Consider the following 144,179-nt stretch of genomic DNA (forward strand, 5'->3'; position numbering starts at 1 on the left):
GTTGTATCTTATGACACGACGTTGGGTGCATTTCTAACACCTCATTTTTTGTAAAGTTGTACGTACGGACATGACACCCGATGTCAAAAGTGTGTGTGGGCTTTCTTTTTGTGGGGTTTTTAGCTTGCTTTAGCAAGCACATGTACATGCACTGCAAGTTGCTAGTTTAGTGACTGTAATTGCCCATGAGTGAGTTTTTTGAAGGAGACTTGCATATAACTAAAACTCATGTACAAACTAAAAAAAGTTCAGCCAAAGTTCAGAATTTGGCAGGTTTGAGCTCTTTCTGGCTTTTTGATGCCTTTGGATACACTTTTTTTGCCCTCGAGTAGCTCTCTCTACACCTAGTCATCCTGCTATACAGCGTCCTGTTATCTCGAGTAGCACTTTTTTTGCCCTCGAGTAGCTCTCTCTACACCTAGTCATCCTGCTATACAACGTCCTGTTCACGTTGATTTTGCACATATTTGTGTGTGGGTTCGATTTGAAGGATTTCAGCACTTTTGCTGTAGAGTTTGCAGAGATTTTTGAAGTTTTAAATCATGTCATTTAGAGTTGGGGTTTTGGAGTGATGGTATGTTCTCTGCAGCCTACAGTGTATGGCAGCTTTGAGGCAAAACTATGTAGGTTGAGTTGTGGAAACCCATAGGTCTTGTGGGTGATGTATGCTTTGAAGAGGGGCTTTTAAAGTGGTTTTTTATTAAGGGGAAAGCTTTGTTTTCAAGAGCATTGGTAGGTGACGTCCGTAATTCCGTGCCTAAACAGGTTTCTTCCTTCTTTGTGACATAGTCTCTTGGGTGGGCGACGGCCAGTAAAGTCCCAAGGGGACTACTCTTTTTGGATTCGTGGTGTTTCAAACGGGTTTCCAAAATCTTTTGGTGTTCTTGTAGTGCTCTTTCAACGCTCTTAGATGACATCACTATAGAGGTGTTCCAATTTGCTTGTTTTCCAACAGTGTTTTGGTGCCCGCCACCGAGGAATCGCTTCAACTTACCTTCAGTTTACAGATTTTGGAAGACATGGAGTTTAATTTTTTGGAGTTTAGTGGGAAATCAAATAAAAGTTCTAAAGGTTTCATTGAGAGAATGGAGTTTGCTTGCCTTCTTGCTGACAAGCAAGACCCAGCATTGGTGCTACGAATCTTCTACTTCTATTTGAAGGGAGATGGTAGGGAATGGTTGGAAGGCTACGAATAGGAGCTACAATCATCCCAACCTCCTCAAGTTATGACTTATGAAATGGTAAGGCGTGCTTTTCTTACACACTTTCAACAGGTGGAAGACCCACAAAAGGTATGGCAATCTATTCAAGGCTTGGTAAAGAGAAAAGGCCAGACCATAGAAGACTTTGTGAAGGCATTCAATGTGTTATGGACAAAGTGGTGTACATATTTGGGGACTGAAATTCCTCCATCAGAAGAAGGATAGGTTTCTTTCAAGTATGAGGAGTAACCTACGCTTGAAGGTAGAGCTTAAGCAGCCAAGCACCTTTGAGGAGGCAGTTGAAATTGCAAAGAATAAAGAGTGGAAAGCACGACGTCTTCATCAACTTAAAATCAATGTCGAACCAAAGGTTGAAGTGAAAGCGGTAGAGCAACCAAGGGTCCTCATCAGGGAGCCAGGTTATGATCAACAAGCTTCTCTTGATGTGAATTCTTTTCGCAAGGAGATGCAAGAGGTTGTAGGTCTTATGAATAATCTTAGTGTGCATATGATGGGAGGTGGAAGAGGTCAACGCTATGGATATGGACGTGGGTATGGAAGCAATGAGGGGTTTACAGGTGGTAGGTCTTATGAATAATCTTAGTGTGCATATGATGGGAGGTGGAAGAGGTCAACGCTATGGATATGGACGTGGGTATGGAAGCAATGAGGGGTTTACAGGTGGTAGAGGAAGAGTCATGGTTGGAAGAGGGGATATGTTTCAATGTTACAATTGTGGTGAATGGGGTCATAAAAGCCCTCAATTTGACAAGCCAAAGAGAATGTATGGTGACATGTTTCCTCTTCCTCCACAAATTCCTTCTCGAGGAAGCAGGGCTAAGCAGTTTGACAACTGAAGAGAAGGGCAAAACAAAAGTAGTAAGCATAATCCAGTTGGAGAAGAAAGATGATGGTTTGGGAGCTATGGTCCTGCCTGTAGGTAAGAGGGTTACAAGAGATCATGACATGAGTGATGCAAGTCCCAACCATAAACGAGGGAAACAAGTTGAAATAGGTACAGGTAAAGAGAAGAAGAAGAGAAAACCCAAGCAACATTACAATGCATCCGACTTTCCTTTGGGAGAAGGGCAACCAAATTATAGTTTACGGGCTAATTTGGTGAGTAGAAAGGCTGATGTTACCTTTGGGAAACTCATGGAGATGTGTCCTAAGTTGAAGAGGCAGTGGAAGCATGTAGTCAACCCCAAGAAGAAGGAGCCTGCAAGGGGTTCAGTGAGAGTCTTGTCTTTGAATGAGATACCTGATATATGCCCTACTATGGATGCATGGCAAAAGAGGAAGTGCATTGGAGAGGCTTATATTGATGGAGGTGCATAGGTATGTGTTATTACTCAAGCTTGTGTATCAAAGTTGCGACTCAACATAGTGAAGAATTCAGGTTTTCGCATAAAGCTTTCCAACCAATCAAGGGTGAGGTGCTTGGAAGTTATAATAAAGGACTTGGAGGTGGATGTATTTGATGTTAAAGTGTTGGTCAATTGCCATGTTATGCCCGTGGGTATTAGTGCTTTCTCTCTCATCCTTGGAAGACCATGGTTACAAGCAACCAAAGCTATACAGGATTGGGGACATGGTACCATCACTCTCTACAATAGAAGGGGTGACAAGAAGAGGTTTGGCATGGCTAGCAAGCAATCTTTAGATGATGATTTTGATGAGAAAAGTGATGAAGAAGACAATGGGGATGATGGCAATGAAGTGGAAGATAGCAGTGATAACGATCTGGATGTTTCCTCCTTGTTTCTTGAAGAAGAGCATGATGAGAAACAAAGATTTCTTGACCTTATGGAGAATGAGGATATCTCTGGTCCTTATGAGCAAATTGAAGATCTGATGCAACCCAAAGTTCAACCTAATGTCAAACAGGAGCTGATACAAGGTATGTTGTCTCCCGACTTGACTAGTCATGAGAAGGGTGAGTACCTACATATGATACAACAATTTCTCCATTTATTCATCACTTCTTATGAGGAAATTAGAGGCTTTAAGTAGAGTAAATTCACATTCCAATCAAGGAAGGAGCTCAGCCCATACGCCAAAAGCTAAGGAGAATGGGACATGTACAACTTAATACTTTAAAGGAAGAGGTAGACAAGCTTCTTGAAGCAGGTTTCATATGTCCTGTGAGTACTGCAAAATGGGTGAGTCTTGTTGTTGTCACACCCAAGAAGGATGGAAAGTGGAGGATATGTGTTGATTTTAAGCCTCTAAACGCAGCCATGAAGAGGGATCCATACCCTCTTCCTTTCATAGATGACATACTTGATTCTATTGCAGGACATGAGAGGTATAGTGTATGTGATGGATTCTCTAGATATTTTCAACTCACCTTGGCTTTAGAAGATAAAAAAAAGACCACATTTATCACACCATGGGGATGCTTTTGTTATTGTGTGCTTCCTTTTGGTCTTATGAATGGCTGTGCGTGGTATCAAAAGTGCATCAATAAGGTGTTCTCTCCCTTTCTTGGCAAGTTTGTGAAGGATCTTATTGATGACATTTGTGTTTATAGCTCTAGAAAGGATCATTTTGTAAAACTTGGGATGGCATTGAAGCAATATGATGAAAGTGGAGGTCAACTCAACCCAAAGAAGTGTCATCTTGCTCAACCAAGAGTGAAGTTTTTTGGGGCATATGATCTCAGAGAATGGTATTGAAGCGGATCCTGACAAAGTGATGGCTTTGGTGCTCCTCCAATCACCGAAAGATACAAAGCAACTTGCTACTTTCATTCAAAAGGTGAAGTATATGGCAAGGTTCATTCCTTTGTCCTCTCAACTTCTTTATCCTCTACAACAAGTAGCAAGGTTGGATCCTCTACAATGGACAAATGAATGTGAAGAAGTTTTTCAAGGCATCAAAGAGATTCTTGGTTCTCTTCCTGCTATGCAAGCTTCTAATTGGGATAAGGAGTTTTATGTGAATCCATCAGTAGGTGAGGATGCTATTGGAGCTATGCTTCTTCAAAGAGGTAACAACTCCCACTACATGAAGCCTATCTATTGTGCAAGCAGGGTAAAGCTAGAGGTGGAAAGAGACCATACTGAGGTGGAGCTCATCATGGTGAGTGTGATTTATGCATGTAGAAGGTTTAAGCACTACCTTCTCCCTAAACCGTTCACATTCCTTACTAGCTACACTCTTCTACCTCGAATGGTGAATAGCCCTACTTTGTCAAAGAGGCTCATGAAGTGGATTGTGGAGTTACAAGAATTCCAATTCTCTTTTCTTTTTGAGGAGAGTACAAGGGCTACATTGTCTCATTTGCTTACTTATAAGGAAAGCCCTCTTCTTCTTAAGGAGGACGCGGTCAAGAAGCAACACATGGAAGCTCCTGACATAAACAATGCCTATCTATTGTTTTTTGATGGCTCTTACAGGAAAGCGCATGGTGAAGCCTCAAGAGGTGTTGTAATCTATGATCCTCAAGGTGCCTTCATAATTAAAAGGAGTTTGAAGCTTACAACACAAAGCAACAATGAAGCTGAGTATGCTACTTTGGAGAAAGGGCTCAACCTTTACCTTGAGCTTGGCATCCATCGTGTGAGGGTAAGAGGTGATGCTCTTTTGGTGGTTAAGAAAGTACTTGGGGTATGGCAAAGTAAGAATCCAAGGTTTAAAAAAATGTGTTTTCAAGTGAAGAATCTGCTTAAGCATTTTGAAGCTTGGAGTTTAAGGCATGTGGACAAGTCTCAAAATGACGAAGCACATGGTGCAACGCAAGCTTCAATTGGACAATTGTATGTGATAAGGGCTGATTATCCTCTTTATTTGGGAAGGGAAGCTTTAGAGAAGAAGGAAGAGTTTCTACAAATAGGTATACTTGCATCAGAGTTGGAGAAGTCAAAAAAGTATGCCTCCTACGCCGTGCCAAAAGGTATGTACTACTTGGTGATGCCTTATATATGAAGGGGGTTGATCTTGTGATGAGAAAAGTTCCTTGGAAAGAGAAAATTTATAAAATTTTAGGAGAATCATGAGGGTTCTTGTGGTGGTCACTTTGCTTCAAAGATCACTTTGCATAAAGTCTTGCAGGAGGGGTATGTGTGGCCAAGCGTTCAACGTGATGTTCATCATTGGTGCAAGTCTTGTAAAGAGTGTCAAAGCATGGCAAATAGGGTTCTCAAATCATAAATTAGAGGCACCATTGTGGCTTATGATGTGTTTGAGAAGTGGGGTATTGATGCAATAGGTCCTCTACCTATGATAGCTACAGGCAAATGTTACATCCTTACTGCTGTTGACTATCTATCCAAGTGGGCCGAAGCCAAAGCTGTTAAGCACATCACGAGTAAAGATGTTTCCTTATTTATATATGAAGAAATTTGTTGTAAATTTGGCATTCAATTGGAGTTACTTTCTAACAAGTGTCCATGTTTCAGGGGAGAGCTGGTGGATTATCTATGTCAGAAGCTTCATGTTCATTGCAGGTTTACTACTCCATATTATCCCCAATGCAATGGCATGAATGAAAGGTTTAATGGAGATCTCATAAGGATGCTTAAAAAGTTGAGAAGAAACAATATGAAGGATTTAGAGCTACCTTGTGCTCTATGGGCTTATACAACTGCCATCAAATCAGGTATTGGTTTCTCTCCCTTCCATCTAGTTTTTGGCAAAGAGGCTTTACTTCCTATTGAGGTGAAGATACCAGCTTTGAAGATGATGCTAAAGCTTGAAGAAGATCCCAATGATGCATTCAAGGAAAGACTTCTATATTTGCAATGTGTACAGTTGGATAGATTGTTGGCTTTTGAGCATTATGAGCAGGTCTTGAAGAACAATCAAGCAAAGACAAATGAGAAGGTGAAGGACAAGGACATCAAGAAGGGTGACATGGTGCTTCGTTACAATAGTAAGTTTGATAGCACTTTTCAAAAGAAATTTCAAATCAAGTGGCAAAGTCCTTTCTTGGTCTTAAACAGGTTTTCAAATGGCACATATCAGCTTGCTGACTTGGATGGTACCCCACATAAAGCACGTGTGAATGGCTACAGGTTGAAGAAGTATATTGCAAGGTTGATGACTATAATTGAGGATGAGCCTTCTTTTGAAGAATTTGTTGATCATGTGGCTAAGGATGAAGATGAAGTGAAGACTCCCTCATGTGGTTTACAGAATCTCTTTTGTGCTGCTGATCATGAATGATCTAGCATGCTGGGGTGTGGCAAACTATGTTGGGCGCATTTCTGACACCCCGTTTTTTGTAAATTTGTACATATGGACATGACGCCCGATGTCAAAAGTGTGTAGAATTTCTTTTTGTGGGATTTTTGGCTTGCTTTAGCAAGCACATGTACATGCACTGCAAGTCATTAGTTTAGTGACAATTCTTGGGCTACTGTAAGTGCCCGTGAGTAAGTTTTTTGAAGGGAAACTTGCATATAACTAAAACTCATGTACAAACTAAAAAAAATTCAGCCAAAGTTCAAAATTTGGCAGGTTTGAGCTCGTTCTGGCTTCTTGATGCTTTTGGATTCAATTTTTTGTCCGCGACTAGCTCTCTCTACACCTAGTCTTCCTTCTACAACATCCTGTTCGCATTCATTTTGCACATAGTTGTGCGTGAGTTCGATTTGAAGGATTTCAGTACTTTTGTTGCAGAGTTTGCAAAGATTTTTTGAAGTTTGAAATCATGTCTTTTGGAGTTGGGGTTTTGGAGTTATAGTATGCAGCCTACAGTGTATGGCAGCTTTGGGGCAAAACTATGTAGGTTGAGTTTAGAAACCCATAGGTCTTGTGGAGGCTATATGCTTTGAAGGGAGACTTTTAAAGTGGTTTTTGATGAAGAGGAAAGCTTTGTTTTCAATAGCATTGGTAGGTGATGTCCGTAGTTCCGTGCCTAAACAGGTTTCTTCCTTCTTTGTGACATAGTCTTTTGGATGGGCGACGACCAATTAAATTCCCAAGGGGACTACTCTTCTTGGATTTGTGGTGTTTCAAAGGGGTTTTTGAAAGCTTTTGGTGTTCTTGTAATGCTCTTTCAACTCTCTTGGGTGACATCACTGTAGAAGTGTTCCAGTTTGCTTGTTTCCCAACGACATGACACAAAAATCTTGTAAATGTTTCATCTCATAGGGTAATCCTCTTTGTCCGCTACACGACGTTCATAAAATCTCTCTCTCTCTCACTCACTCACTCACACACACACACACACACACACACACATTTAAAGGTCTCTTTGGATTGCTCCTATGACATTAAAACCCCTTTGAGTTTGTGTATGTGTTGTTGTGTCATACTCTCTAAGATAGTTTACCTAGCAAATGTCACATAGTATAGATACTCTTACTTAAGGCAATGAATGCTTGACTTCCATGGTCCGTAAGGCTTGCGAGATACTGTTGGGGTATAGGCGCTTGTGCCTTGCCCGGCCGCCCAGAGTCTGGGCGCCCACTAACTTGTATACCTTATACAAAGCATAAGTGTATAAGGGGCTGCTCGCTCTTTGAGTCTCCCCACCCACATCGTGTGTGTCTCTCCTTCTCTCTCTCTCACTCTCCGTCTGTGGTGCTCCCCGATCCCCTTCAATTGGTATCAGAGCGTAGGTGCGGAGGGAGCGCGTGTGTGCATAGTCACGACGACAGCGGAGAGCCAGTTTCATTCCCGAAATCGCGTCCACGCGCGCGCACTTTCAAGAGTGCAAACAGGGTTTCGACTTCGGCATCGGCAAATTCAGCTTTCCGAGAGCGTTTCCACCAGGCGTCCTAGTGTTTTACCCCCCTTTCGAAGCTATTCGAGCCATCAAAAAATTCATTCGAGCTACGGTGGAGGAGCTGCATTTTTTCAGCCCTCTTTTGGCAGTTTATGCTGCGTTTTTGGGCCGAAACGGAGGTTTTTGGCATAGCTTTCACACCCGGACTCGGATACATGTGATCCAGGAGTCTACCTTGGGGTTTTGGCACGCTCCGGATGCGCTCATCATATCAGAATTTTAAAATTCTAAACGCTAAATTTTCTGCAGCAGCAGTTGTTTATTGTGTGTCGAGGATTCCACACATGGTTTGCTCTCAGATGTGAGAGTGATATTTGCTGCAAGTTTCCTCACAGGTGGGAGGATACGATGTATGCCTTATGTGGTTTGATTCTCAGGGAGACTAATGTGATTGCATTTTGAGCTCGGCAATGTATGCCTCGAACATGTTTTTTGGCAGTCACAGGTAGAGCAGATATTTGTGTACTAGATGTGCAGGTGTTTGCAATGATGTATGCAAAGTGTGGAGATTGGTGCATGCATTTGGAGTGCGGTTTGATGCGCTTTGGTTGCTCATGGTTTTGAGCGTGCAGTCAGTTTGGTTACTGGTTTTGTGGCCGTTTTACTGACGAAACTCTGGCGAAATATTCCCAAGAGTTTTATGCGCATCATTTATGCGATCTAGGTAGAGATTGCGGGTTGCACTCAACATTTGCGTGCGGTGTTCTCTGCAGGTGGGAGATTTGTGCGTGTGTATGCATCGATACCGCATATTTTAGGCTTGGTGATTAGCTCACGGGTTTGACAGGCGTACAGTTATCTTGGCACACTCACAAGAGTGAGTATTGTAATGTATGCTTGTGTGGCTACGAGCTAGGTAGCCGGATTCGAGCACTAATGGCTTGAGGTTTTTCAGCAGGTTTCAGCTACAGGTTTACAAGTTTACAGGCAGGTTTGAGGGCTTATTTGGGTGCTGAATTTTCAGCCATTGTTTCCTCTTTGCAGGTGTCCATGTATGGCTCAGTTGTAGGCTGATCTAGGACACGTTTGTGACTTGTTTATGCAGCTGTTTAAGAGCTGAATTTTGGGGCTGTTTTGCAGCCATATTTGCAGACTTTAATTGATGCGATTCGAGCCAATTTAGAGCTGATTTGGTTGGCATTTGCTACTCATTGTTGGTTGCTCTTTTACGAGCATTATGACTGATTTTTCATTTGACTTCCAGCGTTATGGTCTGACACAGTTTAATGGTGTAGATTTTGTTGCTTGGAAGGAACATATGCTTGTTGCATTGGCGGATTTGGGGCAGGATAAACCCTTGCGTGGTTTATCGGCGAAGCCCAATTCTATGCGTGATGATGATTGGCAGGATCTTGATGAGTTAGCCATGTCTATGATTTGTTTGCATCTGGTTGAGTCTGTTTACTGGCAGGTCTCGAGGGAGACTACAACTCATGCTTTATGGCAGAGTTTACATGCTATGTACGCGACATCCATGTCTACAGGGGAGTCTAGTCCCACTTCTATGTCCATGGGAGAGATTGGTTTCACACGCAAGTCTCGACGGCATAGAGACTTGACATGTTGGCATTGTGGACATAGAGGGCACATTAGGCGTCGATGTTTCAAGATTTTGAGACAACGGAGGCGACATATGTGTGATGCAAATTTGGGCACGACAGATGCTAGTGAGATCAGTACGATGGTTACTGAGTATGCTTGTGACGGCGATGTCACATTTACATCTAACTTGTCTTCAGACGATCTTATGTCTACGGATTGCATATCGGATTGCACATTGTCTTCACATTGGTTACTAGATTCAGATGCTACTTTCCATGTCACGTCGCATCGTGAGTGGTTTAGCACGTTTTCTAGTGGGAGACTTGGTTGTGTGCACATGGCTGATGGTGTTGTGTATGACATTGAGGGTGCAGGAGACGTATGTTTACCCTTGCCCAGTGGTATGAGATTTACCCTGCGTCATGGGCGTTATGTGCCAGATCTGAGACGGGATTTGATCTCAGTCAAACAGTTACGGGATAGTGGATGTCAGATTTCGCTACGAGAGCGAGATTTTGTGATGCATTTGGATTCGCTAGTGATTGCGAGAGGTGCCAGGAGTGGTACAGGTTACCCATTGCATGTGGATCACGGGAGAGACGGTGTTGTCTCTGTGATCACGCAGCCAGGTAGAGAGCGAGAGAGCAGGCGAGTCTCTTTTGCTCATGGGTTACAGGGTACTTTGCATGGAGTGCAGAGTAGTGAGCTCGTTGTGCACACAGTTGGGACACGACTTGAGCAGTCACACAGAGAGGTGACAAAATCAGACATGCATGCTTTGCTAGTGACTGAGCAAAGCAGAGAGTCAGTTGTGCGAAATACTTCTATGCAGGATAGACAGGTAGAGCGGTCTTGCTCTAGTGAGTCACGACAGGAGGACGTTGTGCAAGAGTCTATGCATACGGAGTTAGAGCATGAGAGCTCTAGTGAATCACAGCAGATTGAGTGGTCATGTTTACAGTGGATGATTGCAGAGGAGACTGAGATGTCAACGATTATGCAGTCATTCCTTTCTATGCTCGACAGTGAGCATGGGGATATAGTTGTGCAGGATATGTCTTCCAACAGACACCTAGAACAGCTGGTTTGCTCTGAGGTTGCACGACAGGTTGATGCGTCTTTTGCGGACAGTCAGGAGATGCATGTGGCTGACACGCCTTGTCAGTCAGAGATGCCTATTGCCAGGGATATATATGTTGATGCATGCTCTGTAGAGCTAACAGGGCCCGCTAGCATTGCATCGACATTCGGTGGTCTCATGTATGAGATGTTGATCTTGAGACCGGATATCGCAACTGCAGTGGTTGCAGTTGGAGTTGTCAGTCGTTTGTTGACTGATGATGACATAGTGCACGAGGGAGATATGCAGGTATTGCGTACATACTTGTAGTACGTATGCGATACGTCTGGTGGTGTATGGACTTACACGGGAGCAAGACAACCGGATGCACACGATCACAGCCAGCCAGTGGACATCGGTTGAGAGCGGTTTTCTCTCGCCTTTTGTAATCTTTAGATTAGGTTCTCTTGCTTAAAGGCACAATCGCCTTAAGTGGGAGGTTGTTGGAGTATAGGCGCCTGTGCCTTGCCCGACCGCCCAGAGTTTGGACGCCCACTAACTTGTATACCTTATACATAGCATAAATGTATAGAAGGCTGCTCACTCTTTGAGTCTCCCCACCCACATCGTGTCTCTCCTTCTCTCTCTCTCACTCTCCGTCTGTGGTGCTCCCCGATCCCCTTCAGATACATGTGTACAAACGTGAAAATGCTCTCGCTTGGAACGTGTTACGGAATATGACTACAATGACCAAATTTCTAGTTCAAGACATTTAAAATTTAATTATATATTGCTTGCAACATCATCTCTGCTTGTCTACGCCATACATCATGAATAGTCATCAATCATCGACATGTCCTCATAGAGTAGATAAAATGCTAATCATTAAAATGATAGGATGTCCAAGTTTATTATGTTTTCGCATTTCGTTACTTATTTCTTGTTCATGCACTTAAGTTTATTTCTTTTATACATGTGTAACTCACCTAACAACACTTTTAGGTTCTCTGAATGCTACAAAAACAACTCTCAAGGATATTGTAGCCTTTATATAACCTTGAAAAGAGGACATTGCTGAAAAGGAGCCACATTCATAATGGTCCTTAAAGCAAGAGCCACAGCAGATTGATGTGCGCAATTTTTACTCTTACTACTACATTTAAAAAGGTTAAAGGAGAAAAATGAAATTCAAGCTAGCAATTCAAGAGATAACATGCTGGAGGCCCATTTTGAAAACCTCTTATCTGCAAGTTTCTCAAGAAATAGAACACACCCTTTTCTTATTTCAAGCTATGAGTCTTTATGTACGACCCTTCTATATGTAAAACAGTGTAAAGTAGGGATTTTGAAAACAGCTTCTCTTGATATTTACAAGTGAAACCACACCCCCAAAGAGATTAGAAGGCAAAAACCTTTAGTAATCTTTCTCTTTAGTAATCTTTGAAACCTTTGATCACTTCATACATAGTCAAGAAGGCAAGGATGTGTCCCCATGAAGCTGATGAAAGCAAAATTCATGTTCTTTCCACAATGTGCTTTCCAAGTATCTTTCAAAAAACTTTACGCAACCGTCACTGTCAACAGTAAACACAATCATACTCCTTGTGCCATAAGCACCCTGCAATAAAACAAATTACTCTCTCTCTCTCTCTCTCTCTCTCTCTCTCTCACACACACACACACACACACACACACTCTCTCCTCGTCGGATAGATCTTTAAGGTCTCTTGGGATAGTTTCCTACGACGTTAATATACTCTTCTTCTTCTTCTTTTTCTTCTCTCTCTCTCTCACTCACACACACACACACACACACACACACACACACACATTCATCATGCACATCATGCTTGTAAACCCAATCATACAGTTTGCATTTTGCGCTCAACGACGAAGTGCTCCATCCTCCACTACATCACATAGCCCTCTCTCAGTTGTTGTATGCTCTAGTCAGTCACACCCCCCCACCCTCCCCCCATTTTAGTTTTGACACTTACAACTTTCCTTCTTTTCGCGACGACAGAGAAGATCTTACAGTTTTACATTGTTATGTCTCATACACCGAGTTTGCTCTTTAATACACGTTAACTCTCTCTCTCTCTCTCTCTCTCTCTCTCTCTCTCTCTCTAGCACGAGCGCATGCGAACTAAATGAGCTGCAGCAATTGCGGGTTATGTGCAGCCAAGCAGGCAGGCCAATTTTCTCAATGCTAAGGTTGCTCGATTCATAAGGTCCAGTCTCTCCCTGTGCAAGCTTATGATTGGTTTTGCAGCAAGCCACCGAGCCCCGAGGGGCTAAGACTTGAACTTTAAAACAAACAAGAGTCGAGACACAAAGTGGCAGAGTTCCACTCCCAAATACACTAGCCCCATGGGCACCCCTTTTGGTACATCTTTTTATATTGATGAATCACAGAGTACAATTGCCAGGGAGTCACTCTGCAATTCTGCTACCAAGCATCTGCCAAAGTGCTCCCTAGGAATACTTAAAAAGGCCCCAGGCCCAAAAGCAATTGATACAAAAAGTTGGCATTCACTGCTAAAATCACTAGCACCCAACTTGCTTTCACATTGGCATCCAAACCGCTGCGTCATAAGCCTGGAAAAGCACCTACTTGGAGGCCTGGTAATAACCTTCTCGCTGTTGCTGCTCGCCATCGCCCACACATCGCGCTGTTGCTCCCCACCCCACAACCCCCCCCCCCCCCCCCCCCCCCCCCCCGTGTTGCTCTCTCTTCCTCTCCTTTGGAGGAGTTGGCAGGCCGTTCTTGGCTTCTCCAACCCACCTCCTTCGCACTCATTCTGTCCTCGTACTCGGCCACAGCAGCAAACGCAAATGGCACATTGTACTCCGCCACATAGGAACTCGATTGAAGCCCCCTTGCCCAACACCGCAAAACCCACCATCCGACTTGCTCTTTCGCCGGCAGAGAAGGTGAGCTTAGAGGCAGAGGTGGAACACCTTTAGGCCGCCTCTGTTACCTGCAAGATAATCCGCACTCGACCTAGCAGAGGAGAGGTGCGCGACCTCCTTGAGGCCACCTTTTAGCAGAGGTAGGAAAGATCATCAACATTCAGCTTCTTGGGCGCGTCTACTACCAGATAGTGTTTGAGACTTCCGAGATGGCGTCCAAGGTCATTGCAATGAGCACCCTGGCCATCCGAGCAATCAAAGCTCATTTTCGACAGTGGCACCGCTTTGATCCAGCTACCGATGTGCTTCTCGAGAAGGAAAACCTGCCCATTTCAATCTACTTTCCCAACCAGGATAGGTTCCGAAATTGGGACCGTGTTGGAGACACCACGTACAGCAACTTCACTTGCTGCCACGGCAACAGGCACCCACACAATCTTGAATGTCGTTCTACTACCTCAGGTGAGTGGTGGTTGGCTCCGTCAGAGCCTGGAGTATTCGGGGCTCCCAAATCGGTGCTTCATTTGCAGATAGATTGGCCATCTTGCAAAGGCCTATCCACGGAGGAGGCCCCGAGCCGCAACATAGTGTATAACAACACACGCGAGAAAACTGAAAGAACTGAACAAACCTGAAAGAGAGACGACACGACACAGCGAAGTTCCACGGCCAAAGAGATTGGCCCCAAAGACTAGCACCCCTTTCGACATTTCTTTTTTATTAATGCTTCACAAAGTACAATGTTCGAGGGTCCTCGTCTTAACAGTGCTCCCCAGCTTATCTTTCTAAGACTGAAGCCCTGGCACTTTATTTATAGGCTATGGACCTTCCAAAAGCAATGTACATGAAAAGCTTCAGGTCTAAAAGCCATTGGGTCCCAAAAAGCTAGCGCTAGGCTATCAGCACGAATTGCAGAGAATCCGTATAATTGCCACATCAGCTACGTAAATCACGAGGTCTGTACAACAACCAAGGCAGCAACGCAATTTGCGGAAATTCATACGACAACCGCGTCATCACCCTTTTTTTCGTATTTTTTTAGCCTTTGTCTCTTTGGGCCCCATCAGATAGGACCCCATAAGTTGGTACAACATATAAAAATTCGTGTACTTCTATTTTTGGCCTCTCAGCTTGGTTCTACAAGTTGTCACAACTTCTTCTGCATCTTTCAACGAGATTTTGACCTCTTTCTGTACAGAGTCTGTCCTTTAGGTCATGCTACATCATCACTTTGTGACATACCCCCCTCTTGAAAGAAATGTAATCGCCCTCTACGCCTGCAAAATCAACATAAGCCAACAACCAGTTCAGTAGACATTGACTCTAAGTACCGACGCACGAGACAACACATATCCAGTACTTGCACATAGACGATAGTCATTGAACATTCACATCACTATCTCCATCGAGATCTTTGATGAGAATTATGATCATCATAATGTATTTAGCAATCACATCCAGATCTCACCGATCTTTAGCAAACGTCGGGATTGACTAAATCTTATTATTATCATATCCACATCACTCCTCGAGTGAATCAAGACCGAGATATTGCAATCATTTCGTCTTTCAATCATGCACTCAAACATCCCACGCATTAGAGAGCACATATATCACATTCATTTGAGGAATTCCCTTTTTTTTTTGTTTTATTTTCGGAGTCGGGTAGGGCTTTCCCCTCATACACCAAAAAAGGTTATACAAGAAGAACGACCAGGACTATGCACCCAAAAACCGAAGGCAGATGCTTTTGTCACTAGTTTCCTCTGGACTACGAGAGTCCAAACTTATCTACACTCTTAGGGCCATGACTAATCCCTTGAGAGACCCATTTCGCCAACTTGATTTGGGCGTGACAACGACCAAGTACCTCTGTTCAAAGGCCCAAGTACTGTGGGACTTGCTTCGGTCTTCCCTTTGGAGTTGCTTCCTCCAGGTAACTTATCGCTCACCTCACTAAACTGCCTTTGAAACTCGATGGTTTTCCCCTAGGAAAGGCCATACCCGCTTGGAAGGGCGTCCGCTCACAGGTGGCGTCCGCTGAGGTTGGTGGTGTCTCCCTTTTGCACCTCCCAACCCCTTATAGGTGAAGTTGACCCCCCCGGGGGGGAATGGCACTTGGGCGCTCTTGTAGCTCATCTGGCTTCGCTTGGGGAGAATTACGTCATTTCCCCCGGAAGGGATCGGATTCAAAATAACAGCATAGGAAGGGGAGCATTATCTCCCCATCCGCCTATGCAGAGCACCTAAATACTGGGGTACAACTTCACCATAGGCACGTGCCCTACGGTTCCGTCCCTCGAGTGCGGATCACGGCGTACCTAGAAGGGCATCCGCTTCCCGCGAGCCTCCCCACCAAGGAGGATAACGGTCCTTTCTTCAAGGTCCAACGAAGGGTCGATTACGTTGAAGGTGGAGTTGAATCGGTCTAGCCACCTCCCCCTGGCTTTATCAACCGCCGAACAGTTCATCAGCAAATGCGAAAGCGAACGACCCTCTAACTGGGAGCACAACGTGCAAATGTTGTGTCCGCACATGTAGCTATCCGCCAGTTTGAGCCCACCTACTCTCGCGAGAGCCAGCATTCTCTCCTCCTTCCTATTCACTATAGTGCTCCTATTGAGTTGCAGCAGGTATCCACGTGTTTGTTCAAAACCAGCCTCCTTATAGAGCTCCAACACCAAGCACGAATGCCTCTCATCCCACTTGTCCCATGCGTGGTAGCGAACTGAGCTAAAGTCAACCGCTGGGATATACTTATTCATCCAGTTCTGGGTTCTTGTCGTCCAAGTCCACTTCTTGAACGGTTGGTTTTTAGGCTTCTTGTTTACCAAGGAGCCTATCAGGTAGATGAAACCGAGCGGTACTTGTCAAAAGCCCTTGCTCGTTGTCCCCCACAAAAGGCAGGTGCAGATGGTATGTTAAACTCGTGATGGAGAGTTGCCGTCCCTACAGAGGTTGACCTTGCTCCCTTTCCAAGTAACATTCGCATCTCGATGGCGACGAGGCGCTACAGAGAGTGAAGGACACGCTGATCGTGGGCCCCCATAATTTCCTTGCCATAACAAGTCACTGGATATACGCACGCCTTAAAAACAGTCAGTTGAGACCATATAGGGATGGCTCGGTTCGCTAGTAGGTGCTGACATGCGAATAGACTTTTCCTCCCCTTGTCCGCTCGCAATGGCACCTTCCCTATCAACGTGTGTACTATGTTGTTGTAAGCAAACTCCAAAAACTTCTTTAGCTGAGTTTTTTGGTCAACGATGTAAGACTTCAACAGGTACAAAACTAGTGAAATTCGTAATCTCCCAGTCTGCCGATGGAAAGAGGATGAGAACTGTAACCGAGTACCAATATTCTCCCAGATTGCCCTCCAAAACAAGCTAGTAAAACGGGGATCTCTATCTGAAACTATAGACTGAGGGATGCCACGAAGTCAAAATAACTGCGAGACAAACAGTTTAGAAAAATGATCTAGCTTAACCGTCTTCTTACTCACATATCAAAAAACTGCAAACAAACTCATCCACATCCTTTTGAGCCTCAGCCAATACAAGAACCGCTCCACACCTTTCAAGGTGGTCTCTATGCTGCGGTGGCCCGAAAAAGGTGGACAATGGCACTCTGTCAAAACCTTATTTCTCAGTGCTTGTGTAACACACAATAAGTTCATCCGCATCAAATAGCCTTCCTTGAGTGAATAACCCGTAACTACTTCCCCACTCTGCAACCGATCAAAGATGTCTACAAAATCCAGCTCTGTGGCGTATTGATCTACCATCGAAGTTGTGATGATAAACTGCCGAAATAGCCAAAACCAAAGGCTTGCGAGGCAATGCATCCGCCACCACATTCTTCTGTCCTTGAACACACACAATCTAAAAGTGAAATTGTGACAAGATGTTTGCCCACAGCATTTGCTTGTTCGAAAGACAAGAGATGTCATAAACTCTGATGATCGGTGGACACTGTAAAATCGGATCCAAGTAGAAAGTGTCACCAATGAGTAAGCATGGATAACTGCCAATAGCTCCTTCTCATAGATCTGTGCAACCTGCTCTGGTCTAGAAAACATTCTGTTCTCATACGCAACACATCAAAGACCACTCCCAAAGTACGACCACAAGCATCACACGCCAGTCGACTTATCCTTGAGAGTCTTAAAGGCTGCAATCTCAGATGGTTCCCAAGTGAAAGAAACCCCTTTCTGTGTCAAAGCATGTAGAGGAGAAGCAATCTCTGCAAACTTTCGGATGAACCGTCGATAGTAAGAACACAAACCCAGAAAGCTGCGAACCTCATGAACATTCTTCAAATTTGGACGATCTATGATGGTCTCAACCTTGGCCGGGTCCATTTTGACACCCTCCGTAGAGACGATGTGTCCCAAAAGGTGAATCTCTGGTAAGAAAAACTCAATCTTCTTTCCATTCACCAACCGATGTTGCCTCAGTGCCTAAAAACCCTGTAGCAAGTGATGTCGATGTAATACCTCATTCTTAGAGAATACGATAATATCGTCAAAAAAAGTGCCCACAAATGACCTATACTCTCGAAAATCCATGCCCCTCATCCTGTTGAAGGTTGCACGAGCATTTGTAAGACCAAAAGGCATCAAATACTGATACACTCCAAAGGACGTCCTGAATGAGGTCTTGTATACATCTCCAAGATCAATTCTGATCTGATGATAACCACTTTTTAGATCGATTCTACTGAAACAAGTACAACCCTGTAGCCTGTCCAATATATCATTGATCTTGGGTATCGAGAATCTGTCCTTGATGGTGCTTTTATTGAGAGGCCTTTAGTCAATGCACACTCTCCAAGATCCATCTTTCTTTAGAACTAAAAGCATGAGCGAACAGAATGGTGAAGTACTGGGTTGAATCAATTCTTTTTCCAACAATTCTTTCACTTGGTTCATAATCTCTTCATTTTGGGCTATGCTTACTCTGTAAGGTGGCCGGTTCAGTGGCGTACTACCTAGAATCAAGTCAATCGTGTGATCTTCAAGTCGTTGAGGAGGTAACTCCCCTGGTAAGCCTTCTGAGAAACAATCAGCTTGAGCTTGCAAAAATTCATGTCATTCTTTCTCAAGGTCGAACAAATTTGACATTTTCTTGTCATCTATCTCATTTCAGAAGATCGAGTAAACAAACAAACTGGATTTCATTGATCTAGAAATGGCCGAAGGCGATACAAGTGGGATTGTGTCACAAAGTGATGACCTGGCATGACCAACCGACAGAGAAATGGCCAAGTGGACAAGAGAAACTGAACAGACTAACTTGAAGAACTTATGAAGCAGCTTTTGGCAATTATCCATGCCCTTACTCAATGGCGATACTTTCTACTTAGAGCGGATTTTGCAGTGATCACCAATCATCAGAGTTTGCGCTATTTCTTGTTTCTGAAAGAGGTTTCGGACAAGCAAATGCGGTGGGCAAACGTTTTGTCACAATTTTACTTTCTCGTTGTGCATGATCAAGGACAGAAGAATGTGGTGGCGGATGCAGTGTCTTGTCAACCTTTGGTTTTGGCTATTTCGACAATTCATCACAACAGCTTCAAGGATATGGTAGATCAATACGCCATAGATCCAGATTTTGAAAACATCTTTGATCGACTGCAGAGTGGGCAAGTGGTTGCGTGCTATCCGCTCATGGAATGCTATTTGATGAGGAAAAAAACTTCTTGTGTATGACGCAAGCATTGAGAAATAAGGTTTTGACAGAGTGCCATTGTCCACCTTTTTTGGGTCCTCGCAGCATAGAAACCAACTCGAAAGGTGTGCAACGGTTCTTCTACTGGCCGAGGATCAAAAAGGATGTAGACGAAGTTGTTTGATATACCAAAAGGTCAAGCATAAGGCACCAAGTCTTCTGTAACCTTTGTCCGTACCTAGCCGACCATGAGAAAGTGTAGCAATGGATTTCATCTTCCCAAGACTCAGAGTCGGCATGATGACATTCGTACATTCAAGAAGACAATTAAGCCCAATCATTTGGCTAGACTGTTTGTCTCAAATTTTTCGATTACATGGTATGCCTGAGTTCATTGTTTTAGACAGAGATCTTTGATTCACTAGTTTGTTTTGGAGGGAAATCTGGGAGAACATTGGCACCCGGTTGCAAATCTCGTCCTCGTTCCACCCACAGATAGACGGGCAATCTGAGAGTGATTTTGGACTTGTTGAAGTCCTACAATTCGATCAAAAGGCTCAATAGAAAAAGTATTTGCCCTTGGCGGAGTTTGCCTACAACAACACAGTGCATACAGGGAAGGCACCATTTTGAGATCATCGAGGGTACTGAGAAGGTTCCACCTATTCTAGGCACCAAGGATAAGATTTGTGAAGCAGATCAGTATGTTCAAGATCTAGAGACTGCTTTTGCTAAGGTACGCGAGGCTCTTGAGAAGTCTCAAGCACGTCACAAGAAGACAACAGACAAGCATCGACGTCATAGTTACGCGAAACGCGGAACGGGGGAACGAGGAGGAGTCCAGAACAGGAATGGCGCGGAATGGGAGGTACGGGAGGTATAAAAACGCCCAAATAAAGCAATTTTAAACTCTGTGTGATTGAATAGAAGTAGTATCAGAGTCCTTTGACTCTAACACTCACAAAACACTTGATTTGAAGACCATTCAGCCTTACTATGGCAAACGTGTGTCGTATACACTTGAGAGCTTGAGAGGGAGAGAGAGGGAAGGGGGCAGAGAGAGAGCTTTAAAGTTGAGAGAGAGGGAGAGGGAGAAAGCTTGAGAGATAGGGGGAGATCTTTTGGCCTTGTAGACTCTAGAGTCTAAACTTGTAAGCTTGAAAGAGACTAGAGCTTGAGAGGCGAGACTCGAGAGGGTAGAGCTTTAGCTTTGGCCCTTGAAAGCTCGTGTGCATTGTGAAGGTAAGGGGTGGGAAAAGGGACATTTAACAAGGGGAAGGCTCACAAGACAAATCACCAAAATCTGAAAATCTATCCATTCTAAGCCGTTGCGGACTGGCCGTTCCGGTATCAAAAGTCTCTGCCGAACGTTCCGAGCCATGTACCCCCCCCCCCCCCCCCCCCCTCCAAAACGCCGTTCTAGCAATTCTTGCCCATGGGGTGGCGTTCCCCGGTAACTATGACGATTTGACGTGACTTGCGGTTGAAGGAGAATGATTGTGTGACACTATGGCCCTTCCCAAATTCAAGAGAAGATCAATGATGTATCCTTCAGACTGAAGTTACCAAAGATTCACAATGCATTTCATGTGAGTCTATTGAAATCTTTCAAAGGCGAGGTGCCAATGGACGAGGAGCTTGAGGAGCAACCTGAAGTGGAAGAGACCGAGGAAATTCTTGTTCCAGAAGAAATATTGGCTCACAAGGAAAGGAGAGTAAAAGGTAAAGTGATACAACGATTCTTAGTTAAGAACTATCCGGCATTGGATGCGAAGTGGATGGAGGAGGAGGACCTAGCAAATACTCCTCGGATACTATAACTTTACCTTGAGGCTTTTGGTCTAGCTTCGATTATTCCAAGAGTTCCCAATGATCAGCGGGTTGAATCTGGTGCAGCCGAGAACTGTACAAGAGGAGAGTTACTCCGCTCCTTTGTCACAAATTACCTAGATGGAATAAAGTCACTGACTTCCTTTGGATTTCAAGGATACTGATGGGAGCTGACAAAATTCTATTGAATGACTTTGTGAAAGAAGTACTTTGAACTGGGAATTCCTGAAATGAATCTAATATATGTGCTCTCTCATGTGATTAGTGTTTGAGTGCATGTTTGAAAGACGAAATGACTGCAACATTTCGGTCTTGTTCTCTGGACAGATATGAGATAAACAAGATATTAACGAGATTTAATCAATCAAGACATCTACGAGAGATCAGTGGCAGATCTGGATGTGATTGCTAATACGTTACAATAAATCATGATTCTCATCCAAGATCTCGACGGGGGTAGTGATGTGAATGTGATTTGAATGCTCAGTGACTATCGTCTTTGTGCAAGTGTTGGATATGTGTTGTCTAGTGCGTCAGTACTTAGAGTCAAATATCTACTGAACTAGTTTCTGGCCTATGTTGGTTTTGCAAGCGTAGTCGAGAGCGACTTCAATTCTTTCAAGAGGGGGAAATGTCACAAAGTGATGACGTGGCATGACCAACTGGCAGAGAAATGGCCGAGTGGACAAGAGAAACTGAATGGACTAACTTGAAGAACTTATGAAGCACCGGCCGTGGGGCCCAAAACTATAAAGACAAAAATCTTGAGCTCTAGGAGAGAATTCTGTAAAATGCATTGACATACTGACGTGGCAGATCGTACGGATGTTGACGTGGCAAGGCCGTACAAAATTTCCGTGATTTACACCGCAAGTGCCATGTGCTAGGCTGTACGAATTTCCATTATTTGCGTTGAGCTGCTAACGTGGCAGTTTTTATGTAAGCTTTTGGGATCAATTGCTTTTAGGCTTAGTGCTTTTGAACCTACTTTCTTTTTTGGGGCTCTGCTTTTTGGGCATCCCTTGTAAGAATAAAAGAGCCCTTGGGGCCTCACTCTACAGAGCATCTGGACGCAGAGTCTGAGAGTAGAGTCCCTTGAGAGTTGTACTTAAGAAATACTGAAAGGGGTGCCAATCTTTGGGGCCAACGCTTTTGGGTGCGGAACACCGCTGTGCCATGTCGACACTCTCTCTCTCTCTCTCTCTCTCTCTCTCTCTCTCTCTCTCTCTCTCTCTCTCTCTCTCTCTCTCTCTCTCTCTCTCTCTCTCTTTGTATTAAAGTTCAGTGATTTTGAAGTTTTTGTTCGTGTGTTGCTACTGATTTCTCGCTTGGAGTGTCCAAGCCTATTATAAACTGACTCGCCCTTGAATTTTACATCAAGTACTATTTCTCTACTCTTTTCATTCTTCAAAGTTGCTTTTCTTGCCTGGAGTCGACCACCATAGTGTTCTTGTGGAACCACGGGATCCCCAAAAGGACATCACACCCCTCCAAAGGCATGATATAGAAGGCCTCGTGCCCCAAATACCCCTAACAATGCAACCAAAGTTTGCTTATGACAAGTGTATGGAAACATCCTGTTCGGGTGCCGCTAGACCTGCCTCAGCCGGTGGTTCCATTTCATGTGGTGTGATTCCAAGTCGAGCCGCCAATTCAATCGAAGTGAAGTTGACCTTGGCTCCTCCGTCGTAGCAGATGAGGGCTTCTTAATCTCGTACTTTGCCCCACGCTCTACAAAGCTCCGTACTTTCATCCATATTGGTTGTTCTTTTGGCACCTTGGTAAGGCACCTGGCTAAAACATGCCCATGTTCTCCACAACCGTAACATTTACCCTCCTTAAGGGCATGTTTTAGCCAGGTGCCTTACCAAGGTGCCGACAATCGAGAGCCTGAAGGTCTCTTCTTCTGTTGCTTTCCCTTCCTTTTGTTACTGTTGTTCGTATCTTGTCCGGTCTCAACTGTGACTAATCTATCTATGACGTACGTAAGAGTGCCCCCATGCATTGCAAACCCTTGCTTTGCGTGTCCCATCAATTGTTGCATGGACTCAAACTTCTGCAGCAAACAATAATCTTGTATCTCTTTAGGTAGACAACAACAGAATCGCTCTATCTGATGCTTGAAGGTCATTTTCTTGAAAGAAAAGGCCGGTAAGAAAGTGTCCCAAAATCTCTGATAGTAAGTATCTAGGATGTCTTTCTTGGTCATCTCAAATGATTCCAAGCGGTGATCACATCTCGTTCGTATTCTTGAGTGAGCCATGAGAAAGTGAACACTCTTCTGAACTGAAGCCACTTTGTTGGTGCCTCCCTCCGTAGAAGCACGATAGACCTCTAAGTCTGTGCGTTTCCCTTAAGGTGGGATGTCACCCTCCGGACTTTGGAGTACTCTGAATAGCGTCCTCCGGAGTATCCAATATCAAATTGTTGAATAAAAGCGAGGGCTCTGAGTGTATCCTTAAAGCCAAAAAAAGTGTCAAACTTTATTGCTTGCCAACACTCCTTAAAATCTTAGGGTTTCTTCTTCCTAAATCATATTGGCTGGCTCTATAAAATTGCTTCCTCTTTCCAAACATCGGCCTATCAGACTAGGCTTTGGGCCTTCCAAAAGCACTGTACATGAAAAGCTTCGGGTCTAAAAGCATCTCTGTCCCAAAAAGCTAGCGCTAGGCTGATAGCACGATTTGCAAAAAATCCGTACAATTGCCACGTGAGTAATGTAAATCGCGAGGGTCCGTACGACAGCCACGACAACAGCGCAATTTACCGGGATTTGTGCGGCAACCATGTCATCAGCCTTTTTTACGCATCTTTTTAGCATTTGTCGCTTTGAATCCCATCGCACAAGACCCCATAAGTTGGTACGTCCTTTCATTTTGGCCTCTCGGCTTGGTTCTACAAATTGTCATACCTTCTTCTGCATCTTTCAGGGGGTTCTGACCTCTTTCTGTCCAGAGTCCATCCTTTAGGTCATGCCACGTCATCACTTTGTGACACAGAGACCGAGCTTACTAAGGCTGGCCAAGCACAGCAGGCAGAGACAAGGGCCACACGCAGGTGTCCAAGCAAAGGAGGTGTAACCGACTTGGACATTCCAAGTCGGGAATCTACCATAACACACGTGAGAAAACTGAAAGAATTGAACAAAACCGAGAGAGAGACGACACGGCACAACGAAGTTCTGCGCCCAAAGATTGGCCCCAAAGACTCGCGCCCCTTTCCGGATTTCATTATTACATATGCCTCACAAAGTACAATGTCTGAAGGTCCTCGTCTCAGCAAGCTCCCAAGCTTATCTACTTAAGAATGAGGCCCTCGCACTTTATTTTTAGGCCCTGGGCCTTCCAATAGCAATGTACATGACAAGCTTCAAGTCCAAAAGCATCCGGGTCCAAAAAGTTAGAGCTAGGGTAGCCAACACGTTTTGCAGAAATCCGTACAAGTGCCACATCAACAATGCAAATCGCAGAGGTCCGTAAAGCAGACGTCAACATCGCAAATCGCACAAGTCCATACACCTACCATGTCATCAACCTTTTATGCTTGTCTTTCTAGCCATTGTCCCTTTTGGGACCCATCGGACAAGACCAGAGGTCCGTAAAGCAGACGTCAACATCGCAAATCGCACAGGTCCATACATCTACCACGTCATCAACCTTTTATGCTTGTCTTTCTAGCCATTGTCCCTTTCGGGACCCATCGGACAAGACCCAATAAGTTGCTACAACTTATCAAAATTCGTGTCCTTTTATTTTTGGCCTCTCAAAATGTTCTACAAGTTGTCACAACTTCTTCTACGTCTTTCAACAAGGCTCTGACCTTTTTCAATCCGGAGTCTGTCCTTTAGGTCATGCCACGTCATGACCTTGTGACATACCCCCCTCTTGAAAGAAATGTAATTGCCCTCGATTACGCCCGCAAAACCAACATAAGCCAACAACCAATTCAATAGACACTACTCTAGGTACCGACGCACCAGACAACACATATCTAGTACTTGCACAAAGACGACGGTCACTTAACATTCACATCGCTATCCCCGCCGAGATCTTTGATGAGAATCATAATCATCGTAACATATTTAGCAATCATATCCAAATCTTGTCGATCTCTAGCGGATGTCGGGATTGATTAAATCTTGTTACTATCATATCCACATCACCCCTCAGGTGAATCAAGACCAAAATGTTCTGCTCATTTCGTCTTTCAATCATGCATTCAAACATCCCCCACATGAGAGAGCACATATATCACATTCATTTAAGGAATTCCCATTTCAAAGTACTTCTTTTCCTAAAGTCATACAACCCAATACTATCAATCCATTCATATCCTTGAAATTTGAAGAGAAATCGGTGACTTTAATCTATCTGGGTAATCTGTGACAAAGGAGCGAAGTAACTTCTCTCTTCTGCAGTCCACACTACATCAGATTCAACCCGTTGATCATCGGTAACTCTTGGAATAGTTGAAGCTAGACCAAAAGCCCCATGCTGGATTTTCTCGAGTTCTTGCATTAGCAACCTAGAGAGGCTAATCAGGAACTTTCTGTGGACAGGGAGAGACGCAATCGGCTCGGACCAAAGTCTCCTGACAAGTCGCACTCTACCTTGCTCTCATTTGTACACCAGATCAAAGGCCGAATTCCACAGACAGGTGTCCCTTGGAGTGTCACATGCACATTTAACCCTATGTATACGTGGACAAGCTACTTCATGACATGGATTCAATTCAATTAGATTAGGAAGTGTTCTGGCAACTTTGTGAGTCTGTTCGCAGACCGTGCATGCCTAGACACTTACAATAGATGCATATCCTCTGGTTACACACAGCATGACCATCAGATTACAGTCAGAACCCATGAGGAGCATTTTTACAGTGCATAGACCTATTTTCCCTATTTTAGCCATTTTTCACTTATTATTTTTAAGTGACTTTTGTTGGGAACTAGGTAGGGCAAATTTGATAAGCATATATAAAAGAAAACCTAGCGCTAGTGGATTCTAGCAGAAGAGGCAAGAGGAACCAAGGTTCAGCAGACACCTCTCAAATAGATCCCCCGTGTTATGTCCCGCTCACAGGAGAGGGGATCTAGCCTAGATGTCGTCGAGATGGGCGTCTAGTGTCCAAGCGGACGTAGTGTGAACACGGCCAATGTGGCCGGCCATTATTAAAAAAGAGAGGCCAAGGCCTCATTTGCAATTATTGACCCCACTGGCAGAGTGCCAATGGTTAGCCCGCGAGGCAAGGAGTGCGCGAGGTCACCTCGAGGAGGTGAGGCCGGGTGGTATAGGACGCTCGGTCTTACAAGTGCACGCCTACGTCCTCGGACGCTGGCCCCAGCACGGGGGAGCTGCTGGATGGTGGCTATGGTCGGGTGGTTTGTCCGACGTGTCTGTAGGCGGTCCGTGTAGCCGGGGATCTCTTCACTTCCGTTTCAGAGCCGGCTTGGCTGCACAAAGGACTGTATGCACACCTACGGGCTGGATCGAGTCGGATAATTACTGTTTTATGTAATCTTCGATGATATAATTGTTTAATTGATTATTTTCTTCTCATGAGTATGTTTGCAGGTGTAAATCAATACTATCAAAAATCAGCAAATTGGCATGTGAAACTGTTGAAAATTAGAGGGTTACTTATTGATTTTACTGGTTTTCAATTATTACTCATTAATTTGCTGATTTTGGATTAAATTCAGCATACAGTATGTTTTTTTTTTAAAAAATAAAAATAAAAAACCCTCTCTGTAATCTCCTTCTCTGTGCGAAGCATGGAGAGAGAGAGAGAGAGAGAGAGAGAGAGAGAGAGAGAGAAACTCTCAACAGTGCAAAGAAAGCGAACCAGTCTGCAAGTCGAAGAGAGAGGGTGTGATCGAAGAGAGAAGTCCAGCGTGGAAGGAGAGAGGTAGCGCAAGAAGTCCAACGTGGATTTTTTTGCTCTCTGCTGAGGAGTTGTTGCGTCGTTCAAATTATCTCACGATGCCCTCTTCTGGATTTTTTTTACTCTTATGTTCAAGTGACCTTTATTTTAAAGTGGCCAGGACATTTTGGGTTTTTTTTTTAAGTATGGTCTGAAACCTGTGATTTATTAAAAACTCACTTACAGAAACTTGCAGAGCTTACAGAGAACTCAATTTTGGCTCTCCTGCTCCTCTCTCAAGCCTGCTCTCTCCCGCCTGCTCGCGCTCCCGCGCTTCCGCCATCACCTGCTCGCCTTCGGACGCTCACGCCGACGAGTAGAGCTCTTCGAAGTTCAACTTTTCGCGACCGAAAAGTGCAAAAAAGGCCCAGTTTCGCGTGAAACTTCCAGTTTTTCACACACTTTGCCATGGATTCCTCCAACTCGGATGTGCAGCGTGACGACGCGCCAGGTAATGTTCAAATTCCATTCACGCATGCTCTCTACACATGGATTACAAGTACTTTCCAGAGTTTCGACCAGCGTGTTACCGCTTTGGAAAACGCGAACATCAGACGAACCTTCGCTTGGCCTCTCTCGAAGGGGTTGTGCAAGGGCTTAGTTCCCGGCTTACTGCTCTAGAAAATACGGCTCAGTCGACGACTGCACGAATTTTCGAGAGCGAAACCCATCTCCAACAATTGCAAACGCAGATTGCTGCTTTTGGGCGTTCATAGGGTGGTCCGACTACCACGATTCCGTACAAAACTACAAATTTCTCAAGGGAAGAGAAGCAGTGTACGGAATTGGCGGTAAATAACTGGCTGCACCAGTGGACCACGTATTTTGATCTCCATGGGGAACATGATGAACGGAGGATTCAAACGATTCCTCTCTATTTGCGCAGTAAGGCGCTTACCCGGTGGCGCGACATGACAGAGAAGCCTACGACGTGGGCTGATTTTTGTGTGAAATTCAAGAGGGATTTCGCCAAAATGGATCCTTTGAAAGCCTATGCCAAATTGCAAAGTCTTTCGATGAAAACTCTGTCTTTTGATAAATATACGACAGCTTTCAAGGAGGCGCTCACCTTTTGCAAGGTGGATTCTACGCATGCTATGCACATGTACCTGTTGGGATTGCATGAGGATTACCGTTGGGCCTTAATCAAGAACAAAGCCCCGACCGATGTCGAGGATGCAGTGGCAAAGGCCAAGATGTTCCATTTGATAAATGGAGTGAATTATGAGAAGAAAAGAACGGTAGACCATCAATCCGGTGAGGGCGCTTCGAGGAAGCGACCCCGATTCCACATAAGTCCAAATCACCGCCGAGATCTTCTCAGGAGAGAAGAAAGCCAAAAATGCTTAAGTTTCTGATGCAATGCAGAAAAGAGCTTGCTTTGGATGTGGCCAGACAGGTCACCAAATCAAGGACTACCCCAAGAAGAAGAAGACACAGAAACCGCGAGGTCGTCCTTCGGTTCAAATTCACGAGCTCTGAGGTAACTCTGATGTCATTCAAGTTGAAATCCATCATTTAGCGCACAGTCCATGCACTAATTGTACTTTTAGCACCAAAGTGTTTGGTGAGCACGATCTTCTCCGATTTTCCGGGAAGATCAATGGTCACGACGTGACCGTACTCCTTGATAATGGAAGCTCACACAATTTTGTGGATGCAAATTGGTGCAAAAACTGAGCCTGCGGACGCGGGACAATGACCATGAGTATCGCGTGAAGATGGCTCGTGGCGAGGATACAGATATATGGAATCGGATGTTTCCAGATTTGTCGCTCGAGTTAGCTGATTACAAAGAGAACCTGGATTTCCACATCATGCGCCTGGACAGAGCAGATGTTATTCCATGGTTTTATGATAAACAACACTCATTGTATATAGACTATGTACATCACTCTCTTGTTTTTGTTAAGCAGGACATGTCTCATGTATCTGTGTCGCTTTGTAATCAGAAGTCTGTAAATAATGGTTTTGCAATACCAGTTGTTACTGCTTTGGAAATGTATAAAGAAACAAAGTCTTCTGATGTTGACTTTTATCAATGTGTACCATCTGCTTGGTTTGATTCATTAGTGCTTGGTACTTCTGTCACTGAATTTCGTAAAAATGTTTCATGTTCTTCTGTTGAACTTAGGGATTCCGACGAAATCCAACCTTATCCGAGAAATCATGACTGATTTGAAGGATGTTTTTCCTGATGATCTACCTCCTGGCTTGCCACCTTCAAGAGAAGTAGATCATGGCATTGAGTTAGTGGCTGGTAGTCAGCCCTTCTCAAAGCAACCCTATTGGTTTAGTAAAACCGAGGAGGACGAGATTCAGTGGCAACTGAAAGATTATCTCGGCACGGGTTTTGTTCGTTTAGTAAAACCGAGGAGGACGAGATTCAGCGACAGCTGAAAGATTTTATCGACAAGGGTTTTGTTCGGCCAAGTAAATCTCCGTGGGGAGCGCCAGTGTTACTTTCTCGAAAGAAGGATAACACTATGAGCTTGTGCGTGGATTACAAGGGGTTGAATAAGCTCACTGTCAAGAATAAGTATCCGCTCCCACGTATGGACGATATGATAGATCGGCTCCATGGAGCGTTGTATATTACGAAGATGGACCTACGATGGCTATCATCAGATACTGATCAAACTGGAAGATATTCCTAAGACAGGCTTCCATACGCATTATGGTCACTACGAGTTTTTGGTCTTGCCTTTTTGTTTGACCAATGCTCCAGCTATGTTTCAACAGAGATGAATCATCTGCTGAGACCATTTTTAGGCAACTTCGTTGTTGTATTTCTCGATGATATCTTGATCTACAGCCGAAGTTTGTCTGAGCACCTAGCGCATATACGCACTGTTCTCGAAGTACTAAGAACTGAGAAGCTTTACTCTAAGGCTTCTAAGTGTAAATTCTTTAGGAAAGAGCTCGCGCTGGAATTCGCGTTGACCCTGAAAAGTTAGATAAAGTGCGAAATTGGCCCATTCTGAAGAATGTACACCAAGTCCTTTTTAGGCTTTACTGAATTCTTTCGCAAGTTTATCAAGGATTACTCTAAATTTGTTGCTCCGCTTACGCAACTTTTAAAAGGAGGGGTGAAAGGACCAAAGATTTCGGGTCCTCATCGTAAAGGTGATCCCCCTATTGTCTGGAATGAGCGTCTCGATGAGAGCTTTCGGACACTAAAGCACTGTGTGACTACTGCACCAATATTGCACATTGTGGATCCTAGCAAACCGTTTGTGGTTGAAACATATGCTAGTGATTATGCTATTGGTGCGGCATTATACAAGGATGGACGTCCTGTTGTGTTTGAAAGTAAGAAGCTTTCTGACCCTAAGATGCGTTATCCAACGTATGAAAAGGAGCTTTACGCCGTAGTCCACGCCTTGAGGAAATGGCAGCACTACTTGTATGGCTCTACGTTTGTTGCATGGACAGATCATCACTCCTTGCACCATAGTTTTTTCCAGGCGCGTCCGATTGCCCAATCGGGCTTCCTCACGCGTGCGCGCATGGTTGCCGCATGGTTCAGTTTTTCGGACGCGAGCAGGGGATTTTTGACGCACTGACAAAAAAACCCCCGATTTGTTAAATGTGGCCCAAAACGCCTCTGCGCGAATTGTGAAAAACCTGCAGCCATCCCGTTTGTGCAGAGAGAGCCCCCATCAAAGCTTGAGAGCCGAGAGGACTCGAGACCGCGAGCCGGGAGCCCTACCCAATGCCCACACACTCTCCCGCGCACGGCTGATTCTTCACCTACGCCGTCCGTTACTCGTGAGGCCTCCACTTTGTCAAGGTTTGCAACTTTGCAGTGTGCACCTTGCAAGTTTGCAGAATCCATATGGGCCGAGTGAAGCGTCCCGAATGGCAGTATGTAGAACAATTGAAGCCTCAAAAGAAAGGGCAATTTACATGTAAATGCAAGTATTGTGGGCATACTTGGGACGGCGGTCCCTCCCGTATTCGTGCACATTTATTGTCCCTCTCTGGCTATGGTGTAGGCCCATGTGGACTGGTGCCAGAGGACGTCAAAGAGGTGGTCACAAGATTGCATGTAGATGTAAAGAATGATGGGAAGGACCCAAATGCATTTGTAGATGCCTTGGTGGATGATTTGGGAGCTAATGCCTCTGCCTCAAGCTCAATGAGTACACATGCATCAGGGAGTGCTCATGTAAGTGCCACTGGGACTTCGGCTCCAAATCAAATGTGGGGTCCTCGAGCAAGAAGAGGAAGGTTGCACAAGGGCCCTTGGCAAGTGCATTTAGCTTGCAAGCACGCAAGCAAGCAGATCAAGCCTTGCACAGGTTTTTTTATGCAGAGGACATTCCTGAATGGAAAGTGCGGAGTCCTTTCTTTTTGGAAATGGTCAAGGCAATTGGACAAGTTGGTCCATCGTATGTGCCTCCCACATACAATGCTTTGCGCACCACAGAGTTAAATGATGAGGTCAAATGCATTGGTCATGAGATCATGGGTGTGCGCGAGAAATGGAAAAAACATGGATGCACAATTGTATGTGATGGATGGTCTGACACTAGACGCAGGTCTATCATTAACTTTCTTGCATGCTCTATACCTAGTTCTGTGTTTTTGAAATCTGTGGACACATCTGGGGAGACAAAGACATCAGAATTTATTTTCAAGCAACTTAAGGATGTGATTATTGGGGTAGGACCCTCCAATGTTGTGCAGGTATGCATGGACAATGCAACTAATTGTGTTGGGGCCGGGCAAATGGTGGAAGAGAAATGGAAACACATTTTTTTCACGAGGTGTGCATGCCATTGCTTGGACCTCTTGTTTGAGGATATTGGGAAGCTCCCTTGGATTGCAAAAATTCTTGAAGATGCAACAAAGGTTGTCACATTTGTCACAAGGAAGTCCACTGTCTTGGCATTGTTTCGAATGCTTAGCAAGAAGGAATTGTTGAAGCCATCGGCCACTCGATTTGCCTACTACTTCATCATGTTGGCTAGTCTTGTGGATGAGAGATGTATGCAAGGTGTGCGTAGGCTTATGATTGATGCAAAATTTGTGAAAATGAAGGCATCCAGGACTGCAGAGGCCATAGTGGTCTCGGACATTGTGTTTAATGCATCCTTTTGGCAAGAGGCCAAGTTGATTTTGAAGATTTGTGCTCCCATCTTGAAGATACTTCGTTTGGCTGATAGGGAAGGAGCCACCATGGGGCTTGTGTATGAGCTTACGGATCGCATGGTTGAGCAAATTCAAAACATGCAAGGTATTGATGCGGCAAAAATGCAAGAGATCAAGGACCTATGCGTTGATAGATGGAATATGATGCACACACCATTGCATGCTGTGGGATACTTGTTGCATCCTATATGGCGAGGAAGAGGGCAATTCAATGATAGTGAGGTTCATGACGGGTGGATGACATTTTTGGACAGGTATACCAAGGGTGATTTGACCATGCAGGGAACCCTCATTGATGAGTTGGACACTTTCCTCACTGAAAGAAAGTCATTTGCTCATCCTATTGCAAAGGATCCAAAGAGAATGCAAGAGGGTGTAAAATGGTGGGAGATGGGAGACTTTTGGGGCTTGCACGCCCACATTGCAGACTCTTGCACTTAAGGTGCTTTCTCAAGGGACATGTGCCTCTCCATGTGAGAGAAATTGGAGCACCTTCTCTCTCATTCACACCAAGAGAAGAAATAGGTTACTTCCTGCTCATACCGAGAAGCTTGTCTACATACACACCAACTTGAGGCTCTTATGCAAGATCAAAAAGCGCGGCTATGAGAGAATGGAGGTGACATTGGAGATGCTTAACAAAGAGAAGGATGAGGATCGCTTGCTTGAGTTGCAGGAGATTCAGGAGGCTATTGCACAGAGCACTGCTGATGTTATGGAGTCTCTTCCGATTAGCATGCCCAGTGATATTGGGACTTCATGCTCTGTAGCTGAGGATGAGGCTTGGGATGAGGATGAGGATGAGGATGATGAGGGTGATGATGAGGATGATGATGAGGAGGTGGCCTTTGATGAGAGTTAGAGCTCATTGCATTTTGCTCTAGCCTCGGTCCTAACTCCTCTTAGCTCTACAGTCTACTTATGTTTTGGATTCACTATTTAGCATGGAGCGACTGGACTCCACCCTCTAGGCTCTATTTATGTTTTGTCATTTGAATTTTGGAGTACTCAGTACACAGTCTTGTTGGTTTTGGAGGCTCCATATTTTTCCATCTACTGATTCATTGATCATTTGATGTATCTATTGATCAGAGATCTTGATCTGTTTCTCGGCTCCCGACTCCTTGATTTAGCTAGATTCTACATTTTCAAGTTTTATGATGTTTTAATGCATTATGTGGCTTTGGGCTACTCTCTAGAGTTTAGTGTTTTAATTTTAATTGCTATTTGTTATGAGATATATATATATACACTAATTTTTTAGTGCCGTATGGTATTCCACGTATGGAATCTTCGGGGGGGTCTGAATCGGACTTATATCGGACTTCCATACCCGCCCGAGTGAGACGCATGGTTGCCGCATGAAAAAACTATGCCTTGCACTATATCTGTGATCAGGGTGATCTCACAGGCCGGAAGGCTAGATGGGTTGAGCTTAAGCAAGAGTTTGACTTTGAGATCCGTTATAGAAAAGGATCCAGCAATCAAGTTGCCGAGGCACTCAACCGGATTCCTGAGATTAACGCCTTGTCTATGGCTGAAATCTCGACGGATTTCTATCTCTCTCTCCGAGGGCTATGTCGTTCCGATGGCCACTTTGACAAGATATGGAACGAGGTCGAAGCAGGGCATGACTCGCATACAGGCTTGGGTGATCTGCAGACCCAAGTGAGTCGTGCTGGAGAGACAAGACAATGACAATATTCCATTAGAGGTGGACTACTGTTCAGAAATGGTAAAGTCTGCGTGCCGAAAATCGATGAGATTCGACAAAGGATTTTGTGCGAATGCCACAATGTTCCTAGCGCTGGGCACCCAAGCATCTAGAGAACTTTGGCTTTGGTCAAGCAATATTTCTATTGGCCAAGAATGCGCTCTTACATAGAAAGCTATGTAAAGAGATGCGCTCAGTGTCAGGTCAATAAGGCAGAGCGCCTTAGGAAAGCTGGCTTGCTACATCCATTGGAAATCCCAGATGCCAAGTGGCAGAGTATTTCCATGGACTCTATCGTTGGTTTGCCAAATACTAGTCGGGGCAATGACGCTATTTGGGTTGTGGTCGATAGACTCACAAAAATGGCGAAGTTTATACCAACGAAGTCGACTATAAAAAGCCATGAGTTGGCAGTTTTATTTGTCGATCAGCTTTATAAGCTGTATGGTCTACCAGAGGATATCGTCAGTGATCGAGGTACTAAGTTCACTGGCCGATTTTGGCGAGATGTGTTTGCTCATCTTCATACTAAGTTGAGTATGTCATCTTCTGACCATCCTGAGTCCGATGGACAAACTGAGAGGATGAATCATACATTAGAGGACATGTTAACAGCCTATGTCTCTCACAGGCAGTCTGATTGGGAAAGATATCTTCCACAGTTAGAGTTTGCCTACAATAGTAGCAAGCATTCTGCTACTAGATTTAGCCCATTCATGCTGATTTATGGATTTGAGCCTAAATCCCCAATTGCTATTGGCTTAGAGAAAGTCAAGGAACACCAAGCTCGTGATTTCCTGTATGACATGCAAGAAATGCTCGAATTGGCTAAGAATAGTATAAGAACGGCTCGTGATCGAGTCACTACTTATGCTAATCAAAAGAGATCTCCAAGGACTCTAGATGTGGGACAATGGGTCTATCTGAAGATACCCAAGGATTCCAAGACTATGCGAACAAGAAAGCATTATAAGCTTTCAGCTAGATATTGTGGTCCATTCTTGATCACAAAGAAAATTGGCCAAGTTGCCTACAAACTGGCTCTTCCTTCGGATGTTAGTGTACATCCAGTGTTTCATGTCAGCCGCCTTAAAGTAAAATTGGGCGAAGCCGACGTCGTTGTGTCCATCGAGGAAAATGTATGGCAAGATATGCAAACTGAGTATATTCCTCGCGAACCAAAGGCAGTTTTAGATCATCGTACCCGTCATTCGCGTCAAAAGGCTTATGACGAGTACTTAATTAAATGGAAGGGTCAATCTGAAAGGTTTGCTACTTGGGAACCCGTTAGACCCTTGAAGGCTCAATATCCCCACTTCATTGATGAGGACATCAATGGTTCTTAAGGGGGGAAGTATGTTATGTCCCACTCACAGGAGAGGGAATCTAGCCCAGATGCCGTCGAGATGGGCGTCCAGTATCCGAGCGGACGTAGTGAGAACACGGTCAGTGTGGCCGGCCATTATTATAAAAAGGAGGCCAAGGCCTCATTTGCAGTTATCGACCCCCATTGGCAGAGTGCTAGTGGTTAGCCCGCGAGGCAAGGAGTACGCGAGGTCACCTCGAGGAGGTGAGGCCGGGTGGTATGGGACGCTCGATCTTACAGGTGCACGCCTACGTCCTTGGACGCTGGCCCCAGTACGAAAGAGCTACCGAATGGTGGCTATGGTCGGGTGGTTTGTTCAACATGTGTCTGTAGACGGTCCGTGTAGCCGGGAGATCCACTCTCCGCTTTCGTTTCCCCCCCCCCCCCAAGCAATACCTAGCGTTTTGCAACACAGCCGACCTAGCATTTTTCCCATCAAGAACCAAGCCAACAATTTCGCATTGCAGTAGCCTGGCGACAGCAAATAGATCAAGAAGCCTAGCGTTTTGCATTTGCAGGACAACCGACAGTAGCAAGACAGTTTTCAACCCTAGCGTTTTTGCATCAGCATGACCCCTTAACATTTTGTAGATTCTCCGCGACAAGATCCACAGTAGCACCAACGTTTTCAGTTTTCAGCATAGACACATCATAGAAGAAGTCCCGAACCTCGCAGATCTCACCTTCTCGCAGAGATCCTCGCTGCATAGTCAGATCCAGCGTAGTTTGCAGTTTCAGCCCGGAAAACGCAGATGCTGAAATCTGCGTTTTCAGCGCGTCGTCGCCGTCGACATCGTCACCGACATAGAGTCAGAATTCAGCAAACACAAGACTTGCAGATTTCAGCCCTTAGCGTTTTCAGATTTCAGCCAGTCTCGTCGTGGTCCTCATCGTCGTCGACATCATCGGCAAGTCCAAAGCATTATAGAGATTTGTGCAATCAATAGTAGACCGCTCTAGCCATAGAGAGTGGGGCCTTTGGAGGAGGGTTTGACAACATTCTGGTTTCATATTCTTCTCTCTCTATCTCTCAGTCTCAGTACCTTCATTCACAGTGTTTACCCACTTTGTTTGTCATAACTTGCACTCTCTCACTAGAGGAACGGAAGGCTCTCCCTTCCGTAAGTGAAAGGAACCTTGAGCACAATTCGGAGCACTCATCTTAAGCAAAGTTCAATTGTTAGGTGCAGTGGAATGAATGTTGTATTTTCTCAAGATTAGTGATCTTTATTGCTCAAGGTTCTTTTTAGTTCTTAGGAAAAGAGAGAGCTTTCCGTCTTATAGAGAGTGCTGTGATCACGAACAAGTGAGTGGATCTTGTGCGTGCAAATGAATGAGACTGAGAGAAGGAGAGAGAAGAGATACGACACCGAGAGGTTTGTAAAACCCTCCTCCGAAGGCCCCACTCTCGTCGGCGAGAGTGGTCTACTTTGATTGCACAAAGGTGTACAATGCGAATGCAATGGACTGATGCAATGGGACTATGCCGATGACGACGACGACTTGATGGCTGAAATCTGAGTTCTTCTATCTGCTGTTTTTCATGGACTGTTTCGGGCTGAAATTGACTGTTTTGTCACTGTTTCAATGGCTGAATCTGATGGTTGTATCGGGGGTCATGCTAGAGACAAAAACGCTGATGTATTGTACCTGCTAAGCTGCGTTTTGATGCTGAGTTGTACCTGCTGGAAAACGCTGCCAAGGCTGGGGAATACCTGCTGAAAAACGCTAGTAAAGGCTGTGTTTTTTTCCCTTGCTGAAAATCTGTTATGGCTGCGTTTTTACCAAGGCTGGAAGCTGATGAAAACGCTGGAATCTACTGTTGGTCTGCAATCCCAATGATGACAAAAAAACGCTGAAATGGTTTGTCCTGCTAGCGTTAGTAAATGGCTGAGATTGCTGATGTTGGTGCTAGGGGAAAACCGCCAGAGACGAGGCTTATGGCGATGGTATGCTATGGGTGGAAACGCCAATGGAAGGGGATGTATGGCGAAGGAATCTGCTGGGAATCCCCGCGAAGAAGGAGGTCCAAAAACGCTGGGGGGTGCTGGGGGGGTTACTGCTGAGAAGTTGCCTGTTGAGCGGGAAGCTCCTGCTCCCTCTTTTGCCAAAAAGTGTGAACTTTGGTTTGCTTATATATTAACTTAGCAAAATTGCCCTACCTACTTTTGTTGGAAAGTCACTTAAAAATAGTAAGTGAAAATCCCAATAAATAGGAAATTAGGCTAAATGCATTGGAAAATTCCCCTAACTGATGCTAATGGATTCTGATGGGAATTCCGATGATCATGTTGTGTGCAACCGGAGGATATGCATCTATGCTAAGTGACTGGGCATGCACGGTCTACGAATAGACTCACAAAAGTGCCAAATCACTGCCAAATCTAAACTGACTTGACTGACTGAACCCTGCTGTGGTGTAGCTTGTCCACGGACACATAGGGTTGGGATGTGTCACGTGACATCCCCTCCTTTTCAAAGTGAGGTACTGGTACCGAACTGTATGGCGTCGAGGGAGATCACCAACAGCATCCGGAATCCTGGAAGGGACTCTTCGCCGGCCCACTCTGCTGTGTGGGTCGTGCGGTACTTGAACTTCATAAAGGTCTACAACGCTTGCTTCTTTGGGCTGCGCCGAAAGCGACACAAAGTCTTATGGATCTCCTTCCTTGCTTCATCTTTGTCTAGAGTCCTGCTTCTTTCGTCTTCAAGAATCTCCATGGCTGAAAATTCCTGAAACCATCTCCAACACAAAACCATGAACATACCCATTCCATGTAAAGTGAAGGAAAAAAATCTTGTCTTCTCTAAAGACTCTGTATGCAATGTAGATGAACATAGAGACGGAGTTACAACCCGTTCATCAAACACATGCAAACAAGTCTTCTGAATCTCCTTCCTTGCTTCATCTTTGTCTAGACTCCTGCTTCTTTCGTCTTCAAGAATCTCCATGGCTGAAAATTCCTGAAACCATCTCCAACACAAAACCATGAACATACCCATTCCATGTAAAGTGAAGGAAAAAAATCTTGTCTTCTCTAAAGACTATGTATGCAATGTACATGAACATAGAGACGGAGTTACAACCCGTTCATCAAACACATGCAAACAATGCGATCGAATCTTTTCTCTTTGATCGAAATCAATCAATTGTGGCAAATCACAATGGAAATGCCCATGCTTGGTACTCATACAATCATGTGCTCGTTCAAAAACTGTGTCATGCCAAGGAAGAGACATGGAATGTGACTTCCTGTCATACAAACTTTTCAACTTTTCATGCACAATCCGCATACATTCGTGCTCATCCATGAAAGAAACGTGCTCAACATGCAATATGTCATGCCTAGGAAAAGGGATCACATAACGATGCTGACTAAAATATAGGAAACCTTCACGAATGAAACACTCGAACAATGCGTGCGTATCAATCATGCGAACACATAATACTTCCTGTAAGGGTTCTTTGGACCAAGGCTCGAGAGCCAAGATCGGTTTGTCCTGAATGATCGAATTGTCTTGTGGGGGTTCTTTGGACCTCGACTCGAAAGCCAAGATCGGATCTTCGTGATTAATCGAATCTACAACGAGGTTAGCTTCACTAGAAAAAGCATCCACAAACACATCATCCTTGTGAACAATCACATCATCTTCACGCAACTCATCATGCTCGTGAGAAATCAAATCTTGATCATGCAAATCATCATGCTTATCATTGACATCCAAATCATCATGCTTATCAATATCATTCAAATCATCATGCTTCTCATAATCATGCAAATCCTGTGTCATGCTGTGGAGAAAAAGGGATTGAGAGAATCTCCTTATCCCGAATCCTTTTAACCTTGTCCTGCATATTAGCAATGAGAGATGGAGAAGGAGCAGTGTCCACTCCATGAAAGACAGTAGGAGAATCACTTTTGGCATTGAGAGTTAAAGTGCTAGCCTCCCAATCAACGAGAGGGTTTATTTCACGAAACCATTTCATGCCTAAAATCATATCACATCCTGAGAGAGGAGAAACAACAAATCTTCTAGTGAAGGCAATCTGTTGAATTACAAACAACACATCAAGCCACTCCTTCGTGATGAGAGTGTCCATACCAGGACGAAAGCCAGAGACCTCGATAGGAGATCTCGGACTAACTTCGAGGCGGGCTCTCTCAACAAGAGAGGGGCTGATCACATCATGCATACTACCTGGGTCAAACAATATGACAAAACGGTGCCCTGACGTACGACCATAACATTTAATGAGTGAATCATCAATGGGAGGGTCCTGAGAAACTTTGGGCACAATCATGTTATCATTCATTGCATTGACAGATGTAGTGGGTGTTGTGGGTTCTTTAGATTCATTTGATTCAAGCTTAGGACATGTTCTTTTTATGTGACCCTTACTGTGACAGTAAAAACAACGACCTTCTTTAGAATACGTGCTTTGTTCTTCCGAAGTGATGTAACCTCCTACAATTCCTTGTGCTACCTTTTCATATGGAGTAAGCTTAGGTTTAGCAATTGTGTTAGCCTTACCCTTAGATTCATTGGAAGAATTCTTTGATGAGAGACTATTGGAAGATTGGTTAGAAGAGTTATCATTCTTACCGTTCTGCGGGTTCTGAGAAGTCTACGAGGTACTTGTGAAAGTCTTGTTCTCCTTAGGCTTTCCTTTGTTGTGCTTCATCTCGTGGGCGAGAGCAATTGCTACTGCTTTGTTGAGATCAATTGGATCGAGTACCTCAACATCATACTTGATATACTCGTTCAATCCGTAAAGAAATGCTTCCTTGCGCTTCGTATCCGATTTGCGTAATTGAGTGCCGAGCTGCAAAACCCGATTAGAGAAAGAAATAACCGGCATACCGTTTTGCTTGAGAGCTCGCCAATCGTCCTTCAGTCGTGCAAGGTACTGAGGTGGCATAAACCGCGCCTTGAGCTTGTCTTGGAAATCAACCCAACTAAAAGAGAGGGCCGTAAAATCCTCGGCTGCCTCTAGGTGCACGGCTAGCTGTGCCTCTTGCCATGCATGGTACCAATTTATGGCATCACCGGCAAGGTACATAGCTACCGTCAAAACTTTGCTATTGCCTGTTTTCTTAGTTGTCGCAAAATAAGCATTAAATTGATGCAACGAAGAATGAATAACAGTAGCATCCATCTTACCGTCATACTTACTGAAAGTCAACTTCTCTGTGACTGGATTGTGTGAATCCGCATCGTGGCTTGCACCACTTGACGAACTCCCACGATCTTTGGGTAGTTCGGTCTTCGAGGCTAGGATTTGGGCTATAAATTCTTGATTGCGAAGCTCTCTTTGAGCTTCACGCTCGGCCTCCTTTTCTGCTTTGCGTTCTTTTCGTTCAACGCGCTCGCGTTCGAGAGCAAGACGCTGCTCTTCTTGTTTTGCGGCAAGCGCAATGCGCTCACGTTCCTGAGCAAGTCGATTTTCTTCTTGTTTTGCAACAAGTTTGTCGTTTCTTTCATCGCGCTCGCGGCCCTTGGCTTCTTGTGCACGGTCCTTTGCTGCTTGTTCTTCTGCTTTGCTTGCGAGTTGTGCCAAGGCAACTCGATTCGTTTCTTGTTGTTGTGCCATCATGTCCAACATCGACTTGACCATCATCTCCATAGGTGTGAGGACAACTCGTGGCATAGATGGCGAAGGGGGAGGGTTGGAAAAATCTACTGGTGGGAAGAATCCTTCGTCGCCTCTCTCATGCTCGTCACCTGAATGCGAAGTATCCATGCCGCTTCGGGTGACGACCATGCACTAGGATCTTGGGTTCTTAAGTTCACAAGGAACTTGGTTCTTGAGGTTCTTGAGGTTCTTGAGTTCTTGGGTTCTTGAGGATCTTGAGCGTTTCTTTCGCTTGCAAATCGCGTTGGAGAAGGATCTTCTCTTCACCCGAGTTCTACCCTTTTCTGCGGGTGCACCCCTTGGCGGCCTTGCGCTCACACCAAGGTTGCTTTTTCCCACCTCACGTCGATTGGCCGGCCGCTAAGTGCACGGTCCGCTCTCAATGAGTGAAAAGAGACACAAGGGGAGGCTGGACAAGCCCTTCTTTCTTGGGATTCATGTCACTCTTCAACAAAACACGATTAGGAATCGCCACGCCCAAGTAAACTTGGGTTCGTGCGATCGCAACAAGCAAAAAAAAAATTCTTGTGGTTCTTTCCTTGAGTAATGCAGAACACTTCCAAAGCTCTGATACCAAAGTTGTATTTTCTCAAGATTAGGGTAAAACCCCCAACTTAAGGCCACCTAAGGGGCTTCGCAAATTGCAGCCAGCATACTCCACCATTTTCAGGTTGAATGAGCACAATTGGAAGAGCTCATCAATACCTACCTACAGTAAAAATCTCTCCCACGCGCGGTGCTTCTTCAACGACGCGCAACGTCGTCGAAGATTTTCTGTGTAACAAAAATGGACATGAGTGGAAAGCCACACAAGGGGGTTATTATGGGGCATAGCAGCCAACAAGGCTTGAACCCAGATCCAACGGCAGTGATTTTAAGTTGAGTTGAGCTAACCACCTCACCACAAGGCCACTTGTGTCCCTACATTGGACCTTTACAATTTTAAACTTGGGGAGTCCAGGGTCCCATTAAAGGGGGCCGGTTTTTTATTGGCCCCTTTACCCTAGTGATCTTTATTGCTCAAGGTTCTTTTTAGTTCTTAGGGAAAGAGAGAGCTTTCCGTCTTATAGAGAGTGCTGTGATCACGAACAAGTGAGTGGATCTTGTGCGTACAAATGAATGAGACTGAGAGAAGGAGAGAGAAGAGATACGACACCGAGAGGTTTGTAAAACCCTCCTCCGAAGGCCCCACTCTCGTCGGAGAGAGTGGTCTACTTTGATTGCACAAAGGTGTACAATGCGAATGCAATGGACTGATGCAATGGGACTATGCCGATGACGACGACGACTTGACGGCTGAAATCTGAGTTCTTCTATCTGCTGTTTTTCATGGACTGTTTCGGGCTGAAATTGACTGTTTTGTCGCTGTTTCAATGGCTGAATCTGATGGTTGTATCGGAGGTCATGCTAGAGAAATAAACGCTGATGTATTGTACCTGCTAAGCTGCGTTTTGATGCTGAGTTGTACCTGCTGGAAAACGCTGCCAAGGCTGGGGAATACCTGCTGAAAAACGCTAGTAAAGGCTGTGTTTTCTTCCCTTGCTGAAAATCTGTTATGGCTACGTTTTTACCAAGGCTGGAAGCTGATGAAAACGCTGGAATCTACTGTTGGTCTGCAATCCCAATGATGACAAAAAAACGCTGAAATGGTATGTCCTGCTAGAGTTAGTAAATGGCTGAGATTGCTGATGTTGGTGCTAGGGGAAAACCGCCAGTGACGAGACTTATGGCGATGGTATGCTGTTGGTGGAAACGCCAATGGAAGGGGATGTATGGCGAAGGAATCTGCTGGGAATCCCCGCGAAGAAGAAGGTCCAAAAACGCTGGGGGGTGCTGGGGGGGTTACTGCTGAGAAGTTGCCTGTTGAGCGGGAAGCTCCTGCTCCCTCTTTTGCCAAAAAGTGTGAACTTTGGTTTGCTTATATATTAACTTAGCAAAATTGCCCTACCTACTTTTGTTGGAAAGTCACTTAAAAATAGTAAGTGAAAATCCCAATAAATAGGAAATTAGGCTAAATGCACTGGAAAATTCCCCTAACTGATGCTAATGGATTCTGATGGGAATTCCGATGATCATGTTGTGTGCAACCGGAGGATATGCATCTATGCTAAGTGACTGGGCATGCACGGTCTACGAATAGACTCACAAAAGTGCCACATCACTGCTAATCTAAACTGACTTGACTGACTGAACCCTGTTGTGGTGTAGCTTGTCCACGGACACATAGGGTTGGGATGTGTCACGTGACATCAACATTCACTTCCGCTGCACCTTACATTGGTATCAGAGCTTTGGAAGTGTTCTGTATCACTCAAGGAAAGAACCACAAGAATTTTTTTTTTGCTTGTTGCGGTCGCGCGTAACCCAAATCCTCTTGGACGTGTCGATTACCTAATCGTGTTTTTTGAAGAGTGACAGAAAACCCAAGAAAGAAGGGCTTGTCTAGCCTCCCCTTGTTTCTCTTTTCACTCATTGAGAGCGGACCGTGCACTTAGCGGCCGGCCAATCGACGTGAGGTGGGAAAAAGCAACCTTGGTGTGAGCGCAAGGCCGCCAAGGGGTACGCCCTCGGGAAAGAGAAGAGCTTGGGTAAGAGAAGATCCTTCTCTAACACAGATTGCAAGCTAAAGAAGAACCTCAAGAACCTCAAGACCCTCAAGAACCAAGAACCACAAGACCCCAAAGTTCCTCGTGAACTTAAGAACCCACGACTTCACTATATGGTCATTACCCGAAGCGAAACGGATACTTCGCATGGAGGTGATGAGCATGGAAGAGGCGAAGAAAAATTTTCCCCACCAGAAGGTTTTTCCGACCCTCCCCCTTCCCCATCCACGCCATGGTTTGCACCAAATCCTATGGAGGCTTTGGTCAAGTCGATGATGGACATGATGGCACGACAAGAAGCGACTCGTGTTGCCTTGGAACGCGAGCGCGATTAACGAAAAGAAAGAAAAGCAGAAGGAAAGGTAGCTATTGAGCGTGAGCGTGAGCAAGCACGCTTGGCGGCCGAAGCAAGACAGGCAGCTATTGAGCGTGAGCGTGAGCAAGCGCGCTTGGCGGCCGAAGACAGACGAGCGGCCTTGGAGGCAGAGCATTAGGTGCAGAGAGACCTACGCATGCAAGAGTTGGTCCGACAAGCCCTCACCTCGAAACCCGAGCCAGACAAAGATGTTGGTGGTTCATCAAGTGGTGCACGTCGAGATTTGAACTCCAACGACCCTGTCTTAGAGAAGATCACGTTCAGTAAGTATGATGGTAAGATGGATGCTACGATTATTCATTCTTGGTTGCATCAATTTAATGCTTATTTTGGGACAACTAAGAAGACAAGGAATAGCAAGTTTTTGACGGCAGCCATGTACCTTGCTCGTGATGCCATTAATTGGTACCACGCATGGCAAGAGGCGCAGTTGACCACGCACCTAGAGGAAGCCAAGGACGGCACGCCCCTTTCTTTCAATTGGGCCAACTTCCAAGACAAGCTCAAGGCGCGGTTTATGTCCCCCACAGTACCGAGCACGGTTGAAAGACGATTGGCACAATCTCAAGCAAAATAATGTGCCAGTTATGTTTTTCTCTAATCGTGTTTTGCAATTATGCAAATCGGATGATGAGCGCAAGGAGTCTTTTATTTTCGGGTTGGACGACTATATCAGGTTTGATGTCGAAGTCCTCGACCCGATCGATCTCAACAAGGCGGTAGCGATTGCTCTCGAGCAGGAGATGAAGCACAACAAGGGAAAGCCTAAGGAAAACAAGACTTCCACAAGTACCTCTCACACTTCTTAGAACGGTAAGAACAGTAAGAATGGATAGAACGGTAACTCTTCTAACCAATCTTCCAATAGTCTCTCAGAAAAGAACTCTCCAAATGAACCTAAGGGTAAAGCTAACACAATTGCTAAACCTAAGCTCACTCCAGATGGAAAAGCAGAACAAGGAATTTTAGGAGGATACATTACGTCGGAAGAACAAAGCATTTATTCTAAGGAAGATCGTTGTTTTCATTGTCACATCAAGGGTCACATAAAAAGAACATGTCCTAAGCTTGAATCTAATGACTCTAAAGAACCCACAGAACCCACTTCCTCTGTCAATGCAATAAATGAGAACACGAGTGTGACCCAAGCCTCTCATGATCCTCCCATTGATGAGTCTCTCATTAAGTGTTATGGTCATGTGAACGGTCAGTGTTTTGTCATATTGTTTGACCCAGGCAGTATGCATGATTTGATTAGTGACTCTCTTGTCGAAAGAGCCCGCTTGAAGGTTAGCGAGACATCTCCTTTCGAGGTGTCAGGCTTCTCTTCCGGTATGGACTCTCTCATCACACACGAGTGCCTTGATGTTTTGTTCACTGTTCAACAAGTGTCCTTCCGCAGAAAATTTGTAGTCTCTCCTCTTTCAGGATGTGATATGCTTTTGGGCATTCAATGGTTTCGTGACATAACCCTCTCATTGATTGGGCGGAAAATACGTTCACTTTCAATGCCAAAAGTGACTCTCCCATTGTCATTTGTAAAGAGCAAGTTGTTCATTCTTCATCTCTCATTTCTAATGTGCAAGTGAAAATTGAAAAGAATCTGAAGAAAGAGACTCTCTCAGTCTCTTCTTTTCCAAAGCACGACACACATGATTTGCATGATCAAGATGTGATTATTCACGAGCATGATGATTTGCAAGAAGAAGCAATGATTGTTCCCAAGGATAATGGTTTAGTTGATGCTTTTTCTAGTGAAGCTAACCTCATTGCACATTCGATAGATCACGAAGAACCGATCTTGGCTCTCGAGTCGAGGTCCAAAGAACCTCCACAGGAAGTATTATGTGTTCGAATGATTAGTCAGCACGCATTGTTCGATTGTTTCATTCGTGATGCTTTCCTGTATTTTAGTCACCGTCCTTATGTGATCCCTTTTCACAAGCATGACATATTGTACGCTGAGCACGATTCATTCATAAATGAGCACGAATGTATGCGGATTACTCATGAAAAGATGAAATGTTTGCATTCAAGGAATCCACATTCCATGTCTCTTCCTTGGCATGACACAATTTTTTATCCGAAAGAGCACAAGAAGGATTGAGCATCAAGCATAGGCATTTCCATTGTGTTTTGCCACAGTTGATTGATTTAGATCAAAACGACAAGTTTCAATTCCATTGTTTGTGTGTGTTTGATGAACCGTTTGGCACTCCGTCACTTTGTTCATCTGCATTCCATGCACAGTTTTTTAAGAAGAATAGTATTTTTCCAGTCACTTTACGTGGAATGGGTATGTTCATGTTTTTGTGTTGGAAGTGGTTTCAAGAATTTTCAACCTCGGAGATTCTTAAAGAAGGTAGACGCATGACTATAGACGAAGTTGAAGCATTGAAGGAGCCACGGATGACTTTGTGTCGCTTTCGGCGCGACCCAAGAAGCAAGTGTCGCAGACCTGTATAAAGTTCAAGTATCGCACGACCCACGCATAAGAGTGGACCCGCGAAGAGTCTTTCCCAGGATTCCCGACGCTGTTGGCGATCTCCCTCAACGCCATACAGTTTGGTACCCGTACCTCACTTTGAAAAGGGGGGGATGTCACATGCACATCTAACCCTATGTGTACGTGGACAAGCTACTTCATGACATGGGTTCAGTTCAGTTAGATTAGGAAGTGTTCTGGCACTTTTGTGAGTCTGTTCACAGACCGTGCATGCCTAGACACTTAGAGTAGATGCATATCCTCTGGTTGCACACAGCATGACCATCAGATTACAGTCAGAACCCATCAGGAGCATTTTTACAGTGCATAGACCTATTTTCCCTATTTTAGCCATTTTTCACTTATTGTTTTCAAGTGACTTTTGTTGGGAACTAGGTAGGGCAAATTTGACAAGCATATATAAAAGAAAACCTAGGGCTAGTGGATTTTGGCAGAAGAGGCAACAGGAACCAAGGTTCAACAGACACCTTCTCAGCAAGATCACCCCCCCCCCCCCCCCCCCCCCCAAAGCAATACCTAGCGTTTTGCAACATAGTAGACCTAGCGTTTTTCCCATCAAGAACCAAGCCAACGTTTTTGCATTGCAGTAGCCTGGCGACAGCAGACAGATCAAGAAGCCTAGCGTTTTGCATTTGCAGAACAACCGGCAATCACAGGACAGTTTTCAGCCCTAGCGTTTTTGCATCAGCATGACCCCTTAGCGTTTTGCACATTCTCCGCGACAATATCCACAACAGCACCAACGTTTTCAGTTTTCAGCATAGACACATCGCAAAAGAAGTCCCGAACCTCGCTGATCTCACATTCCCGCAGCAGATCCTCGCCGCACGATCATATCCAACGTAGTTTGCAGTTTCAGCATCTACGTTTTCAGCGCGTCGTTGTCACATCGTCGCCATCGACATCGTCACCGACATAGAGTCAGAATTCAGCAAATACAAGATTTGCAGATTTCAGCCCTTAGCGTTTTCGGATTTCAGCCCGTCTCATCGTCGTCGACATCATCGGCAAGTCCAAAGCATTATAGAGATTTGTGCAATCAATAGTAGACCGCTCTCGCCATAGAGAGTGGGGCCTTTGGAGGAGGGTTTGACAACATTCTGGTGTCGTATTCTTCTCTCTCTATCTCTCAGTCTCAGTACCTTCATTCACAATGTTACCCACTTTGTTTGTGATCACTTGCACTCTCTCACTAAAGGAACTGAAGGCTCTCCCTTCCGTAAGTAAAGGAACCTTGAGCACAGTTCGGAGCACTCATCTTGAGCAAAGTTCAACATTCACTTCCGTTGCACCTTACATGGAGCCCCTCCACTCGTTGGATTTTCATAGAGATGCGCAAAGTGGGCCTGAGCAAGAGATGGGAGGACCGTTTTGCATTAAGCTTACTCTGGTCTTGGGGGCAGCTAAGGGGGGGACTTGAGCAGCATCAGCCCACATGCATTCAGGAGCGCTTGAAGAAACCTCTTACATGGAACTCGTTGGTCAGTGCACAGTGAGGTCACATGGTTGGCAATAGACCCCATGTCTCATGGGGTCCCATGGTAGAGGATCCAACCCGCACCCTAGGAGACTGGTTGCAGTTTACAACACTTCTTGAGGAGAGTCAGAGCATTCGGATGCGTGACATGAGGGGGATATAGAGCATGTGACAAGATATCGTGGAGGCTATACTAGCACAGTGGTACACGTCTCTCGAGTCGGTGGCTCCCACCACTGGATGGGGGCCTTTACTTGTTTTGAGGTCCTCATCGCAGTTTGGGCCTACTCAGACTCAAGCCTTTGCATGTTCTACGAGGCTCAATGAGAGGGTTGCCTCCATAGAGTTGCTACTAAGGCACCAGAAGTAGTAAAGTGTTGTTTTCAACGGATTCTAGTTGTTGGCATTTAGAGGGAGGATCTGTGTGCTTGATCGTGACAGATCTTGAGACTCGACATTGGTGCCTTTGGGCTTGGGAGAGTCGCCCTTTGGTGTGAGTGCAATGGGACACAAGGAGTGGTTTTAGCAGGATCCTTCTGTTTCAGTTGATCACCCAAGGATCCTTTTCTTCCACTACACTGCACGACTGGGACGCCACATATTAGCTGCTCGGAGAGAGGCCCGCCCTATCACTGACAAGAAGAGGGTCTCACGGTTGAGTTCCCCACAAACCTTTGGGAGCGCTTATGGGACAACAGACAACCGTTACCATGTTCCAGTGGCTTGTCGCCCATCGAGCTACCACAGTGGAGAGTTGGTTGGTCTACGGTGCCTAGCAAGTTGTGCCGCTTGTGACCACCCACTTGAGTCACAAAGGCATTGTCTATGGGACTACCCCATGGCACAATAGGTTTGGCTACAGATTCTACGATTGATGCCAGCCTTGTCGTCAGCTAGTCGGTACACTTGGGGTGTTGTTGCTTGCTCCACCCTTCATGGGCCCAACAGTGAACACTTCGTTTAGAGCTTTCCTCAGCTAGCAAGATGATTGTGACACAGGAGGGCCGGTCTACAATCTAGCATGCCATAGACTTACGCCTCAAGAGTGGAGCAGTGATAAAGAGCTTTGTTGGAAGCTTATTTGCGGCCTAACTCTCTAGTTCATATGGAGAGTCCGGTGCTTCCGTATCTTTGAGGCCCACCTATCCCACCGGTGGAGACTGTACGGAGTTGATCCCTACACTTCAAGGTCAGTTCGAAAGGCTGCAAGGCAGCTCCGACTGCATATGAGAGCATTGCGAAACATTCCTATGGCCTTTTCTACACCATGGTCCATGGGACTCCTAGATAGTACTACAAGCCACCTATGTGGTTGTTCCTCCTCCCACATACTAATTTAGCCGTCATTATACATATCTCACTTTTTCTTAGGAAAGTCTCCCCTCATGCTGATGTAGCCCCTCTTGTCAGGGAAGTTTGTAGCCTGATGGGCAGTTTTATTAACTAATAGAAGGATCTTTTTCTTGGAAGATAAAAGAAACACACAACTGCTACATCTACTCTTGCACACGAGGCCACTAACTCGGCAACATGGGCTAAGACTCCAACATTGATCCTCCTCTTGGCATCAAGAAAGAACTGGGGGGAGAGAGAGAGAGAGAGAGAGAGAGAGAGAGAGAGAGAGAGAGAGAGAGAGAGAGAGAGAAAGATGCCTCGAGGCTACCGGTGTGGCTACCCTCTAGAGGGAATGGAGATCTCTCCTCTCCTAGGCCTGCACATGGAAGAGTGCTCCGCCTCTGACTACGATGCCCACAGAATGGACTGCCTTGAGGGGAAGACTCCAAGGAGAAGCTCTTTTGCCCATCGCCCCTATTGAGGGGTCTCTGCAAAGGATCAGACCTCCGTGATGCCCACGCCTACCACCAAAAACGCTAGGAGGGGTGCCACAAAAAACGTCAAGGGAGGGGCTGCAAAAACGCAGATCTGCCCCCCCCCCCCCCCCCCCCCCCCCGGCCTCCTCCTCAAAACACACACACACCGGCTGGCTGATTGTGGCAAAGGGCTGCCCATAAGGGCACCCTGCTAGGCTGCACACTCTGCAAGAGATGACCCCCCTAAGCCTATTTATAGGCCCAATCCCTGGCTGCCTGACCCAGATCTAGCCCCCCACGACCTAATAAGGAGAGTATGAAGGGAGCCCATAGGGCATCTGGCACCACTGGGAATGCAAGGGAAAATCCTCTTTGGCTGCAGGAGCCTACATGGCTATAGGAAAAACCAAAAACCCTAAGGCTACGCATGGCTAAGTGAATCCCGACATGAGAAAACTACCTCAATCCAGCCACAAAACAACCCTCACTCCCTATCAGGGGGACCGACTAGACAAATCCAGAGAGATGCCAAAACTATAACACCCCTCTCAGCTCTTGGAAAGGAAGACTCCCAGGGAGTTGAGTCACTGTACAAGGCCAATGGTTCCCTCGACAAACACAAGGCGAGACTTGTTGCTCGGGGTTTCACACAGCGACCAAGCGTGGACTTTGACGAGACCTTTGCTCCGACCGCTCGCATGACTACCATACGCACAGTGTTTGCTCTCACAGCCAACTTTGGTTGGTCTATCTTCCAGATGAATGTCAAAAGTGTGTTTCTGAATGGAGATTTGGATAAAGAAGTTTATGTGGAGAAACCTCCTGGATTTCGTATACCAGGCAAGGAGGATTGGGTCTATCAGTTGTGGAAAGCATTGTATGGACTGAGGCAGGCTAGACGACAGTGGTGCCTCACACTTAACCAGTTTCTCCTGAACTTGGGGTTACGGCGTACCTCATCAGATTCCAATTGTTATGTTGTCTCTAATGGCTCTTTGGTTGCGATAGTGATTGTCTATGTGGACGATCTCATTTTCACAGGCTCATGGACCAACAGGATCAAGCCAATCATGAAAGCTATGGAGACGCGTTTCGAGATGACTGACCTTGGGCTTCCTCACTATTTTCTTGGATTCCAGATTTTTTAGACACCATACGGCATCTTCTTTTCTCAACGGAAGTATGCGAATGCTATCCTAGAGAGATTCCAGATGACAGGCTGCAGACCGATTGGCATTCCTCTTGAGCCTAAAGAGAACGTATCGCTTCACGATCCTTCCCCACGGATTGACTTGGAGCAGTACAAGAATGTTATTGGTTGCCTCGTATGGCTGACTTATTCCCGACCAGACATCTGTTACACAATTTCTGTCCTTAGTTCCTTCAACACCCGACCTCGTCAGCGACATTGGCAGTGTGCCCAACGTACTTGGCGGTACATCAGCGGCACCTTAGACCATGGTGTTTTCTATGGTCGCTCCAAGGGTTGCACCTTACTTGGTTGGTGCGATTCAGATTGGGCAGGAAATCCAGTGCTCTACTACAAGAGTAGTTTTCACACTCGGCTCGGGACCCATTTCATGGAGCAGTAAGCGGCAACCCACCGTCGCGCTATCTTCTACAGAGGCGCAGTACAGAGCAGCTTGCTATGCTGCTTGTGAGACCATATGGCTACGGAGATTACTGGGAGAGTTGTGTTTTCGCCAAACTGCTACGACTTGTCTTTTGTGCAGCAATCAAAGTTGCATTGCTATTGCCAAGAACCCTATCTTTCACGCTTGGACTAAGCACATTCAGGTGCAGTACCACTATGTTCGGGAGCGGGTTTTGGCTGGACATCTTCATTTGGAGTATGTTCCTACAAAGGACAATGCAGCAGACATCTTCACGAAGGCTGTACCTCAGCGGACTTTGGCTTCTCACCTTCGACTCGTTTGTGTTGTCTCAGTATCCAGTGTTGAGAGGGGTGTTAGGGTACACCACCGTTGTTTCGCCATTTTGTACGGCTAGTGATTGTCACGAGTTGGCCACCCATCGCACATCATGTAGATTGCATGGGCGGACACTCTTAGCACGTGTCCGGCCAGTCATTTTCTGAGCTTGGCTGGGTGCATTGGCTGGGTGCACACATTTTTAGCATTTTTGGGCTTTTATGTTTTTAGCACCAGTTACACATTTTTTCCCTACCTCAACCTAAGATTCTATAAATAGAATGCTTAGTGTCTTGTAGTCATTACAGATTGTGTATTGAGAGCATCATTTGCAGAGCACTTGCATTTTCTCTCTATCTCTCCCTCCAACGTTTTCGACACGCATGGCTCACACTCTTTCCGCTGCTCACTCTCACACTAACCCTATGTGCATGTGGACAAGCTATAACTCCTATTTCTAAGGTTAAGGAGAGCCTAGGAAGTGTTCTGGCACACTTGTGAGCCTGTCCGTAGGATGTGCATGTCCATACACTTAAGATTAGTTGGATACCCTCTGATTGGACATGAGCACAACTAGTGTCTGCTAGGTATAGACATTGGGGAGTGTTCCCATAGCATAGCATTAGTACCTCGCCTAGGTAGTTTACTACATACAAAACACCTCTTATCAGTAGATTTTCAACTTACTAATGATTGACATTTAGCACCATTATTGCAAGTCGTGGGGCTTCACTGGTGACTACTTGACCTAGCAATAAATCCATATATAGGCCACCCTAGGGGTCAATTCTGAGAATAAGTTCAATACCCGGCAGATGGAAGCAATACCCTCAATAGGACCAACACCCTCATCTAGCGTTTTCTAACATCAGCTGTCACCAGCGTGTGACTACTATCTATCCTTTTTGTTGATTTCTTTCTTATTATCTATTTACTTTCACTTTTTGGAAACACCCCTCGGGAAATCTAACTGCCCTGCATTGCATAGCTAGTGTGGAACTGTCCAGAGGGAGTCCAGGCCTGAGGGCAAGAGAGCACTAAGGTTGGACAAGGACTATGGTTAGCCAAAGTGGGGTCATTGACTAGCCAAAGTGGAATCCTTTGCTACAGAGGCTACATTTCAGTTCTGGGTGTGGCTACAGTGTACAAAGGGGGTCGGATGACCTAGAAAGATACAATGGCAGCATCTCCTAAAATTTAGGGAACTGCTATTTAGAGACCTGAAAATGTGTTTGCATCATTACCTCCGGAATGACAAGGGGAACATTTTCTTACTCTGTCGTGAAGTCAACAGGGCAACTGGTTGGGAGATTTCTAGGCGGCAACCCCGAAACGGGAAAAATGCTTGTAAATGTGCCAAGTGGCACCTTCTGGTGCAATTTCCTCATGCAACAAGAAGTGGCGCTGAATTTAGGAGAAGGAGGGCTCATTTTCAGATTTTGTCACAGGTTAAGAGCTATGGAGTGCTTGCTTTCCCTCCTATGTACAGTGCGGTGCCAGGAGTGATGCCCTACACGCTACACACTGCCCTCTCTCTTCTCTATAGCAGTATGTTATGCCCCTCTAGTGGGCTTTTCAATTGACCAATGTACAATTGTGTGGGTTCATGCGCGATTGCCGAGGCAAGAGCCTCTTGCACAAGTACTGGATTAGCTAGCGGCTAATCCCCCGCAGGTACAGGTGAATTCGGAGAGGTTTCTCGCCAGAAATCTCGTCCGATTCAAAGGGCAAGTAGCCCTACAGGTGCGGGAGCTCGAGGACTTGCTACGGATGCGACCGGCACGCGAAACGGAGCCCGAAACAGTAAATTACAGTCTGCTGTGTATTTTTGCAGGTTTAGGGTTTTGGCCCTAAACGGACCCTAACACCCCCAGGAGGTTCGGGGACGCCAGGGGACCGCTGTACAGGTGATCTGGCGCATTTTCGGGGCTGAAAACAGAGAATTCAGCGTGCTGCAGATTCTCGCAAGGTTTTGCAAAGTGCACGTATGCGTCGGGAAAGTCAGTCAATGCGTGGGAATACTGACTGTGAAGGGTCCTAGTACAGTTATGCTACCGAAATCGGGCCGGAATAGTTGAAATTCAGCCAAGTTTGTGTGGGGCAACTTGTAGGGAACCACAGCGTTTATTCCCTCTTTTGAACAATAAAGAAATACCGAACACTCAGGGCCAATTTGGGATGCCACAGGCAAATTTTGGTATGGCTGGAATTACAAATCAGCAGCCAAATATGGCATTTCCAGGTCAACTTAATTGCGGTCAGGGAACACAAATAAACCCTAAGAGTGTTCCCATGTTTCAGTCACTTCTATATGACAACTTAACGCCGCTGGAGAGGCCAACTCCATACAAAGAAGGTGGCAAAGGTGTGACTTTCACGACCTTTACAGGGTTTGATGACAGGAAGAAGGCTCTCTCATTCCTCCAACAGTTTGACAAGGCCTATGCAGGGGGAAACTTTACAAAGGCTTCAAAGGTCCGCAAGGCAGCCACTTTCTTGACAGGGAATGCGGGACAATGGTGGACAACTTTATTGCTTCAAGGGCAAGCTCCGTCCACATGGATTTACTTCAAGTAGATTTTTGCAGCAGCATGGTTATCTGATGACTTTGAAGCAGATGTCATGACAGAATGGCACCAGCTTAATGTTGCTACTTGCAAGAATCTGGATGATTACAATCGGAAGTTTTGGAAAGCTCTACTTCCAGTAACTTCCTATAGGTTTGTGCCATTGACAGAACAGATTGAAAAATACTGTTGTGGCCTACCCAAAGGATTGAGAAAGTACTGCACGAAGACCAAAGTCACTACTTTGACGCAACTCATCGAGGTAGCAAACACTGGCAATGGTTTGCTCAAGGGAGAAGATTGTGAATTCAATACTGGCATCAAGGAAGGATCAGCCAAGAAAAATTCAGCGAAGAAGTATGTTCCCAAGGAGGCTCCGAAAGGGACTCAGGAGCCAGCCAGCCAGCGCAGGGAAAGACAAAGCTACGGCTGAATCAGAAAAGGGACCAACGAAGAAATGGAAAAGACGTTTTCCTCGCAAGTCGGAAGAGCAAAAGAAGGTCCTGAGGTCAGAGAACAAATGCTTTATCTGTGAGCTGCTTGGCCACATTGCTTACAACTGTCCTACAAAGAAAAGGCCAGCTAATTCTGAAGACAAGGAGGACAGGAAAGGAAAGAAGCCCATGGCTGGTCTAGTGCCAGATATGGTGGGCGACAAGCCAAATTCAGATGCAAGTGAGCTTTGCAGAGCATGGGGAAAGGTCAGGGATCAAACAGTGCTTATCTTCTTTGATCCAGGTGCCAAAGCCAACTTCATTTCCCCATGATTGGCTTCAAAGTTGGGAATCACACCTGAAGAGATGGGGTATACAGCAAAGGCAGGTTTGGCATGTCCTCGCCATACAGAGGCTGTGACACCCATCATTGGAAAGTTGCGCCTACATATCCAGTCCTATGTAGATGCTGAAGAATTTTACATCATGCCACTGGACGGATGTGATGTGTTGTTAGGTATTCCTTGATTATTTTGTGTACAGGGAATCATGGATGCCTACAACAAAAAGATCACTGTACAGAGCAGAGGAAAGACTCACATTCTCGATGTAAAGCTTAAAGGGGAGTCTATTCACACTGTATCAGCTTCTGCTATTACTTCTGTAATGAAAAAGCATCTTTTTGCGTACTTGGTTTTTGCACGTGAAGTGTCAGATTGTGATGAATTAAATTTATATGTGCTAGATAAAGAAAGGTCAATGTTTTTACAACAATATAGTGACTCTCTTTCCGATTCATTACCGTCTCAATTACCGCCAGAGAGACCCGAGGACCATGCGATAGATTTGGTGCCAGGCAGTATAGCCCACCAAATAAGCCTCCGTACAGGGTTAGTGTGGCTCAGCAGAAAGAGATAATGGGCCAAGTACAGGAGCAGTTAGAAAAGGGGCTGATTCAGCCCAGTTCATCTCCATTCTGTTCTCCAGTGTTGTTGGTGCAGAAAAAGGATGGCTCATGGCGTATGTGCATCGACTACCGTGCACTCAACAAGAATACCATCAAGAATAGGTTCCCTATACCTAGAATTGATGATATTATGGACAAATTAGAAGCAGCAGCTATGTTTAGCAGGATAGATCTAAAGAGTGGGTACCATCAGATCCGCATTAGATCAGAGGATGTGCACAAGACTGCTTTTAGAACAACGTTTGGCCTTTACGAATTTTTAGTGATGCCCTTTGGTCTCACGAATGCTCCTGCTACGTTCAATAAGATGATGGACAGAATTTTCCGTCCACACCAGCAATTTGTTGGTACATTCTTTGATGACATGATAGTCTACTCAAAGAATGAAGAGGAGCATAGGTATCACTTGGCCATTGTGTTCAAAGAGCTACGCAGTCATAGGTTGCTCATCAATGCAAAGAAAAGTGAGTTTTTTCTGGAAGAGATTCACTTTCTGGGACACATTGTCTCAAAGGATGGTGTCAGAATGGATCCTGCAAAAGTTGAAGCGATCAAGTCATGGCCAGATTTGAAGACGGTCGTGCACGATGTCCGAAGTTTCTTGGGACTATGCTCCTATTACAGAAGGTTTATCCGAAATTACATTGAGATTGCTTCACCTTTACATGCTCTTCAAAAGAAGGCAGTCACCTTTAGATGGACACAGAAAGAGATTTCAGCTTTTAATTTAAAGGAAAAGATGACTTCAGATCCAGTCATTGTGTTGCCAGATCTTAGGAAGTCATTTGTGGTCCAGTGTGACGCATGTGGTAGTAGCATTGGTGCAGTGCTAATGCAAGATGGTAGGGTACTAGCCTATGAGAGCAGAATTTTGCAAGGGCCAGAGATGACCATGCAGGTCTATGAGAAAGGGTTATTGGCTGTGATTCGTGCGCTCTTAAGTTGGAAACACTACCTGCTAGGTGCACACTTTGTTGTCCAAACGGACCATCAGACCTTGCGATACTTCTTGACACAGACAAAGTTATCTGAGAAGCATATGCGATGGGCAAATATCTTGTCCATGTTCCATTTTCACATTGTACATGTGGAAGGCAAGAAAAACGTTGTGGCTGATGCCTTGTCAAGGAAGCCACAAATTTCAGCTGTGTCAATTCCTTATCATCATGAACTTGATGCTATGAAAGAACAGTATGCAAATGATGAAGATTTTGCAAGGGTCTTCGAGCAGCTAATGGATGGACAACATCATGAACACTATCTTCTCAAAGATGGGTTCATGATGATGCATGGCAGATTGTGTCACAAAGCCATTGCGACGCAAAGTTATGGAAGAGAGTCATGTCCCACCATATGCAGGGCATCGTGGTATCGATGCTACAGTTAAAGCGATTGAGACATTCTTCTATTGGCCTACATTGAGAAGAGATGTGGATGCCTTTGTGCGAGAATGCCTAATTTGCCAGAAGGTCAAGTTTGACAGGCAAAAGGCACCAGGGTTATTGCAACCACTACCTATTCCAGATAAACCATGGGAAAGTATTGCTATGGATTTTATCTTTGATCTTCCGAGAACGCAGACAGGAAACGATGGTATTTGGACCATCATTTGCAGATTCAGCAAGCGGGCTCATTTTATTCCTGTCAGGAAGAAGATAAAGCCAGATCAGATGGCACGCATGTTTATGAGCAATATTTTCAAGTATCATGGCATGCCACAGTCAATTGTTAGCGATCGTGATCCACGCATGACAAGTTTATTCTGGAGAGGCTTGTTTGAGAATATGGGCACAACGCTCAAATTCTCTTCGTCATTTCATCCTCAAACAGATGGAAAGTCAGAAGAGGCAAATTCTATTGTCCTAGATCTGCTGAAGTGCTACGTGTCACAACATAAAGGAAAGTGGGAGCAGTATTTGCCATTGGTGGAGTATGCATACAATAATACAGCGCATTCATCAATTGGCAAGGCACCTTTTGAGATAGTTGAAGGTGGCAAGAAAGTTCCTCCCATACTGCATACAAAGGACAGGATATTTGAAGCAGATAAGTAAAGGTTAAAGAAGATGAAGGGCAAGGAAAGACTGTTTCCAAAGCTCGGCATGCGTTACTATGGGCCTTTTCAAGTGTGCGACATAATCAATGATGTTGCATATAGGCTGAAATTGCCTAACAGTTGGAAGATTCACAATGCGTTTCATGTGAGTCTTCTCAGACCCTATGTGGGTGATGTGCCAGAAGATATGCAAGTTGAAGATCAGCCGGAAGTCGAGGAACTTGACGAGATCTTGGTCCCAGAACAGATTTTGGCACATAAGGAAAGAAAAGTGAAAGGCAAGGTTGCTGGGCGTTACTTGGTAAAGTTCAGAAACTATCCACCAATGGATGCTAAGTGGATGGAAGAAGGTGAACTTGCAAAGTCACCAACTGTGTTATCACTTTACCTTGAAGCCTTCGATTTGCAACCTACCTTGACCCCTTGAGTTTCAAAGCTACATGGATTGTCAGTGTGACAATGGCTTCTGAAACAAATGATGTACATGGTATTTAAAGTGAGCTCAAATGAAATACCTGTTACATGAATGTTAGAGCTGTACACATTGTCAGTTTGGCAATTGCTCTTACGGAATGTCCAAAAGTTTGGTTAGTGCTATAGAAGTGAGTATTTCTTGTCAGTATGTCAAGGATACAATAATTGCTTCTATTGAAGGGTACATGTGTAACTGCATTCTTAAACTGTCGGTTTGGGTATGCTCGAAAGTGTTACGGGATCCAACATGTACTATAAGACAGTGGCAAAATGTGTAGCTACCATTTTGTCATTGGAAAGTTAGTGCCTCAAAGCAATGGCAGAGTGCGAAGCTACCACTATGTCATTGGGACAGGGTTCACACGCAGGCAATACATGTGTCGATCAGGTGTTGAATACACTAGGGTTGACAATGAGCATGTATGTGTCGTACATGTGTCAACAGGTGTTGAATACATCAGTGTTGATTGTGAGCATGTACGACATAGATGCAAACGAGGACGTTTGAGATTTCGAGAGGGGGGTTTGTCACCAGCGTGTGACTACTATCTATCCTTTTTGTTGATTTCTTTCTTATTATCTATTTACTTTCACTTTTTGGAAACACCCCTCGGGAAATCTAACTGCCCTGCATTGCATAGCTAGTGTGGAACTGTCCAGAGGGAGTCCAAGCCTGAGAGCAAGAGAGCACTAAGGTTGGACAAGGACTATGGTTAGCCAAAGTGGGGTCATTGACTAGCCAAAGTGAAATCCTTTGCTACAGAGGCTACATTTCAGTTCTGGGTGTGGCTGCAGTGTACAAAGGGGGTCGGATGACCTAGAAAGATACAATGGCAGCATCTCCTAAAATTTAGGGAACTGCTATTTAGGGACCTGAAAATGTGTTTGCGTCATTACCTCCGGAATGACAAGGGGAACATTTTCTTACTCTGCCGTGAAGTCAACTGGACAACTAGTTGGGAGATTTTTAGGCGGCAACCCCGAAACGGGAAAAATGCTTGTAAATGTGCCAAGTGGCACCTTCTGGTGCACTTTCCTCATGCAACAAGAAGTGGCGCTGAATTTAGGAGGAGGAGGGCTCATTTTCAGATTTTGTCACAGGTTAAGAGCTATGGAGTGCTTACTTTCCCTCCTATGTACAGTGCGGTGCCAGGAGTGATGCCCTATACGCTACGCACTACCCTCTCTCTTCTCTATGGCAGTATGTTATGCCCCTCTAGTGGGCTTTTCAATTGACCAATGTACAGTTGTGTGGGTTCATGCGTGATTGCCGAGGCAAGAGCCTCTTGCACAAGTACTGGATTAGCTAGCGGCTAATCCCCCGCAAGTACAGGTGAATTCGGAGAGGTTTCACGCCAGAAATCTCGTCCGATTCAAAGGGCAAGTAGCCCTACAGGTGCGGGAGCTCGAGGACTTGCTACGGATGCGACCGGCACGCGAAACGGAGCCCGAAACAGTAAATTACAGTCTGCTGTGTATTTTTGCAGGTTTAGGGTTTTGGCCCTAAACGGACCCTAATACCCCCAAGAGGTTCGGGGACGCGAGGGGACCGCTGTACAGGTGATCTGGCGCATTTTCGGGGCTGAAAACAGAGAATTCAGCATGCTGCAGATCCTCGCCAGGTTTTGCAAAGTGCCCGTATGCGTCAGGAAAGTCAGTCAATGCGTGGGAATACTGACTGTGAAGGGTCCTAGTATAGTTATGCTACCGAAATCGGGCCGGAATAGTTGAAATTCAGCCAAGTTTGTGCGGGGCAGCTTGTAGGGAACCACAGCGTTTATTCCCTCTTTTGAACAATAAAGAAATACCGAAAGGGGCGCCTAAGTTGGGGGCCAATCTGGTGTCGGTCTACTCATACAGGTGCAATCTAGCAGCCTGTATCCCTCTCCCCTTTGTTGTGTCTTGAAAGTACAGGTAAAGTGGACGACAAATTAAATGGGTGAAAGCAAATAAGGTTTAAGTTTAAAGTCTACCTCCCTTTTTGAAGTTAACAGGCTGGTTTCATCAGCACCTTCAACCTCCTTTGGCATTTTTCCATCATGCACCCTCATCGCCATCTCTCCAACAGCACTTAGTGTTTTCACCCTACAATACTAGATCAGCCCTAATGACAACAAATCAGCCAGCCTTTCTAGATCCCGGCCCTAACACAACCGATCACCCTAGCACAACTGATCAGCCAGTGTTTTCAGATTTCAGCCTATCTACATCATCGTCATCAACATCGTTATTAGCAGATCAGCCCATAGCCTCGTCAAATTGCAGATCCAGCCTCAGATCCCTAGCATTTTACATTTTCAGCCATTAGCCTTTCAGACCCAAGCATCTACCGCAAGACCTCATCGGCATTTAAGCTCCAGATCCACTCGATCAACATTTGTGCATTCTAAAGCAAATAGCTCTCTAGCGATGGAGAGGGGGGCCCTTGGAAGGGGGTTTGGGACCCCATCTAGGTCTAAGTCTTCTCTCTCTCTCTATCACTCACAACACCTTCACTAGTCTTCTCTCTCTCTCTCTGTCTATTGCACATCTCTCTCAAGAAGTAAAAGAAACCCTCTCATGAAGTAAAAGGAACCTTGAGTACACATTGGGCACTACTCTCACGTTATCACCATAAATCACTTCCACTACACATTACAAAAACTGCTTCCTCTATAATTGAATAGCAAAACATAGAAGTTGAGACCCAAAGAGGATCACACCATCGGTAAACTTGAATTGCTAAGAATCAGAAGACCTGAAAGGTCATCATCTGAGGATTATGTTCGCCAAAGAAGTTGTTGGGTCCCATAGGACCTACCTACTCAAGCAAACTCCTAGAGATCAAACCATATGTCCATCAGTTCTCTACATCTGCCAAGATCAAACCTATAGGTACAATTCAATACAATATGTCAAACTCCATACAAACTCGAAGAGTGCACACATATACTCCCACTATTGTAACTAGCTCATATCCAAGAAGCTATATCGAGAAGAATATACCCACCACTTAATTATGCAATCAATATCCAATACACACCATAACTCCAATACTCAAGGTGAAAGTAAAGGAACCGCCAAGGGACCTAGTGTCAAAGGTGGCAATGGAAGATGCAATGAAGACAACTGGCTCGTGATCCGGTGGACACCTCAACTCCGATCTAGAACACATGCAATGCCTAACACATGAACAAGGTGTCAGAGTGTGCATGTGCGGAAGCGTGAGAGAGAGAGAGAGAGAAACTTTTGACCTTTCGTGTGCCTCTTCATCGGGTGGTGTCCCTTCGGGATTGCGCTCACACCTATTCACGTGAAAGGGCAGCACCTCTTCACCTTGCTGGCACCCTTTCGCATATAGGAGTACTTTGCTGGTGTGGCGCTCTCTCCGATGGCAGCTGAATACCTTCGCTGGCTGCTGCACATCAACGAGCGCCCCTCTTCATGAAAGGCACGGGCATCCCTTCACTCACGCCGCACCCCTTCCCCCCGTGATCTGCCTCTTTGCACACACACTGAATTGCTGGAATCACTGGGCTGAAGCACTGGCTGAAGCGCTGCACTTCTTCGCTGGCTTTTTTTTTTAACGTAAGAAAGACCAGCAGCGCAAGGCATTTCAATTATACATAAAACTCAATTTTAATGAATTAAATTGACTGGCCAGCCCTACATAATAACCTCTCATGTGAAAGCAACCCTTCACCTTTAACACGTAATAAAAGAAAAGAATGAAAGCCGACAGCCGGCATTTTCACGCTGCCCATTTTTCACCTTCTGGCGGCGCTGGCCCTCTGGTGGCCCTCTGTGCACTAGCGGAACCACACCCATAGCAGTTGATGAGTCCGGGGTACCTATCCCATATCTCTCGTACGTAGACGAGGTTCAAGACGGAGATTTTGCCAACAAATTGCACGCAAGATTCTCCTATCCCAAAGTTAAAACCTATTCCAGGAGGGTATTTGTGCCAGATTTATCCATTCTTGAAGTATCAGAATTCGTTGAACAGTCGGCATGACCGAATCACAAGATGGCGACGACAATATTTTACCAGAGAACCCGATAGCAATTCTCAAAAAGCAGATGGCAACACTTTCAACAAGCCTCCCATTGATTCACACTCGCGTGGATCAGATGCAAATACAAACCTCTTCTCGGAGTTACCCAACTGCTTCTCGAATTGCACAAACTACTTCTCTGCCATCTTCTTCCGACGCTTCAGTGGTCGACCAAGAAGAACCACTCAAACAAAAGCCTTCGGCACTCAAATTTTCTCACCTAGAGCATGCTTTCTCAGAGACAACTAGACACAAAGTATCTTCGTGCGAGCAACAAAAATCTTAGCATGAATATTCTTGGAAATGCTACAGTTCTAAGCAACTAACTACTTATCGGAATCATCAGCAACAGAAGCAGCAATGTGAATCTTCCAAAGGATCATCAGCAATATCAAGATGGGCTTACTTAGTGGCACATATATCCGACCCTAGTCGAGTACTTGGTCGTGAATGCCGCGACGCTAGACAAGTTCCCCCTCGCGAGCCATGCCCTACATTTAAGTCTTTCTTATCTGATGGTGATACTGAAGATTTATTGATCCTTTCCTTGTGCAAGAGGATTCTTCAAAGGTCTATGAGGCAACAATTCCCTCAACCTCCCCCTTCTCAAGTGGAAGCCTTAATACCCACTGAAACAGCTGAAGACTCGGAAGATTCTTGTGTGACAACGAACCAACGTGGAAAGGTACGTAGTGTACGGTACGGTTTAGGTACGTACGGAATGTACTTCCGTACTGAACCAACCTTTAGGTACGTGATAGGTACGTACCATTTGTAAAAAAAGAAAATTACACTAAATTTAAGTTCACAGACCTTTCAAAAAAGAGTCTTTTGTAATCCTGGTCGATTAAAAAAGCCTAAGGCTCTCTCCCCTTCACCCTATTATCCCAATCTGAAAGCGCCCCTAGCACGAGTGGTCCGTGGAGAAAACGCCAAAAAAGAACACACACACACACCAAAAAAAAACTTGCCGTACTGTACCGTACGGAATCGTTAGGTACGTACGTACGGATTCCACCTTGCAACGGACAAGCACAGGACCCCTTCTATGGCAATGATCCAAGCAGAGAAAGTCGCCTCATCACCGCCCTTGCACAATAAAGTCTTTGTCTCTTGCACAATAAAGTCTTTGTCTCTCTACAGATACCAAATGCAGTGGTGAATGATAATCCTTCAAAGTTGAAGACTCCATTCCTTGCCTTCAAGGATGCAAAGGATAAATCAAATGCAGACTCTTGCAGCACGACTTTAGTCGCTGCAATTAAATCTTTGGACACAAATTGTTCCATGGAAAAACCTTTACAGATGGATATACCTTCAAGCACTACTCAGCCTCAATCTACGACATTCCTTCAGGAGGATTTTACTGTTCCAGACAAACCAATGGAATACCTTACAAATTTCCAACCAGTGTCATCACTCAACAGAAAACTCAAGTCAGTTTACCAATAATTTCACTCAAAGCAGATACAGATTGAATCTTTTATTAGACAAAGCTCGAAGTTACAAATGACTTTGACAAAGGCACTTATCAAGTTGCAACTATGATCAGTTTTTAGTTTGGCAAAATAGTCATGGTCTATAGCAGTGCCATGACATGGGACTTAACAGAAAGAGCTTTGGATGCAAAAGCACAACAACAATACATTTCCTTACTTCGAAGTTTCTACAACTAACCTGGGTTTTATTTAAAGAGGGAGGAAATCTCACGATTGTGACCATGTTGCAGTATTACATCTACTCCTAGTTGCAGATACGCGAAGTGCCCTGCCAAAGAGGACCCCTACGCTTGGATGGTCACACCCCTTCGCCCAAAAGACGTGTCTCTTCACCACAAGCCACACTCCTTCGACGACTGGTCACACCCCTTTGCTCTATGGGTGTGACTCTTCGCCCAATGGTTGCAGCTCTTCACCGAAAGGATGTGTCTTTACGTCTAAAGTCATGTCTCTTCACCAAGAGACGTGTCTTTTCATTGGTGTCTCTTCGTCTCCTATATAAGGAGCCTATTGTACTCAGTTTCAGACAATCATTCGATGAATCAACACAGAGTCTTCTAAGTCTTGTTTTTGAGTTCAGTTTCAGTTTCTTAAGTCTTGATCATGAGTTTAAGTACTTAATTAAGGATTAGTACTTAATTAAGGGTGAAGATATTGCGTGAAGGTCCCGAACTGAGTGTGAAAACAACTCCTTGTCGTGAAAGAAGTGCGAGTAGGCTTGCAAGTGTCTTGCCCAATAGGATCTCTGGTATTTGTATCAAACCAATCTGGAGAAAATGGGAAAGCCCAAGAATCGTCATGAGAATGACCGGAAGCCTGTCAATACATGAACCTGCAACCCAGTGTGGCCAGGTGGCTAAGCTGTGTAAAACCAATCTGAAGAAAACGGGAAAGCCCAAGAATCGTCATGAGAATGACCGGAATCAATACATGAACCTGCAACCCAGTGTGGCCACGTGGCTAAGCTGTGTAAAACTCCAAGAAGGTCAAATGTAGCAATCTACGCCGTAAACGTCCTCCGAATAAAGGAAAGCCAGACTAAACAGTCTGCATTGTAGAAGCTACCGCAAGCTACGGCAGTCACCGATAGACCGCACAGACCACCACGGGATGGTGTCTTGTCAATAGGTAGGGTAATCCAAGATGAGGGGAAAGCCAGACTCAGCAATCTGTGTTGTGAAGGGCCTCTGAGAAGAGATGCCGTCAAACCAAGCTGTTTGCGCCGTGATCATCTTGTAGAAGTAGGGAAGCCAGACTGAGAAGTCTGCGTTGTGAAGTGAAGTGGCCAGACCAAGATGTCTACGCCGTCTTGCCTATATCTCCTGCCTCCAATTCTCCGGTGTTAACCAAAACAGAATCCGTGCCAACAACGCCACCAAACCGCATGTCGGTGTGGCTCTCAATGTGAATAAGCTGGGAGTGGCCTACTGCCCACGTTGGGGGATAAGTCTATTGTAAGGTTACCGAGGGTGAGTGTAAGCAACTCTACAGGTAGCAATCCAAATGATGAGGAGTGTAGAAGAGCAACTGCACTACCATCCAAGCCAAACTCCGGGTGACTCTGAATGTAGTCGCGGGATGCCTGATCTCCCGCATCTCGCGGGTAAACTCTCCAAGAGAGTCCATAGCACTGAATTCCCACTCCAAACAGTACAGTGTAGATCCAAGCAATGAACCTGTCCAAGAAGAGATCCAAGATCCTCTCCCTAAGTCTATGTAGATGCTCATGTGTAAGCAAGTGATCTGACGTATCCAGGTCAAGTGGTAAGTGTCTGTCCACCCAAGATGGTCGAGTCTTCTCTGGGAATGTCGGAATCCCATATGCCATAAGCATGGTCATATCTCGTGTCAACTCCTCTCATGATTACATAGGTGTGTCCATAGCAAACCACAAGTCACCACCCCTCTGGAGTGTGCAATTGCCGAATGATGGCTGGAATGAATGGATCTCCCAAGGATCGTACGCCCGCAGATAATCAAGGTGATGTCCAAGATACCCTGTACTGCAGCAATCACTGAGAGACCACATGGACCACCACCAGATGGAGTCCTCGCAGGAGGTAACTTCATCCTCTGTAAAAACACAAGCCAAGTGATCTGACGTCCACCCAAAAACGCAACTGCGAGGTGATGAAAATGCTGCTGCCCAGCAATTTTCAGCATGCTCGTACGCTCCTGGAACAAACCGGAGCAGTGCAAAGGGTCTAGGGAGGGTGGGGAATCAATGTCACAGCCCCAGGTGTGCTGAAAATAGAGAAAACAGCAGGTGTATATGGCTGAAAAACTGCAGATCTGAAGAGGATTCGGATCGGCAATGCACTGGATGCAAGGCCGTGTGTCATAGGCAAGATCTAGGTGCGCAAAGCTGAGCTCTGCCCCCTCTGCTGCAAAAACGCTGATGCACCCAAAAACGCTGATGGGCTGCAAAAACGCTAATGGAAGGAAGAGGTTTTCCGCTACCAAATTGCACTGGATGCAAGACTGTGTGTCATAGGCAAGATCTAGGTGGGCAAAGCTGAGCTCTGCCCCCTCTGCTGCAAAAACGTTCATGGGCTGCAAAAACGCTAATGGAAGGAAGAGGTTTTCCGCGACCAAATTGCCCAAAAAAAGTAGTGCTAGCAGCCAAAAGCAAAAACGCCATGTGTAAATGCAAAAACGCAGGTTGAGGAGGTTCCCTCGCGACAAAAAAACGCAGATTTCCATTGCTTGCCTGGTGCATGCAAAAACGCTGGTAAATCTGTGATCCTTTTACAGAAACGTTAGCTGTTGTTGATCCCTTGGGTAGAAAGCCTGATGCAGAGATGCGCCCTTGGATCATCGAGAGCCTGAAGCTTTGATACCAAGTGAGAGTGCGTGCGCACGAGAAAGAAAGAAAGAAAGAAAGCTTTATTAACATCTTCGAAAGGCCGAACTCGACCTATGAGACAATATCATATACATGTGTCGATGCTCTAGGCATCGGAAAATTAAAAAAAGGTACAAACTGAAATGAGCCTATACTATGCAAAAGGGTGTGGTAGGGTGGGGCATGTGGTGTACAATGTATAGTGTGGGTCCTCGTGTCGAGGTGTGCTCGTGCATCATCAGGCTCAACTAGGGGCTGCAAGGTGATACAACCATGAGATGATAGGGAGGGGCAACATATGTAGGGTAGAGAATGTGGTACATCGGTGGTGGCCTGCTCAGGTATCTCTGGAATGCTGGATCCCCTGGTGCTGGTACATGACTCTGCTCTAGATACTGATGGTGTAGAGCTAGTATCCTCGAGATCTCCCTCTGGTGATACCCATGTGTCCTGTATCCTAGGAGAGAGAGAGAGAGAGAGAGAGAGAGAGAGTAGACCACAAACGCAAGATATGGTGAAGAGGGGGCGATCAACCCCCCATGACTATCGTGAGCAGAAGACCCAATACACAATAACCAGATGATCTCTATGTGATGAGATGTGAAAGTGGGTACCCCCCTGGCCCCATATATAGGTGCCCAAGGAGAGGTAGGGCAAAGCCTGGAAAAATCCCCCACGACCCAACAAGAAGATGATATATGGACATATATGAGGGCGCCCGGACAAAGTGGGCAGCCGGTCCCAAACTCCGACGGCCAGACCAAGTACAACCTAGACTATGGGTGGCCAGCCCGAAGACATACTAGCCATACAAGTATGCCCTAGACCTGTGAAGCAACAGAGTGGTGTAAGTCTAACACAAGACACCTGTGGAAAAGAAAGATCACTCGGGTAGAAAGAGACGGGACATCTGAGAGAGAGAGAGAGAGAACTGGGAAAGGCTCTCCAGGCTGATAACAATCTGCTCATACAAGTGACCAAGGCATAGATCTGACATGCCAACTGGATAGATCCGAGGTACACACAACTGGATAGATCCGAGGTGCACACAACTTCGACTGCTACTAACATTGCCAGTTGCTCCTGCACAGGAGTTCACTGACACGGTCTTCATATGGGCATCACCTCCAACACGCTCTGAGAGCATAGATCTAGTGCATCTCCTCCTTGCTAGATCTAGATGTGGATCTAGATCTCAGATGAGGAAACCTGCTACTACATCGTCACAAGGCTTGTGAAAGGCTGCCATGAGGAGGTACTGCATCATGGAGAGAGTCCCCTGACACCGCAAGTGCTACCTATCAAAAACGTTAGGGCTGATCTAAGAAATGCTAATCACCTTGAAAAAAACGCTAGGTGAATGACCAGCAATAACTATCAGCTAGGTCCAAATCTGCCCCCAAGGGCTACCCCTAAGGACGCCCCCTCTTGTGGGCTCTCATGATGTGTATGAGCCCCCTTCCCCCCCTTCTCCGCTACATATAATATATATGCCCCTAGGCTGGCTGCCCGACCCATACCTCCAACCCCACGACGTTGGAGAAAGGGACAATAGGGAAATAATGGAAGAGGGCAGCAAATGCCCATAAGGCTCGGGGGGGAAAATATGATAAAGCTAGAGAATAATATTGCAGGAACATAGATGGCCATGGAACCAAGCCAAAACCCAAGTCTAATCATGGCTTAACACAACCCAACATGAGAAACCTACCTCACACTGGCCGAGCACAGCCACAAAACAACCCTCACTCCCTATGTAAGGTGCAGCGGAAGTGAATGTTGAACTTTGCTCAAGATGAGTGCTCCGAACTGTGCTCAAGAATTCCTTTTACTTACGGAATGGAGAGCCTTCCGTTCCTTTAGTGAGAGAGTGCAATGGACACAAACAAAGTGGATGAACACTATGAGTGAAGGTGTTGAAACTGAGAGATAGAGAGAAGAGAATACGACACCAGAATGTTGTCAAACCCTCCTCCGAAGGCCCCACTCTCTATGGAGAGAGCGGTCTACTATTGATTGCACAAATCTCTACAATGCTTTGGACTTGCCGACGATGTCGACGACGATGAGGACGACAAGGAGACGGACTGAAATATGAAACTGCTAAGGGCTGAAATCTGCAAATCTTTATCTACTGAATTCAAACTCTATGTCGGTGACGATGTCGATGACGAGGGTACAACGACGACGCGTTGAAAACGCAGATGCTGAAATTTGCGTTTTCCGGGCTGAATCTGCAAACCTTGATGAATCTAACCGTGCGGCGAGGAACTACTGCGGGAAGGTGAGATCTGCGAGGTTCGGGACTTCTTCTGCGAGTGCTAACTGCTGAAAACTGAAAACGCTCATGCTTGTGGGGATTCCGCCGCGAAGATCTGTGAAGTGTCTGCAGATTCAAAAACGCTAGGGCTGAAAATCTGCTGCTGGATAAAATCCACTAACGCTAGGGCTGATCTGCTGTCGTGAAGTGGTTCCGCTGTGTCTGTTAATGCCGAAGCTCCTCTGCAATGCAAAATCGCCAAGGGCTGATCTGTTCTTGCAAAAATGCTAGCTTGATGCTGAGTTGCAAAACGCTAGGTCATGCAGTCGAGGGTCCTGCTGAGAAGGTGCCTGTTGAGCGGTGCTCCTGCTGCCTCTTCTGCCAGAAAGTGCTAGCGCTAGGTTTTCTTATATACAAACTTAGTAAATTTACCCTACCTAGTTTCCAACAAAAGTTACTTAATAAATAATAAGTGAAAAATGTCAAAAATAGGGAAAATAGGTCTATGCAGTGTAAAAATGCTCCTGATGGGCTCTAATGGAAATCTGATTATCATGTTGTGTGCAACCAAAGGATATGCATCTAATCTAAGTGTTTGGACATGCACGGTCTACGAATTGACTCACAAAGTGTCAGATCACTTCTAGACGGACTTGATTGAACTGAATCCTGGTCATGCTGTAGCTTGTCCACGGACACACAGGGTTGGATGTGTCACGTGACATCCCCTCCTTTTCAAAGTGAGGTACTGGTACCAAACTGTATAGCGTCGAGGGAGATCACCAATAGCATTCGGAATCCTAGAAGAGACTCTTCGCCGGCCCACTCTGATGTGTGGGTCGTGCGGTACTTGAACTTCATAAAGATCTGCAAAGCTTGCTTCTTTGGACTACGCCGAAAGCGACACAAAGTCTTCTAAGTCTCCTTCAATGCTTCAACTTCATCCAGAGTCATGCTTCTTCCTTCTTCAAGAATCTCCATGGCTAAAAATTCATGAAACCACTTCCAACACAAAAACATGAACATACCCATTCCATGTAAAGTGAATGGAAAAATTCTTGTCTTCTCTAAAGATTGTGCATGCAATGTAGATGAACATAGAGACGGAGTGCCAAACCGTTCATCAAACACATGCAAACAATGAGATCGAATCTTTTCTTTCGCATCTAAATCAATCAACTGTGGCAATTCACAACGGAAATGCCATACTTGGTGCTCATACTTTCTTGTGCTCTTTCTACGAATGTGTCATGCCAAGGAAGAGACATGGTATGTGACTTCCTTGAATGCATACCTTTCAGCTTTTCACAAGAAATCCGCATACATCCGTGCCCATTCATGAGTGAAACGTGCTCAACGTACAATATGTCATGCCCAGAAAAAGGGATCACAAAAAGATGCTGACTAAAATACATGAAAGCATCACGAATGAAACACTCGAACAATGCGTGCTGATTAATCATTCGAACATAGAATACTTCCTGGGGGGTTCTCTGGACCTAGGCTCGAGAGCCAAGATCGATTCTTTCTGAGGGGGTTCTGTAGACCTCGACTCGAGAGCCAAGATCGGTTATTCGTAATTGATTGAATCTTTGAAGAGGTTAGCTACGCTAGAAAAAGCATCAACTAAACCATCATCCTTGTGAACAATCACGTCTTGATCATACAAATCATCATGCTTGTGAGAAATCACATCATGGTCATCATGCAAATCATCATGCTGGTCAGTGTCATCCAAATCATCATGCTCATCATTATCATGCAATTCATCATGCTTATCATAATCATGCAAATCCTGTGTGTCATGCTTTGGAGAAGAAGAGACGGAGAGAGTCTCCTTTTCTTGATTTTATGCAAATTGTGCTTGCACATTAGAAAAGAGTCGCAACAACTCTTGCATGTGTCGCGCTTGCTCATGCTCACGCTCTATGGCTGCCTTTCTTTCTGCATGTCTACGATCCATTTCTGCTTTTCTTTCTTTGCATTCACGATCAAATTCTACCATTCTTTCTACTCTTCTTGCTTTGCGTTCTAACTTCCTGTCCATAAACATTTGCTCTAACTCCTCCATAGGAGTTAGTGCAATCCTTGGCGTAGATGGGAAAGGGGGAGGGTCGGAAAAACCTCCTGGTAAATTCTTCTTCGCCTCTCTCATGCTCATCACCTCCAAGCGAAGTATCCAATCCGCTTCGAGTGATGACCATCCATTGAAGTCGTGGGTTCTTGTGGGTTCCTCTGGTCTTGGGTTCTTAAGTTCACGAGGAACTTGGGTTCTTGGGGGTCTTGGTTTCTTGGGGTTCTTGCGGTTCTTGCGGTTCTTCTTTCGCTTGCAATCTGTGTTAGAGAAGGATCTTCTCTTCACCCAAGTTCTGCTCTTTTCCGCGGGTGCACCCCTTTGCGGCCTTACGCTCACACCAAGGTTGCTTTTTCCCACCTCACGTCGATTGGCCGGCCGCTAAGTGCACAGTCCGCTCTCAATGAGTGAAAAGAGGTACAAGGGGAGGCTAGACAAGCCCTTCTTTCTTGAGTTTCCTATCACTCTTCAAAAACACGATTAGAATCGAACACGCCCAAGTGAACTTGGCTTCGTGCGACCGCAACAAACAAACAAAAATTATGTGGTTCTTCCCTTGAGTGATACGGAACACTACCAAAGCTCTGATACCAATGTAAGATGTAGCGGAAGTGAATGTTGAGCTTTGCTCAAGATGAGTGCTCCGAACCGTGCTCAAAGATTCCTTTTACTTACGGAAGGGAGAGCTTTCCGTTCCTTTAGTGAGAGAGTGCAATGGACACAAACAAAGTGGATAAACACTATGAGTGAAGGTGTTGAAACTGAGAGATATAAAGAAGAGAATACGACACCAGAATGTTGTCAAACCCTCCTCCGGAGGCCCCACTCTCTATGGCGAGAGCGGTCTACTATTGATTGCACAAATCTCTACAATGCTTTGGACTTGCCGACGATGTCGACGACGATGAGGACGACGAGGAGACGGACTGAAATATGAAACTGCTAAGGGCTGAAATCTGCAAATCTTTATCTACTGAATTCTGACTCTATGTCGGTGACGATGTCGATGACGCTATGTCTGTTAATGCCGAAGCTCCTCTGCAATGCAAAATCGCCAAGGGCTGATCTGTTCTTGCAAAAATGCTAGCTTGATGCTGAGTTGCAAAACGCTAGGTCATGCAGTCGAGGGTCCTGCTGAGAAGGTGCCTGTTGAGCAGTGCTCCTGCTGCCTCTTCTGCCAGAAAGTGCTAGCGCTAGGTTTTCTTATATACAAACTTAGTAAATTTACCCTACCTAGTTTCCAACAAAAGTTACTTAATAAATAATAAGTGAAAAATGTCAAAAAAAGGGAAAATAGGTCTATGCAGTGTAAAAATGCTCTTGATGGGCTCTAATGGAAATCCGATGATCATGATGTGTGCATAGTTGCCACGGAGTTTCAAAACGTAAATATGAAACTGCTAAGGGCTGAAATCTGCAAATCTTTATCTGCTGAATTATGACTCTATGTCGGTGACGATGTCGATGACGACGGTACGACGACGACGTGCTGAAAACGCAGATGCTGAAATCTGCGTTTTCTGGTCTGAATCTGCAAACCTTGATGAATCTAACCGTGCGGCAAGGAACTGCTACGGGAAGGTGAGATCTGCGAGGTTCGGGACTTCTTCTGCGAGTGCTAACTGCTGAAAACTGAAAACGCTGATGCTTGTGGGGATTCCGCCACGAAGATCTGCGAAGTGTCTACAGATTCAAAAACGCTAGGGCTGAAAATCTACTGCTGGATAAAATCCACTAACGCTAGGGCTGATCTGCTGTCATGAAGTGGTTCTGCTGTGTCTGTTAATGCCGAAGCTCCTCTGCAATGCAAAATCGCCAAGGGCTGATTGTTCTTGCAAAAACGCTAGCTTGATGCTGAGTTGCAAAAACGCTAGGTCATGCAGTCGGGGGTCCTGCTGAGAAGGTGCCTGCTGAGCGGTGCTCCTGCTGTCTCTTCTGCCAGAAAGTGCTAGCGCTAGGTTTTCTTATATACAAATTTAGCAAATTTGCCCTACCTAGTTTCCAACAAAAGTCACTTAATAAATAATAAGTGAAAAATGTCAAAAATAGGGAAAATAGGTCTATGCACTGTAAAAATGCTCCTAATGGGTTCTTATGGAAATCTGATGATCATGATGTGTGCATAGTTGCCACGGAGTTTCAAAACGTTTCGTTTGAAACGAGTTTCAGAAGTTTCGAAACGGTTTCGTCCGAAAAAAATACGCCAAAACAGAAGTTTTGTGCAAGCCGAGATCTATGTTTTAAGCATTACCTTACAATTAGACATGAAAAAGAGGGAGAATAGGACTAACTTTCATCATTAGAAGCAAGACAAAAGCTACATTCATGACATTGAGGATTTCATGACTGAAACAAAGAACAAGAGGTTTCAAGGTTTACATGTAACATGAGCCTTGACTTTACCTTTGAAACGTCCAAACTCATACAAAAACGTTTCTGAAACGTTTCGTACGTTTCATGAGTGAAGAAACGCGTTTCTTGGCAACACTGGCTGTGTGCAACCAAAGGATATGCATCTAATCTAAGTGTCTGGACATGCACGGTCTGCGAACAGACTCACAAAGTGCCAGATCACTTCCTATTCTAAACTGACTTGGCTGAACTGAACCCTGGTCATGTTGTAGCTTGTCCACGGACACATAGGGTTGGATGTGTCACGTGACACCCTAACACCTGTCCCTAGGAAAAACTGGGACCGTCTTGACAAATCCAAAAATATGCATGAACTCTAACGCCTTCTCTTGGCTCCTAGAAAGGAAGTCGGACCAGGGAGCTAGAGTGAGCAATCTGCAACAACTGTAAAGAGAGGGTTTCGTGGACGAAGATATTTGCTACAAAACTCTGAAATCGAATGTATACTATCTAATCACTACCCCCGAAAGACATCCGAAAAGTACAATATTGTCCGCTGAAAGTAAATCCAACTCTAACAAGCATCCCCTCAACTCAACCCACTCATAAGTCGCACAACTAGCATTTGCAGAAGGTATTGCTGCTAAGCGCTCCAAGAGAATGCATCAAAACTGAGGGTAAAGGCATAAACGATTGTATCCGAATTATTTCCCAACTCCGAAGTGCTCCACCCTCGAGGAAAGGGTCGAAAATCTGCACCTCCGGTCATATACCACATGCCAAAAACTCCAAGATGCTACAGGAAGTCCAAAGAATGGGACAACCAAAACTACTGAGGAATGAACTGTCTGATGACAAAGAGCCAAGGAACTGCACCAACTATCATATACAATGATGAATTGCAAACTGTATCTAAAGAAGCTTCATCAGAACTAAGAGTGAAAACTGTTATTGATGTTGTTGGAATCAGGGTTGCAAGGAAACACACACAGCTTGGAGAAGATGAAGAAGCTCAAGGCACATAACAAAAGTGTATTGCTTAGTACACAATGGAAAGATAAGTTAGCCCTAAAATGATGGACGTATATACAATGCACAGGGAAAAAACCTCCTAGTGGGGGGAAAAATGCCCCGACAATCCTAAGTGTGTGTTCACACACATCACTACCACATATGTATGGTAACAAATCCCCCATAGGAGTGATGCGGTGAACAAGAGCTAGCACCTAGTGTAAAGGGAAGTGCCATGCACTAAGAACATGATCAATCCACAAAGGGGAGTAAGCCCAAAGCTTTGTGGAAAGCTTCGAACTTCTCACGAGCCAATGCCTTTGTGACAGACCTGCAAGGTTGTCCTAGGTTGGCACATAAGCCAAGTTTATCTCTCTTACTGAGAGTCTCTCTCTGACATAGTGATAATGCACCTCAATGTGCTTTGTGCGAGCATGAAAAACTGGGTTCCTCACAACTGCCAACACGCTCTAACTGTCAGTGTAGATGATGTTGGCAATGTTCTGTCCCTAACACCCAAATCAACCATAAGGCGTCTGAGCCATACACACTCAATTGTAGCTGTGAAGACTGCCCTGTACTCAACCTCACAACTGGAAGTGGCCACAGTAGATTGCTTCTTGCTCAACCATGATATGCATGAACTGCCGAGCATGAAACAAAAACCACTCGTGGGTACTCGCGTGTCATAACAACCAGCCCAATCTGAGTCCGAAAAAGCATGTAAATCTGGTAGCAATGATTCCCCCTTGGGATAAAACAACCCAAGATGTAAAGTGTCACTTAAGTAGAGAAAGATCCTTTCGACAGCCTGCCAATGCTTAGACCCTGGGCTATGCATAAATCTGTTGACCTGTGAGACTTCAAATTGAATATCACACCTCGTATTGCATACATAAATAAGGAATCCAACAACGGTCTGATAAAGAGTGACATCAAAAGCATCAACAGCATCATGAAGATTCAATTTCGAATCTCTTTCCATGAGAGTAGCAATAGGTTTGTTGACTTCAAGCCAAACCAATTTCAAAGCTCTTTCCATGAAAGTAGCAATAGGTTTGTTGTCTTCAAGCCAAACTTACACATACCACAATCACACTGCTTAGATTGTATGCCCAAGTAATGATACTGTCACGTGACACATCCAACCCTATGTGTCCCTGAACAAGCTACTTCATAACAAGGGTTCCGTCAGTCCAGTCAGTCTAGATTAGCAAGTGTTCTGGCACTTTTGTGAGTCTGTTCGCAGACCGTGCATGCCCAGGCACTTAGTGTAGATGCATGTCCTCTGGTTGCACACAACATGATCATCAAATTCTAGTCAGATCCCATCAGTAGCATTTTTACAGTGCATAGACCTATTTTCCCTATTTTTGACATTTTTCACTTATTATTTTCAAGTGACTTTTGTTGGAAAGTAGCTAAGGCAATTTTGCTAAGTTAATATATAAGCAAACCAGAGTTAGCACTTTCTGGCAAAAGAGGCAGCAGGAGCACCTTGCTCAACAGGCAACTTCTCAGCAAGACCAACACCCGCAGTAGCCCTAGCGTTTTCTCTCCACAGAAGACCCAGCGTTTTTGCATCAGATCAGCCTTGGCGATTTGTGCACAGCTGATCAGCCCCGACATCATCACGACACAGCAGGAGATGAGCATGAGAGAGGAGAAGAAGAATTTTCCCCACCAGGAGGTTTTTCCGACCCTTCCCAATCTACGTCAAGGATTGCACTAACTCCTATGGAGGCTTTAGACCAAATATTTATGGAAAGGAAGTTAGAACGCGAAGCACGAGCAGCAAAAAGAATGGCAGAAATTGATCGTCAGTACCAAGACAAAATGGTAGCCGTAGCGCATGAGCGCGAGCAAGGACGCTTGGAAGCCAAAGTAAGACAAAAAGAATTTCATCGCGAGAACAAAGCAAGAAAAGAAAAGAGCGACCAACACATGAAAGAGTTCTTGCGACTCTTTTCTATTGTGCAGGGGCAGTTTGAACAAAATCAGGAGAAGCAGACTCTCTCCGCCCCTTCTTCTCCAAAGCATGACACGCATGATTTGCATGATGATAAGCATGAAGAATTGCATGACAATGATAAGCATGATGATTTGAATGATAATGATGAGCATGATGATTTGGATGACAATGACAAGCATGATGATTTGCATGATCAAGATTTGATTTCTCACAAGCATTGCATGAAGATGATGTGATTGTTCACAAAGATGATGTGTTAGTTGATACTTTCTCTAGTGAAGCTAACCTCATTGCAGATTCGATCAATCACGAAGAATCGATCTTGGCTCTCGAGTCGAGGTCCACAGAACCCCCACATGAAGATTCAATCAAACATGGAGAACCAATCTTGGCTCTCGAGCCTAGGTCCAAAGAACCCTTACAGGAAGTACTATGTGTTCAAGTGATTTGTCAGCACGCATTGTACGAGTGTTTCATTCGTGATCGTTTCCTGTATTTTCGTCAGCGTCTTTATGTGATCCCTTTTCCTAGGAATGACATATTGTCCATTGAGCACGTTTCACTCATGAATGAGCACGAATGTATGCGAATTGTTCATGAAAAGCTGAAAAGTATGCATTCAAGGAAGTCACATTTCATGTCTCTTCCTTAGCACGACACAGTTGTAGAAAGAGCACAAGAAAGTATGAGCACCAAGCATGGGCATTTCCGTTGTGAATTGCCACAGTTGATTGCTTTAGATCAGAAGAGAGAGATTCAATCTCATTGTTTGCGTGTGTGTGGTGAACGGTTTGGCACTCCGTCACTTTGTTCATCTACATTGCATGCACAGTCTTTGAGGAAGACAAGATTTTTTCCAGTCACTTTTACATGGAATAGGTATGTTCATGTTTTTGTGTTGGAAGTGGTTTCAAGAATTTTCAACCATGGTGATTCTTGAAGAAGGAAGAAGCACGACTCTAGACGAAGTTGAAGCATGGAAGGAGCCACAGACGACTTTGTCGCTTTCGGCGCGGCCCAAAGAAGAAAGCGTCGCAAACCTTTATGAAGTTCAAGTACCGCACGACCCACATATCAGAGTGGGCCGGCGAAGAGTCCCTTCCAGGATTCCGGATGCTATTGGCGATCTCCCTCGACGCCATACAGTTCGGTACCAGTACCTCACTTTAAAAAGGAGGGGATGTCACGTGACACATCCAACCCTATGTGTCCGTGGACAAGCTACTTCATAACAAGGGTTCCGTCAGTCCAGTCAGTCTAGATTAGCAAGTGTTCTGGCACTTTTGTGAGTCTGTTCGCAGACCATGCATGCCCAGGCACTTAGTGTAGATGCATGTCCTCTGGTTGCACACAACATGATCATCAAATTCTAGTCAGATCCCATCAGTAGCATTTTTACAGTGCATAGACCTATTTTTCCTATTTTTGACATTTTTCACTTATTATTTTTAAGTGACTTTTGTTGGAAAGTAGGTAGGGTAATTTTGCTAAGTTAATATATAAGCAAACTAGAGTTGGCACTTTCTGGCAAAAGAGGCAGCAGGAGCACCTTGCTCAACAGGCAACTTCTCAGCAAGACCAACACCCGCAGTAGCCCTAGCGTTTTCTCTCCACAAAAGACCTAGCCTTTTTGCATCAGATCAGCCTTGGCGATTTGTGCACAGCAGATCAGCCCCGACATGAATATGGCAAAGCTCGACGCTTGACCATACATCGTGCTATCTCTGTAAGAGATCTGTTTTTTCTTTCAACAACACCGTTTTGCTGAGGATTATACAGTGTTCTTCATTAGTGTTTTATCCACGATTAGTCAAAAATGCATTAAACACGTGAGACATATACTCCTCCCCTCAATCTGAACATAGGTGCATATAATACATGATGACCTCAAGCCATAAGTAGCACACATGATGATGACCTCAAGCCAAAATAAATGTAGCAAAGCTTGACTCTTACCATACATCGTGCTATCTCCGTAAGAGATCTGGTTCTTCTTTCAACAACACCGTTTTGCTGAGGTGTATACAACATTGTACATTGGTGTTTTATCCCACGATTAGCTAGAAATGCATTAAACTCATGAGACATACTCCCCCCCTCGATCTGAACGGAGGGTACCCATAGTATATTTAGAAATAGTTTCAACCATAGCTAGAAATTGTTTGAACACTTCGGACTTAGCTTTAAGCGGATACACCGATGCATGCCTGGAGTAAACATCAATGAAAGTCACAAAGTATAGAAAATTGCATGAGGACGGAGTTTGCTTAGGCTCAGTAACATCGCTATGCACAAGTTGCAGTTTACATGTAGCCCTTACTGAGCCATCCTTTGGAAACTTTGAACGCTGCATCTTACTCAAAATACAACCTTCACAAACATGCTTTGAAGGTGATGCTTCAAGAGGCGGCAAAGAAACAACCATATCAGATTTCTGCAAACGCCGCAAATTGGCAAATTCAGATGTCCAAACACACATGCCAAAGTTTTGTATCTGAAACAACCTTTGAATCCACAACTACATTTGCAAAATTTTGCCCACGCTTGTCATACAAAGTGAGCTTATACAACCACGGCACAAAAAGCCAGATGCAACAATTTGATCACCAAAATTGAGATCATGAGTTGTACATCTGTCATCCAAAAATTTCAGAGCAAGACAAAGTCTAGCAAGTGCAGATACAAAAAAAAGGTTCTTTTTTATCCCACATACACAAAGTGCATCAACAAGTATAAAAGAACCGTCATTCGCAACAATCAACACAATCTTTCCCACTCCTTTGATTGGATAAGAGACATTGTTGGCACAAGTGACCGTAGTTCCGTGAGGGACAACCTCGAGAGAGATAAATAAGTCACAATGAGAGATAATGTGCTTTGTAGCACCACTATCAAAGTATCACACATGCGAATCTGCAGCAACTAACATACATGCGTCATGGACAGAAGGATCATAACTACATTTTGCATTAAATGCCCACTCTACATCTACATCAGCATCACAATCTCCTTTCATAGAAGATTCTACAATAGTTGCGCTTGTAGTGAAACCAGCCTCTTTCTTCTTGGCCTCTTTTGCCTTCAACTTAGGACACTACTTTATCAAGTGATCATTAACCTTGCAATAATGGCAACGCATCTTCTTTTTGCCTTTTTCACCAAAATGCCCAGACGAGGTGCTGCCAACAGAAGCATTGGAAACAGGTGATTTTCCACTCGCTAAAGAACTATGAGAAGTGGCTACATTGTTGTTACCACCTTTTCTTTGAGCAACAATAAAAGCTTGTTCAATTGCGCGTTGTTTAGCCCTGTTCTTTCTTGAAAGTGACTCTTGAAACAACAATGTGCATAATACATCAAACTTAACAAAATCTGGATTTTCTTAGGTCATAAGTCTTCAAGTACTAGCAAACGTCTCGTAAGAATCTGGCAATGCATCAAGAACAGTCTACACAAGTGAACTGTCAGAAATGACTTCGCCTGCAAAAATAAGTTGCTTATTAATATCCTTGATACCCACAAGGAAAGTGTCCATGTCATCTTCCTCATGCATAATCTTTGACTCCAACTCTTCACGTAGCAATGCAATTTTAGCCTCATTGCAACTTGCATAAAGACCAACCAAAATATCCCAAGTCTGTTTTATTGATTTAGCTGAGCGAATCATGTAATAGTGCGCTTTACAGATAATGCAATTAATGCATGAGCCTGTGCATCTCTAACATCCCAACGAGGCTACTCAACTATAGGCAAAACAACTCTACCAGTAATAGTCCTGCCACCAAAACCTGCAACATTCTCAACAGAGCTTGTATCCACAAAAGACGGACGTTCATCAATACCCTGCACAACATTCCAAACGCCCTTTGACACAAGATTATGTTGCATCATGTACGCCCACATTGGGTAGTTATTCCCATCCAATTTATCATCAACAGAAAACATCATGAAAACATCTGTGTTATTGTCATTCATGGCGAGTGACTGCACCTGATGTGAAAACTGTCTGAAAAGAGGTAAAACGAAGTAGGACCAACATGTGTTGTATAGGGCAGAGAAGCTAGTAACGAGATGGGCCCCTCCCTAGGACCCGTCCTCTCCCCAAAAAGTATAACTAAAGTGCTCCCATTTAGAGACAACGTGGCCCGCGTAACTCTGTGGTTACCTCAGCTGGAATAACATCCTGGTCGTACAACGTGGCCCGCATAACTTTGTGGTTACCTCAGCTGGAATAACATCCTGGTCGTTTGATTGTGTGTTCAAGCCTTGCTGGCGCATTTAATCCTAAACTCCCCCTTGGTAGTTTTCACATTGGCACGCATTTTTTTTACATGCAAATACGAAAACTTGCTCGATCTTTGTCGTTCAACAGGTGATGGCGATGGTATTTTGTTGCAAATAGGACTTGCGCAAAGCTTTCAATTTAGCCCCTCCAAGCTCCAAACAATCCAAGAAATTGCTCGCAATTCCTTGCCTAATTTGGGGGTCTCTAAACTAGCTCCTTTATCCTAGCACAACCTAAAGAAGATTGTAAGGGACCTGTTCTGCAGAAAATTGCATTGACAGAAATTCTACACAAAAGCACGAAATTGCCTTCACAGTATTGCTTGTAGTGGAAATGGAGGCCGAAATGAGCCAGAATCAAAATTCTGAGCAAATCAAGCTCTTCGAGCTGACCCGAAGGATTTGTTGACCTGCTAACCCTCACATTGTTCTTTGTGTCGGTGCATGGTTTGAGTACTGTTTGGTGCATGACGACCAAATGCGTGACTGTCACAAATTTGTGGCGTGGCATGGCCTAATGTACAGATTCTAACTAAGAGGCTCAAACAGGGGTTAGGGATAAAAGCTTAACCATATCCAACTTACAGAGCACAACCAAGAGGCCATAACCCCATAAAACAAAAGCAAGACTCCAAATTTGCGTAAGGTTGATGAAGTGGCAGTGTTGTACAGACAACTCACGTTTTACGAGATTGCTGACTTGGCACCATACGGACGCCCATGTTTTGCACTAGTGTGACATGAAACGTTTCGTAGTTTCGTCTGTTTCATGTTTCGCGGTTTTGAAATGTTTGGTTTTAGGGCAAGGAAAAAGCAAGACGAATTTCGTAATAATGTATGATGTAATTATAAAAAAGATATCAATTGAAAAAAATATGAGAAGCATTCCCAAAAGCATACATTCTTTTAAAAGACAATGGATACCTCTTTTCCAACATAGTGCACAAATATAGAGCTCAACACAAGCTCCCAATCAACTCCATAGCCTGTTTCAGGTAGAAATGCAATATCTGCCTTGACCGCATCACTAAGTAGTTCCTTGAGAACCCGTTCTTTTAGTACCTCATAAGGCAAGTTATCTTTCATTAATGAATCGAATTTGGCACGACCTCTAATCGCCTTGAAAACCGACAAAAAAGAAGGAATGAGCCGACACCTTGATTTGAGGAAAACATCAGCAAGCTATAATATACATTTGAAACAAGAAGCGCACCTTTGGCCATGGTGAATTTAAGGATGCATTGCTTAAAACATGGAATCCAGGCATGACAACTTGTGGTTGCATGGGTTTATCTTTGGGCCTATTTGATACATACAACATACTTCCAGCACACAAATCTGCTACTAATAGATTGAATCCGCTGTATTCATGTCCTGCATCAAATACCGCTTGTGCATACTCCAGTGGAGCTTCTGTGCTCTAACCAAAAAAAAAAGGTAAGAATGGAAGGGGTAGAACTTGTTTAGGGTTTACTGAAGAACCATTTTGAGCTGTAATCTCACCTTCAAAAAGGAGGTGACCAACTCTCCCCTGCTAATCAAACCAGCCTTATCGACGACATTCTCTCGGAAGGAGGTAACCAATGCGATGCGTCCATTCTTGTTGCACCCGAACCAAGTCCCTCCTTTCGACAGATCTTTGCCAGCCAGTATGCCATCGTTTTCAGGCCACCAATGAACAGGAAGGGTGGGCCTACATGTTTAGCGATAAGAAGTCAAATATAGTCAAGCACAGAGACTCTATCTGCATGCATCCACGTGCATGCGTCTGTGAACATTGCCCTGTTTTTCCTTTAAAAGGAAGCATGAAACCCATATGAGGGTGTTTGAAAGAGCACACATGCACAGACTTTGCACCACACGTGCATACAGGCAGTATCCCCAAACCTCGTACATACAACATGAGAGAGTTTTGGGGGGCAAAGTGTCCTTACGTGCTACCAGATGCAAGACCAAGCCTGAGAAGCACATGAGTGAGCTACAACAGGCTGTGCACATGTTTGCAAGGTGTGGTTCACAGTGCAAAGGGTGATGGTAACACACCTTGAAATCACTTCGTCCCGGTTGAGAGCAAGAAAGAAACGGTACTGAGGGTGACACTGCCACAAGATGAACGCTATGCACATGACTTCTTCTTCTACGTCTCTAATCGAGAACGAAGCTCACTCTCAGTCCGAGCAGAAAGAGCGCTATTCATATTCATGTAGCACCCGGTTTTCCCGGGGTTGGGGGGACCTATTCAAAATCCTCCTTGCTGACAGTTGGACCTTCGAACTCAGGGAGCCTACCTCAGCTATATCTCAGAGGCAGTTCACGTGAGCTGGTATTAACCCCCGTTTGATAAACTTTACGAGCAACCTGTAGCTCTATCTATTTTGGTAGAGTTACAAATCCCTTTCTATACCCCCGCCACTCGAGTCACACGAACATAGCAAGCAGCAACATGATGACAAAATTGATAGGTCCACCTGAGTATCGGCCACTTAAGTCTAGTCTATCATTGGGACCAAAAGGCTACAAATGGTGGATGAGTCTCAAGCAATTAGGGAAAACTCCAAGGGATTGAAATCAATTTGAGAACGTTTTTTGTGAAAGAATTTTCCCTGAAAATGAACCCAAAAGGAAGTGGGAGGATTGGGATAAAGCTATGCAACGGGGTAGGCCTTTGCTTACTTACATTGCAGAGTGTATAGAAATAATCCTCAAGCTTTAGGGGATAGAAGACTTTCACAAAACAAGAGGGGGGTTAGATAGACATTCACTCGGATTGAGCCCAAATCCATATATACAAGGGGATTATGGCCCTTTCTAGAAGGAAAAAGGAAATTATCATTTGATAAAGAATGTAAATCATCGTTTAAGAAGAGGGTTGTAATAGGACCTAAGTTGAACCAAGAGGACTTTGCAAAAGCTAAAAAAGAAAACTTGTTCTTCACTAGTTTGTCACCCGACCTTTCCCAATGGAATTGTCCAAAGAACAAAAGAAAAAAGTATAATGAAAGGCGGAAAGGTCCTAGCAAGAATCATAAAATCCATGTGGTCCGAACACTTTTGATAAATGGTAATGAAAAATATAAATTCACAAAAGTGTTGCATGAGGACAAAGAGCATCACTGTTATTTGTCAACCAACATGTGGAAATCAAGCTTTTGTCCACATAAATTGGTGAAAATGCATGAGTTTCAAACTTTCTTAACGACAGAGTACTCACTAATATTTCATCTTCATGATGCTTGGTGAAGACAAGAAGATATGTGATACATTGGTATCCAATTTGGAAGTTGAGATACAAGGGTATAAAGAAATGCTTGACTTCCAAATTATGAATATGGATCGTGCAAATTTGATTTTGGTAAGGGAATGGTTATGGGGACTAGGACCTTCTTTGAAACATAAGTTCTAGCAAAACTCACTAGAATTCAGAAAATAAGGTAAAAAAGTTTAAAAATAGTCCTTTGATATGTTCTCTCGAGTTGCAAAAGCTTGTAAATAAAAAGTCTTGTAATGTATATATGTTATAGTGTCGATCTATATGAATAAGGATCTAATGTGGAAATGAAAGATCAAGTTGCTTACTCGTGTTTGTCTTCTTGTAGTCACTTATGAAAGTGATTTGAAAGTCTTGTTAGAAGAATTTAAAGATGTTTTTCCTATTGATTTTCCAAAGGGTTTACCTCCTAAAAGAGGTGAAGTAGATTATGCTATTGATTTAATTCAAGATTCATATCATGTCTATAAATCATCTTATAGATTAAGGCAAGCAAAACACTGAGACTTAACAATTGCAAGACTATGTAGATAAAGGCTTTATTATGTTAGGTACCCGTGTCCGTCGAAAAGTGTCCGACTACCCACATTTATCTCCTTATTCTTTATACATACAAAGAATAAGGAGTTCTCACTAATTCTCACATTGTGCTCATACAGTGAGATTTGGGAGCTCCACCCACATCCTATGTACTCTCTCTCTCTCTCTCTCTCTCTCTCTCTCTCTCTCTCTCTCTCTCTCTCTCTCTCTCTCTCTCTCTCTCTCTCTCTCATGCATCGCATTCGCGCACTCACAATTGGTTTTAGAGCTTTGGTGATGCATGCGACGGCTTCCTGACAAGACGGAAGTGACAGAGCTCGGCTATGGCAGCTTGAGCTCGGCGGCGGTGAATACAGCTCGATGGTGTCAGATCTCAGCTTAGACATGTACAGTCTGCTTGTGTAGAAAGCCATTGCTGAGTTTTGCAGAGAAAGAGCAGAAACAAGAAGTGTTTCAGCTCGTTTTTGCTGTTTTTAACTCCCGAAACAACGTTTTTTGTATATCTCCGTCACACGGAGTCGGATGGATATGATCCAGGAGTTTAGATTGGGGTTTTGGCACATTGTGGATACGATGGTGATGTACATTTTTTGAAATTATCCTCTAAATTATAGTAGGTGCAACAATAGAAAGTTTTTGCTTCGTTTTTTGGCATATCTCTCACACCCAGACTCGGATACATGTGATCTAGGAGTCTACCCTGAGGTTTTGGCACGTTCTGGAAGTGTTGGTTGTATCATAATTTTGAAATTTGAGTGCTAAATCTTTTGCAACAGCATGTCAACAATCTCTGCATATCGAGGTTTTGCAGTTTGATTCCTACATTGGAGAGAGTGATGTAGTTTGCATCTTTGGCTATGTATGGCACATTGTGGTGCTATTTGAGAGAGAATTCACCTTGTTTTTGCGTATAAAAGTGATACTTGGGATGTGACTTTCGGATCGTCACACATCCGGATGCGGTTTCATGCGCATTTTTTGACTATGTGGGGCATTTCAAAGAGTTTTTTAAGCACGATTTTGTGTAGTTTCAGGCTATGTATGCATTATGCGGATACAGTTTGAGCTAGCCATAGCTCGCACGTAGCAAGTTTGCAGTGTTTTTTGGACAGGTACACATCCATAGAGCTACTCGGTTAGGAGTGAGCCAGTTTGCCAGGCTTTTGGCATTGCATGTAGACCATTTGTGGATTTTGCTACTGAGATAGTGTCTATTGTCATGTGTATTTGGTGAGATTTTTTGAGTTTTTGCTCGTTTCCAGGGGAAACTCTGCCGGATTTTTCCCAAGATTTCTTGCCATGGTTTATGTGTATATGTAGTTTTCTCTCTGATGGTTTAGTGGTCGAGTTGACTCCCACTCTGACACTTATCTGCAATGTTTTGGCTTGCGGTTTGTGTTGATTTTTGACTCATTTGCAAGTTGATTTTTGACTCATTTTGCAAAGGATATTCTGTCCGTTTTTCCCAGTCTTCTTGCCATAAAATTTTGTAGTGCTATGCCATCTTGTACAATGGTCAATATATTTTCACTTTGATAGTGATTGAGTATTTACTCTCACTTTGACAGGTTTTGTTAGTTTGGACACAATTTGGTGTTTTTGTACCCCTCTCGCAGGAGTGAGGAGAGGCTATTGCAGAGGCTAGTGAGCTTGACCGTTTGCTCACCTTCTTTGCTTGAGACAGTGGTTTGCTCTCGGGTGGGAGAGTCTTGTGATCTCAAGCATTGTTTGGCATGGATATGGATATGCTTCAGGTTAGAGGCTGTCCTCACTCACGATCGCGATTGACATGTTGGCATTGCGGCCACGATGGGCATATTAGGCGTTGTTGCTTCAGGCGTATGAGGCAGCGAAAGAGGCAGATGCATGGTGCTACTATGAGGACATATGCTAGAGAGTATGCATGTGACGGGTATGTCACTTTGTCTAGCTTGCCTTCATACTACTTTGTGTCTTGGGATAGCACATTGTCTACGCGTTTTCTACTAGACGAGCATGTAGTTTTTCATGTGACGCCATGTCGCGATTTATTTTTCTCTTTCTCTAGTGGGAGACTTGGTTGTGTGCAATTTGCTGATGGTTCAACATATGACACAGAGGGTGCTGGAGATGTATGCGGTGCATTGCTTACGCTACGAGATGTACGTTATGTACCAGAATTCAGCCAGAGTCTCATTTCAGTGCGTCAGTTGCAAAGTAGTGGACACTGTGTATTGCTTAGAGAGCAGTCATTCGAGATGCATAGGGGATCACTAGTGATAGCTAGAGGTGCTAGGAGTGGTTTGGTATACCCTTTGCATATTTTTGACACACGAGGCAGTGTAGTCTCTGTGTATTTGTAGCCATGTTTGGAGTGAGAGACAAGGCGTGTCTCTTTTGCGGATGTGCTGCATGAAGAGCAGGTTGTGCATTTGTCTTGTAGTAATGTTCACGCAGACAGTGGTATCTCTGGGGATGCACAGCTTTGTCAGTCATCAGTTGAGGTGACATCAGTTGAGCCAGAGACCGATGCATTGTTCTATGATGCGTCTGATACGTTTGAGGGCGACAATGTCCTTCAGACAAATGTGTGTGATTGCAGTGGTGCTGATTTTTTGGTTTTGTAGTCATTCTCAATAGATATGCCTTTGCCAGACGATGCTAACATGGTGATGCATAGTCAGGTGATTCATGATGAGGATGCATATGGCATTGAGGTTGTTGATAGGAATAGGTTGGCACACATAGTGCATGTTTTGTCGTCTTTTGGGTCTCTCATGTCTGACCTTTTGGTCTCGAGACCTAATCTTACTTATGCGGTTGGTCCATTTGCAGTGGGAGTTGTCAGTCGTGCGATCACTGACACTGTCATGGTACATTGTGGAGCCATGCAGGTCGTCACTCGATACCTGCATCAGGAGTGTCATCGTAGCTCTAGCCCTAGTGGTATGCATGTTACATCTACACTAGAGTGGTTACAAAGTGAGCCAATGGGCATAGGTTGAGAGTCGTCTTCTCTCACCTTTTGTATATACTAGTTGTAGGATAGTCTTCTTGCCACATATCGGCACACAGCCTTTAGTGGGAGAATGTTGAGTAAAGACGGTGTGCCTCACCGTGCTTTGCCCATGTCCGTCGAGAAGTGTCCGGCCGCCCACATTTATCTCCTTATTCTTTATACATACAAAAAATAAGGAGCTCTTACTAATTCTCACATTGTGCTCATACGTGTGAGATTTAGGAGCTCCACCCACATCCTGTGTACTCTCTCTCTCTCTCTCTCTCTCTCTCTCTCTCTCTCTCTCTCTCTCTCTCTCCCCTTCTCACTCTCCGCACACGCACCGCATTTGCGCACTCACATATTAAACCCAACAATTCTTCACGGGCCTCGCTGATTTTATTGGTGAAGAAAAAAGATGGTTCTATGCGACTTTGTGTCAATTATAGAGCATTAAACGATCTCACAATCAAGAATAGGTTCTCTATGCCTAGAATGGAAGATCTTTTTGATTAATTAGAGGGAGCCAAGTTTTATAAAAAGATCGATTTATGATCTGGTTATCATCAAGTTAGATTAAAGGCTAAAGATGTTGCAAAAATAACCTTTAGGATTAGATATAAGCATTAGGAGTTTTTAGTAATGCCTTTTGGGCTTACCAATGCATCAGCTACTTTTATGAAGCTAATGAATAGTGTTTTACAGCCCTATCTATGAAAATTTGTATTGATGACATCTTCATCTATTGTTGTACTCGAGAGGAGCATTTAGAACATCTTAGAAAAGTGTTCCAATTACTCATACAAAATTCTCTTTATGCAAAGAAATCCAATGTGAATTCTTTGTAGAAGAAGTAAAATATCTTGGTCATATCATTTCTAAAGATGGAATCAAGATGGATCCTAAAAGATTTTGCAAAGGTTTAAACCTAAGAATTTAAAAGAGTTTCAAATCTTCTTAAGAATGTCTAGATTTTATTGTAAGCTCATTAAGGTTGCAGTTCCCACATGACTAACCAACCAAAGTGGAGGGAAAGAACTTTGAATGGGGGAAACCCAAAAGAAAAGTATGCGAAAACTAAAGGTAGCAATAGCTATAACTCCAATTTTGTACATAATGGATCCCAATAAACTTTTTGTGGTTGAGACAGATGCTAGTACTTTTGTTGTAGGTGTAGTTCAAACTCAAGAGGCGACCAATAGCATTTGAAAGTAAAAAGTTAGACCATGCGCAACAAAATTACTCAGTATATAAGGGGAGCGATTACGGAGCGAGCTTTTTTTTTCCCATCTACCACCAAATTTTATTTTTGGTCTACTTAAATGAATTTTCTCTGTCTAATTGGCCATTCTACTAAGAGGAAATAAAGAAAGTAGAAGGGCCAATTATGTACAATGGACAGATGAATGTATCCGTGAACTAGAGAGTTCCGAAATTTGAATGCATTCTTCAAAAGTGCGAATGAGATTCGATAAGGATTCTACCGGGATTTTATGGGGCGAAGACGGGATATTAGTGAGTCCAAAAGGGTCCAAAACGAATCGCGAAAGCCTCCGAAAGTGAGAAGAATAACCAAAATGTGGAATGGGGACCAAGGTGTTATTATCCACACATGCCAATATAAATCTATGTGGAGATAAGGGATGTGGTCCACAAACCTTCCATACAAAAGAGAAGGTGAGAGGAGTAGCTCTATAAATAGAAAATTGTTTTTACAAGACCTAGGGTGAGTATTTTTGGAGTAACTCAAAAAAGAAGGTTTTTTTTTTTGTAAAAAGAGCACATGTGGCTTATTGAAACGATGACTTAAACAACTTTGTAGTTTAAAGTTTTTTCATTTGAGAACTTCAACAACTTTGTAGTTTAAAGTTTTTTCATTTGAGAACTTCAATAGGGAGATTTCTTCAATTTTTTACAAGGTTGTTCCTTTGTCAAAAGGAAGCTCTCCATGCTCTTCTCAAGGCTCATCATTACACACTCTTTCTCTCTCTCTCTCTCTCTCTCTCTCTCACACACACACACACACACACACACACACACACACACACACACACACACACACACACACACACACACAAACACACACACAAGTCTCCAATGTTGTGGGTACTCAAGCTTTAACATAATTAACTATACAAGTTACTACTTTTTAATGCTTATATATCTTCTTTCAAACCTGATTCTTGCTTGATCTACGTAGATCCTATCACCCACGAGGTGTTTAGGGCCTTGGGATTAAATTCAACGAAATGTTTTAAGTAGAAAGTCTAATCGCAACCCCTGTTGAATTTTAGAGCTTTTATCTCTTCAATTTGTGCAAATAGAGTGCGATTAGCCAGTTGTATTAATCAAAAGCTCCTCTAAAGAAGAATAAATGATTAATACAAAGTCCTTTTGGGGGGGGGAGGGGGGTTCCAAAAAGTATAGCTCACAATTGTTGTCGAATTCTCTCTCTCTCTCTCTCTCTCTCTCTCTCTCTCTCTCTCAAGTTTGGTACATGTATGTGATGTGTGATTGAATATAAGTTAATGCTTGCTTTTCAATTTTCATGTTTGAATATGCTCAATGCTACACAATTGATTGATTACTCTAGTTAATGTGTAATTTTGTTGTACTTTAATTCCAATTCTCTGACATTGGATTAGAGCACATCTAGGTTATCTCTTTCTTTTTGAAGAAATGGCGGTTCTAGGATTAAGCATGAAGGATTGAACCTTTTAATTAACCATTGTAAGTGAGGAGGTTACCTTTGGTTTTACCACTCTTGAGCATACAAAAAGCTTGAAAGGATTTTGTTAGCTTCAAGATGGGCAATGTTATGACCCTGCTCTCTACCTTGATTAATTAATAGAATTTAAACCAAGGGTGTGTAAGATATGGAGATCTTTCTCTTGATTCATAAAGGGGAATAGTTGTGATTGTTCACACAAAATAGTTATATCTCATAAGGAACTTCTGATTCACAAAGCACCATTACTATGTCTCAACACAACAAGAAGAAGAGAGAGTGATTGACTTCACTAGTTTGGATTTTCACAATGATGCTGCAACTACTAATAAAATTTGGGTAGTTGAATTTCTTGCTTGCGGGCTACAAGAAGCTATGGAAAATCCTGCTTTGTAGGCTGTAGTCGAAACATAGTTGCAAACAAGGAATCTTATTGTCGGTGCTCCCAAAGGATTCTTCCATGAAGTCTCGTAAAGAGACTTCAAAAAGAAAGAATTCTATCAAGCACCAGAAGAAGCACTCATCTGCTACAAGAAGAGGAAGAAGCCCTCAATGTGAAGCAAAGGGAAAGAATAAATGCAAAGATACAAGAGAGAAATCTCTTGTGAATGAAGAAGATATTCCCGTGTCATTTGATGCAGATGTACATCCTTAGAGAGGTTGAAGAATTATCTCACCATCACCTCCCTTTGGGAGGAGAAGATCTTCAAGCTCTCATTATTCTCGTTGTTTTGGGGAGAGTGAGAAGAAGCTTGAAAAGAAATGGAGAAGAAGAAACCATCTAGCTCACCGTCATTGTCAAGCTCATCTGGATCCGAGAGTTTCTCCTACTTAGACAACAATTCTCTTAAAGCATACAAAAGGAGAGGCCATCAACACTCTCATGCTACCTAGAAGAGAGCATCTTGCTGAAGAAAGTTCAAGGAAGGAGGTAAAAGCGTAACCTTCCTCTCCTTCAATGGAACTTTTGGCAATGTGGACAAAGTTTTAAGCTTTATCCAAAAATTTGATGCGGCCTTTAGCGATGAATTTTTTTTTGGAGTCATCCAAACTCCGACATGTCGCTATGCATCTTCAAAATTCAGCCTGTCAATGGTGGGCAAGCCTACACTCCAAGGGAGAAGCTCCAAAGACTAGAAAGAGATGTCAAGTTGCTCTATCCAATGGGGCTTTTGGCCAAATGTTTATGGCATGGCAAAGACTAAATCTTGATGATGGAGAGAACATGCGAACTTGTGTGGAGAAGTTTTGGGATCTACATTTCAAAGCTACAATATACAAGCCCATCAACTTCTCAGAGCAAAAGCAACAATTTTGTGCTAGGCTCCTTGAATATTGGAGAAACTATATTAATACACAAAGATCTTGGACCATTTTGAAGGTTATCCACCACGCAATGGTACCCTCCAACATCAAATTCCAAGATCCAGACAAGGGTTCAAAGCCAAAGAATGGGAGAGACAAGCTAGGAAAGAAAGGATGAAATTCAAGTCAAAAGGTTCCTACCAAAATTGGGAAGCATAAAGACAAATCTGACTACCAAGGTAAGAATCGATTACCTCTTGAAGATCTAGAGCATTATTGTAAGGATAATAGATTTTTTAAATGTGGTGAACAAAGTCATTCTTACTGCGCATGCCCTCAAAAGCATGCAAAGAAGGAATCCCCTAAAACTGCAATGGTATCTGCTCAAGAAGAGGGCAGTCTTCCGCCTAGAAGCCCCTATGCTATGTATGGAAAAAAGTGAGAGAACATGATGCATTCATCCTCTTTGATTCTGGTTTCACACACAATTATATATTTGTGGGGTTAGCATTAAAGCTAGGGATATACGATCATGAGATGAGACAAACATATGCTCCCGAAGGATCCTTTGAAGGCCAAGAGGCTCCAATCACACATTTGATTGGAAAGTTAAGGCTTCATGTTCAATGATACATGGACAAAGAGGATTTTCTCATATCTCCACTCAAGAATGAGGATATGTTGCTTGGAGCACCCTGGTTCGATCTTATGGCTGCTTCCATTAAATTTTTCAGAGAAGTTGGTAGCATTTTAGCACAAGAGTAAAGACTTCACTCTGCGATTCAATGAGAAGGGGCACACCATTCCCATTGTATGTCATGACTCCTTTGACAAATCAACAAAGATTTTTATTTTGCTTACATGATATTTTTCAAAGATGTCCTAAAAATAATGTTGTCTCTTCTAATGATTCATTAAAAGTAGAAAGTGATTTCTATTCATTTCTAAATGAACATGCTGATCTTTTTATCGTTGACATCCTAGGAGAGTTACCTCCTAGAAGGGGGGACGATGATCATAGGATTGAGCTCATACCAAGAAGCTCTCCTCCTAGCGATGCTTCCTTATTGAGTCTCACTAGCTCAACACGAGGAGATTATGTCACAAGAAGCTCTCCTCCTAGAGATGCTTCCTTATTGAGTCTCATTAGCTCAACACGAGGAGATTATGTCACAAGTCAATGAACTTGTGCAAAAAGGAATGGTAAGACCTAGATCTTCGCCATTATGCTCTCCCGTTTTATTAGTGCACAAAAAGGATAGTAGATATAGAATGTGTGTAGACTATCATGCATTAAACAAGATGATAGTAAAGAAGAAATTTATAGTCCCAAGTTTTGAGGATTTTGTTTGATAAGCTACAAGAATCCACCTACTTTAGTAGAATAGACCTTAAAAGTGGCTATCATCAAATACAAATTGTATCAAAAAGATATTCACAAGACAGCCTTTAGGACTACCTTTGGCTTGTACGAATATCTTGTCATGCCTTTTGGGTTGACAAATGCTCTAGCCACTTTCAACTGAATGATGGAAATAATTTCTCCTGTATATATGGCTCACTAGAGTATTCTTTGATGATATCGTAGTCTACTCTAAATCCTTAGAAGAACACAAAGAGCATTCAAAGCATTGTTTCAAGCATTGCAAGAGATATTTAGGTCATATTATCTCAAAGGATGGTATCTGTATGGATCACAAAATCTTGGGGTGATAAATGAATGGCCTAAACCAAGGAATCTACATGAGCTATGAAGTTTTATTGGAATGTGCTCATACTATAGAAGATTCATTACAAAATTCTTAGCCATAGCAGGACCATTACACAATTTGACCAAGAAGAACATCAAGTGCATGGACTAAGAATGAGAGAAAATCCTTTATTAAGCTTAAAGCGAGACTCTTGTCTCAACCTATTAGTGTTAGGTGAGCATAATATATATGCAAAATTAACAATCTATAGGCAATGTTGAGTGTTGTCAAGAAAATCCCATTTCATCATGGGCTTCTTTGCAATACTGAAGAGTTCGCAATCTTCATCCCTTTTCTTCACTCGAGTAGTTTGGATCACGTACTTGCTTCTTCAATGGTGTTGGTAACTTGGATTGCAATTTTCCCTCGCCAATGGCCTTGACCGGCTTCTCCACTTCTTCTTTTGCAGGGTAGATTTCCTGCTTTGTTCTAGTTGCACCCTTCTTCGCAACGGTTTTGCCCTTTTTCTTTGGGGGCTCCTAGCTAGGGTCATCATGTTTCGTAAGTAGTGTTACTCGCCTAGTTTTGTAAGTCATGTTACTTGCTTTTTTTCAACTTCTTCACTTTTCTAATTTGCACTTCTTTTTTTAGAAGTCGTCTTCTTATTGGACAATTGCAAACCATTATTATCTTAGTTTGTTAGCAAAAAAATATTACTTTTGTTGTGGTTTACCTCCGCTCCACTCGCCTTTGTAGGAGGTCTTGAGATGTCTAGTTTTTGAGGGCCTCCTGGCACTACACCAGTGGCTCATGGAGCAACAAACACGGAACCTTTTTCTCCAGTCAGTTTAAAACCTTGTTCTTTTACCTAGATACATAAAACCCTTACCAAATCTTTTATATGTGGCCAGGCCACAATAATGCCCACTGCAACACCTAATTTGCACACATCATCATCGATCGGTGGTACATGTGGTAACATCAATCTAGGGGTTGAAGCCAATTTGATGGCTCTTCCTTACCCTTGCTTGGAAGCACCACATGCTCATTCTTGCTGAAAGACACATGTGCACGCACCATCTACTACCCACCATGAAATTTTTAAAGTGCACCACATTTGACATACATATCAAGAAAAAACACTACTAAGCACTACATATTTCTACAATATCTCTTGGCTAGCAATCTCATCACAAATTTGCAACGGCTTTCAATTTGATCAGAAAATTTAAACTTGCTACATATATTGCTTCCACACCGGAGTTAAAATCAAAAGCACTACCAAGCACACCATATTTGCAATAGTCCTTGGCTAAAAATTGCATCACAAATTTGCAACGTCTATAAACCACCATTAGCACCCATTCTTGAGACATGAAATTTAACAAATAGCTCACCGCTTCACCTAATTTAAATTGATATATATATAAAATAGATACTTGAAGTTGAGCAACTAACTACGATTTTGATTTAAAAATAGCAGCAAATTATGTTGGATGCCCATTAGAGACTTGGACATCTCACACCAAGATACTACACATCAATAAAAAAAAGCCTTTAACCTTGTTATCTCCAAAAGCTCCAATGCTTCCTTTGGCTAGTCTAATAATCCTATAACTCAAGGCTAGTAGTCCGCTTAACATAACAAAAAAGAGCACGCATGAATAAGTCAGATAGGCTCAATAAAATAGGAGAGCTCAAGTAAACTCAAAATCTTTCAACGTATAGAAAAATTACATAAACATTAGCTACCTGCCGTTAAACCTAGGGAGAGATCAATGAAATTCAAAACTAGGTTTTCTTGCATTTATTTCCCATTAATGTATGATTCTATATCACCCCTAACTCCATACAGAACCCACAAGCAACATGAATTTGATTTCTACTCAAAAGACAAATCCTTAGGCAATAACCATAGGTCAATCAAGTTGGTGCAACCTATAAGCAATTGGTTTAGACAATACTTCTTAAAGAAACCATACTAGAAACTCTATTGTGCTAGATACTGAATCATCATGAAGTTTGTGTGACCATCATTATGTGGGTGTCAATACTGCATATAATAAAATCAAGTAACCATATTCCAAGTTGTCTTCCAAATTAAGAAAAGCTCATTCCATCTCAAGTGTATAAGTTCGCAATCTAATACTCGCGATACCAACTTGCAAATACAATCTGCAACACAACTACTAGAAATAAGAGATAGATAGATAGATAGAGAGAGAGATACAAAGAGCCAACCTATGTGGAGATTCTTGGGAAGGTCTCATCAATGGAAATGTTGTAACGTCGAAGAGTTGTACCAAAATTCGTGGGTAGTCAACAATATATATATATATATATATATATATATATATATATATATATATATATATATATATATATATATAGAGAGAGAGAGAGAGAGAGAGAGAGAGAGAGAGAGAGAGAGAGAGAGAGATGACAAGAGGGAGCGAAGAGAGACAAAAGAGGGTTCGCTAGAGGGGGAGAGGGTTTTTTAGACAAAGAAACAAAAACTGTTCTAAGCACTAGCACTATCACTAGTACCAAGAGCTTTTTTTTAAACGAGATCACTCGGGGGGGGGGGGGGGGGGGGAGAGAGAGAGAGAGAGAGAGAGAGAGAGAGAGAGAGAGAGAGAGAGAGAGAGAGAGAGAGAGGGAGGTGATAGATAGATTTCATTATTGTCCTTGGAGGTCAAATATGGGACCTATGGGACCGAAGAACACATACATTGTGACTCCTTTCATACATTGTGACTCCTTTTAATAAGAGGGTATATGGGGGAAATATCTAAATTTAGATTCAAAATTGTGACATATGTCACTTAGGGAGTGGGGGTAAGGGTAGGGGAGGGTGGCTTGGGAATTCTTTGGACCCGAAGCACCTCAATGTTGGACTTACAATCGTGATAGATAGCCCATTTACTTGTTGCCCGTGCTTTTCATACCTTTTGAAGTTCTTGCTTCTTGACTTTAAGTTGAGCAAGAGTCAAGGTTTCACTTATGCAAACTTTGGTGCCCTTGAGGAGTCCTGCTTATTGTAGAATTGACATGCGTGCCTCTTTGTTTTTGAAAACAAGGATGCTTTGGTTGATATGGTTGTCGTGGTGAACCTTTGTGATTGTGTTGGGGTCAAACTCGGTTGGGTGAATGGATTGATTGAGCTTGGTAAATGTCGAGATGTAGTCGTTGTTATTGCCCCACCAAGTAGAGGGCAAGCTGCCAATGCGAATAGATAGTGCCAACCCTTCCCATTGGTGGTGTTTGCATGCATTCCTCTACCTTTGAGGAGATGGTGATTGTTACTTTGTTGACCTGTGTGGCGAGTTTAGCCATGTTTGAGTTGAGGGTTTGCTCAACTTCCTCTTTTTTTTTTGGCAAGAAGTGTTACCATATACATGTGGTAGTGATGTGTGCGAACACACTTAGGACCACCGGGGCATTTTTCCCTCACTAGGAGGTTTTTTTCCCCGTGCATTGTATATACACCCATCATTCTAGGGCTATCTATCTTTTTATTGCTCACTAAGTAAAACACTCTCTGTTGTGTCTCTTGAGCTTCCTTCATCTTCTCCAAGCTGTGTGTGTTTTCCCGCAACCCTAATTCCAACAATTGGTATTAGAGCAGGTTATGTCCTCCCGGGCCTAGTCGTTAGCAGCTCCAGCATACGCCTGCTCAATTTCTCCAATTTTTGCGATATTTGGCGAGTGTTTGTAGGTCGACAAAAATTTTGGGTAAGCTCGAAGAGCTTAGTTTGCTCAGATTTCTGATTCGGGCTCATTTCGGCCTTCGTTTCCACTACAGGTAGTACTGCACATGCTATTTCGTCATTTTGTGCAAAAATTCTGTCAGTGCCATTTTTTGTGTAACAGATCCTTACAATCTTCTACCGTTTGTGCTATATAGCAAGTGTTGTTCTCGCTTTCCTTCTCCTCTTTTCGGGTTGTTTTCATATGAGGTGCAACATTTACCATGGCTGACAACAACACAGATGTGTTCAAGATGTTTGCTGCTAAGGACAGATTGGATGGGGACAATTACCCTATGTGGGCTTATATGATGCAACATGTTCTTGTGTCAAAGGTCATTTGAAACATTTTGTAGGGCATTGATGTACGTCTTGGTTTTGAGGATACAGACGATGTTGAGGATGTTGCAGGTCTTGCTGCAAGGGTTGCTGCTATTTGAGTTGTTTTGCATACGACAGAACAAGCTCGTTGAGATGTAAAGGATGCGAAGGCTCATGTGTTGATTGCATTGTCTGTGAAGCACACCATTACTCCTCACATTCGTTCAGCAAAATCTACAAAACAGGCTTGGGATATTCTGGCTAGTCTTTATGCAAGCCGCAATGAGGCAAAAACTGCATTACTGCGTAAAGAGCTGGAGCCTAAATTGTCTACCCAAGTAATGATGACCCAGTCCCAAATCTTTCATCTTGAAAGTAGCATTCAAATCAGTGTTAAATTCAGCAATATGTCTCTCATTTGGTCCAACGATCAACGAATCATCTACATAAAGAACCACAATGAGAAGTACATCACCCTCACACTCACACTTTACATACAATGTGCTTTCTGTTGGACTATTATACCAAAGCCTCGTTTGACCAAATGAGTGTCAGCCTTCTCATACCAAGCATGAGGAGATTGCTTCAACCCATACCAAGATTTGTTACATTTGAAAACCTTATCCTCTTGTCCTTTCTTGAAAAAACCGCAAGGCTGTGTTACAAAAACTTCCTCAAATATGTCACCATTCAAGAAAGTAGTAACAATGTCTGACTGATGTACATCCCAACCAAAATGAGCTACCAATGCACATAGAAAATGCACAGTAGTCATATGACAAGTGGGAGCAAAAGTCTCTTCATAATCTATGCCTTTTTGCTGTGCATAACCCTTTGCAACAAGTTGAGCCTTATAGTGATCAATCTCACGATCCGGCTAGCGTTTCAACTTGTAAACTTGCTTTGTACCAATGGCCTTTTTACCAGGAGGCAAATCACATAAAGTCCATGTGTCATTTTCTATAAGTGCATCATATTTTGATTGCATGGCAACCATCCAATTTTTTGAATTTTGTGCTTCATCAAAAGATAGAGGCTACTCAACATCATGTAAGCTAGACACAACCAAAGCATAACAATCTGATGCATAAGATGCATAGCAAGAACCTGAATGAGTACGACTAGACAAAGGTGCATCCAATTTACTATCACGCAAAGTATGCACCAACCATTTAGGCATATCTCTAGCCTGCTCATTCTCAACCCTTTCCTCATCAAGTACATCATGTACATATGCATCAGTAATAGGCTGATCTGTAGCATTTTCAAAAACCTCCATAGGCTGTACATTTGCCTCATTGGAATTTACATTTGAACTTCCATTACTGAAAAGAGGCAACAAAGTGTCATAAATGTCTTGTGAGCTTACATTATTGTCTCTAGTACATGACAGCAAGGACTGGACAAAATCTTCCACAAACAAAACATTTTGTGAGACCAAGATACACTTTGTTTGTGCATGATACAACCAGTAACCTTTGATTTCAGCACTATAACCAATAAAAATACATTTGACATCCTTATCATCCAATTTTTCGCGTTGTGTTTGTGGCACCAAAGCATATGCCAAACAGCCAAAAACGCGCATGTGCTCAATAGAAGGCTTTCTATCATGCCATGATTCATATGGAGTGATAGACCGCAAAGCTTTTTTAGGACACCTGTTAAGTACATAAGTGGCACACATGATGGCCTCAAGCGAAAACAAATGTGGCAAAGCTTGACTTTTGACCATACTCGTGCCATTTTCGTAAGTGACCTATTTTTCCTCTCAACAACACTATTTTGCTGAGGTGTAAGGCACTGTACATTGGTGTTTTACCCCAGGACTAGCTAGAAATGCATTAAATTCATGAGACATATACTCCCCTCTTCGATCAAAACAGAGGGTGCCCATAGTACATTTTGAGACATTTTCAGCCATAGCCAGAAATTCATTGAAGCACATAAATACTTTGGACTTCGCGTTAAGAGGAAATACCCATGCATGCATGGAGGAATCATCAATGAAAGTCATGAAGTAAAGGTAATTGCCCAAGGACGGAGTTTGCATGGACCCACAAACATCACTATGCACAAGGTGCACCCTGCATGTGGCCCTAACTGAACCATTCTTTGGAAACTTCAAACGCTGCATTTTACCCAAAATACAGCCTTCACAAACATCAGGTGCTTCAAGAGGCGGCAAAGAAGCAACCATATCAGATTTTTGCAAACACAACAAACTAGCAAAATTCAGATGACCAAAATGTGCATGCCAAAGTTTTGCATCTGAAATAGCCTTTGAATCCAACTGCATTTGCAAAATTTTGCCCACACTTGTCATACAAAGTGAGCTTATATGGCCCACGACATAAAATGCCAGATGCAACAATTTCATCACCAAAATTGACATCATGTACTGTACACTTTCATCCACAAATTTGTCTACAAGACCAAGTCTAGAAAGTGCAGATACAGACAAAGATTCTTCTTGATCCTAGGTACATAAAGTGTATCAACAAGTGGAAAGAACTGCCATTTGCAGTAGTAAGCACAATCTTTCCAACTCCCTGAACCGGATAAGAGGCACTGTTGGCACAAGTAACTGAATTCTCGTGAGGGACAGACTCAAGAGAGGTGAACAAATCACGATGTGAGGTAATGTGCTTTGTAACACCACTGTTAAAATACCACACATTTGAATCTGTAGCAATTGACATGCATGCATCATGGACATCAGGATTATAGGTACACTCTGCACTAAAGCCCATTCTGTATCAACATCAACATCACAGTCTTCTTTAATAGAAGACTCGACAATAGTTGCATTTGTAGTGGAACCAGCAATAGTAGTGGAACCGGCCTCTTTCTTCTTAGCCTCTTTGGCTTTCAACATAGGACAATGCTTAATCAAGCGATTTCATTAGCTTTACAATAATGGCAATGCACCTTCTCATGTAATGTGCTTTGTAACACCACTGTTAAAATACCATACATTTGAATCTGTAGCAATTGACATGCATGCATCATGGACATCAGAATTATAGGTACACTCTGCACTAAAGCCCATTATGTATCAACATCAGCATCACAGTCTTCTTTAATAGAAGACTCGACAATAGTTGCATTTGTAGTGGAACCAGCATTAGTAGTGGAACCGGCCTCTTTCTTCTTAGCCTCTTTGGCTTTCAACATAGGACACTGCTTAATCAAGCGATTTCATTAGCTTTACAATAATGGCAATGCACCTTCTTTTTTGCCTTATCACCAGAATTTCCAGACAAATTGCTGCTAGCTGAAGCATTAGGAACAAGTGACCTTAAAGGAGGTCTAGACCACTCAAAAATCTGCTAAAAGTGAGAAACAAGGGGCTATCAATGTTCATAGGCACTACAAAAAGCACACTCTATAGGATTGAAGGATCATTGTAGGGAAACCCATGAGACAACCTAGGGAACCAAGGAAATCCTCCAAAGACCTAGAGCATGCCAAAAATAATGACATAGAAAAACTTGGGGGAGAATGGAAACCAACTGACATAGCAATAGATTTGTCTTGAGAGGAAGAAGAGATCCTCATCAAAACTTTAAAGGAATATAGGGATGTTTTTGCATGGATATACAAAGATCTCAAGGGAGTAGATTCTGACATATGTCAACATACTATACCCATGCAAGATGATGCTAAGTTGAGAAAGCAAAGACCCTTTACCTATAATGAGACATGTGTGAAAAAATTCAGGAAGAGACTGCAAAACTCAATAAAGCATAATTCCTCCATGAAATTTACACACTGATTGATTGTGATGGTACCAAAGAAGAATGGAAAATTGATATGATCATGTTTTAGAGAGAGTCTCTGGAAAAGAAGCTTATAGTTTCTTGGATGGATTGGGTTACAATCAGCTAGCCATTGATTCTAAAGATCGACACAAAATGGCTTTTGCCATTGTATGGAGAATATTTGCATACAAAGTCATGCCTTTTAGGCCAACAAAGTCTCTAGCAACATTCCAAAGGCTAATGAGCCATGCTTTCAAGGAATACCTGAGAAACTTCTCAGAAGTTTATATGGATGACTTGTGGGTGCATTCTTCCCAAAGAGCATCTCAAGCTCACCTCAAGAGTGTCTTTGAGAAATTCCATCTATATAGGATTTGTTTAAATCCTGAAAAATATGTATTCAAGGAAAAACTCTTGAACATATTGTTTCAAAAAATGGAATTTCTAATGATATGGAAAATTCGTAGTGATTGCTAAAATGCCTAAACCAATGTTAGGGAAGTTCAAACATTTGTGGGACATTGTGGATATTATCAAAGATTTATCTGCATGTATGCTATCATTGCAAAGCCCATTTATAGATCAATCTCTCAATTTGTGTGGATTGATGAGTGCGAAGAGTCATTCTAAAATCTCAAGTAAGCTTTGTCTTCTATACCTATTTTAAAAACCCTAGACTAAAATATTATTTTTCATGTGCATGTTGATGCTTTAATTTTGCTATTGGTAGCATATTGGCACAACCAGGATAGGGAACCATTGATTTTCCCATCTCATGTGCTAGTAGGCATTTGAACTCTAATGAAGAGAATTATAAGATGACAGATAGAAGGACTTGAAATGGTTTATGCCATCAAGAAGTTCAGAAACTACTTATTAATAAGTTTGTCTTCTTATTAGACCACTAAGCTCTATTTTATCTTGTCAACAAACCATGTAATATTGGGAGCATTGTAAGATGGCTCATCATCTTACTGGAGTTTGATTTTATGGTGGTTGGTAACATGGAACCACACATGGGAGAGCTAATCACTTATCACGGATCACCTCCTCAAGAAAACCTCCCAAGGGAATCGATGATGACTTGCCATATACATATCTATTCTTATTTGAGGTGATTATTAAATGATCAGAGGATCTAGTTACTTTGATGAAGATAGAACAAGTAGATTCACAAATTTCCCTTCCTATAACCCATGGTTCATCGAGCAATCGACTATGTATGAGTTATTGGCAGGAAGATTGTACATAAAAAACAGAGATGAAATTCTACTTTTGTGCATAAGCCTAAAGAAACATGCTAACTACCTAAATCAAGCTCGTACAATAGTAGGTGGGATCCATTTTACAATCTCGGCCGGGGGGGGGGGGGGGGGGGTTCACTTAGTAATTATGTAACTATCACGTGAGTGCAGCAGAAGGGGTTATTAATTCTCATTTTTTCTCACATTTTCACATACAGAAGGATACCATAAGATGGGATTGGGAAAAAAAATTACTGATTAAATAAAGGGTGTATTTTATTTGTAAAAAATTCACAGATAAGGAGTTTGATAAATAGTCCTTGAACGCACGTGATATACATAATTTATACATAGTGACCGCCTCGAGTTTATAGTAGACCAAACATTGAAATGACTTATGTGGTTAGGGGCTTACTGGTCCAATATGAAAAGAGATGTTCATGTGCCTACGTAGACAGTCATTCCCAATGCAAAAAGAGGGCAATAATACCACATGTTAGTTCCAAATATCTATTGCGCCTAAGTGGAGAAAATATTTGGTGGAGTACTTGCTAAACAAAAAATTTCATGAAGACATGCATAAACACAGACAAAGAGCAATAGAAATAGATGCTACAAATTACACCATGATTGGCCAATAGTTGTACCAACGATGAAAGGACCAATAGCTTAGACTATGCGCTAATGAAGATGAGTATATTCCTATCTTGAAATAGGCACATCCAATCCTAGCAAGGGTCCATTTCTCTCATGAGACTATGGCTAGGGTAATTTTGATAGCTAGCATATGGTGGTCAACTTCGTTTGCAAATGCAAAAGAATTTTTCAAGAGATGTGACTCTTGTTAGAGAGCTAAGATCCCAATTTGAATAGAAGGCATGCCATTGCGACCAATGATGGGAGAAAGATCATTTTCTAGATGGGGTATTGACTTCATTGGACAGATGCTTATAAGACTTGGGTACAATATATTATTGTAGCCATTGATCATCTGACCAAGTGGGTTGAAGCTAGAGTCACTAGGAAGAATGATGCATAAACCATGGTTGCATTCTTATATGAATTCATCTTCATGAGATATGGACTTTCTGTTAAACTCGTGAGTGGTCGAGGACAGACTTCCTCAATGAGGTGATAAAGAATTTGCTCAATGAGTTTATGGTTATCCATAAGGACCATAACAAATCCACAACATCATCCCTCAAGTGAATGGACAAGCAGAGCACACAAACCAAATCCTCAGTTCTATGCTTACAAAGATTGTGATCTTTGGACATATTGAATAGGAAATGAATCTCCATTTAGCTGTACAGGTGTATGGTGTTTCATACAAAATAGCTCTGAATGCCACTCCATTTAATTTGGTCTACAGACTTGATGCAATATTGCTAATGGAGTTTTTACTTGCAACACTCAAAGCTGCACGTGACCTCAAGTGGACATGTCATGAAATGATAAAAGCTAGAACAATTAGATGAGGAAAGCCTATGGCTATCATTGCACACATTTATGCTTAGAAAAGGAACTAGAAACATTTCTTTGACTCACGTTTGCCAACTAAAATCTTCAAACAAAGAGAGCAGCTTGTATTGGTATATTCCTTGAAGCAATACATCTCAAAGTTCAAGAAGAAGGGACACGGTCTATTTGTGATCGAGAGTGTTTCACCAAGTGGGGCAATTAAATTAGCCACTTTGGATGGAAAAATTATGGAAAATCGGATTAGTGGATGTCGTTTCTAAAAATATGATACACCGCTAACCAATGATCTTCTAGAAAGGATGCATGCAACAAAAGAACTCAAGATCAAGCACCAACACGTCATGGAAGAAGCTTAAGAGGGAGCTCCCATTCGAGTTCTGAAGAGGAAAGTGGCAATGCATTGAGTCCTTAAAGCCATGCCAATCAATACACTTTGAGTTCAAGCTCTACATTTCACTCAAGCTATAGATGATGAATGACTGGATGCTCTCGACATGAGGATAGTAGTGACCTTGAAAAATGGATTCAAAGACAAGGCATCAGTAGAAATAGGTGCGATGATAAATGCATTCAACTATTCCACATATAAAAACTCAACAACCCATAGAAAATCTGCATTTGCTAGTGAGATCTTTGTGTAGAGGTCACCTGGTTTGAACTTGCATGCAATTGATCTAATTACGTCTTTTGTGAAGTTCTTTGGCTTCTTTTATATCGTAATGTCTTTCTTCTTCTAAATTTTTGGGCTCTAATTCATTATTTTAGGCTTTAGCCATGGCTTCAACTTTGCAAAGTGTTTCCTTAGCAGTCCTTTGACTGGATAGAGTAGCTACTTCTTCTTTCTCGTACACTAGAGCTGTTCCCATTTCCTTAGTTTTACTTTCAAATCTTCATTATCTTGCCTAAGTCTGGAGGCATCTTGTTGTTCTATTGAAAGTGAATTTGTGCTTGTGGCTACCTATTGTTGTAGAGAAATCACTTCACGCCAAGGGAGCGTTCCTATAGAGTAGGTGGTGGTTGAGTGGTGTCTTTCAAGCTTCTTGTCGCCATAGATTTCAGCAATGCTTGTTGCAAGGAGACATTGCGTTTGTAGTAGGGTGTTGTCCCCCTCCACAATCTCTTTGGCTTCTAGGGTAGTATTATCCAATTTCTCCTTTAAGCTTTCTTTCTCCTTTTCCATCTCTAGCACACTTTGATTGGTTTTAGTGAGTCCAACCATAATTTATTTATGTCGTTCATAAAATTTAATGTACTCATCATCGACATTGCACATATTTTTGATGATGGACTTGATTTTTTCTACTCCGTGCAACTTTTGACAAGCATCTTCTTGTTTTCTACTATGGCTGTTGTTTTTTAAGTTCAAAGAAGTATAATATCATTGTGATGCTTTTGGACAGCCAATCATGGGAACTCTCCTTGTGGGAATACTCTATCTTTATGCCTCATTTGATCATTGAAGCATTCGTCAATAAGATTCACTACAATGGTAAATTTTGGCTCCACCACATCCTTGGGGATGACAAAGGTGTTTTTTTTTTTTTTGCTTCTTTTTCCTACTACACTTGCTTCAACAGGATGGGGCATGGTGGCATTATTTTAGGTTAAGCATATGGAAATATGTCTCTCAAGATAGGCCGAGTACCAATGGTAGCCGACCTATTTTTTCTTACTTCTATGGCTCTTTGCTTAAGCAAAGGAGTTGGTAATACTTTGCTTTTCCTTTCATTTGCTTTCATGAGTACTTAAGAGATTTTCTATGATAGCTCTTGAACTATAAGGTCTATGTGCACTAGAAACTTTCAAACCTCATTCACCATTAGCATATAAGTTATCCCTCTCTCCCCCAATTGTGTTTTGGGCTTTTGTTGGTCTTTCGCTAGCTCTTCTCAAGCAATGGGTTTTTGGTAAGAGATTCTAGCATATACTCCTCCTTTTTTACTCCTAGAGTTATTGTTGGTTGTTCTAGAGAGGGTAGAGCTGAGGGAAATGTGGTTTTTGACAATTGTGGTTATCTTCCCCAATATTTTCTCTTCCCTTTCCTCCAAATTTCTTCAATTTTCTCTCTTTGAGCATCTTTGTTAGGGGGGTGCCGCAACGGACGTCTGCAACATAGCTTTTTGTACTAACATAATGCCAATGTGCAAGGAAGCAACTCGGAATGGGGCACGGAGACTTAATGAGAGTGTCAATATCACTAAAGTGAACTCAGAGGGCTGTTCATACTACAACAAAAGCAAATCAACCACTTCCTAGTCAGAAAATTAGTTTATGTCTGATCTCACCGCTCTATGTCATCACACCTTTTCAACATCCAAACGAATTTGGACTGCAACAAAACTTAAGGAGAGGTATTACAACACCCAAGGGTACATTCCTACCAAGTTCTGGAGTTATCTGGGAAGGTACATAAATCACGATCCATCACAAAAAATGTGCAAAAAACTAAAACATAACTACAAGGAAAAGTCCCCCTTAAGCGTGGAAATACTTATCCAAGGTCAAAACATAAAAAAACAACCATTTAAGACCTCAAATCAATGCATTTAGCTCACAAACAAGACGTCTCAAACCACAGCATAATAAAAAATGATTATACTTAAATTGTAGAGCAAGAGACAAGGAACACAATGTGCTATTCAGAATTGAATTCTGATTTTTAGACAAGGAGAAAAGTGGATTACAAATTGTAGCAGCAAGAAGCTCTCACAGTGGATGTCCAATACTTCTTCTAGCTAACGATAATGTGTTAGTTAAAACTAAGGGTTTTGACTTAAGAGCTAAGGGGACTTTTCCACGGCCGTTCGGCCACTTACAAGGGGTGCAGACTCATAGAGGCTAAGAGGGCATGACAAAATATATTACAATTGGGAATCCTTATTATTAGCAGAATTACACCTCTTCTTTTGAAAAAATGAGCGAGTACAACAAGGTTTGGTGTACATCCACCTTTTACATGTCATTCCGCTGTGTCCACCAAACAATCTTTGAGGAATTCTTGGATTTTGGCATGTAGACGTGCTTCTTTGATGATTAAAGATCTTCAGAGATGACTTTTGACGTCCCAAGGCTAGATATAATTGAGACATGCTCACATACCACACCATATACTTGCTTTTCTTAGACCTAAGTTTGGGTTGTCACTGATTTGTCTAGTATCTTTCATAGATCTTTGCCGTTTAACTCTTGTAGGCGTGGGCTGAGCAACCGGAGTTGGTGTTTTCCTAGAGCCTTCAATGTGGATTACCTTTGGAAACCCCTATTCAGGATCTTTTGTGGTCCCTTTTTGTGCTAACTTCTTGGAGTTTGTTGCCTCTTTGGTCTCTACTTGTGATTGAGGGCTCGGTTGTGTTGTTGGAGGCTTGCTATCCTCCTTCTCTATAGGCTCTTTATATGAAATATCATCATCCCCTTCATTCCCATAATCAAACATCATAGTGTAAGTGGGATGGGCAATATTGAGGGATGAACTTCCCCAGATAACCCTAGGAATGTTCTCCTCAAAAGTACTTCTAAGATGAAGATTTAAGAGTTACTAGAAAAGATAGCCTTGCTAGAGACATTGAATCGCAACTAGACCTTAATATGTATTATGCCTAGGTTCAACAAATGAAACATTGTCATTCACTTCAAATAGCCCTTGTTATATATGTTAGATAGAATCATAAATAGGTATGCATGTCCATGCAACCTAAGATGCTTCTAATCCAACCAATTGTGTTGTTTTAAACTTTTTCATAAACAAGCATAATCATAACTTGTTACATTAACAAAATTTTCTTGATATCTCACAACTTTGGCCTTTTGCATTGTAACACTTCTAGATACCTTGTCCTATGAAATGGTCCTCTCAAATGGAAAAGAAGGCATGCTATCAAAAACACTTACAAGGGAAGAAAGAGAGGAATTCAATTGTGTGCTAAGAAAATTTCCTAGTATTTTTGCTAAAGACTACACCAATGTGCATGGATTAGATGTTATTCAACACAAGATTGAGTTAAAGCATGAGGCTGCACCTAAAGCACAAAAGCTACATAGGCTAGGAGGAGAAGGCTCTACTCAAAGAGGTGAGAAATCTTCTAGGTGGAGGGTTTATCTATCTGTTGGACAATTTGAAGTGGGTATCTCCAGTTGTGGCCACTACCAAAAAGAGTGGGAAGTGGATAGTATGTGATGACTATAGACCACCCAACAAGGCAACCAAGCGAGATCACTTCCCTCTCCCATTTTACGATGAGATACTAAATGAGGTAGCTAACCATGAGAAGTAAAATGTGTGTGATGGCTATTCAGGATATTTTCAAATAAGGATTGCATTGGAGGACCAATCAAAAACAGACTTCATCACTCCTTGGGATTGCTTTGCTTTTAGCGTCATGTCATTTGGGTTGACAATTCTCCTGTAACATTTCAACACTTCATGAACATGGTGTTTCAAGCATTCTTTGGGAAGTCAATTAGAGTGTTCATTGATACTTTTTGTATTTATAATTCTACATTATCGCAAGTACAAAAGGTAGACGAAGACTTGAAGAAACTCTATAACATGGGAGGTCAACTCAATGTTAATAGTTTCCTACAAAGGCATTGAGGTGAATCCTTCCAAGGAAAAGAATCTTATTAAATTACCATCTCCCAAGGATTTCATTCAAATGGTGAATTACATGCCATGCTTTATTCACTTTGCCTCGAAATTACTCCACCCCTTGCAAAAATTGACAGAACAAGTAGAGTTTGCATAGTCTGATGAGCTTGAAGCGTATTTTTGTAACATTAAAATAATTTTGTTAGAACTACCAACACTCATGCCTCCTTGCTAGGAGTACACATTATTTGTTAGCTCTAGTTTTGGAAGGAAAACAATTGGTGCTATTTTGTTACAACAAGATCCCCATAGTACCAGGATGCGACCCATGTACTTTGCTAGTAGGGTCTTGAAAGAAAGGCTGCATGGAAGAAGAACTCATGATACTTTCTTTCATGCTTGCAACGAGAAAATTTAGATCCTACGTGTAACCAAAACCTTTTGTAATTCTCACTGTACAATTTTTTTTCTCTTGGATGTCATCTCAAATGAATCTTAGTACTAGGATCTCAAAGTTGGTTATGGAATTGCAAGAGTTTTGATACTCTTTCAAGGTAGAAGATAGTGTGCATGCAAAATTGAAAGGGATCCTCACTTATAAAATGCATGAGAAGGGGATTAAAGTGTCTGAAGTAAAGACTCTACCATTGACACCACCTAAAATCATACCTACTGCATTCACTTTGTTCTTTGACGAGTGATAGGTAAAGTAGGGGGAGGGGTGGTGTTGCTTGACCCAAGTGGAGAGTTGGTCATGAAAGAGAAGGTCAATTTGTCAAATTCTACCAACAACAATGAAGCAAAATATGACATATTACTCCATGGCTCGAAGATACACATAGGTCAAGGGCTAGAATTTCTCATGGTAAAGAGGTTTGCACTTCTCATTGTGAAGTAGATTTTAAGTATTTGGGCACGCAAGAATGAAAGCTTAAGAATAAATTTTGAGGCTATCTGTAGGTTTTTTGATCAATTTGAAGAGGTGCAATTGTATCATATTCCTAGGAAACAAAGTGAGAATGCTGATTTACTTGCACAAAATGCAGTTGCATATGTTGAGAAAGAAGTGCGGGTCATCATGATGGCAGTAGTTATCAAGTAACCGATGTACCAGGGAATGGAATCATTGGCTCTCACCATTGGATACATTTTAGTGGGAGAGTTTCCACAAGGCTTCACAAAGTCTCAAAGAGGGAGTTTGTAAAAAAGACACCTTTCGATCTCATCCTAAAAGGCACCCTCTATCAAAGAGAAAAGGATCAAGTGTGCAGAAGAGTACCAACCATTTTAGAAGGTTTGCATGAGGAAGCGTGTGGTGGGGTGATTTTGTCCAAGAGCTAATTGTGAAGAAGATTTTACTTGCGGGGTATATTTGTTCAAGCTTGCATTTTGATGTCCAACATTGGTGTAGAAGCTGTCACAATTGCCAGCTAAATGGAAAATAGAAGATTGTTGCATGGTCCAAGGCAATAAGTGCTCCAATATGGACACTTCAGAAAGTGGGGCATTGATGCTATGGGTCCACTTGATGAAGGAAGATTTGGAAGCCAAATCACACATTCGAAGCACCATAACCTCAAATTTATTGATGATTGAAGAGCGTGTACATCAATGGTCTTGAGATGTGGCACTCACACTCTCTCACTTGCAATGTATAGTTTCAAAAACAATAGTGTACCAATGCGTGAAACTAACAATATGATGAGTACATCTAGTCTCTCCTCACACATATAGAGTTGGGGTGCTATGTGAGAGATGATTTACAAGGAAGGAAAGGGGTGTATTTATATGTTGGAGACCCCTCATTAAGGTTATTGATAATCCTATTTTACAAGCTAGCAAACCAAGATTATGATTGTTTGAATATCAAAATATGGTGGGCCTCCTTTGTCAGCTTGAGTCATGGATGTGGGTTGAAGAGAAGGGCATTATTGATGGTAGAAGATGATGAAATGAGAGAGAGAGAGAGAGAGAGAGAGAGAGAGAGAGAGAGAGAGAGAGAGAGAGATGCATTTCACTATGTATATTTCTTGAGGTGATGTGATTTTTAAGGTTGTGTCAACGGTGTTAGTAGGTTAGTAGCTTGTAAGATGAATAAGGTGTGTACACAAGGTTCATTACAAGGAAATTTACAATGGATAAGTCCTCAAGAGGATGAGCAATCACATAGAGTGTGTGAAAACTATGAAAAACGAAAAAAACTCACCTATATACACCGATCAATGAAGTGGTAAGTGTAGATGGCTCCTACATAGTTGCATTAATCGTTGAAATTTCATCAAGGTGAAGAATTTGAATCCTTGTTGTTGAAAATTCTCCTTTTGTAGAGGTTAATTGGATATTTTTTATTTTTTTATGGTTTTAGAATGAGTTGCCTAAATCAACAAATTGACACCAACTAGGTGTGTTGCCAAATCAAAAAATTTACACTAACAAATGGATATAAATTCATGGTCGTGCTACATAACCGATTAGTCTCTACTTGTGTTGCCTAAACTAATGCATTTGCACTTTTGCAGCTAAAAACTAATGAATATGCATCTATCATTCTGCTAGCTCCTAATTTGATAAATCTACATCAGGATGAGCATGTGCACACTGCCTAAATCGGCAGATATGTGTGCATATGAGCAATGGACTATGCCAAGGACTAAGCAAGGCATAAGCTATATAATTTGAGGAGTTTTGAGTAATGAAGTACTTTCAAGATAATTTTTGGTTATGTCAAATCACCTTAGCTTATGTGAGTAGCTTTATGGATCAATGATTAATCATGTCGACAATGAGTCCATTCAATTCAAGTACAATCCAAAGTTGGGCTCAGAGTAACTAAATAGATTCACATGACCGGATGAGAGACTTAGACTTCAATGATTAGACTGAAATGAAATTGACAATTTAGATTTCAAGACAGTGAATGAAGGCAACTTAGAAAGTGGTTCAGATTCAAATTTAGATTTAAAGTACAATTAAGTGCAAATAGTTCAAACTTTGGATATGTTTAGCTGAAAACCTAAAATCAAGTTTTGGATTACAAAGTAAAGATGATAAGATTGATTAGAACTCACTGCTGGTAAACTCTCGTAGGCTCTTAAGTTACAAGATATAAGAGTTAAGAGACAAGAGTCTAAAGAAGCGAAGAGGCTAAAATGAGATCAACGGGTCCAATTTATAGGTATTGACACTAGGTTGTGACTGCAATATATAGTCATACAATATAGGATTTCTCTTCTACACCTCCATGTGCATCTGTTGTTAGTGGTAACTTGGGAAAGTCTCAAGGTAGAGTCTCTAGAGAGGACTAATGTGAGGCATCTCTTCAAAGTAGATAAGAGATTGTTCCCACCAACTACATCCTCCTCACCTTCCTGAAATTTGACATATCAAAATTCTAGATGTAAGGAATTCATCTTTTGCATTTGCCCTTCCTCTTATCTAGTGCCTTCTTCACTGTGTTGGGCATATGGTATTTGGCCTATGCACCAACACAAGGTGTGCATTGCTTCAGCCCAATCTGTGTATGTATCCATGTAATAGCACGAATAGCTTTGCCTAGGATCGTGTGTGCAACAACCCTTAGTCGTAAATCCTATGTGAGGATAGGTGCTTGTGTGGCAAGATATTTGTATGCCTTTATGAAAGTCAAGGGATCTTAGTTGAATAGCCTTTGGGCCTTATAAGTAAAGGCTTTTATGTACATATATATCCTATGCTATGCAAAAGGTATTGTTTTATTGAGTACATTTTGTATTGAGTACTTCAAGTGTTTACTTTTCTCTCTCTTTCCCTCTCTCTCTACTATGTAGCTATGGCTCCTCTCCCTTCCAAGCCTCCTTGAGCTCAATTGTACCCGTCTATGATCTCGACTAGTGGTATTAGAGTGCTTGGTTATTATGGTGCGATTGAGCCTAATCTTTGTTATTATCTTTCTCCAATTCCTAGTTATCTCATTAGTGTATGTAGAGCTCTTTTTTTGCTTGTATTTCAATATATTAATAAGCTAAATTGAGCACTTTAACTTAGTTATATGTGTGTATGAGATTAAGTGATTGATTATCAACTATTGTGCAATTATTTTTTGAAAGCCTTCGTCATATGCTTCAGATTTCCAAGTACCGACGTAGTAAGTCAAGGAGGGCATTTGCATCTGAATCAAGGACCATTTAAGGCAATCAGGTGGGTTGCATCGATTCCATTTAAGTCAATGCATTGAGGCTCGAGCGAGCTATAATCAATAGCTAGTGCAACACATCAGCACTATCAAGTGTGAACCATTCGGCCACATTGAGATGATGCCACAACAACGGTCTCATTACTCAAGTGGTACCCAACCAGCAACATACCAAAGCCTACGGAGAGAGGCAAAAATTTTACATTACGAAGCCCCACAATCAATCTCCTTAGTCATGCATCTATTGATAGCCATAAAAAGAAAAAAAAGGGGACCTTGAAGGTCAACAGGCTATCGGATCCTGTCGTAACTGCCCAACTTGCGGCAAGCCTCTTTGGTATGGACGATAAGAAGTGGTTGAAGGCTCGTGAAGATTTGGCAATTAGGTAGTTGTCCACACACACACACACACACTCACAATGGTGAACATGCACACACTCCCACTCCCCAAGCAAGAGAAAGTGCCAAGTTTTGTAAAGCTCATCCTCCTGCTCGCTTTTTTGAAGACCTCATGGCACTCAAGTTTTTTTTTTTCATCAGTTGGTTACTTTCTTCACAAGTTCTTATTCCCGCAACAACACAAAAATAAAATAATAAAACTCTATAAGCTTTTCAAGAGATGGCTCCCATGCTCCAGATACTCTATAGTGCTTAAGGCAAGCCTCCATCCGAGCAAGACCTCAAAGAAATTGATCTTACAATTGAACTTCAAAGTCTGCACAAGTGACCTCAAACTTCATGAAAAAGGAAGAATTTTTTTCTCTCATTATCCCTAAAGTTTGCTGTAGCTCAAAGATCAATTTTGGATTCTGCGCATAATAAATTTGCAATGTATGTCATGAAGCTTCCATGCACTCACATATCCTGGTCCTCAATGAAAAGAGGTGAAAAGCACAAAGAAATTCATATGCTACGTATTGCTATGCTCTATGGAATAAACACTGCCCCAATTCTAATTGGAGGTATAAGACCTTCCTCGAGAAAATTTTGTTCGTGCCCATCTGCATGTTGTGATGTATGTCAAATACCTTTAGCAAGAAGAAATCCAATCGTGATCAACAAACCGTGGACGAGCTGTAGTAGGGATAGCGGCAGCAAACTATATCAAATGGAGAAGACGACTAGGCTAAAGGGAAAGTGCTACTAAGAGTTGACACTGGCAGCTACAAATGATATGGATGGTCTTGTGCTTAAGGGAAGTACGCTTCAGTCTATGTGACCATATCATGAGATCACTTAATGTAGCATGTGTGGCAATAGTCTATGTGACTTTCATTAGCTTGTGTGGCATCAGATCTCTATGCAGTTGGTCAATAGTCCAAATCCCAAGGGGAGGCTTGTTGGGCTTATGCTATTTGGCCTATGCACCGACACAAGGTGTGCATTGCCCCAGTCCAGTCTGTGTCTGTATCCATGTGATAGCATGAATAGATTTGCCTAGGATAAGTAACGCTCAGTTGTGTGTGCAACAACCCTTAGTCGTAAATATGATGTGAGGATAGGTGCTTGTGTGGCAAGATATTTGTATGCCTTTATGAAAGTCAAGGGCTCTCAGTCAGATAGCTGTTGGGCCTTATAAGTAAAGGCTTTTATGTACATATATATCCTATCCTATGCAAAAGGTATTGTATTATTGAGTACATCTGTATTGAGTGCTGTAATTGTTTACTTTCCTCTCTCTCTCTCTCTCTCTTTCCCTCTGTCTCTATTGTGTAGCTATGGCTGCTCTCCCTTTCAAGCCTCCTTGAGCTCAATTGCCCCTGTCTATGATCCCAATACAATATAGGTCTTTGGACTACATAAGGTGGCTTTTATGCAAATAGAGTTGGTGGCCCACAACTTTGCTAACTGGTTCCAAATTGTTTAGTAACCATCTAATCCTAAGAAGTACTAGAGGTTTCATTCTCCTTCATGATTAACTTGTAGATGGCCTCCTACTCTAGTTTCTCAATCAGCATTTTCATCTTGTAGGGCATGAGCTAGTGCTAATGGTTTTTATATTAATCATAAGAAGATTTCTTGCCCTTGGCCAACCTTGATTTGTCTATATTTTGATAGACAGAGGCACTTGTCATCCACCCAACTGGATCTAGCTAATTGACCTCGATTTTAGCCTCAAATAGTATTTCATTCATTTCTCTAAATTGAGGCTTGTGACTTGCCTTGTTGGGTAGATCCTTCTTTGGAACCTTAAATGCTTGAATAGATAGTTGAGGATGTCATTTGTGTACTTCACCACCTATGCCAATTGGTCCTTCTAGTTAGTCATCATTGCTCTAAAGTCGGCTAGGTCATCCTTCAACTCAAACCTGTGCCTTTCTTTTTAGTGTCATTGAGCAATGATTCCAAGCTATCAATAGAGCATTGGAATGATGCTCATTCTAGCCTCCAAGGTGGTCTACTAATTGAACATGTGTCATTTTCTTTCCCGGCTCATTATAAACTAGGTAAAGTGCTGGGTAAAACCTAGGCAACACAACTTCCTACATAGGCAAAGCATGCATCAAGAGAAGGGTATTTGACACCGTTTCAATATAGTTCATAACTATCTCATTTTTAGAGGCCATCATTTCTCTAGTAATTTTGACCAAATGGAACAATCATTTGAGAGACTGTTCCTAACTATTCCCTTACTAACATTTTGGTTAGCCTACCTCTACTGCTTGATGCATTATTTTCCAATAGAGCAATTATCCTATGATTGAGGATCTTTCAAGAAATTTGTAGTTTTTGAAGTGTTGCCTTGATCTCATTCATAACATCCTTCATATAGGTATAAGTAGGTTGATTCCCTAAGAGCACATCTAACTACATCCTCACTCTGTATAGCCATCATGGTCATTTTCCTTAGCTAAGGACTCCCATTGAGATCTACTGTGGAATACAGTTTGGAATTTTGTCTAGGACTTGGTGAGGAGGCAATTGTCATTCTTCTTGCTCATGGTACTAAACTTTCCATTTGGCTACCATTTTCCTAGGCCCAATGTACAACATTTCAAATCTCTCCATATCCAAGTAAGCATCATCTTCATTAAGATAACTTTGGATTCGGAACTTCTTTCTTGCCTTAACTTTTTCTTCAGACTAAGAGATCGATTTGAGAATACAGAGTTAGTGTCTAAATCTATCTCTATCTGAACAAATTTCCCTTTCTTCCCTTGTGCAGGAACTAATTGGTTCAGTGTCACTCCAATTTGGCATTGGCTCTAGAGTCGAATCTATTTGTTTATCTAGAGTTTGGTTAGGATGCTACTGGGATTGATCTGGTGTTTGCTCATCCTGATGAGTTACTCATCTCTATTCTCAAGCATTACTATTATTATCATCGTTTGAATTTGGATTAGATTTTGTAGTATCATCGTCCTTACGTTTATCCTCCTCATCATCTGACCCTTTATCAGTGTCTTGACTTACTTGGACGTGTTCCAAAAGCACCTGATTGGCCCCTGATTAGCCAAGGCATTCGTGTATCTGGAGGTCAGGTCCTCTAAGTCACTTTTCATATTCTCTACTAGGCTTTGTAACTTGTCCAAATTTATAGCTATATTGCCTTTAAAATCTATGATTTCTACCAGAGATTGGTAGATATACTTGTCCATGAGTGCTTGTTTCCTTCAGACTATCGATCGCTACTTGCTTCTGATTGAGATTTGATTTGACTTCATGGAAACCACAGTAGATTTGATTGCTTCCAAGTCGGCATAGTCTTCTTTCATCCCTTGTATTGTCTTCTTGTAATGATCCCCATCTTCTTATTCTTCTTAAAGACAATTTTGGAGCTTAAGGACTTCATCCTTCCATTTATCTATTTTGTTAACCTAATCTGCTAGTTGTTCCTTTAGCTAGACCAATTCAATAGACTCTCAACTAGCTTTGGCCTCAATCATTTGGGTGATTGGATTCACTATTGTATTCCATCCTATTTGAATAGTGACTATCTATCCATCAGGGAAAAAATCTATATCTTTCATGTCACTATCAAATCTCACAGGTTGAGGATAAGGTAGTAGTTGTCCTTAATTGTAAAATTGTAGTTCTCTCACTAGTGGCTGTTTTTGTAGCATCTACAACCTATATGGACGATAGTGGTTGTGGTTATGGTTTCTTATGCATGGCACATCCTCGTTGTTGCTTGTCCAAGTCACTATGTCACTGTAATCTTGATTGGCTTAGTTAGTTCTTTATACAATCCAATGGTTGTTGTTGGAGTAGTACCTAGCAAGGGTACTATGGATGTTTTGTCTGATGATCTACCTACCAACGCACCTATCCCTTCAACCTTCTTTTCTTTAGATGTTATGGCTCATTTATTTACTTTTCCTTTCAAGCTATTCCAAAACTCCTTTGATAGCCTCTATTTCTTGGTGAGTGGTACATATGAACCTACTTGGACAGTTCCCAAATCATGCTTATTTGTCACAGGTGTAGATGGATCTTACTGGCCTTCTAGTCTTGCCACCTTCATGTCTACTCAATCTTACTGGCCTTCATCTAGCCTATTGGTCGTTTTAGCTTCAGTGCTACTGCTACAACTTCGGGATGAGTTGGTACATAGGTGGTATAGAAGGCAAAGTTCTAGAGATACCATGTCTTGAAAAAATGTTGGCATTTAAACTTAGTTCTTTGAGCCACCACATTGTTGTACAAGATCGTGCTCAAATTTTTGGGACACTTATTTTCTAAGGCTCTGACGAGTAGCATACTGAATACTTTCTAAGACAAATATGTTGGATTACATTTGCAAACTTGTAGGTTGCTTTATGGTCAAGGGCTTACATTGGAATGCACTGCCCTCCTCATTTCCACTTTTCCTACCAAATACTTTCTCAAACACATATGTCAGATTATTCTTCAAATTGAGGACTTTAGCTGCAGACTTGTAGGTTGCTTTATGTTCAAGGGATGACATTGGAATGCACTGCCCTCTTCATTTCCACTTTGCCTTCCATTCAGGTGTTTCATTCTAATTATTTTTAATTTTATCAATTGTGCACACTTTTAGCTTTCTAGTGATATGGAAGTCTAAACACGTGTGCAATCAGTGTTGTAGTAGTGCGTTAACACTAGAAAGCGTCCTTTCAGGGTTTTGGGAAAAAATTCCAAAACCATATTAGATCCACTCATTTTGAAAAATCCTTTCATGAGCCTATAGTTCAATAACTACTACATATGGAAAAAATGAGAAACTTGTAATTTTTCTCATCCCTTGGTCACTACAAGCCTCCAAAGTTGATGGACCAGTGCATTTTGCCCAAAACAGTAATTTCTTATGGTTGATTGCAGACATGAGATAAAATGCCCCGTTAACTTCAATGGGTTGGTGACCAAAACATATGGTTGCTTTTACCTCACCTTTTTTTTTTGGGCAAAAAAATAGGTACCAAAAAGTTGCATTTTTGCCATTCTGCGGACCTATCATCAAAGTTTCTATAGTAGCGCTCAATACAAATACTATATACATGTTTTCTTAGTTCCCTTTGGGCCTTTGGATTCAAAAGGAGCCATGTAGCATGTCAAAAGGATAATGGATCTCTTACAATTGGAACCTTGGGGGCAATGATAAAGTGCTAAATACAGCAAACATGAAAAAACTGGGTTTAGCATTATGACCTCTAGAAACCCATAGAAACTACTCAATATCTAGCCAAGTTTGTAGTATATGATTAGATATGGTTACTACCTACAAAATACACACAATTGGCCTAAGAAACTAGCAATATTGAGAAAGTTATACTTGCTACTCTAAAATGTATCGTATTCTTCAGCAATCAAAAAACTCAACCATCATCATATACAATGCTATATAGCATATTAGGTCCCCCAAAACTCAAGAAAGATTAGCTTTATGTTATATATTACACTTACACAATCAAAATTGAATTTGGATATCAAGAAAGCCCCCCAAAAAATCATAAAAGTGCTAATTTTGGCCAAAAAACAGGATTATGCAATTCTTGTAAATTGGTCATAACTTTCAATTTTCACACTTAGCTCTCCCTACAAGCATCAAACATGTTGAGAACTATGAAGGCCTAACCTCTAGCCATCTAAACCTCACAAACATGAAGTTTAGAGTGGTATAGTTGCCAAAAATTGAAAAAAAGCCAAAAATAGGACCCGTTTTTTCACAGAGTTTAGGTTCAAAAATGTTGTGCAAGAGTAAGGTTAATGGTGAGATCGATACTCCAAAAAAAATGCTAAGTTTTTTTCAGCTCATAAGGCAACTTTGTGGATATATAGCACCTAGAAATCCATTCTCATACTCTTCAAATAATTCAAGCAAAATGGTCACTTAACAAGACACAAAAGTGTCCAAGGACATAAAAGTGTCCTGTTACAATTCTAGTGTTAAATCTAATTTTCATTAATGGTTATTGTGGTTGTGTTTGGGTCAAAGGTATCCACCATTTGCTTGTGGATAGCACCAGTAGGAATCTTTGCCACTTTGAGTATTATGTTCATTCCCCAATGAGTCAACAATTCCTTATCTGCATCCTTAAACACATATTTGCCAACAGCTTGGTTAGATATGGATGCAAGTAGTTCTTCTTCTACAACCTATTGTGCTTCAAGAATTGCTCTCATAGCCTTGGATGCTTTAGTCTTTCCCGTAGCTAAGTGCACGTAGAAAAGGATAACCCACTACAATTGGTTGGTGAAGTAAATAAGGCAAGCACAGACTCAATCTCCAGCACTATGGGTGTAGGTAAGAGTGCTTGTGAAGAGACTCAATCTCCTCCGCAATTGGTGTAGGTAAGAGTTCTTGTAAGAGATATCTGTGTGTGTAGAAGTGGGCGATGAGATTTTTTTAGGGTCAAATGCATCTCATGGTAATTATAATTCAAACCATAAATGACCCACTCCTTTTGTGCCTTGGGGAAAGAATAGCCAGCAATGATGTGGCAAACATGCATTAGTCGATTTCTGTAATGATTGTCATCTGATATCCCAAAAAGACTCTACATTCAATGCACCACTGGTAGTCATTGCTCACTTTATACACCAACTAAACATTTGATGGGATCTTATATTGTCTGGTGGTTGATGAAAGGATAAGGTGGATTAGCCAGTGAGGCATTCATGTTCAATAGCATAATAAGAGACTCTGAGAGAAAATTCCACACTTAGGTAATCAATACATAGGCGATGATGTGATAGGGATTTCCAAGTAGGATACACATTAGGAGTTATCATGTGGTCTATCACATGGTTTTTCACATGTCATGAGTTGACTAGGCATCCACATGTAAGAGGGCTTATGCACATTAGGTGCTACAAAACCCACACCCTAACAACCCTCCTTGTGTGTGTTTTGTGTGAACAAAAGAACTCAAACTACATCCCCTCAAAACACACTAGGGTTAGGTACACAGGACACAATCCTACCCTTGAACACAAGTAGGTAAAAGGATGTTCAAAGAATCCCCATAAACAAGGTGGGATACACAAAATCCTCCCCTTACAGGTGGTAGGCCACACAAGATTCCCTTACGTAAGATCCACAATCCTCCCCTACAACACAAAAGGTTGAGAAATATATGGCTTAAGTGCTCACATTATGTTAGAGTAGACTAGACCAATAGATTCTCATTCAATGTTGAGATCTTCATAAAAAACATTGACTTGAGATTTGTTTTTGTCTTTGTGTTGTCGATGGTTTCCTTGTTGTTTGTTGGTGCTTTTATGTTGTTGATGTTGATTTTTGGTTGTTTTTCTTTTTTCTTGTTGTTTTGTTCTTTGTTTTCTTTATTATTGATGGTTACTGACCTAGCCATTTGTGGTGGAATAACATACAGAGAAAAAGTGATAGTGGTGCTTGCCATTGAGGAAGGTCTTACTATCATCATGATAGGGGTGCATGCTCCTCTTACAAAAGATATAAGTGCACTAGCATAGGTGTATAAGTCAAAAGAAAATTATTTTATTAGCCAACAATGGTTCACAACTTCATTCCACAAAATACACACAAGTGATTTTTGGTTTTTATCTCAAAAAAAAACTTAAAAATCAAAGGCAATACATAGCTGTTAACATAGAGCTTCAATAAGAGAATTAGACAAATATTCCATTGCTCACACAAGACTGAAATGGAGACAAAGTTGAGAATAGATTCAAGCATCATAAAGCTCTCAAAAATTTATAGGCACACACACAAACAACACACAACCCACACACTCAAACTCTAAAAATACAGAGATTATTTATGGATGACTCTAAGCCAATAATGAGCAAGGTAAAATGCTTATTAGATTTCATACACTTATTAGGGAAATGCAAATAAATACATGCTGTAATAGAAATGGCCTATGAACTTTAAGAGTAGCGGAATAAGGAAATTAGATAAGGCACTTTTGTGAGATCACTTTGTGAGCATAGAGGGTGAACTTAATTGATGGTAGCAACATAAACATGGTACTTACACTACAACACTACATGGAGATATCGACGCGCGTATATCGACGATATTAGCGAGCGTCGCTATACGCGTCGTAATGTTCGTCGATATACACGTGGAAAGGCTTTATTTCCCACGCGTATAGCGACACAAAAAAATTTGGGGAAAAAAAGCGAAACCCGTGAGCAGTAGGGGCCATTTTCACCTGCGCTCTACTCAAATCTTGGCCTCCACCTGCTGCGCAAGTATTATCCCCCCCCCCCCCCCTGCCCCCCCTCCTAACCCCTCTCTCTCTCTCTCTATATCGTGTGTGTGTGTGTGTGTGTGTAGAGAGAGAGAGAGAGAGAGAGAGAGAGAGAGAGAGAGAGAGAGAGAGAGAGAGAGAGAGCGGTGTGTGTGTGTGTAGGAAAGAGAGAGAGAGAGGTGTGTGTGTGTAGGAAATAGAGAGAGAGAGCGGTGTGTGTGTGTAGGAAAGAGAGAGAGAGAGGTGTGTGTGTGTGTAGGGGAGAGGGAGAGAGGGAGAGAGAGGGAGAGAGAGAGAGAGAGAGAGAGAGAGAGAGAGAGAGAGAGAGAGAGAAGTGTGTGTGTGTGTGTAGGAAAGAGAGAGAGAGAGAGAGAGAGAGAGAGAGAGAGAGAGAGAGATAGAGAATTAATGTATGCTTAGGAAATTAAAATTAAAGAAAAATAATTAAAGAGAAATGAAATGAAATGTTATATTAACGTCTTCGAAAGGCCAAAGTGACCTATGAGACATGAGACAAGAAAGTTACAATGTGATGGATCTGATACAAAGTCAGAGTAAGAAGATGACAAAATAAAATATTATGGAATCCTAAACTGCTGGGTATGGACTAAACGGCTAAACCAGCTAGCTGGGATAGGTAGATCATAGGAGATCCAGCAGCTGTCGCTGGCGGATCTCATCAATCTCCTCCATGGTCAGTAGTCTGACCGGGCGTTATGCATGTCGAGCCAAAGTGACCTAGCTAGATCCTCTGATGCAGCCTCTGTCGATGTTGTGTAGTCCTCCGCAGCCGTGGATGTCTAGATCTCCCTAGCTCAGTCGCTCCTTCGATCAGTAGAGAGATAGGGAAGTAGAGAGCGAGAGAGAGAGAGAGGTAAGTAGAGAGAAAGAGATAGGAAATAGAGAGATAGAGAAAGAGAGTTATATATATATATATATATATATATTGAGAGAGAGAGAGAGAGAGAGAGAGAGAGAGAGAGAGAGAGAGAGAGAGAGAGAGAGAGGTAGGGAAGTGAAGAGCGAGATAGAGAGAGAGATAGGAAAATAAGGAAATAGAAAGAGAAAGAGAGATAGCGAGAGCGAGATCAAGAGAGAGAGAGAAAGAGAGATAGCGAGAGTGAGATCGAGAGAGAAAGAGAGATCGAGATCGCTTTTTTGAGCAAAAACCATGCAAGGCTTCTGAATCTTTCTCAAGTTGCTCATCCATCTCCACATTATCTTCTGGCTTGGACATGGAGGCCCCGTCCGGTTTACAATCAGGTAGAAAACTTTCATTGGGCTAAGAACTTCCATGGCTTGTGCATGTGGTGAAGAAAACACCCGGATGGGCATAATATCCTTGGAAAAACTTGTGCAAAAAATTGCAAACAGACGGAACATTACAAAAATGACAAAAATGGTCATGCTTTAATATATGATTCATCAAGTGCGGCATTGGAAAGCTTTCTCTGACAGGCTACCTCGGAATGGAGGCAGGTGGGTTCGTAGACAGAGAAGAAACTATGGAACTAAAAGAGGCAAAGGGGTTTTGCCTGCTACATGCGTTGCCATGTACACCTGGGAGTGCACGTATGTGTCTACCCATATAGGATTTGACCAATAAAGACGAGATTGTGACCCGGTGGTCCTGATCTCCATACACCTCTGGACCGAGGTGTACGGAGATTGGGCAAGACTAGAGAATGCGAAGTAGTTTACATTGTGAGGAGTATATATATATTAAAACAACATTCATAATCATTGTAGATGGCAACGTCATCAACTAACATGGAGGAAAAGATTGCATGCTCGTGCACGCTCTGCAAGTATCAAATCCTGCGCAAGCGTAGGATATGTAATGAGCATGTGCACAAGTACGGAGAGTTTGCTAGAGAAACCGTATAGAATCTGCGATACGACTCCTACGGAACGGGCATTGATTTTCGCGACATAGCACCTACATCTGAGAGAGAGAGAAAAAAGATTATGCGTGAAGGTCACCAATATAGAGCCACGGATGGAAGCAGAAAAGGGCTTACAGACAGAAGACGACAGCATGGAGGAGATGCTGGATGCCTTCTTCCAGACAAGCGAGGAGAACGCGAACGAAGCAGCACCAGAAGCCGTGCGCCTATCTCCTGAATACATGTTGAGAAAGTTGGCACGTCAACCAATCTATGAAGGCACCAAAATATCTGTGCTTCGTACTTGTCTAGCGTTTTTGAATCTTCACTCAGTGTACGGGTGGTCAGATGCAAGCGTCACTACTTTGTTTAGGTACGTAATTTACAAAAGATATTTTCCGATTGCAACGGTGATGTGCTCGGAGAAATCGCATGACTGGCATAAGTTCTTGCAATTCATTCTTCCAATTGCGATCAAGGGGTGTTTAACGGAGGAAGTGCGGACCTGCATATACAAGATTTCAGAGCTAGTGCGGTGGATCTCTTCCAAGGAGATACGAGAGGAATCTATTGCAGTCGCAAGGGCTAACTCCATTGAGGCAGCTTGCATGATTGAGAAGTATCTACCCACGAGCTGCCTAACTATCCAAATGCACTTGCTCGTCCATGTAGTAGATGGGGTTGCAGTGGCAGGTACAGTCCACAGCCGTTGGATGTTCTTTCTAGAGCGGTTCATGAAAACACTTAAGGGTTTTGTTCGCCAAAAAGCGCGTCTAGAGGGGAGTATGGCAGAAGGATGGCTGGTGCAAGAGTCTCTTGTATTGACGACCAAATTTCTATCCATTTCTGACCGAGAAATGCCTCGACTGTGGAGCGATGAGGAGGATGCAAGACTGGTGGGAGAGGAGCCGCAAGGGCAAGGGGTGCCGAAGAAAATGAACCTGGCCATGCGAGAAAAGATCATGAAGTTCTGTATACTAAATTCAGCGCCGATGCAAAAATGGCTTGAAAGGTACGAAGAAGAGAAAGAGAGACGCAATCTAGAGCGACAGGATTTCAGGCGAAGTTGAACGACTAGAGGCTTACCCTTGCCAGACTATCTCGCTCCTCTACCTGAATTCCCTACAATGGCATGGTTGGACAAGACAGTGAGAGCAGCTCGACAGATCAGAGAACCCATATCTCTAGAAGAGGAAGAGCTGGCTATTGGATGTGACTGGAAGTATCATACATACATGGCACTGTGGTCGCATGGAAAGCATTTCAGAACACAACAAATTGACAGCAGAAGAAACACGTTTGACAGTGGGGTAATGGTTAGTTTCATGCAAAAGAGCAGGGCCAGTGCTAGAGACACGAATGAGAGCACTAGCAACCTGGATTACTGTGGTCTAGTGTCAGATATCCTGAAAGTAAGCTTCAGGCGGTTTGAGATGTTTTTGTTGGATGTGAAGTGGTTCAAGGTGATTACTTCTGGTCGCAATGCAACGGTACGCAGAGATGGAAACAAACTTGTGCAAATAGATTCTACAAAGACTTGGATAGATGCGAGCGACACATTTGCTCTCCCCGAACATTGCGAGCAAGTGGTCTTTGTATCGGACCCTCGAGAGCGACAATGGTGGTTTGTGGTTCAGGTTGCTCCAAGAAATAAACAAGTATTTGAAGGGCAAGATCTCCTGGAGGAAAGTCAGTCAGACGACGTCCATACTACTATGACATTAGATGAGATGGACGAAGGTATGGCAAAGGAAGCTGACAGATATACGAGGGATGACACAGACGAGACAGAATTGACACTTGTAGATGAAGATGCAATGGATGAAGACAATCTGCCAGAACGAGTTGGGGCAGAGTTATGTTTGCAATTAGAGATAGACGATGATACGGTGCAAGATCTTATCGATGATGCCTCACTCGTCGAGGCCTAGGCCTGTAAGTGTTTGTGTGAAGACTTTGATTTAAACTTAAGCTTAAAGTTAATTTAAACAACTGTGTTCTGACGCTTTATTTTACTTTCTTTGTGCAGGACTTTAGTATGGCAGACGAGATTCCAGATCCCGCTTCCATGAGTGCAGATGCATTCATGGGCTTCCTTACACGGATGACGCCTGCTCAGATGGTAGAGGATTCTCAGTACTGGGTAGCCAGAGGCACGGGTACTACGCCTCCGGGCTTCACACCCGAGGGACCGACGCCTAGGGGGGGGATGCCTATGGGTACGACGCCTTCTTCTCCCATCAAGACCGCTTCGACACCTAGGGGTGGGGCAGAGGCGGGTACGTCCTCATCTCCGCAGCACAGACGCACTCGCCGATCTCGGCGATCGTCAGGTGGAGGTGGTGGTTGCTGTGGAGGAGGGTCCACAGATGCTTTGACCCTTCCTCGGTCACGACCCCCGTCTTACCCAGGCACACCTCTCGACACACCTCTTGACACACCTCGGACACCTTGGGGGGCACACGATCCTAGTGCCTCCAAGCTCTATACTGTACGGGGAGATGGTTCTGTTGACATGGATAGAGTCGGGACTGAGATGCGACAACGGATTCACCAGCTCGTGGAGCTGCAGTTTTCGACCAGCATTCTGACGTCTTGGGATCAGCAAGAAAAGGAAAAATTCACTTACATAGTGGAGACCATCCTGAGAGAGTACCAGCCTGCTCCGGGTCTTCCGTTGTTTCGGCGCGGTGGATCAAGGGTGTTGCACGGGACACCATCAAACATCGACGAGATGCAGCTCGGAAGGCTTTCAGGACCGGCTCGCCGAAGCCTTCGGGCATCCCACACGAGACGTGGCTGCAGATCAGGGAGGATGAGCGGACAGCGGCCACGCGGTTCAGACAACAGCGTGAGGCTGCGCAGATACGACAGATGACTAGGGGGACATCTCATCTTGGCAGCGGAGGCTTCGACACCTTTCGCTATGAGTTTGTGAGTTTCTAATCCAATCTTAACTATGGCGTTTTTTAAAACACGATGAATCATGTATTCTTATTACTTTGATTTTTGTATAAACGCAGAATCTTACGATGCATCGAGCTCCATCACGTGAGGAGGAGTCAGATGGATATCGCAGAGGTATCTATGAAGTACTGAATGATCTTGAAGCTTCAAAAGAGCCTGTAGACTGGGAGGCCTTACAGTCTCGCTGATTGCTTGAGGTGAGACGTTAATATGTGTGAGTTGATTTAATTAAGTCAGTATATGTGAAGTAATATCAATACTAATTTTGTGAGTTGTCCTATGTGCAGGTTGTGACGCCTAGTCATTAGTGGACTAGATTTCATCTATATGCTTTGTGAGACACAGACACGCTTCTGTGTCTCTTTTTTGTACAAACAGTTAGTGTTCAGACAGTTATTGTTTCCCTTATGGTTATGATTATCGTCATTGTCATTGTATAGACAGTTATTGTTTCTCTTTCTGGTTATGCTTATGGTTATTGTTAATTTTGTTTATGGTTATGGTTATCTGCATTATGGTTTTGATCAAAGTGGTTATAGCCGGTTATGGTTTTAAGTTATGGTTATGGTTCGTTATGGTTATGCTTTTAAGTTATGGCTATGCTTTTCAGTTGGTATGGTTGTCTTTCATTGGCCTTAAATCTCATGTGAGATCCTACATGGATAGCATGTAGGAGGCGTATACATGATATGGTTTTTTTTGAAAAGTTTATGTAAAAACAAAGGGAACTTTGCCGAAATTTCTGCGCGCGGGAGCATGGTTGATATTTTGGTGCTGCTCGCTTTCTTGGGCAGAGGGTAGGAAGTTTGGCTGTGGCTGTGTCCATCTTTTAACTGGGCACAGGCCAGGCTACCTGCCCTCTGCCCAATAATTTTTTTTCCTGCTATGGTCGTCGCTATGCGCGTCGCTAATAGCGACTGGTTTCACAGCGACGCGTATAGCGACGGGCAGCATCGATATATGCGTCGATAACACCTTTTTTTGTTGTAGTGTTAGTTAACTTGGCATGAACAATACTTTTGCAAGAGAGAGAGTTTAGAGAACATGACAACAATTGAGGACCGGATTCATATGGAGCCGTTCCCCCCCCAATAGGAAGAAGAAACATTCCATAGGAGAAAGAAATAGTTCCTCACTTATCATCACTCTTCTTGCTAGCATACATAATAGCATAGTAATGAAGATGGAGAAGATGGCAAGATTAAGCATTGAAGCATGGCTCTTGGTTGGATTTGCATTCCATAGCCAAGAATGTTGGTGTAGGCTCTCACTTCTCACAAGCTTGGAGAAGGAGGTAGAGTTCCTCCACTTTCACCAAGTGAGAATCATCCACAAAATGCGTGTGTGTGTGGTGTATACCCTCCCAACACCCCCCTTGCTTGCTTGGGGTGAGTTCTAGCCTTTCCACATGCTTCAAGCTCATTGGACCCCTCTCCCCCTAGCCAATCATCTAGATATTTGTTGGATGGAACTAGAAGCTCATTGGACCCCTCTTTAGCCCAACCAATAGGATTCAGGCACACCATGTGGCTAAGCATAGGGAGAGTCTAACATGTGTCCCATGTGTCCCTTGAGAAAAGGGGTGCCCTTTGGGTGAGTGGGAGGTTAAGTCGAAGATTCCCCTAACTTTGGGACTTTCCCCCTCCTTTGTAGGGTCTCTTTTTGACTCAAGCACCTTAACCACCATGCATGGGAAGCTTCTCAAGCACTTTCCTCATTAAGTTTGTAAGGTCTCTTTTTGACTCAAGCACCTTACCCCCCATGCATGGGAAGCTTCTCAAGCACCTTCCTCAATAAATATGACAAGCACCTCAAGTATCTTAGTTATCAAGCATGACAAGCACCTCAAGCACCTTAGTCATCAAGCACGACAAGCACCTCAAGCACCTTAGTCATCAAGCACCACAAGAACCTTAGTCATCAAGCACGACAAGCACCTCAAGCTTAGGCCGAGTTCCCACCTCAAGCTCAGCCCTAGCTTGCCTAAGGTCAATGGACTTTTAACACTAACTATCGGGGGGCTTTAATGAAGCTAACCCTAAGGTCTTTTAAGCTCCATTAGATGTACGTTGCTCTTTGATAGACTATCTTCTTTTGGACCCGTATTGAGATGTAGCCATCTCTCCTCTTGGTCCCCTATTGAGATAAGTCTAGAAGCACTTATTACACATTGATCTTTGGTAGACCGTCTCCTTTTGGACCCCTATTGAGATACAACCATCTCTCCTTTTGGTCCCCTGCTGAGATAGGTCTAGAAGCACATGTCTCTATTCTAACTCTTGTTCCTGTTTATTCTCCCACATTAAATGATCAGTTTAATATGAGAAAATCATTTGGGTTAGTCAGGTATTAGATTTTATGACATTACCTCTCTCTTGAAATCATAATCGTCCTCGACTATGAGGTAGAGAAGATAAAGCCTAGTCATTAGTCCATGTTTCTTAACGGGTAGAGGATCCCTTTTTATCCTACGACATCATTCCAAGATGGACGACTAATCCATTTGGTGCTTGGGAGATGTAGCTGCGGCAAGCATGTCTGCTCTTTAGTCCATATCATACTTCCAAAGTAGAGTGACAAGTTCTACTTGGTTTTTGGGAGACGTTGTCACCACAAACATGATTCTAAGCATGCATACTTTTTAAATTTGTGCACAATAAAAAGAGAACTAATCTTATAAGACAAAAATATTTTTTCATTTAAAATGCATTTTCATATGCTTACTCTAGTGCAGCATTGTAAGCATTGACAAGGTTCATATTATCCTTAAGTTAGGTTCCTTGCATCCATGTAGCATCTTTTAAAGGATAATTCTTTAACTTAATAAGATATCGTCAGATAATCTTACCGTTTCTTGATACCTTGTCTTCATGTCATAGGATGAACGCAGATTGAAGGACTTCTTCTTGATCTTCGATTTTTGGAGGGTCTACAACTATTGCTTCTTTTGATGGTGCTCCTTTGTAAGGCTTACGTAGGCTCTCATGGAAAACATGGTGCATGAGCCAATGGTTGGGCCAACTTTAATTGATAAGCCATCTCATTGATTGGCTTAAGAATTTAAAAAGGAACATAGTATCTTTTTGCTAATTTAGCATAATACTCTTGGTGGCCCATAGGATTCTTGCCCATAGTATGCCCTAGACAAGCCTTGAGAAACTTTAGCAAGACCCAATCATTTTACTTAAAGGCTAAGGCTCTTCTGTGCTTATTAGGAGCAACCCTTTTTGCCTTTCTTGTGAGATAGATATAACCCCTTGAATCTTTGGAAAAGATTCTTGTAGGTCTCGGCTATATTCATCGACAACGAAGATTTTCCCATGTACTTTAAGTAGTAAAGGACTTTTTGGATCTTCCTTCTTTAACCTCAAAAGGTACTTTCCCCATAGAAATATGTACAATGTCATTGTATGCATACTCTATAAGAGGTAGGTTTTTCTCTCATTGAGAACGTTGATCTACTTCCATGACATAGGCTTTTAGTAGATCAAGAATCATTAGATTAGTTATTTCACTTTGGTCATCCATTTGTGGATGATAGGCCAAAAGAGAAATTTAATCTACTTCCTAGATTCTCAAAGAGACCCTTCTAGAAATTACTGGTCATTCTAGGATCTTTGTCCGACACTATGGATGTTGGAAGGCCATGATGCTTGATAATTTGAGATCTGAAGAGGGTTGCCATTTGATGTGCCTTAAAAGCCTTTTTGACAGGCATAGAGTGTGTTTTCTTGTTAAGCCTGTCGACTAAAACAATCCAAGTTGTTTCCCTCGATTAAATTTCAATTTTTGATATACCACGCATTTTGAAACATACTCTTGTATGTTTAATTTTCATGGTAGACCAACAGAAATACATTTCTACTCCTTGAAGAGTAGATTATGGATTCCGTTTTTGCCTCGTGTAAGGATAAGTATGGGATTCATACATGACTTTCTTATTGTATGGGTCAGTAACACATAGCCTATTGCCGTTTGGAATCCTTCAAGATGAATGGTTCTTTTTTCTTCCCTAATGCAAAGGTTGTAATTACATACTTAAAGTCTTAGTCAGTAGCATACTCATCTATCATAAAAGATAGATCATTGTGAGTTGTTATAGACACCACATTTACCCTTGGTCGTTGTGAAAGTGCATCGACCACTTGATTGTGCTTGCCAACAATGTGAGCAATATGAAATTTAAATTGTATAAGAAAATTTTCCCACCTCATTTGTTTCTCAGAGAGCTTGGTTTGCGTCATGAAGTTCTTGAGGCTTTGTGATCCATTCGCATGACGAATGGAGTCCCCAAGAGATAGTGTTTCCACGTCTTTAGGGCATTTAGAATAGCTAGTAGCTCTTTTTCGTATTTGCCCAATACTCACTTATCAAAGTTGAGTCTTTGATTCTCATATGCTATGGCATGCCCTTCTTGAAGCAAAATAGCTCCAAGGCAATTACCACAAGCATAACATTGGACCTCAAATGGCTTTGAGAGATCTAGTAGTGTGAGCACACGTTGAGAGATAAGATTCTCCTTAAGCTTCTTCAAAAGCTTCTTGCACTTTTGCAGTCTATGAATACTTAATGTTCTTTTTTGTTAAGTCATGTAATGGGCACACATACCTACAAAGCTTCGTACCTCTTGTAGTTTCCTTCGATTAGGCCATCTTTTTATTACCTCTAAATTTGTTGCATCCATACGGGTGCCATCTTTAGAGATAATGTGACATAAGTATTGAATTTCTTGTAGGAAAAATTTAATTTTTTTAATTTTATTTATGTCTCTCTCACAACTTGAAAGATTACCTAGAGGTGTCGCTTGTACTCCTCAAGAGAATTTGAATGGCCTGAAGATTTTTGTCCATCATGAGTTTGAATGCGTCTGGAGCATTTGCCAGGCCAAAACTTGTAAATTATCAAATAGATCTTCTACCCGTGGCATGGGAAATCTTTTTTTGATAGTGATCTTATTTAGTGCTCTATAGTCGACACACATGTGGTATGTGTCGTCTTTCTTTTGCACTAAAAGTAAGTGTGAACAAAATGGAGAGGAGCTAGACCTCACCATCCCTTTTTTCACCAATTCATACACTTGCCTCATGATCTCCTCTTGTTGAGCTTGTGAAACTCGATAAGGAGGCTTGTTAGGCAGTGAGCTTCCTGGTAGGAGCTCAATTGCATGGTCATCGTCCCTCATTTTAGAGGTAGCTTACTAGGGATGTCATCAATGAAAACATCTTGGGATCCATTTAGGAAATTAGACAACTTTAATTCCTCTTGATTTCCTTTATTGTTACGGATATGGTGTTCCCCGACTCATTAGCATCTATGTACATGCTCTTTTCCATGTAAGTGAAGTAGATTCTCCTTTCAGGGAACTTCATGTTGGAAGCCATGCGGTTAAACCATGGTGCCCCAACTATAACATTCTCATGTTTGAGAGGGGAGATGAAGAAATCCTTTTTGTCCACATAGCTTTGGACATGAAGCCTCAATTTTCCAATTAAGGGAGTAACTGAGATGTTTTGTCCCTTGATAGATCCATCGGCTTTTAATGTATCTCCCATCTCGTGGGCTTGTAAGCCTAGCTTGGTGGTCAACTCCATGGGGTTGAACCAGGGTCAAACAAAATAAATGCATCATGCTCTTGCATCTTTCCCCAAGCATAGGAAAGGAGAAATCCTTGGCAATGAGCATCCTCTTTTGGAGCTTCAAACATAGAGGCTCTAGGAGTCTCATTGCGGGCAATTCTCTTGGGGCAAGGACGATAACCATGGCCTTTCTCCCCACACTTAAAGACATTTGTGGTCCTTTAAAAAAACTTCTAGATCTTTAGGAGAGAGTTTATATTTACCTTTGTAAACTCCCTTCTCCTTGGACCGATTGTTGTTGTTGTTGGAATAGCCTTGGTAAGAATTTTGGGCATTGGTTTTCCTCTTGGCATCACTTTTGTCTTTATTTTCCATGGGCTTGACATTCCATCTAGCCCCTTGTTGGAAATTGATGTGCAAAGCAACCATGGTGTGGTGGATTATTTCGGTGATAGAACCAGGCCGTTGAGAATTGACATACTCGGCCATCTCTTTGGGTAATCCCGCACAAAATTGTTTCTTTTGCTCGGCGAAGTCTATCTTTTGAAAGACAATAGCCTTGAGATATAAATCCCAAAAACTTGTCCACATATTTGTGGATAGACTCATGAGAGAGAAGCCTCAAACTCCACCATTCGGTGAGCACTTTGTTCTTTGCATTGCTTGCAAGGAATTGCTTCATGATGAAAACTCGTAGAGTTTTCCTTGTCTTTGGGGCTTTGGAGTTACCACGAAGGCTAGCCCACCATTGACGAGCTAATTTTTGGAAGTGCATAGCTACATGGTGTAGCTTCGTCTCCAAAGGCCGCATCAAATTGTTGGATGAAGGCCAATACTTTGTCGGTAGCACCAAAGGTGCCATCATAGGTGAGAAAACAGATACTCTTTCCTCCCTCTTTGAACCTCTTTAGCTTTTGTGACCTTCGCCATGCAGGGTAAGATTTACGATGTCCTCCCCTCTTGTATTCTCTAGGAGAATAGCGATAGCTTTCATCGGTAGAGGAGAAAGGTGAAGAAGAAGGAGAAGAGGGTGACCTCTTTCTTGCCCTTTTCTTCCTTTGTTTCCTCTCTTCCCTTTTGGAGTGACAAGGAGAAGGACTATGGGTTAACCGTTTCCTCTTGGGAGGAGTTGGCGATCGTTTAGTCCGCCATCTTTGTGGAGCCACATCTTCGGAGGAACTTAGGGATTCATTACTTTCTTGTTCTTTGGATTCCTCCTCTTGTATGGGAGAGAGTCTTCTTTTGGGGGTCTCATCAAGAGGCCTCCTAAGCTCTCTCTCCTCTTGGAGAGGAAAGGAAATCCCATAAGCACGAAGTTGTTGAGTAACTTCGGCTTGCAAAGCGGGGTTGCCCATAACTTGTTGCAGCCTAGCGACAAGATAATTAACAAACATGGGGGCATCATCATTAGCACCTTCATGTGCAAAATCAAACTTATCAATGTTCATTCTACTCTCTTGGTTATTGTCAGCCATGTTAATTGAACTTATGTGTTTACTTAGTGTTTGCTTTGGCAATTCAAAACCTTAGTTGCTACTCCTCTTAGCCTTTGAAAATAGGTACTTAAGTATCTACACACACGACCCGAATTGGTTTATTATAGAAAGTAGTGGAGTGATTCTAACAAAAGAAGCTACCGAGGGATAGCTCCTTTTGGACTTCTTATGGCTCAATAATCGTAAAGCCGTAGGCAAGTCTAAAAAGACTCCATTATTAAGACCAAAGCTTCCGAGGTGTGCTTATCCCACATAGTGGGCTCAAAAAAATCGATAATAGATCCCAGTCCCACTTACCCTAATATAATTAACAAAATCAACCATTGATAGGCTACTTAAGGACCTCTCTTCTTAAGCAAGAAAAGAGAAACCAAATGCTCTGATACCAATGTAATGGAAATGACCTATGAACTTTGAGAGTAGCGGAATTAGGAAATTAGATAAAGCACTTTTGTGAGATTACTTTGTGAGCATAGCGGGTGAACTTAATTGATGGTAGCAACATAAACATGGTACTTAGTTAACTTGGCATGAACAATAATTTTGCAAGAGAGAGGGTTTAGAGAACATGACAACAATTGAGGACTGGATTCATACGGAGCCAGTCCCACCCCCTCCCAATAGACATTTGTATTATAGTTTCTCCCATCAAGAGAGACTTGGTGCAATAGAATCTTTGTGTTCCTTGTGACCTTGGTGATGCAATGAAGATGGAAAGCTTCATGCATCACAAGCATAAAATAAACTTTATACAGTGCATTAAATATCCCAAGCCTCAATCCCAAGGCCTCAAACACCTTCAAAGGTGGAGAGAGCTAGCGGGGAATGAGGGTAGGGAAGAGGAAGAAGAAACATTCCATAGGAGAAAGAAATAGTTCCTCACTTATCATCACTCTTCTTGCTAGCATACATAATAGCATAGTAATGAAGATGGAGAAGATGGCAAGCTTAAGCATTGAAGCATGGCTCTTGGTTGGATTTGCATTCCATAGCCAAGAGTGTTGGTGTAGGTTCTCACTTCTCACAAGCTTGGAGAAGGAGGTGAAGTTCCTCCACTTTCACCAATTACGAATCATCCACAAAATGAGTGTGTGTGTGGTGTATACCCTCCCAACACCCCCCTTTCTTGCTTGGGGTGAGTTCTAGCCTTTCCACATGCTTCAAGCTCATTGGACCCCTCCCCCCCTAGCCAATCACATGCAGCATGCATTCAAGTACATGGATAGTCTTTGGACAAGTGTCCTCCTTACCCCTTAGAGAGAGAGAGCTTGAAAATGTCTAGATATTTGTCGGATGGAACTAGAAGCTCATTGGACCCCTCTTTAGCCCCCAACAAATAGCATTCAAGCACACCGTGTGGCTAAGCATAGGGAGATTCTGACATATTTCCCATGTGCCCCTTGAGAAAAGGGGTGCCCTTTGGGTGAGTGGGAGGTTAAGTAAAAGATTCCCCTAACTTTGGGACTTTCCCCCTCCTTTGTAGGGTCTCTTTTTGACTCAAGCACCTTACCCCCCATGCATGCGAAGCTTCTCAAGCACCTTCCTCATTAAGTTTGTATGGTCTCTTTTTGACTCAAGCAACTTACTCCCCATGCATGGGAAGCTTCTCAAGCACCTTCCTCATTAAGTATGACAAGCACCTCAGGTACGTTAGTCATCAAGCATTACAAGCACCTCAAGTACCTTAGTCATCAAGCACCACAAGCACCTTAAGAACCTTAGTCATCAAGCATGACAAGCACCTCAAGCTTCGGTCGTGTTTCCACCTCAAGCTTAGCCCTAGCTTGCCTAAGGTCAAAGGATTTTTAACATTAACTATTGGAGGTCTTTAACGAAGCTAACCCTAAAGTCTTTTAAGCTCCATTAGATGCACGTTGCTCTTTGATAGACTATCTCCTTTTGGACTCGTATTGAGATGTAACCATCTCTCCTCTTGGTCCCCTATTGAGATAAGTTTAGAAGCACTTATTGCACATTGCTCTTTGGTAGACCGTCTCCTTTTGGATCCCTATTGAGATGCAACCATCTCTCCTTTTGGTTCCCCTACTGAGATAGGTCTAGAAGCACATGTATCTATTCTAACTCTTGTTTCCGTTTATTCTCCCACATTAAATGATCAGTTTAATATGAGAAAATCATTTGGGTTAGTTAGGTATTAGATTTTATGACACATGCATACATCAATCAATGGAAAATTTACCAAGGGAGGTAGTGACTCTTATGAATTTTTATGAACTTGCCCACACTTGAAACTGCAAACTTCAATATGACTATATCCTCTATGCCATACAACATTCGGAATGGTGTCATTCCAGTAGTGATCTTTATAGGCTATTTCGTATGCCCATAGTGCAATTTGAAGCTCCTCATCTTGACTATGGGGATCTTTCTAGAAAATCTAAGTTAGAATAGTCTTTATGGTCATATTATTGATCTCATCTGTCCATTACATCTTTGATAATAAGATGTTGATTTTTTATGCTTCATGGAGAATATATATGAATAGTGTCATTAATAATATGAGTTTCTTGGTCTAAGACTATTTCCAGGTGACAATCATATTGAAGTATGAAATGTTCATGTATGAGTCATGCTATGGACTTGGTTGTGTTTTTTGGCAGTGCCTTGGCTTCTACCCATTTATTGACATAGCAAGTTGCCATAACTATGTACTTATCAAATAGCTCCAAGGGCTGAATAGTGGTCAATGGTGTCATATCAAATTACAATAATTAGGTCCATTATTTGACAATTATCATAGGTTTTGGAGAAGGCTCGAACATCTAATTTTTCCACCACAAACTAGCCTCTACAATCTTCTTATAAGTGATATTAGTAGAAAAGTGTCATCTTGAATTTCCAATGTGGGCCTCAATAATGACCTGCATTCTTCCTTGCTTAGGTACACACCTCTTTAAGACTCTATCAATACCCAATCATGTAAGGTTTCCAGTTTTTGAAACCTTAAAGGTTGTATAAAGCTTAATCAAAGTGATATGATTATTGAAAAAGCAATGTAGAATTGTCCGACCATGGCAAATATTGGTATTTTTGGAATCTTAAGCACAGCAAACCCCGGGCTAGAAATTTTCAGAATTGAATTCCGATAAAAACTGGCATAGTTATGACCCCTGGAAGTCTACACTGTGAATTGAGTAAAATAGGTAAAATTGAAGGGTTGCAGTAATCATTTAAGCATAGACTTTATTAAAGTCCTCCTAGATATTTACAAGATATTTACCAATTAAGCAAAAATAGGTTAAAATATACCATAATTGATATTTTAAAAGCTGGCAGGTAATGGGAGGGTCATCACTGACTTGCCAGGGACTCATTTAGCAGCAGGGGTCGTTTTTTTGCCTGTAGGGGGCTGCTTGAACTGCAAGCAATTGCTTTTTTAAGCCTGTGAGAGCTTAAGAGTGCCAGAAAACTATAAATAGGACCCCTAGCTTCACATTTTACACAGACTCGGAGCCTTGCTACTCTCTCTCTCATTTAGAGAGAACACTACGTAGAAATCATTAGAGTTTAATCTCTAATTGATTAACCCTAACGGTAATTAACCTAATCCTTCTTAATTAGTAAGGTTAGATTAAGATAAATTGTTAATAAATTAAAGATCAGGCCTATGCATGCTCCTTAAACCTCTTTAAATTAATTAATCTCTGATGATTATTATAATTAAGCTTAGTAATACTAAGCTGATTATTTATCCTATCATATTAAGGCGGAAATTAGCCAAATTAACTATGAATTAATGGTAAAAGTATTAATTAAGATTATATTAAGTTGAATTATTTATCAAAGATGAATTAAACAGTTATTTATCTAGAAAAATTATCCTATAATTTTTTGAGTAGTTTTCCTAATTAATTAGGCATAATTACTCTGTTTTTAAAACAATTTTAATAGGGGAAATTAGTAAATGAATTTCACATGAGGTGATATAATTATCAGTGGTTAATTAGGTGTTAAAAAACCCGTGATAATTAGGAAAAGCTCAGAAAGATTATCTAGCTAATTATTTTAGAAGAAATACCCTGTTTTTTGAACAATTTTAATAGGGGAAATTAGTAAATGAATTTCACATGAGATGATATAATTATCAGTGGTTAATTAGGTGTTCAAAAACCCGTGATAATTAGGAAAAGCTCAGAAAATTTATCTAGCTATTTATTTTAGAAGAAATACCCTGTTTTTTGATTAATTTAAATAGGGGAAATTAGTAAATGAAATTCAAATGCTATGATATAATTATCAGTGGTTAATTAGGTGTTTAAAAACCCATGATAACTAGAAGAAGCTCAGAAAGTTAATCTAGCTAATTAATTGAGAAGAAATACCCTGTTTTATGAACAATTTAAATAGGGAAAATTAGTAAATGGATTTCAAATGCTATGATATAATTATTAGTGGTTAATTAGTTGTTTAAAAACCGGTGATAATTAGGAGAAGCTCAGAAAATTAATCTAACTAATTACTTTGATAGAAATACTCTGTTTTTTGAGCAATTTAAATAGGGGAAATTAGTAAATGGATTTAAAATGCTATGATATAATTATCAGGAGTTAATTAGGTGTAAAGAAACCTATAATAATTAGGATAAGCTCAAAACATTAATCCACATAATTTCTTTAGTAGAAATACTCTGTTTTTCTAGAAATTTAAATAGGGGAAATTAGTAAATTGAATTAAATTACTGTGATATATTTATCAGTGGTTAATTAGGTGTTAAGAAACCCGTGATAATTAGGAGAAGCTCAGATAATTAATCTAGCTAATTACTTAGAGAGAATTACTTGGTTTTTTGAGAAATTTAAATGGGGGAAATTAGTAAATTGATTTCAATTGCTGTGATATATTTATCAGTGGTTAATTAGATTAAAAAAAACCCGTGATAATTAGGAGAATCTCAGATAATGAATCTAGTTAATTATTTAGACAGAATTACTCTGTGTTTTGAGAAATTTAAATAGGGGAAATTAGTAAATTAATTTCAATTGCTGTGATATATTTATCAGTGGTTAATTAGGTGTTAAAAAATGTGTGATAATTAGGAAAAGCTTAGATAATTAATTATGCAGAATTACTCTATTTTTTGAGCAATTTAAATAAGAAAAATTAATAAATAGATTCAAATTGAATTGAGTTACTTTTTAGAGGTTTATTAGATCTTAGATAACTTGTTATACTTATGCTAATCTCAGATAATTAGTTTAACTAATTATCTTAGTGGAATTATGCTATTTTTAGGGGTAAATTAAAGAGGGAAATTAGTAAATCATGCTATATGATTACATGCTATTTATCAGAGATATATTATAGGGTAAAGAGGCCGTGATAATTATGCCAAGGTTAGAAAAGTAGTGTAGATATTTATCTAAGTCAAATTACACTATTTTTAGCTAAAAACTAAAGAGGGAAATTAGTAAATCAGGCTATATGATTACATGCTATTTATCAAAGCTTTATTATATGTATAAAGTCCGTGATAATTATGATAAGGTTAGAAAAGTAGTATAAATATTTATCTAAGTCAAATTAAACTATTTTTAGCTAAAAACTAAAGAGGGAAATTAGTAAATCATGTTATATGATTACATGCTATTTATCAAATCTATATTATAAGATAAAGAGACCGTGATAATTATGCCAAGGTTCAAAAAGTAGTATAAATATTTATCTAAGTCAAAATATACTAATTTTGGTGAAAATTTTAAGCGGGAAATTAGTAAATCATGCTATATGATTACATTATATTTATCACAGTTAGCTTACATAATAAAGATGCCGTGATAAATAGGTCAAGGTTAAAAAAGTAGTATAAGTATTTATTTAAGTCAAATTATCCTAATTCTAGCTGAAAATTGAAGATGGAAATTATATAACTAAGTTGGAAAATAATAAGATAATTAACAGAGGTAAAAAATATCCTTATCTACTTGTGATAATTATACCATAGTGAATTAGTGAGGTTAGTAAATTATAATTGACCATAAGTATTATTTTTAGCAAATGATTAATTAAAATAAATAGACTATGTGGTTAAAAGTTTTTAGAAAAATTATAGTAAGCGAAAACCTATGATATCAAATTAAGGAAATGAAATCTTTAAGAGAAATCAAATACAATAAATATTAAGCCCAAAATAAGTAGATTATTAGCTTAAAAGTTGATGGGAAAATTAGGTAAAAGATATAGAAAATTATAAGAAAGTTAGGAGAGCTTAGAAAACCTTAGGGAAGCGGTGGAAAAAGTTATCATGCTTATATAAACAAATAAGAAATTACTAGGTCAAGAATTTATCAATTAAAACTACAAATTTAACCTTGGATAGGTTACGGTTGAATACAAAGGTTAAGTCTAGATTTTGAATTATTTACCTAATGATTAGACGTCCTTTTTATAAGGATAAGAAGTTATGGCACCAAAAAGAACTCGAGCAAATCCTACATCTGATGATGAGGAAGTAGCTCCAAAACAAACTAGAGCTTCGCACGACGACGAAGCCGGGCCTAGTAGTAGGCCTACGGAGGAGAGTCTTCAGGCGCCAGTGTAGCAGCAGATGGCCAATCAATCCCAGGTGGGTGTTCCACTATTCAATTAAGTCTTTAATTAGTTTAAGTTATTTTATAAGTTAGCATTGCATACGTAAGAAGGATAAACTGGCTGAAAACGGAAGGTAACTTCCAACGTGCATTTGTTTATAATGTAAGAAAGAATGGTTGGGTTAAAACTGGTTGAATTAGGAAAGATATGTTTGATCATCCTTAAGACAGCTTGTCTCAAGACACCTCCGACTCCTTGATATAAATTGATGATAATGATTGGCTTTCTAGCCACGGTTAAGTCGGTTACCCCCATGAACGATGAGTTTCTACTCCGTGTCATGTCTTGATGTTTCTACATAAGTTAGGATACCGTTTTTATCCTAGGGAAGCCGCCCGGTTGTATGGGCAACTGATTTGGTGTATGGGCACCCAGAACCTTGGGTGGGGGTTTATTCACTCCGGATTTGAATAAGGAATGGGTGCCGTTTTTCACCCTTAGGGGGTCTTGAGACAAGAAGAGTACTGGTCATGGTTATTATGGATAATGTTTTGATTGACAGTACCCTGTCTTAAGTTTAAAGATGTTTGTTTTCTAAAAGAATGCTTTCAATGCTGTCTTTAATAATTGATTCAAGGAATTACTGTGACGAAAAGTTAAAAGAAACCATTATTTTAAATGTTTAAAACAATGTGATAGTAAGATAAATGAATCATGTGTGAGTGCGGGGTGGTAAGTGGGGATTGACTAAGGTTGTGAATCATGGACGGGTGGACCTGATTAGTCAGGTAACTATCCATTCCTGCGCACTAAAACGTTTAGAAAACTTCTTCATTTGGAAGAGGAGTCCACCAGCGGCTGTGCCCTCACATCTGTTAGGGGAAAAAAAGCGTTGGTTGAGGATACCTTAGCCCAATTGTGGCAGTTATAGGGCCGAAATAGTTTTTTGGACTTTTAATACGTTGTCCCGTTTCCGCTGCGAGACAAGACTAGGTCTTCTTCTAAGGCTATAGACCCAAGCCATTGTCTATGGCAAAGGTTTATTCCTTGGATTTTTCTTGTCTAGAGACTCCAATTTTTATAAGGCCTAGATACCTGTCAAGGATCCCATCCCGATCTCGGTATAGTCGGGGTTAGGGACCTTACAAGTGGTATCAGAGCATGTGTTAACTAAAGTCTTGGACCTAGGGAAAATTTTAAGGCGTTAAGTTGAAATAAGTGATCTTTGACAAATCCAATTAAAGACGTATTAAATTAAAAAGAGGGAGTGAAAGGAAAAAGAGAATTATCCCTATCCTTGTAGGAAAATTTCCATAAGGCCTACTTCAAATTCTTGGATTTCAACATTAGGTTTATGAGGGCTTGCCTATCCCGAGACTATTCAATGCGAAAAAGCGTGATGAAATGGCTGAATAATAGATTTTCTACTCGTGAGATAATCCCACTAGTCCATCTTGGGAGAAAATGAAGCAGGCAAGCAAAGAACGTTATCTCCCTCTTGCACATCAGGCAACAAAATGAACGAGTTCTTTGATCTACGCCAACTAGGACTTTCATTAGAGGAGTACTACATTAAGTTCGTGTATTTACAACGCTATGCTCCCCAGATGACCATGGAGCAACAAATTGCCCGTTTCTATCAAGGCCTCAACAAACCCCTGAGTACACGTCTCGAAGCCATGAGGCCTACATCAATACAGGATGCCCTTCTCAGGGCTAAGCCTCTTGCAGCCGAAGGAACCAACTCCATAAGGAACTATAATGGATTTAATAACTTTAAGGAAAGAGCCAGGGGAACTTTCAACCAAGGATACCAACAACGTGGACTAGCTGCAGTAGTAAACCTGGAGCAGACCGTCCCAAATGTTAGGTGCTATGGATGCAATCAAATGGGACACTATAGAAATAACTGTCCTGAAGAGCAAAACCCTCGAACTACTGCTACAACCATTCCTCAAAATCAAGGTGATAATGTAAGAGGAGGTAGAAATGGAGGACGAGGTAGAGGAAGAGCATGAGGAACCGGATCTTATGCAATCATAGGAGAACCAACCTTATGAATAAGAAAGATAAAAGAGCCACTCGCTTGGCCATAGTTAGCAATCTTAGAGCTTTGTAAACCACTATAAATCAATAATGTAAAAACTTGAGTTACTTATATATTATAATGGAATACATGATTTTCTTCTCCAAAATTACTTAATGAATCTAAAGTAAGTTAGTATTCAATCAAAAAAATTAAGGATTGATCTAGTCAATGAGACAGAGGTTCCCAATAGTATAAAAAGAATTTGAATTTTGAGAATGAGATAGCTATCAAGAAACCAACTCACATTCTTGTGCACACGATAACCTTCCTTAGAAAATGACCTAGATATGAAAGTATTAAGGTACGAAACTAATAGAAAGTCGAAAAGAACTCTTGGTATGATACTTCTTAAAACCCTTTACATAATGTTGGTCAACCAGGTTAGAGCATAGAGAACGTACCTCTGGTGCAATGGTGGAAGCTTGTGCCGAACGCAGATTGCTCAGAATGGCAAGAACACGTCGAGCGCGTTCAGATTGGCAAAGCTGAATTACATAATACTTGTCGAACGATGATTGCTCTGAATGGTTAGTTAGACCGAGCACGTTCATGTTGACAAGGTGGATATATGGATCTTTTATGGAATTGATTTAACCTGGTTTTTGAGATGATACAAATGGGTTGTAAAGGTTTTTAAGATGGGCTCAACACTAAGAGTTTCTTGAGGAAAAATTGGCTAGCAAGTAACTCCAACCAGAAACAAGAAAGAACTCTTAGAGTAATCAATAACATTTGGTAAAGTGGAAAGGTTATCCCTTCGAAGATGCCACTTGGGGAGGATGAATTTCTCTTTTCAAAGATTTTCCCAATTTCGGTTGAGATGAGGACATCTCAAATTCTTAAGTTGGGGTGATTGTAAGGTTTCCAGTTTCTGAAACCTTAAAGGTTGTATAAAGCTTAATCAAAGTGATATGATTATTGAAAAAGCAATGTAGAATTGTCCGACCATGGCAAATATTGGTATTTTTGGAATCTTAAGCACAACAAACCCCGGGCTAGAAATTTTCAGAATTGAATTCCGATAAAAACTGGCATAGTTATGACCCCTGGAAGTCTACACTATGAATTGAGTAAAATAGGTAAAATTGAAGGGTTGCAGTAATCATTTAAGCATAGACTTTATTAAAGTCCTCCTAGATATTTACAAGATATTTACCAATTAAACAAAAATAGGTCAAAATATACCATAATTGATATTTTAAAAGCTGGCAGGTAATGGGAGGGTCATCACTGACCTGCCAGGGACTCATTTAGCAGCAGGGGTCGTTTTTTTGACCTGTAGGGGGCTGCTTGAACTGCAAGCAATTGCTTTTTTAAGCCTGTGAGAGCTTAAGAGTGCCAGAAAACTATAAATAGGACCCCTAGCTTCACATTTTACACAGACTCGGAGCCTTGCTACTCTCTCTCTCATCTAGAGAGAACACTACGTAGAAATCATTAGAGTTTAATCTTTAATTGATTAACCCTAATGGTAATTAACCTAATCCTTTTTAATTAGTAAGGTTAGATTAAGATTAAGGTTAGATCCTTCTTCCTGCAAATGGCCTTATTTTTGCACTCAAGGTCTCCTTACAGGAATTAAAGATTCCAAAATCAGCTGACGAGATGTTTTTAAAACGAAGCACATTCAACATGATGGTGAATGGATTACTGCATGATAATGGGAGCCAAGGTAGAGGTGTTACTCTACATAAAGTGGCAAATCTATTAAATGTTTATCCAAGGAATTTATATTCAGCTTTGGGTAGACTTGACAGTGATCCTATGTCAAGTACGCTGAGGTTCGACTTATGCAAAAGGAAGTTTGGAAATGCTGGGTCCTTATCGGAGGAATTGAAGCAGACAATTATTACATTTTGGATAGAGCACAGTAGGGTGTCTCCAAACAAGAAAGATATTTGTCAGGAACGATTGGGCAGAAAACATTATCAAGAGCATCCCATACACTTACTTGATGAATCTCAGGTAAACATGTCTCATTCTTACAATGAATAACTCTCAAGTGAAACATCTCACTCTTATGAATAGCTACCCATTGCGTGTTATGGAGTTGTGTACATCCTACTATATGTGATATGTAGCCAAGTAATGTGTCAAGATAGTCCATTGTCTCTACCTATGCTATTATGTGTGCTATATTGCACAAGTGTAGCCCAATGTCCCTGTCTATGCTATAAGTGTGCCATGTAAAAGGACTCTATTGTAGTAAGATAGCAACATGTGTGCTATACAGTAAAAGTGTGTGTAAGATTAGCACAATGTTCTTGTCTATGATATGATGTGTGGTATGTGAAAGAGCTATATTACATATTGAGAGCACTATGTGTGCCATATAGCGTTAGTGTGTGTAATAAGAGGCCAATATCCCTATCTATGCTATTATGTCATAGTATTTCTTACAGTATGAGTGCTATATAGCATAGCTATGTGTAATAATAGCCCGATGGTCCTATCTATGCTATTATGTGTGCCATGTAGCAGGACTCTATCAGAGTATGACAACATCATGTCTGCTATATAGCAATAGCACAATATACCTATCTATGGTATTATGTGTGCTATCAAATTTTATAATATTATGAGAGCACTATGTGTGCTACATAGAAGATGTTAGTGTAATAGTAGCACGGTATCCATGTCTATGCTATTATGTGTGCTATGCAGAGTGTGATATGTGTAATAATAGCACAATATCCCTGTCTATGCTCTTTTGTGTGTTATGTAGAAGAACTGTGTTATAATATGAGAGCACTATGTGTGCTATATAGCAGACGTGTGTGATGTGTGTGTAATAACAGCTAAAAATCCCTATCTATGCTATTATGTGTTATATAACAAAATTGAGCATGTAATGAAAGCTGAGTTATCTA

At 42.4% G+C, this 144,179-nt stretch overlaps 1 protein-coding gene and 1 pseudogene across 2 annotated transcripts; one reads left to right on the forward strand and one right to left on the reverse strand.

The window, feature by feature from the left end:
• Window positions 1-11,708: 11,708 nt before the first annotated feature.
• On the reverse strand, window positions 11,709-82,600 carry LOC147452741 (uncharacterized). Of its 2 annotated transcripts, XM_086518335.1 has the most exons (5): window positions 82,326-82,599; window positions 81,786-81,975; window positions 81,496-81,702; window positions 81,207-81,401; window positions 11,709-12,158 (listed from the first exon to the last, which is right to left on the reverse strand). In XM_086518335.1, the coding sequence occupies exons 1-5, from the start codon at window positions 82,406-82,408 to the stop codon at window positions 12,009-12,011; spliced, it is 825 nt and encodes a 274-aa protein (XP_086374461.1). In that variant the 5' UTR covers window positions 82,409-82,599; the 3' UTR covers window positions 11,709-12,008. The 2 variants fall into 2 exon arrangements, with proteins under 2 accessions (XP_086374461.1, XP_086374462.1); XM_086518336.1 differs by lacking the exon at window positions 11,709-12,158 and having other exon boundaries at window positions 81,189-81,401; window positions 82,326-82,600.
• On the forward strand, window positions 30,646-32,893 carry LOC147452742 (uncharacterized; annotated as a pseudogene).
• Window positions 82,601-144,179: the final 61,579 nt, after the last annotated feature.

The sequence above is a fragment of the Adiantum capillus-veneris genome, chromosome 8 (genome assembly GCF_014529385.1).
Source record: "Adiantum capillus-veneris isolate H3 chromosome 8, ASM1452938v2, whole genome shotgun sequence".
NCBI classification, from domain to species: domain Eukaryota; kingdom Viridiplantae; phylum Streptophyta; class Polypodiopsida; order Polypodiales; family Pteridaceae; genus Adiantum; species Adiantum capillus-veneris.

Bases quoted from the DNA above. Each gene is read 5' to 3' on its own strand.
- LOC147452741 (XM_086518335.1), bottom strand. From the start codon at position 82,408: ATGTGCATAGCGTTCATCTTGTGGCAGTGTCACCCTCAGTACCGTTTC. The intron at 81,402-81,495 runs GTGCGCTTCTTG...TCGGTTTTCAAG, and splicing joins TAAATTCACCATGGCCAAAG to GCGATTAGAGGTCGTGCCAA. The intron at 12,159-81,206 runs GTATCCATTGTC...GTTTTATTGCAG, and splicing joins TGCACTATGTTGGAAAAGAG to GGTGCTTATGGCACAAGGAG.